General features: G+C 41.7%; 2 protein-coding genes across 19 annotated transcripts; one reads left to right on the forward strand and one right to left on the reverse strand.

Moving 5' to 3' along the window:
- Positions 1-10,169: 10,169 nt before the first annotated feature.
- GIN1 (gypsy retrotransposon integrase 1) lies at positions 10,170-28,212 on the reverse strand. Of its 2 annotated transcripts, none has more exons than XM_019532445.1 (8): positions 28,078-28,212; positions 24,135-24,280; positions 23,139-23,332; positions 19,284-19,589; positions 16,487-16,675; positions 16,219-16,395; positions 15,626-15,914; positions 10,170-10,725 (listed from the first exon to the last, which is right to left on the reverse strand). In XM_019532445.1, the coding sequence occupies exons 2-8, from the start codon at positions 24,271-24,273 to the stop codon at positions 10,409-10,411; spliced, it is 1,611 nt and encodes a 536-aa protein (XP_019387990.1). In that variant the 5' UTR covers positions 24,274-24,280; positions 28,078-28,212; the 3' UTR covers positions 10,170-10,408. The 2 variants fall into 2 exon arrangements, with proteins under 2 accessions (XP_019387990.1, XP_019387991.1); XM_019532446.1 differs by lacking the exon at positions 28,078-28,212 and adding an exon at positions 24,702-24,719.
- On the forward strand, positions 27,993-112,087 carry PPIP5K2 (diphosphoinositol pentakisphosphate kinase 2). 17 transcript variants are annotated; one of them, XM_019532430.1, is made up of 32 exons: positions 27,993-28,091; positions 48,895-49,283; positions 53,725-53,920; positions 54,036-54,126; positions 55,578-55,663; positions 56,176-56,304; positions 60,275-60,429; positions 63,769-63,870; positions 68,644-68,805; positions 71,164-71,285; positions 73,826-73,927; positions 74,467-74,553; positions 75,548-75,623; positions 75,722-75,831; positions 76,756-76,841; positions 77,531-77,656; positions 77,748-77,869; positions 78,654-78,836; positions 79,879-80,020; positions 81,715-81,938; positions 87,603-87,730; positions 87,967-88,081; positions 89,182-89,289; positions 89,383-89,499; positions 90,349-90,522; positions 94,197-94,370; positions 95,633-95,702; positions 97,812-97,931; positions 98,902-98,964; positions 103,000-103,146; positions 103,801-103,929; positions 110,311-112,087. In XM_019532430.1, exons 2-32 carry the CDS (start codon positions 49,140-49,142, stop codon positions 110,415-110,417), a joined length of 3,897 nt encoding a protein of 1,298 aa, XP_019387975.1. In that variant the 5' UTR covers positions 27,993-28,091; positions 48,895-49,139; the 3' UTR covers positions 110,418-112,087. The 17 variants fall into 17 exon arrangements, 16 of the variants coding, with proteins under 16 accessions (XP_019387975.1, XP_019387974.1, XP_019387973.1 ...); XM_019532429.1 differs by having other exon boundaries at positions 28,064-28,126; XM_019532428.1 differs by lacking the exon at positions 27,993-28,091 and adding an exon at positions 28,275-28,358.
- The last annotated feature ends 21,851 nt before the right edge of the window (positions 112,088-133,938 follow it).

Below are 133,938 nucleotides of genomic sequence, written 5' to 3' on the forward strand. Positions count from 1 at the left end.
CAGGCTACGCTCAGGACAGGCGATGGTAGCTATGGGAGGGACAGCAGCCACCCCAAAAGTCACTGTAGCTGCCCAACCCTCCCTCCCAGTGCTGCCACGGCCTGCCCTGAGTGCAGCCTGAGATGCCTGTAGGCATTTACTACAGGCCACTAAACCAAGGGGAGGAGCTGGATCTGAAATTCTCTAGAGAACTGACAGGCCGCACATGCAAGGGACTTGGTTGTCATGGGTGACTTCAATTACCAAGATATAGATTGGGAGGAACATTTGGCTAGGTAAGATTGTTCATGCAGTTTCCTGACTGTGATCAAGGAGCTTTTTCTGACCCAGGAAGTGCAAGATCCAACCAGAGGTAATGTTCTCCTAGACTTGGTCTTGGCCAAGGGAGATGATCAGGAAAGCCAAGGCAGTGACTGAGTTTAGGTACGCCACAGGAGTCAAGGACAATAAGAAGTCCTTCTTTAGGTATGTAGGCAGTAGAAGGAAAACAAATGGAAGTGTGGGATCCTTGCTTAACACCTTGGGGCAGCTGGTAACCGACTTTCAGAACAAAACTGAACTCTTGAATGCCCATTTTGCTTTGGTATTTCAAGGGGAAAGACAAGTAAGATAAGACTCATAGGGGGCATGCTGGAAATGGCAGCCTCCCCACTGTGGATGCTGAGTGGGTGCAAAACCAACTAGAAAAGCTAGACATTTATAAGTCAGCAGGATTGGATGGACTTCATCACGAAGTCATGAAGAGCTGGCTGAGGTCATCACGGACCTGGCGAAACTCTTTCAGAATTCGTGGTGCACAGGGGAAGTCCCTGAGGATTGGAAGAGGGCCAACTTTGTGCCCATCTTCAAGGAGAGGAAGAAGGAGGACCTGGGCAACTATAGGCCAGTCAGCCTAACCTCCATCCCAGGGAAAATCCTGGAAAAGCTCATTAAAGTCTCTATGTGTGACATGCTCACAGAAAGTAAGATTCTGAATGACAGTCAGCATGGCTTTGTTGTGGGTAGTTCTTGTTTTACCAATCTCATCTCCTTCTATGACCAGACCTCTCACCACCTGAACACGGGACATGTGGTAGACATTATATACCTAGACTTCCAAAAGGCTTTTGATCTAGTACTCCACGATATCCTTGTAGGAAAACTGGAAGATTGTGGGCTCAGCTGCTCAATGGTTTAGTGGGTGGAAAACTGGCTGCAGAGTAGGACCCAGAGAGTTCTCATGAATGTATCTGTCATCTCGGCGGAAAGTGGCCAGTGGTGTTTCTCAGGAGTTTGTGCTTGGACTTTTCAACATCTATATCAATGATTTGGATGGGGGAGTGAAAAGCTCGCTGGCCAAGTTCGTAGATGACACCAAGTTATGGGGCAGTGTGGTCATGCCAGCAGATAGGTTGCAGATACAGGCAGACCTGGACAGACTAGAGAGTAGGGCAGACCGGAACCAGATGAAGTTTAACACTTCCAAGTGTAAGGTGCTCCATCCATGGCCAAACAACCCTCAACATACATATAGGTTCAGTGGTGACAGCCTGACTTGCACCATGGCCAAAAGGGACCTAGGGGTAATGACTGACCATTGCATGAATATGAGCCCTCTGTGCTAGGCGGTAGTCAGCAGGACAAATAACATGCTGGCATGCATCAACCAGTGCACCCTGTGTAAAACTAAGGAAGTGGTACTCCCGCTGTACTCAGCACTGGTGAGACCGCAACTGGAGTACTGCATCCAGTTCTGGGCACTGCACTTCAGTAAGGACATGGAAATACTTGAGAGGGTCCAGAGAAGAGCCACCCGTATGATCAGGGACTTGCAAGGCAAGCCATATGAGGAAAGGCTGAGGGATCTGGGCCTCTTTAGCCTAAAGAAGAGAAGGTTGAGAGGGGACTTGATAGCAGCTTACCGCTATATCAGAGGAGTGGATCAGGAGCTCGGTGAAGAAATGTTCATTAGGGCACCCCCGAGGAAGACCAGGACGGTTGGATACAAACTCCTGGATGGTCACTTCAGGCTTAATACCAGGAAAAACCTTCACAGTCAGGGTGACCAGACTGGAATAAACTCCCTCCTGTGGTGGTGCAAGCACCTGCTCTGGAGGTTTTCAAGAGCAGACTGGACAGCCACCTGGCTGGGGTCACTTGACCCCAGTTGTCTTCCTGCCTAGAGCCAGGGGAGGAGGCTGGACCCAATGATCTGTGAGGTCCCTTCCAGCCCCTAACAATCTATGAATCTATGCCTCTCCCAGGGATGCACATAGCAGCAAAAGCCACCCCTCCCCCCTGGCTCTGCCCCAGCTGTGCAGCTCCTGTGCCAGCCCCAGCCCCTCCCTCACTGCTGGGGGTCTTGATCTGCCCCTCCCCTCCCCCCTTACAACACACTTACCAGCTGGACCTGGGTGCTCTCCACACTGTTGGACTGCACTCCTCGCCAGTATTGATCTGTGTGCTGTGCTGTGCTGTGCTGTGCTGCGCCTGCGCCTGTGCCTGCACGGGGCATTTATCAGTGGCACTATCAGCCAAAAAAACCTGATTGCCGATACAGTCAATTTTCCTTATATCAGTGCCAGTCTGATATGGGACCAATGTATCGGTGCTCCTCTAGAATCATCCCTTGGATCTGATTGGCAAGAGCCATCAGAGGCTTCATTTGTTGTCTTCTCTCCATTTCCTGGCATCATCTGGTCATATTTTAGACAATCACTAGAGTAGCCATGGCATTGCTGCTACCTTTGTTTCTTCTCTTGTCTTGTAGCATTGTACGGTTCTTTTTCCATTGGGAGTTGTGTGGCTGTGGTGAGCCACAGGAGCCAGTGAACATATTCTTGTGGACCATTTTGAACAAATGTTTATTAGATGGATGCCTATAGGCCCAAAATGTGATTAAAATATACCCAACATGTATGTATGCATGAATGGGGCTTCAGTTCAATATGCCTGGCTTTGGTACTTTTCCTCCATAGCTTTTATACAACTTTTAGATTCACCTTTACAAATTAATATTATTGGGCGGGGGGAGGGAGTGGATATCTGCTATGCAGGGTGGCTTTTTATTCCTCAGATCTCTGCTACTTGCCTCATCAAAAGGTGCAATCTTTCCTGCTTTGGGGGACTGCTGTTAAGGATCCCAAAAGAACTTCTACCTGACCTCACAGTACAACTCTTTAAATAAATTTACAGAGGTGTGAGCTGTTCTGAGGGTTTTACCAAAACTAGACTTCTGTAGACTCAGAGGCTCATGTATCTCTGTCTGTTCCACACAGCTTTGATATCCCCTCAGTTTTATGAATTATTCATACCAGAACAACACATCATGAAACAACCATAAAGCCCTACAAAGACTTACTTAAGCTGCAGGGGAGCGAATGCTGCAATTTAAGTTTGTGCTTGAATACTTCGTACTCTTGCATTTAGGTTGCACATTGTGTTCCATTGTTTTGAACCTGGCAGGTTGAAAGTAATACACTGGGGGGGGTTTCCAAGCATCAGGGGACAGTGATCTTGTTTTAAGTGCTTAAAGAGACTAAAAACAGTGTGCTACGGAAGTTGCAAAATGCACACCTCATATGAATGCTGTTTAGCAACTGCAGATATTGTGTACATAATTATTGCATAATTTCCAGGGTTCGTTTATACTGTATCTTTGGTGTGGAATGGGCCATGCATCCCTCTAAACTAGGCTTTCCTGACTTTTATCTGAAGCAGATCAATACTAACATTAATAAGGTCCAACTTCTCTCTGACACCAGATCCTTCAGTTTTTTAAAGCCCTCCAGACTGTCCAGGTGAAGGAGAGAGGATCCTAATGAGCTGGTGAATTGGAAAACAAACTAGGTGTATTCTGTGTGTGCCACTGGGGACCACCTCTGGGTACCTGACAACACATTCTCTATTCCACACAAGGTCTTTAATCTTCCTGTTGCCTGCCAACACCGTCTTCTTTAACACCATCCTTTCTCCATCCCTGCTGTGATGGATGCCCTGTTTTTTTTTAATCTCAAAAGCTGTCATCCGCAGTATTTGTTCTAGTATATTCACATCAACAGTGCAAGAAATTCAGTGACATCACTGAATGCACAAGCAGGGCTTACGTGTTTGCAGAAAGATTTGCTTTATGCTCTAAAGCAAAGCTGCCAAATTTGGATCTGGTTCTTGCACTGGTCAAGTCATTATAGCATTCTTTTCTTGCTGAGAACACAGTTTGAGACAGGATGATTGTCACCAAGGGATGGCTGTGTTACGCGGGTTTTTCCACCGACAGTTTCTACAGGCCACTGTTTTCATCCTGTCTTATTAACTTGTCTATTTCACAGTTTTACAATGTGAACTATTAAAACTTTTGCAGTGAGTGAGTGACCCCTTATGGCAAAGTTTGTAAGGAAGAAATAAAAGCAAAAAATTTTTTTAACATCTAGGCCAGTGGTTTTCAACTGTTTTCAACTCCGAGGTCCCCTGAATTTAGTGGCACCGTCTGTGGACTTGGACAAAGGGAACCCTTCCATTTCATTGCAGAATGGACATGGGCCCTCTCACCTTTGCCTTGCAGCGTGAATCCCAGAGGATGCTCCTTACCTACTGGGAAGCACAGAGGCAGGAGCAGGCTAACTGTATCCTGAGCAGCAGCCTCATGCTGCCCTCCTCCTCCTCCTCCTCCTCCTCCTCCCCCCCCCCAAACGTTAGGTCAGACTGCAGCAGAGATGTCCCCTCTGCTCCCCAGCTGTCTCCTGGTCTGACCCTACATGGCATCTCCCAAAAACAGAGGTAAGGTGGGAAGTTCCACCTGGCAGCAGTGACAGTGTGGTTCCCTTAAAAATGAAGGAACTGAACATTTAACAGATTAGGTTTGCAAATCAGACACTCAAAAGTGTGGCAGTGTCAGAATGAAGGTTGCCTGTGCTTTATAAGTACAGTCTAAGTATCTGGTCTCAAACTTTTTTCCTATATGATGCTGGCATTCAGCGTAGATGGATGGTGTTCAGTGATTCCCTTTAGCATTTCCCTTTACCATTCACTGTGTGGAGCATCCCATTATTTACTGCATGCTATTCAAACGCTGCATATAGAATACAGAAAACAGCATCTTCTTGTGGGCTTTTTGACCACTGTCACCGTAGTATCTGCTGTGCAGTAAATCCATTTTACTACCTAGTAAAAATAAAACAGACACATGATGCACAGCCTTAGTTGGCAGTAAATCACTCAAATCCAGGGTGAAGGTGTCCTTTGGGAAATGTGTAGTAACTCTGCAATGTTGCTCCCAAAATCAATTTGATCCTGGGCCAGTGCAAATTTGTTCCCACACCACCTAGCGGCCAGACGTTACAATAGCTTCGACTGTAGGAAGCTAGCTTTGGAGAGTCGGTTGTGTTGTCAACTCCTTGCTATAGTTAGGGATGTACTTAATTGCAGTTTGCGATTTGTGTGGAAACTGTGAAAAACAATCATCGTAATCACTGTGAAAAATGGCATTGGCTGCGATTTTTCTGCGGAATCAACCCCTCAAAAATGCTTACCAGAATATGAAGATTTAGATTTAAATTTCATACTTAGATTTGTAATAATATGGTAATTTATATGATTTTTTTTTTTTTCTGTTTTTTTGCACTGGTCCTGGAAGCACTGCAATACCAGGTCAATGCATGGAGTGGATGGAGCACACTCCGGTTCCACCACCCAATACCAAAAAGAATCTGCTCAATACAGACCTCCTATGGAGGACATATCAGAGACAATTACCCTGGGGAGCTCGCCTACGTGGTCACACTGCTTCCCCTGCCAGGTATTCATGGCATATACTATTTAATTATGCAGCTTTCACCTCTTAGCCAACCAGCAGCCAGGGATGGGGCCATCAGAGTCCCTCCTCCAATTAATGGTGAGGGGTGGGGCTCTGTGAAACGTACTCAAAATCAGCTGTATGAGCCGCAAAAAACCCATTGTCTCACAGCAATTTAAGTAAGTCTCTATAGTCCATACTACCGATTTCAAACTAACAGAGTTAACTACCTCTCTCCTTACTATGGAGTAAAATCCAGAGTCAATTACTCCACAGTGCAAGTCTATATGAGATGCGCAGTTGCCTAACAGTAAATGTCTCAGTGTCTACATGTGCACCCCTATTCGGGCACACAAAACTAAGAAACTCCGCAGCAGGGGAGGACTTATACTTACAATTCCCCTCCTGCTGCAGAGGTTTTTTTGTGCAGAGCAGCTGGGTGCTTTAATGTTTGGGCTGCCTGCCAGCTAGCCCTGCACTGAAGCAACCTCACACGCCATCCAGCCCCTCTGCAGCAAACTAAGCCTAACTGGAGCAGCCCCAGGCTGGCAGGCTGATCCCCTGGACTCCTTGCCAGCTGGGGCGACTGTGACCTGGCTCAATGTGCTGCGCTCCCAGCACACATGTAAACCATGCACCCAGGTGCTTCCCAGGAGCAATAACCTGCAGAGCAATAAGCTCCGCAGTTTATTGCTAACCCCTAATTGCATGTGTAGATGTGCCCAGTAACTGTGCCATTTGGCTGTACCAACAGACACATTTAATAATAAAGGCAACCTTAATACTGGCACTTCCTAACTCTTCAGCATTTGACTTTGCAACCTGAATGATCTTTTAATGTAGGATTTTGAAGTATAATAATTTTAAAGATCACAGGAGGAAGCAAGAACTGACTGGGTAACATTTCCTTCAAAATAACAGACTAAACAGGTAATCAATTTCCAAGTCCAGAATGTTTTTTAAATCAAGCTGTCTGTGAGCTCACTCCTCCTATTTGATGGGAACTCTCTAAAATTGTCTTCTAATACATATTATTCATTTTCTGGATTTCTAAATGCTCTGTTTACAAGATCTAAACTGGCCTAATAGTTCTTTTACTATACTGTGAAGCAAACTAAGCACTAGTTCCCTGCAAACACTTGAAAATCCTGTTTTCTCCTTGTTTTTTTTGTCCTTTAATTTAAAACAATCTGTGCCTTTATAGTCTGATGCTATAACATGTCCTTATGCTGAATTCAGAGTAGAGAGAAAAGCGCCCACTTGTATTAGGCCAAGCAGATTATGACAGCTGCTGATGTGCAGTTTTGCTGTGCTCCTGTTGTCTGGTGAGATTTTAAAGCTCACACATTTTGTTTTTAGCTAGCCTAGCAGATTAATCAAATGCATCAGCTCCATCCCTAAAAGAGAAATATCCCCATACCCACTTGTGATGTCACAAGGGGTTACTGAGGTCAGTATAAGAATATCTACCAGAAAAGGCCATCAATCTTGGCACTATACCCAAACAAGCAGATAAAACCGTTATCCAGCTTTCAAGAATGACGTTTCCAGGAGCTTTGTTGCTGCCCTGTGAAAGCCAAATCATGTGTTATCACTTTGATTCGGCCATGGAGCAGGGATTCTATTGAGGGGGAAAAAGATAGTAGGTATTCATGTCTCATCTGTGGATAAAAACGGAAACATTTTAGCACAGCATGGGTAATAGCTGCATCATTTTTTATGTTCTAGGTACAGGAAGGGGCCAAGGTAAGTCAGTGTTCTGTTTCTTATTTAAATACACACTTGGTGTGGTACAGATACTTCCTACTGTAGTATGACTCTCCATTGTTTGATATCAGCTAATAGTACATGGAAAAGTAGTTTCAGTTTTAAAAAGGGGGGGAGGAGGGGGAAGAAAAAATTGCCATGTTTCTGTGCTAGGGAATTTGCCCAGTTCAACTTTTCCTTTCACTCTGTATTCCCTGAACACCTTCATTCTATTGTTTCTGTGTAGCTAAATGCACCACCAGGTGGCACAAACTACCCTGTAAAGAATTAACGTAGGGAATCAAATACTTTGCAGGTGCCCTGTTGCAAATTAAATGTGTGTGCGCAATTGACAGAGAAGAGCACAGCTGAGGTAGGTCAAATACAAATAGCATCTCATTAATTTTCTCCAGGAAGATCAGAACTGCCACAAATACTGATGGCATATTTTGGGGGGAAAATTGCACAAAGCATTCCTACCGACTTCTCCAGACATGCTGGCTTTTCTGCCATACCCACAGCAAGGGTTCAGGCTTCCAGTTACCTCTCCTACAGTTTTGCTCCTGATTGTTTCAGGAAGGGGCAAATGGAAAACGTCTTTGGAAAGCCACAATTCCTTTTGCTAAATCTTCTTCTTCTGACTATATCCAGTGAGTGATCCAGGCTGGTGAATTCAGTGTCTGCTTCCATGCTAGTAGACATATAATTACCAAGAAACTGTGAACCACATATTCCTTTACTTTCCTGCTTAAGATGTGATCAGTTTGATGGTTTCTGTTTGGGATACTGAAGATATGACAGGCAGATTCTCTGCTGTTTCTAGTAGGGATAGAGCAAACTAGGAGGCAGCTCCACAGTTGTCTGATAGATATCTGAAGAAACGGTCCACTAGCTAGAAATTGCCAGAGCACTCCTTGTGCAAACAGTGTGAAGTTAGGAGATAGACAAGAACAGCTTTGCCTGGTTTTACCCCAGGAGGGAATGTATAGATACAGAGGAAGCAGTAGAGAATTGTCCAATCACCCTGGCCCTCTGACAAATGGGAGTCCAGTGAAAAAAGTCTGTGCTGTTATAACTCAAAATGTTGCCCTAATGTGCATGGGCAAAGGCACAAAATCAAAATGTTATCAGGGCTATTTCCTATTTGTGAATGTGTTTGCTTTCATATTTTTTGTAACGTAGATCTATTTTGATTGAATTTCCTAAGATTTTTTAAAATTCATTTTAAAACAAAGAGACAGGAGATTCTATCATGCCCAGCTGAAGGGTGAACAGTTGACAACCTGCAGGTTTTAGTTTCCAGTTTTCAGCTAAAGAGTAATTTTTTTCCAAGGAAAAATGGACTTGATTTAATCAAACTTTTCCATGGGAAAAGTGCTATTTCCACATATGTATAAAAAAGTGGACAATACTTTCTGTCCTATGGCCTTGGTCAATAAGAGCTGTGAGGTGCAGAGAATGGCTGATATTAATCAGTCCACAAAACAGGTGAAACTAGAACTGGCTTCCAGTTCTGTGCTCCTTTCCCTAGGCCAGGGCTGTCCAACTAGCAAGCTGCAGCCTGCTGAGGGTTAACATGCTCTCACCTGTCCACTGCTAAGCTGTCCTTATCACTTGGATGGCAGCATCAGCTGAGGTGCTCAGGGGTCCCCCCCTCTCCAGCTTCTGTTGCATGCCCCTGCTCCAGGGAGGCAGTGTGGCATAGCACAGTACAGCCCACCATGCTAAGGGAGCCAGCAGGGGAGCCCATGGAAGGGCCTTATGTACAATGCACCATATAGCCTGGAGGAGCCATAGGTCCCACAGTGTGCAGTCCCTGGCTGCTTAGAAGCTGGACACCCCCACCCTAGGCCAAAGAGGTGGGGAGCAGGGAAAAGAAGGTGGTACCTTTTGTACCTTCATTCAGTTCAGGTGTAAAGATGGGGGCATGTAAAGAGCACTAAGGCAAGTACACAAAGGGGTTTTGTAGTTATTTAACTGAATCTTGGCATATTTTCAAAGGGGAAAAGTAAGATGTGAGGAAGTCAGATGTAGCAAGCTCTCTTTTAAGGTGAGAATTCTGGTGAGAAGAAGAGTGTAGGAGACTGAAGACGGATGCAGAGCTGCTGGCCATCCTTTAGGCAGGCTGGAGACATGCATGAAGGGTTTCACAGAGACACAGACTTCAGCCTGCCTGATAAACTCTAACCTCCTTTCCCTGGCAGAGAGCTTTGCTAAACTCTGTATTACCAGAAACAGAAACTAAGTTCAGCATTCTTGCTTCTGGTTACATCAGGACAGAAATAATACTTCCTTATGGCTGTAAGCCTGCTTGCTTCATGTGCAAAACTCTTCATGTATTCAACTTCTGGTAGCTGCTATTTTCTGAGATCATGCAGCTTTGGGCAAGAGCCTGCAACTTCCAATAGGAGTGAGAATATTTCAGGGCAGCTTAAGGACAGTCTGAACTATCTTAGCTTCCTGGGACTGAAGGCAGTGATGACTTCAGGTTGTAGTCACTTACAAGATCTGTACATAAAGGAACAAGTCATGTCTAATGATTAATAAAGAGGTCATATAACGTAATGAATGGCTATGACTTTTGTAATCAAGAACTAGAAAAATAAAGTAAGACTAGATTAATCAATACATTGTAGCTTAAACTGAAATTCAGTCTGATGAAATGTGCTTTTACTGTGCTCTCCCCATGTTCTTTGTGGAACAAAGACACATTAGTTCATATACAGTAATGAAACCCCACAGTCCTACAATATTCCAAAGCACATACAGTAGTAAATAACTGAAAGTATTTAATAGTTATAATTTAGTCAAAGGATGAAGAACTTCCAAAGGTTTTTCAGCCTACCACCGAAGTGTAGAACCATTTCTGCCACAGAGGAATAACATGGAGTTTTATTTACTTAGGTATCCTCTATTGGTCTGAAGAGGCCAACAGGTGGGAGGCCACTGCTCTGAATTTTCATTAGCTGGTGGAATGTTGTGATCTTCCACAAATACAGAAAGATCACTTTTTTGTGACTTTTGCTGACTTTTACATGTTGACAGTTCAAGGGGTTTGTCAGGTGGAGGCAACTCATCATTTGTTGTTGTAAAGGTGTTTCCTTCCCCTTCAGTCATCGTATCTTGGTGGACCAGCCCACAGGATCTTTCAGATAAGCCAACATAGTCATGGTCAACCACTATTGCACCTTGTAGAAAGTAATGCTCGTCTGCAACAACAAAATGTGTGTTAGAACATTTCCTTCACTTCACATTAAGTCATTTTTAGCTGATGCTGGACAAACTAAGGAAAATTAAAGCAGTTTCTGTATTATGGAAATACCATCTTAGCGCTGGCCTTCGAGTTAGATCCATAAAAAGGGACTGAGGGGGACTTTGGGGACTTAAATCCATACCTGTGATCCAGGAAATCCTGTTTACTGGTAGCCTAAATCTGGAGGTGCCTAAACTAACCAGCAGACCTATTATTTATCTCAGTTTCCTATGTGTTTTTCCTAGACATGGCCAGAACTGCCCCAATCTGAGTAGCAAGGTATCTAATTCCATTGATTTGAGCCCCACTGAAACCTAGAACCTGGGTGAAGTTACATCTAAATCCTCTGAGGAGCCCCATCTAGGGGACCCAGGGGAAGGCGGGCACACTAGGCTGAAGAAGATCTTAAGAATAAAGATTATACTTAATACTAAATGCCAGTATATACTACTGTTATTAGATTTTCTACCAGATTTCAAAGTACCCAAGGGCTGGACTTCTGATTCAACTGGTTATAGTTAGAATGTTTTTTTCATTTTAGTCAAACTCATTTTGTGCTTAAGAATAAGGTGGAGCAGGTATGCCTTTCTTTTCTGAAGGTAATAGAAACAAACTGTTCTCTCAGGGCTTCTTGTTTTAATGAGAAAAACCTGCAAACCAGGAAAGATTTTACACTTAAGCACAGGTATTACCATTGTTGAGGAATAGCTAGTGCATCTACATAGGGCACTAACAGTGCTTTAGTGGGCATATCTACATGTGCAGTTACAGCACCTGAGTAAACTGAGGAACTTATTGCTCTAGAGTTAATTGTTCCTGAGTGCACTGTTTGAACATGCGCCTGGGAGCAATTTACCTCAGAGCACTAAGCAGTAGCCAGGTTGGAGCAGCCCTGGCCGGCAGGGGGTTCTAGGGATCAGCCTGCCAGCCCGGAGCTGCTCTGGCCCAATGGAGGCTCAAGCAGCCCCCACACTGAAGCACCCTCAGGCTACAGCCAGCTGGGTAGCATCTATACATGTGCTGCTGCAGTGTTTTTTACTCTGCAGCAGGCTAGTACACAATTGTATTTATTTGTATTTACAAGTACTGGCCTGCTGCCAAGTAAATTAGTTTGGCCTGCCCTAATAGGGGCATACATGCAGATGCTGAGATGTTAGCGGTGCAACTAACTAGTCTACTGTGCAGTAAATGTCTCATGCAGATGTGCCATGTAGCCACATCCAGATGTGCATGGATGTTTGGTTCCCCAGGGGCAACTAGCAGCAGCGTACCTTATGCTATCACTCGTTGTCCCCAGAGAATGCCTGTGCCACATGCCCTCTGGTGCGAGGCAAGTCACCCCAGGTGGGGTAGGGGAGGCTGAAGCCAGCACCGTGCTGGCCCTGGCAGCCTTACCTGGGATTCTGGGGGCCTCCCAGGGCTGCAGCAGTGGCGATCCTGCTGCACTGAGCCTGGCCGGCCACAGAGTTCGACTCTGGCCAGCCAGACTCTGGTTTGGATGGCGCATGCTGCCGCCACGTGCACTGCTCCACTTTTTCCCACCCCCCCACAGTTTTTTGACCCCTGGACATCCTTGCAGTGCAGAGAACAATGGAACATGCAGTATGTGGTGCCGTAGACATGTCTGCGGTGCCACATACTGTGTGGCCGTGCTCATCTGGACATGACCTGTAAGGTTTAATTTAATCCAATTCCAAAAGCGTCTGCATGGGGGCCTATTATAGAATGGGTACTACATTCTTTGGGCTATTTCCCCAGGTAGAGAAACCTTAATTCCATGTAAATGCCTGAGCCCCTGAGCTGTTGATTGGTCTCCAATAGAGTGAAACCACTAACTTGGCTTCTGTCAAATTCCAATATCCTTACTCCCAACTGTTTACAAAGTAAAAAGGTCCTGCTGACTGCTGGAATGCAACTTGAAGTGTTTGCATCGCTGCTATGGTCTGGCATTTTCTTTTGAAAGCCTGAATCACCTCCCTTCCCCACCTTATTACCTGTAAATACCAGAGTTTTTAGGTTTGGCAACAGATTTCTCTCACTTTGGACTTTTCTCTTTATTTGGCAATTGGTATCTTTACTCTATGATGCATAACTTCAGAAAGAGAAAAATCAAAGTTTAGATTCAGGTTAAGCAGAATGTTACAGAAAACATGTTAGGCCCTGCAAAGACTTGTCTGCTCAACATTTCACATTGAGAATAGCTCTACTGTAGTCATGGTAACAGTTGCAAGTCCATGGGAATATGTGTGCACATAAAGTTAAGTACATGTACATCTTCACAGACATCCAGGAGCCTTAAAGAGAACAGAGGACTAATGCTGGGCCCTGGTATCATCACATAAGAAACATAAAAGTTAATTTCTCATTATATCTCTGGGAAATTAAAAAACACCCAATTTTTCTTCCTGTGATCTGTCATGTACAGAGGCAGGCAATAGACATAAGGATTGCTTTCTCCTATGAAATAAAGGCTAAGTACAGACAATCAAAAGGCCTAAGGTGGAATCAATCAAACCTTTGTGGATTTCTCTAAGCCAAGGGTTCCCAACCTTTTTAGATCACAGACCAGAAAGGACCACGGACCGGCAAACTGAGGCTCGGCAAACTGCAGTATGAAAATGACTGGCATACTGTGGAGCGGCAGTATAAAAAAGGGTTGGCTGCCGCTCCGCAGTATGCTGGTCACTTCCGGACTTCTGATCTGGCATCCAACCCTCCTGCGGACCAGCAGCCAACCCTTCCAGGCCACAACCCAGGGGTTAGGAACCTCTGCTCTAAGCTGCAAAGAATAAATCAGAAAAGAACAGAACACACATTCTGCCATCAGTGGGGCTGAAGGAGCCACTGGCATGCCTGCGCTGGCCCCCGGCAGCAGCCACACACCTCCCAGTGTGCTGCACACTTTCAAAGGTAGCTGAGCCAAGCCAATCAGCAGGGCAGACCTGACTGGCTGCTGAGCACACCTCCCCTCCACCCCCTGCTGTCAGCCTCAGGGAGGGAGAGAGCCAGTAGAGAATCTCTCCCCGATCCCCCCATGGGCCCTCCCCATCCCACCTGGGCCCCCTCCCTGACCCAGGCAGAATCACTGGGGGTGGCACCATGAGGGCTTTCTCTGCTCCCCAGCTGAGTGGCCCTCTGCATCAGCACAGCCAGTGGGGAAGCAGAGAAAGCCCTTGTGGCAGGAACACAGGCCTCTGCTTACCGTCCACCCCCCCAGCCCCTAACAGGGGTCAGGGCTGGGGAATGCAGCCATGCCAGGACAGTCAGCAGGGGACCAGAGAAAAGCCCTGTGGTGCATTCCCTCTTCAGCAGTTCTCGCTGAGTCGGGGGGGGGGGGCCATGGCAAGAATGGGGGCCTCAGTTTTCCCCCTCATTCATCCCCCCTCAGACCCTAACAAATGGCAGGGGCTGGGGCTAGGGAATGCAGTGGTGATGGGGCTGTCAGTGTGGGAGTGGAGAAAGCCCCTGTGGTGCACCCCCCCCAGTGGTTCTGGCTGTGTGGGGGGGCAAGGGTGGGGGCTTCAGCTCCCTCCCCACTCTGCACAGCCCAGCTGACGGATACAGGCAGGACACAGGGCTGGGGAGTAGAGGCTTTGCTGCCTCGGCTCTGTGACAGCCCAGGGACAGATAAGTCAAAGTGCAGGCCAAGGCTAGTCCACCTGCCCCACAAGAAGGAGTTAGCAGGGAGGTGCAAAGCATCCTGGGAGGCTGGTGGACTGCAAGGTAACTTGTGTTGGGAGGAGATCTGGCATAGAAGTTCAACAGAACATTTTAACCTCAACTGAATAAATCTGATACTACATCCATTCAGATCTATTTAAATTGGGTTCCACCATTTTGAAACCAGTCTATGTGCACTCAACTTCTGTTCTTTTACAGGTTTAGACTGGTTTTTAATCCTCTATTCTGGTTTATGTGCAAGTTCTGTTCCTAGCCAAAAAGTTCAAAAGTTGGTTTTAGGTTACTTTTCTAAGTTCCTTGGCTTTTAAAAAAAAAAGACATTTTTAAACAACAGGTTCTGTACACATGTCCTAATAGCATGGCATTTAAAAAACAAATAGACTAAGCTCAATGGCTATGTTCTGTGGCAAAGGGCTTAGCTATTCACTACCTTCCAAATGTCATGTTAGGTGACTCAGCGATAGTACTAGTGGGAGAAAAAAAAAAAGCTGTTTTCTGATTACAACAAGCAATGCATATCAGTTCTTTTCTGCAGCTGAACATGTTACATAAAGGGTAGAGATTGGGAAGGCATGTGGGAATTTTCAGTAACACCCACTATTAAAGAGTAGAAGATAAGATTTTAAGGTTTAGACATATAAACAGAAAGCTCATCACTACAATTCCCCAGAAACAGTCCCCTGAACTGGATTTTGCATTACAGGTGTCTTATTACAGCATTAGAAACATTCATACATTAATTAGTACCATCTTGCATTAGTCAAAAGGACCACATTTCTCAAAATATGAAAACTATCTTAAATTCAATTTTACCATGAACACAAATCCTAATTAAAGCACACTTGCTTCTGATCACAGCAGGACAAAAACAAAATTAGAACGTTTTTCTTTAATGTAGTTCAGCCTAATTTTACTGTTAATCTGTTTTCACCAGCCACCGTGAAGTGAGCCAAACTCTGTCAAAAGTCAGTTTAATAGAAGCTATTTTTAAACGGGGTTTAAACACGATTCCTTAGTTCTGTCCGCAGCCCAGCATGCCAGGCCAGACCCTACCCAAACATTTACTGCAAAGGTACTAATTACTATAACGACTTTTTGTAATTAACACTGATATATTTGGTTGGCATTGTTCCCTCTTCTGCCAGTGAGTGGTGTTAGAAAAATAAAAGGCTTACCTTGATCACTGGATCCTCTTATATATGGCTTAAGGTGAGACATTTTGATGGGTCTTTTCAATCTGGACCCTGTGTTATCACGTAGTATTGCACACCCATTATCTGTGATATAATCTATAATGCAGGGACCAACCCACTCTGATTGGAAACGGCCATCTTTCCACCAGTTCTTCTTTTGTCTAAGTACTTCATGTCCAACCTTGAGGTGAAGTGGATTTAACTGCTTTGGCTTCCTTTTAATAATGAACTTATTTCCCGTTTGCTGTTCATCCTGAGTACTTTTCACTGTCTACAGAAACAAACAAGATATGTTAAAGCTTATTTTCCTAAAAAATATGCAGTTCCTCTTAATACTGATGGAACATGGAGCCTGTAAGGAAGCATGCAGAAGTAGTACACCAAAAAGATCTTTGGACTATTTTCACAGAAATACAGGGGTGGAAGAGTATGCAAGAAGTCAATTAATCCATCAGTTAATTCCTCATCAAGTATACCTAATGTTCTTCAGGTGTTTGTTTTGTATTACATGTCCAGAATGGTCATGTAATGTCTTTTCAGTTGTCTCAATGATAGCACTTAAGCGTAAGATTTACCTGGCAATCTGTAGCTTTCCTTTCCTCCAATATTTGATTAGTTTGTTTAACTGCTTCAAGTATTTTGGCAAACATACATTTATTATCCTCTTCAACTTCCTGTGGTATGTTTGAAATCTCTGATATATATGGGTTCCGATTAAACATCTGGAAATAAGGTGTGTTTGGGGCTAGCTCCTATTTAAAGGGAAAAAAGGCAAACTTAGCATACAACTCTGTGACCAACTTCAGTCACAACTTGCAACATATAGACAGAGCCTAAACACACCAAATGTGTCAAGTTAAAAGCATAGGCGATAGCAGATAAATGATCATCCCAGTCATTTGGATGGTCCATGCAGTATTTGTTAAGAAAAGTTTTGATTTTCTTGCATGTTCTTTCATTTGTGTCCTCCACTCGAGGGTACGACATTACTATTTGTTTCATTCCAAAGAGCGCAAATAGTTCTTTGTTTATCTGTAAGACAAAAAGATATAAGCATTGTTTCCATGCACTGTAATATGCTGTGCCTAAGTAATATACTCAGTATAATTCCTACCTTTTTGATAACCACATAGTTCTGGGAAAATATTGTCTTGTATGGGTATCTCTACAAGGAAGCTCAGATTTACATGGCAGAGTGGCCTAAAGGAATGAAAACAGATCTAGAACCATGGAATTTCAGATTTATAAACTAAGTTCTGCCATAGATTCACTGCCTGGCCTCAACAAGTCAGTCAGTCTCTCCCCTGATCTAGATAAATTTAGAGGTGTTGTGAGGATTTGTGTTTACAAAGACCTTTGAAAGTATAAAATTTCTCAAGTATCACTTATGTTATTTTCCACATAGTTCAAACCTATGATTCTAGAACATATAACACACACACACAAAAAAAATCATTGGACAGCAAAAAAATCAGAGGCCAAAATGTTTCAGATGTTAATTTAGGTGCAGTTGCTGAATTACACTAATCTCAGGCATGTCACTTTGTTTCATCCAGTCAAAATGTCATTAGATACAAAACAGATGCAAATACAATTTTAAAAAATGGTTTTGACTTCCAGTATCAGAAGTTTTCAAAGGCAGTTTTCGAAAGTGTCTTTCAACCTTTGAAGCAAAGATTGTATTAGTTACAAAAAGTGGAACTGGCAAAAGTTCAAGTGCTCTACCTATCTCCAGCTGGCATATGATTCACAGGGATCACAGAGGCGTAAATTAGATTATCCTCCCATGCTACTCTAACCTGCGGCCAAGTTGGGGCAGAGAATCAGGACCTGTAAATGACAACTGGCCCTCATTTTTTTCTCTCCCAGGACAAGAATTGCTTCTGGTGCTGGGAAGGAACAGGGAGGGTGAGAGACCTTTGAAGAGGAGGTAGCAAAGCCAATTCAAATATTTGCAAGGGTATGACATTGGGAACACATTATCAGTTGATGAGCAAAAACAGGTTTAACACAGTTATTTTCAATGACTATAAAGCCATCCCTGGGCCCCAGGCTGGACACCACTGCACATGCACAGTAAGGCATGGTGTGGCAACATACAGGCCATGGGCTGAATCTGGCTCACAGAGATGGAGGGCTTTGCCTGTGCCTGTGCCCATACCCATGTCAGGGCTGGGGAGCAAGGTGCTGTGCTGTGGTTGTACAACTTTCAGTTTCACCTGTGCTGCTGCCACCTTCTCTCCATTCTCCCAGCTTCCAGTCTGACAAAGGCCTGATGGCACTGGCAGTATAACACTGCCAGGGGACTTCCCTCTGATCTGCACTAGAGTAAGACAGCTGGGACCTGTTTTCATGCCACGGCCACTTTTCCCATGTCCCCTGCTCCATTGCTGTGGCAAGTTTTAAGCCTCTAACCAGTGGAGACCTGTACTGAGGTGGGCATCTGCAAACTGTATCCATGCTACTGCCGCTTCTCTTCACTCCCTGTACCCCTCCCCCCACCTCTTCTCCAGTGGTGCAGACACAACTGCAAGCTGCCTATGCACCACAGATTCAGGGGGGGAGGGGTAGCAGCAGTAGCATAGATGCAGTCTGCAGAAGCCTGGTCCCTGCACAAGTCTTCAACAGCTGGAAGCTGCACCTGCATTGCTGCCACTTTTCCCAGCCTCCCGCTCCGTGGGTGCATCTTCCAGCTAGTGGGGACCTGAGCTGGGGCAGAGCAGCTTCCAGCTGTGCTCACACTACTGTGGGAGTTGGGAGGTGAGGGAGAAGGGGAGGGAGGAGAAGCAGCAACAAAGATGCAGTTTGCAGATGTCCAGCTCCAGTGCAGGTCCCCATCAGTTGGACGCTGCATGCACGCTGCAGCCAGGAAGGGCCAGGGGCTGGGAGAAGCAGCAGCAGCATAAGACATGCTCCCAGCTGCACAGCCCAAGCATGGACGTGGGGAAAGCTCACTGCTGCTGACACTCCATGGAAGTCATCCAGCCATGGAAGTCAGACCACAGCCAGGTTGTTCCATCCTGCAGCTTGTTAATAAGTTGCTGGCCCCTGTAGTAAAGTATCCTCAAACTCTAGTACAGAGAAGAGGCACAACATTTCTAAAAAGAACAGGGATGCGACTTAGGTTGTAAATTCCCTGTAAGCTTTGTAAAGCACAAACTTTGTTCTGTGCTTGTGTGGTCCCATGCAAAGTGGGTTCTTGTTGTCTGACTGGCATTTCCAGGTGTATCTATGCTAGAAATAAGCAAGGAAACAGGGTGCACTAGAATCTTTGCTCATAAGCCATTAAACAATTACAATTCAAGAAGAATAATCTATCATTTGCTGCTATTCAAATATTTTGATTTCTCCTCAATCTTTAGTGATAGCTTTACCTTTCAGTGATCAGAGAGAAAAAAGTATATACAAGGGAGAATCCACGCACAATTAATCTTCATCCTGGAAGACCCTGGACCAGGTTCTAACTCTTCAAAAATCACAGCAAACTCAAAAGCCTTGACTCCAGCTAGATAATTTGGGACCATCAGCTTTTATAAACAAGTCACTACAAATCCAGCACCTGAATGTCAGGAATAGTCTAAAATACTAGACTATTGCAATCTTTCCAAAATAACATCTTTGCACAGTTGGTTTCCCGTACCTGATCAACAAGCTCTTCTCCTTGATCAATAGCCATTTTCTGAGGTGGCCCATACAAAAAAAACACACTGACAACCGCCTTAGCAATTTCAGTTGCTGAGATGTCAGCCAGTGGAAGAACCACAACCCATTTTGTGAACAAGTCTGTTATGATTATGACATACACATGGCTTCTGCTGGTGGCATCAAAAGGTCCCATTAGGTCTATAGTAACTGCTGTCCATGGTTCCTCTGCTTTGATAGGGTGCAATATGGGTGATGTAACAGCTGTGTTCTTTGCCACCTGGCAAAGCTGACAAGCATACACCTGGGAAGAAAAACAACAGAGACAGAGTTTAATAAAAAGTGACAGACACAGAGTTAATATGATCAATAGAATAAAAATAGAAATATCTATTATTTTAATGAGGCCCTGGAGATAACCATGTCAGTGATGCACCATCAAATTACATTCATTCACACTTCTCCAACCTATTATTATTTAATTTCTGAACCAGATCTTTAGCTAAAGAAAGAAAACATATTTGCATATTGGGGGTAGATGTACTAAAATGAAGCAGTTTACAGCTCAACCTCTAACTTCCTGATCCTGAGAGAGGGTCCCCTCACTCCCACCTTTACTAAGGTGCTTAGGTACTGCCAGGTGGATGGACCCACCTACTTCTGGCTCCATCCTTTCAGAGCTACAAATGAAAGAAACCAAGAACTTGTCTGTTGTAATTTGGCCACTGAAGAGACCAAAAAGAAAGTTTGTGCTGAACAGGAGGACCAGTCAAATGAAGCAAAGAGCTAGAGAAATTGGTGGAACATAAATTATTTAAGTGGACTCAGAAAATTCTTAAACATTACTGGCAAAGTCTGGAAGGGGCCCTGAGATGGCCTTGGGGAGACCTCCACAAAGACTAGCAAGATGGTCCCAAGGAAGTTTCTGCAAAAAAAATGTTGAATTTCTGTGAATTGCCCAAAAATTCTGACAGGTGTCCCTGAACAAGTTAGGTATAGCAGGTAAATTGGAAAGAGGGGTTCTGGGGATATTATAAAATGGTGAAGTCCTTAACTGTGGAGAGAGGGAGGGTTATCTGTGTCCCACCACAGGAACATTGCAGTTCGATGATATAAATTAAAAAAGAGAGTTCTCCATCTGCTAATGCCACTGAAGGATTTAACCTGTGGAGACCACCAGAGGACAGGGAGCTGGTATAACATGTCTTGGTGTGGAACTGACTTGCATTGTATCTTAAGCTTTTTCTTCATCTTTAGTCCTACTCTGGCAGCACAGAAGTGAGGTACATGGAAAAGATGATGTTAGCTTTATGCTGTTTGCGGTAACATGGCCCAAGATGCAGTCTATATTAAAAGCAGAGACTTTTTTTTTTTTAAAACACCTAATCTGTAAGATGCATCACACTCTTCAGGAACTGAAAGTCCTAACAGCAACAAATATTTGGCTACACTGAACATTTGGGGGTAGCTGTACAAACGCAAATCTCGTCTCAGGACCAGATTTTATCTGGTGCTTATATGAATGGGGGGCAAGGACTTTTTCCAGCCATCTGACCTGTATCAAAGGGATACCTAAAACCAAAGTGAGACAAGGATTGGTGGACGTGGCTTCAGTCCTTACCCATGTTCTAATGACCTGTATGTAGTAGGCTATACCCCATAAAAGGACACAGCAGTGACCTTGCACATGTGAGCACCAGGAGGCATTTTGGGTTGCTAAGGCTAGAGGAGCACCAGGGAGCATTCAAACATAGTATCGCTCCTTATCATTTATTAGAATGATCCCAGCACTCATTCCTGCCCAGGGCAGGGGGTTGGACTTGATGATCTGTTCAGGTCCCTTCTGACCCCAGAAACTATGAAACTAACTATGAAACTATAAATGGTCTGAGATTTATTGAACTATAGTTAACAAAAGGAGAAACGGCAATTACTGCACATTTATGAGCAGGTCACTGATACTAGTAATCTAGATTGGAGTAGGCAAAATACCATCCATGGGCTCAATCTGGCCCACCAACGGATTTTATCCAGCCCAAGGCAGGTCCCTTGGCCCTGCCTGACCCAGACGCAGGGGGTAACCCTGGCCGTGGCATGTGCAACTGGTCCCAGCACTCCTGGGCATGCAGTGGGGCTGGGGCAGTACAGCAGCTGGACTTTGCTTCCTGGCAGCCCTAGTGGTGGTGGCTTCTGGCTGCTACTTCCAGAGTCACCATCACTGTCAAATTTAACCTTACTGCCCAAGAACCCTGACTTGTCTGCCCCACACCCACTGCCAGGGGTGTTGAATGGAGAAGGCAGGTGAGGTCTCCATGGAGATTGGCTCAGGATCCTCTTGGGCAGGTGGGACGGGGCCGTGGGTGGGCAGGGAGCAGCTCTCAGGAGTGGGACAGGCAGACAGGGCCTGGATCATGGGGCAGCGACAGCGTGGGGCTGCAGTCTGCTCCCTGCATGCCCCTGTCCCTGCCCCAGTCCTGCACTGTCACAGCCCCACAATCCCAGCCCAGGCTCTACCCACCCATCCTGCTCCCTGCCTGCCCACAGCCCCATTCCATCTGCCTGGCATCATGTGCCCTGCTCATGTGGGTCCCAGGCCAGTCTCCATGGAGACCCCAAGATCGCCAGGTGGTGACAGCATAGGGCCAGGCCCCAGGGAACAGCCATTTAGGGAGCTTTAAGTTGTTGCAGGCTGCAGGGAGAGGTGCTGTCCCAGCCCAGTGCAGTGTGGGGGGTAATTACCTGGCCCATGACAGCTCAATAAAATTCCCAAGGTGTCTCTCTAGCCCAAATAATTGCCCACCCCTAATCTAGGTCTACATGGGGCAAGGCACCTCTGCGCATACTACCTCATAAACCAGAAGCAGTGTAGCCATGTGGTCTTCTGAAGGATGGAGCTTGCACACGCATACACAACAGCACAAAAGCACTGTAACATGGCTACAGTGCTTGCTAATCAGGGGCGGTATCTCTCAAGACTTGAGCTCTGCAGACATATCCTTAAAGCTTGTACTTCCCAACTTGTTACTATATGAATGCAATGGTGTTAACTTAAAAAGTCAAGAAGCATACACGCTTTGCTGAATAAGGGTTTTATAGCTACAAAGAGCCCAGCCAAAATCCTGAGGATCTAGCCCAGTGACTCAGTTTTTCCCTGGTATCAATGTTTAATTTGTTTCTAGCTTTCTAACAAAATTCCCTGCTCCCCTATCAGCCCCTTAGTGAAACGGGCTGGAATTATCAGAAGTCCCTTGGTGCCTTATGAACAGGAGTCTCACCAAAAATATACGGAGCTTAGGTAGATTTGTCAGAAGTACCCAGGAACATAAGTCTCATTAAATGCCAAGAGATTTTATGTACTTAAGTCTCTTAGGTATGTTGACACAACAGTGGTAGCATGACATTGCCAAGATGCTACTGAACAGACCCGGCCTACCACTTCAGCTTGCATGCTCTAAATCATGAAATATGCTGGTGGAGACATTCTAGGGTTTTCTTCTATGGCCACTTTTGAAAGTCTCTGAAGTGGCTGAGAGCCACTGTCTGGAATAACCATATTGGCATATTTCTGGGTTTGGAATATGTGACCAGGAGCAGGTAGACAAGGGCATATTTATTACACCCCAGCTGGGATACGCTGCTGCCACTACTGTGTGGACATGTTCTTTGGGGGAGGGAAGGGGAGAATTAAAATACACTTTATTTTAAGCAAAATATCTTTTCAGTTACTTGCAATTCATGTAAGAGAAAAAGAATTAAAAGAATCCTACAAAGTAATCAGAAGCAAATAAATGCAAATCAATTTAGCACAGAGACTGGATGAAAAAAAACAAAACTCTATAGCTATGACTCATACCCACTGTTTGACATCATTTGTTACAGAAGTCCAGTAGTAACTAGATTCCACTAAGGTCAGAGTCCTTGATATACCATGATGACTGCCTGCAGTATTCGCATGACATTTTTCTAGCACTTTCTTCTTCTCCTCATCTGAAAAAATTACCAAGCGCATTTGTTTTCTGTCTTTTCCTACATAGAATAACTTATTTTCTGGAAGAAAACAAAACAAACACATTATGTTAATACTAAGAATTCTCTGGCTGTTTTGTCAATTGAATTATTTGGCATGCTTAGTTATAGGTTTTAATCAAACTGATTTTACCCATCTTTTTCAGTTGTGTACAGGTCTGTATTAAATATTTTACGAAGGAATATCTGGTCTATCCCAGCACAAAAGAAACTGCATTCCCTCATATAAATTCTCTGAAGTACAACCTGTTGTAATTTTAGATGAAGCACATTGCTTGCCTGCTATAACTGCTTCACCAGCTGGTTTGTAACATCACTTCCTCTCTACCCTTCCCTTCTCAGAGTACTACTTCAAGAGGTAGAATAGGAAGAGCAGGCATAAGCACAAGAACAGAGCGGTGAAATGGAACAGGGAGGAACTCTGGGATCAAGGAAATGCAGCCCGTGGCAAATCTATTTCTGGATTTTACTCTACTCGCATACATACTCTTCATGTGATGCAGTAAACGTTCCTTGTCTGGAACTGAAGATCAGGATTCATCTTTTAGGTTCCTGTGACTCATGGCCCCTAACGACTGCAGGTTTCACCAGGAAATAAAGTGGACTTTAACTGTTTCTTTAAATACAACTTAACGAGGTGAAAAAAGAGGCCAAACTGGATCATGCCAACTATTTCTACATGCCAACAAGGATAGACATGAGAGCTTGCAATTATAAAGCCAGTACAAGGAAATCTGGTGGCAAGCACAGTCTTACTGTATTCTGATAGCAAAAAAATAAAAACAAAACACATTTCCCAAAATGGTAAGAGCATTTTTTTTACCTTTGAAAACAAATTTTTTGGCTGCTCTTCTTATTCCACTTCTTTCACTCGACAGTGTTGTTGGATGATACTCTCCTGTTCGTTTGTAATGTGAAATCTGTTTCAGATGGAGACCACCATTCTTCCCACTACGGACCATTTTTCATCTAAGTAAAACAGATAAATGCTTTCAAATTTATTTGCTGTGACTTTCACTCCAAGAAGACTAGATCCCACCCAACCCCAGTATTCCCTTCTGCCTCAACATCAAGAGATAAAGTCAAACCATAAGAGCCTCAGTTAACCTCCCCCTTGGACATGCACAAGGCTGTTGCATTTCAGTTTTACCTACTGGAGCCACAGGGCTTTTTTTCTTTGATTTTTCCTGAGTGTGAGTGAAGCCTAGACATTTTATCTGGCACTGGGTTTCTAGACATACTCTCCGGTGCAGATTCTAATTCTAACAACACACATTGAGAGTTGTAACCCCTGCTCCCCGGCCCAACTGCTTAGACTATGAAATTAGTGCGAGTCTCCCAGTTGATTTCTCAAAGTTCCAACTTTGAAGGCACTCTTTTTACAGTTTACCTCTTCACGAACACAGTCCAAGTCTCCTCTCTGAAATACAGCCCTCTGATTGTTTCTCATGCCCTAACTTCGTTTGTCCAACTGGACTACCCAATCTCTGTGGCTTTTAAAGAAGCTGGAGTTCTAAAGAAGTTGGAGAATCCAGGTTTTAGCTAAGATGCAGTTTGCTCTGCTCAGGCCAATTTTTATTTAGGTGCTGCCTCATCACAGATGTGCCTTCACACCATCCCCCTGTCCCTCAACAAGAGGAATACAAAATAAAGATACAGGAAATTAAAAAAAATTCAAAACAGTATTCACAAGGTATATATGTTTCCCAGATTATCAAGGCATGAAAAGTTACATCCTAACTAATATACCTATGGATATCCTCCAAATTAAGTTTACACTTTCTAACTAAAATCTATTTTTCGCAGCAATTTTATCACCTATAAATTTCTGGCCATTTCTGACCACTTTACGCCATTGTACTCGTCACTACATTCCACTATTTTTTACCTAATCTGCACAAAATCATTTTGTTGATTCCTTTACCCATGCAGACAGTCTCCTTCCTGAAGGAGGGAAAAACAGGCAACAGTAACTCCTCAAACAGACTTCCATGAAAGCTTGTTTTGCTCACTAATCTGCTAGGCTAACAGGATACTGAATTCCCAAGTAAGACTGCGCTTCAGGCAACAATTACTTTCCAACACGGGCTGATTTTCCTCTGTTCATGAAAACTGAAATGCCATTAGTAAACTGCATCATTTGTGCAAGAAAAATCTTTGTGTCTAGCAATAAGTTTCAGAATAATTACCATTTAATGACAAGTGAAGGGCAGAAACATCCATGCAAGCTCCATGGATTTTTTTAAGAAGCTATTTTTATAAAGCTGATGCAGTAGCAATAAACAAGTCCTCAAAATACCACAGTTCGATCCTACTCCCACTATTTCATTTGGAACAAAATGAAACCCTGATATTGGTGTACCACATATATCATTCCTTACTACAGGTAGGTCATTAGTTTTGGTACATAAGCAATTTTCCCCTCTTACCTTTGTACTGAGTCACAAGACTAGACTTCAAGATTATACATAATATGACAGATAGTCTTAATGTTTATACTATCACAGATGATTAAGAAAAACTGACACCAGTGTTATTTTGGAAGGGGTGGACTGTACCTTGCACTGTGACACTGCTGCCCATTTCAACATTAAAAAATTATGCCCGTGAGTTTTGTTTTTCAGTTTGCTGACTCTTTTAACTGTTCAGGTGAGGGTGTAAATATATAAATATATTGAGCAAGTGATACTGCATGTTTGCTATCAATTTGAATCCATTAATATCAATAATGTGTACCTAGGTTACATGTTGCTGTGGCATCTCACTTTTCTTAAACAAAAGCATCTGTTGTAATGTTTGGAAAAGTGTTGTAGAAGACTGTATGATAGAAATGTGTTTTAATGCAGAAAGAGGTTTCAGTCCAGAAGACACATGAGTATGTGCTTAAATGTTTTGTTAGTTTCAGACCTAGAAGACAAAGCCAAATAAAGTTTACTTTGTAACCATTTCAAGTGTTCTTCATCCCTTTCCAATTCTTCCCTCCTTGCCATTTCCTTTTGTTCACAGCAAATTGGGGCATTCTCTGTTTTTATCATAAGCCACATTATTACAGAAGACCACGCAGTTACTTGTCCTTCATGTTCATCTGAATACCAAATGCTAAGATAACACTTTACTTGAGGGCTGTAAAGTTCAGTACCTCTGAAGCAGATTGTTTTGCAGAAAGTAAGGACAAGAAACTGAAATCCCCATGTAACCAGAACTCTACTTGCACTAGTTTCTTGGATAGAACGATGGCACCTGCTGATTTTATGTTAAGTTTCCCTTGTCAATGCTCATCAGCCCTGAGTACCTACACAGTCTCATTCTCAACTGCACACCCTATCTGAGGCCACATTCTGCTACCACTACTCAGCTTTCTCCACTGTTCTCCATCACTCAGCCTACAGGACCTCAGAGTCATTTATCATCACAGAGGCTCCATTTCTTTATAAAACAGGCAAAACTGTATGTCCTTCCTCCTAGGATAATGGCAAGTGATGCAAGGCAGTCAGAGATCACTATTGTATGGCTCCACTGCTGGGATTCACAGGAGCTTGTCACCCATGCACGGCACTCTGTGGGCTCAAGGATGGCACGTTCCATGCAGATACTTGGAGTCCCAGCTGCAGAGTGGGTCTCCCTTGTGTAAGATGCTGCCACCCTGAGGGCATCATCCTACTGTCATCTTAGGTAGAAACAGAAGTTGCATATATGCCACCATAAAGATCTGTATGGTGGCACAACTGGGTGAGCAAACAGCCCTACCCTTTGTTGTGCCATACCAGTGTCTCTGACAAAGTAGTAATAAATTGTGTGGCTTTACTGGAGCAGACATGTTTCCTCTGCTGTGGAAGAGTACAGACAGCTCCAAGCTGCTTGCCCTCCCCAGCTGTCCTGGGCAGGTGATCCAGGGCCTCGAAGGGTCTGATCCTGGGCACCCCAGGCAGGACTGGGCACTTCAAGTCCCCAGAGCACTTGCCTGGCTTTCCCTGCTTTCAGAGAAAGAGAGGGTCCTGGGGGGATCTTGGGACACGTCTCTGTAGGTGGGGCAGCCCCCCCAACATCCTAGCACAGGCAGTATTTTCCCCTTTTGTAAAGGTATGGGGGGGTGAGGAATCTCCTTGAAGGGTAAATTCAGTAGCCCCCACTCAGAGACGTGTCCCAAAACTCCCTTGGGTGCATCTGTATAAGTGGGAATGCCAGGCACATACTCCAGGGGCTTGACCTGCCCCAGGGTGTCCAGGAACAGCCACCTGGGGCAACAGGGCCATGCCTTGGCATGTGGCAGTGGAGGAAGCAGCAACCCTGGAGCACGGGGATGTTACCCCTTGTCCCGCCTAGGGCCCCACGTAACACGGGACAAAGGTCAACACGCGCCTCCCGCTTAAAGCACCTCAGCTGTAGCAGGACGCGGTTTGGCGCCTGTCTGCCCCTTGCCCCTTGCCCCCGCCCCGCCGGAGGGACTCCGCCTCCCGGCATGCACCGCACCGCACCGCGCCGCGTCCGGCATCACTCCGACACCAGCGCGAGGGTGGGAGGAGCGCATGCAGGCACCCCCGCCTTCACGGGGGACGCAATGCACGCCGGGAACTGTAGTCCCTGCCCCCCGCCGGCTCCCAGCTTCCGCACATGCGCACAACCACCCCAGCGCGATTCATTTTATTTCTTCCCCCACCCTTCTCTCCCGCCCTGCCCCGCCCCACTCCTGCATCGTAAAGGAGCCGGGCGTCGCGCCTCGAGGCTCCGGGCTGCAGCGAGGGGCCGCCGAGGCCCTAGTCACGCACCTGGCCCAGTGGAGGTATCGCGATACTTTGTCTCGCGCAGCGGAGGCTTGTGCGTAATTTTTTTCTTTTTTAATTCCACCCCCCCCCAAACTGTCCTGAAGCTCCGCGCCCGCGACTTATGTGGCGCCGCCGGAAGTGACGGAAAGGAGGCGGGGTCGTCCGGCCAGGTTCGGAGCGGAGCGGGGCCGCGAGGAGGGGGCGGGGCCGAAGCGTGGGGCGGGGGGAGGAGGCGGCGGTGGCTACTACTTCTCAATGGGACCTAACGCCGGCGACATGGGCAGGTGAGGTGGGTCTGCGCGCGCCCCCTTCCCGCCGCCAAACCCAGGACGGCGTTGCCGTCGGTGGGGCCAGCGCGTGCAGTGGAACGTTCTGTTTGTCCTCCCGCCCGCCGCGGCGCTGCGGTGGGTCCGCCCGGGTGCCCACCGTGTCCTCAGGGGGGGAGCAGCCAAAGACCCGGAGCGGCTCCGTATAGATGGGGGTCCCGGCCTGGGGGTGATGCTGTCTCCGCACGTGCTCGAGGGGGGGAGGCACGTGCTGCTGACGCCTGGGAATAAGTTGGGTGGGAAACTGGGATCAGTTTTATTTTGTCTTTATTTTTTTTATTGTAATATAGTTATATTTTATATATAGATCTGTCTTATAGATCTAATTTGCCCGGTTATAAAATACACATAATATTCTATATTCATTGTTCATTCACTGTATATTTAAATTTTATAATTTGACGTGCATGCTTGGTTATATATTTATTTATGTAATGTTTGTATTTATTTAAGGAGTTTTTGTGGGGGGGGGAGGAAAAAATGACTGGGGAGCACTGGAGACATCTGAAGAATGTAAATACGGATGAAGAAAGAAAGCGGCTGCTTGAGGGGTGTCTTGTGCATGGCGATGGAATTAAAGGGGGGACCTGGAGATGTTTCAAGCTTTGATTCCTTAGCAGCTGTGGATTAATGCTCTCTGGGGTATGGTGGAACCGGGGAAATGAGACTGGGCGGGATGAGCCAGGAGGAGCATAATCCCTCCCAAGTCGCTCAGCAATTCTTAATGGGTTTTTCCAGTTAGGAAAAAAGAAATGGTGTTGGCACCCAGCTCTACCTGCTGTTTTACTTGAACAGAGCAGGGTGCAAATTGCCTGCAATGGGTTTCCCTCTTCGCTCCTCCAAACCTGTCCAGCCAGCATCTCAACCCCAAAATTGACTCTAGGTGTTTCTTACAGATGCCTCACTGGCACGTCTCTACTTTTGTCTCCTCTGCCTGAGCTGGCTTTTCATCCGCTTGCACAAGTATCTTTATCACAAAACAGTATCTAGCTCTACCCCACCTGCCCAAGCATTTGAATTTCTGAGCAACTTGTCATTTGCTTTTGCTTCTGATGGAGCGTGCTTGCTTATCTGTTTCTCGCACCTTCCTTAAGTGAAGGGCAATGGCAAAACCTGCTTGTTTCAGCAATCTTTATTTCAGCCCATCGCAGTACTGCTGCTTACATCCATACTGGATTAATGCATCCGTTAACTGCTTAACGTGCCACCGGTCCCCAATTTGTTCCTTTTTGCCTACACGCTAACAAACACTGGGTATTTGCATGTTGGTGAAAAGCGTAAAATGCATGGCATCTTTCAGTCCCACTGTTCCCTTAAAATTAACTGAACTTGGGCTAACCGTTATATTCAATTTAAGTAATTGTACTCTTGTTTAATTGCAAAAGAAGAAAAGCAAACAGCTGCTAGTCAGTTTTTCATCTCGCCTTTTGAAAACATACTCGGGTAAAACTATAATGACAGTTGGAATCTGAAAAACGAGAGGAGCTAATCAGTTTGAAGGCTGCTAGTACCAGAGCATGAGTGCAGTAAGCAGTCCCATTTTAAACAGCCAGTACTGTCCTATTAGCTCTGAAAATGACTAGCAGCACCTGTCACTTTCAAGGTTTCTTACAGAGCTCCCAAATTAACTTGTAGATGCCTTGAAAATGAGGAAGTGCTTGTAATTTTTCACAGTGTTAATAACACAGCTTTGATACCATTGTGTTTCAGCCTTCTTTACATATAGTTTTGGATAAGTGTACATTTCAGGTAAGCACTTAAATAGAATACACTATATTGGCAGGAATATGTAGCTATATAATATAGTACTTTTTTCCATGCTGAACTCCTGAATCTGTAATCAATGTGAAATACTGTCTGTACACTCACTAATGTATCTTGTGCAGCTGTTTCTTGTGCAATTGGCTGTCGGAACCAGAATGGACTGAGGCTCCTGACATTTAACTCCCTGCTTTCACTGTAGTGAAACTTTGATTAAAAAATTGTATGTGGAAGGACAGTCTTTCCCATTCTAATGTGATTGTAATATGAACAAAGCTCATTTGTATTGTGGAAAAGCTGAGTTCATTTGTACTGTGGAAAAACTTATTTCTGCTTTTTGTCTTTATCCTCTTAAAAGCAGTAATTTCTTTTGAGAAGTTCAAACTTGTGTGCATGGCCTTCTTCCTTTTTATCGTATATGTGACACTTTTTGACAGGATTGGGTTTAGAAATACAAGTGAAGGTTATCTGCACTATGAATATGCAGCAGACATCTGCAGTGTGTGCCAGACATCAGCTTACTCAATCATTTGCCAGCATATGTGCTACTATCTTGAAGGGAAGACAGTGATATTGACCAGGCTGTTTTTCAGACTTCAAAGCAGTTATAGCACCAGTACATGTACACCAAGAAAATATCCTGCTTGGCAGCAGTTTAGCAAAATGCTACAGTCTGTGATGATTTAAAAAAATAATTAATACTTAGAATATGGTCCTTTTAAGCTAGAAATAATGGGGAAAATGTGGGATACAGTCCTGAAAGCAGTATCCCAGGCAACTGTGTGTGGTTCCTGGCTTTGCAGGCAACCTTTCTATCCAAAAATCCTTTCACTACTTAGGCACAAAGACCTTTATAAAAACAAATCTGAAAATACCTTACAACTTGGACCTGAAGCTACCTTACAGCCTGGTACAGGTGAAAATCAAGGAAGGGATACAGTGGTACTATTTTGGCATCTTCTTGGAAATGACATGGAAGATTAATTAAGTTAATGATTCTAGAAGGAAGACCATGTCTCACACTTTTAAGGATGGCAAAAATCCCTACAATTCTTACCAGTTAGACCTAACAGGTATACTTCCAAAGATCAGACTGCTCAAAAGAAAAATTCCTTACTTCCTAAGACCCTCCTCCCACATTTCTTTTTCTTCTCAGAAGCCTGAGGTTAACGTCTTAGAATCACAGAAAAGTAGGGGTGGAAGTATGCTGAGGTAGGAGCCTCCTGTCCAAATCATCCTATACAAATCCTCTGTCTAACCTATTAGCAAAGCTATAGTCGACCCTTACCACAAGACGTAATACCCTAATTTTCCACAAGTAAAGAAGGCACGGGAACCATTGTGGTTAACATCTTACTATTGTGAAGGTTGTTAAAAGACACTTGAGTGATCTGAAGAAGAGGGGCATGATCAGGAGATCTGAAGAAGAATGCAATAACCCCTATAGTCTATACCAATCTGAGCATGGGGCAGAATTCCTTCCTGAGTCCAAATGCGGTGATTGGTCTCACCCTGGGTGGAGGGTTTAAGTCCCAACACAAGCCTTAGCACACCCCCAGTCAAAATCCCCAACCTTGGCTGTAGGCACCACCCGGTGCTTCTGAAGAAGTGGGGCAACAGGAGAAGGGTAAAAAAATTCCTTCTCAGTCCCATGTGGCAACAGCAAAAGCTCAGAAACTTGGGAAATGCCCATAGTAGAATGTAGACATAGCTACTGCTAGTTCAAGGATGTGCAGTTTGGCCCTGGGAGCCACATAGGGAGTTTTAATGAGCTGTTGCAAGCTGGGTCATCACTCCTCCCTACACAATATCTTGCCAATACTCCCTATATGGGGTGGGTGGGCAAGTGGGGAGAGGTGTTCAGGAACAGGACAGGTGATCCACTCCCTGCTCTGGATTGGAGCAGGGGGGAAGATGTGTGTATTTGTGTGTGGGTGGGGAGGGTGCTTCCTGGGCACTTACGGGGGAGGCAGTGAAGTGGAAGGAGATGCATGGTACAAATCTGCCTACAAGTTTGCTATAGGTTTATTTTTCCTTGAACAACTGCATCCCTGGCTACAAATGTGAAGCCAGAATCAGTAGTAAATGTAGGGTTGAGAAAATATTCATCTCTTGTAGTATAACCAAGGAGGCAAAATCGTGGGAGGTTTACTCAATATAATGACTGAGGTGCAAGTAAGATCCTTAGACCAGTCTGTCTTGATTAGGATACGGTGACATGATACCTGATAGTTCTGTAAGGAAGACTTAATTCTTAGCATCGAAAGCATAAGACTTGGTTATAAATATTTGCATGTACGTGGTATGCACTGTGGTTATATATCCCATGTGTACATAATAACTTCCTAAAATTGAAGTAGCACCATGGTATTAATCCATTGAATGTACTCAGCAGTTACCAACCTAAGTTTACAAATATATAAAAGTTTATCAATACTTTTAACTGCTATAAAATACTGTCCTTTTCTCATATATTCTTGTTATGTATATTACCCTTTCCATATTACCCCTGCCAGCTTCAATGTTTAGTTGTCTGCTTACAGATATACCTTGCTTTGTACTCTCTCATATAAATAAATAATAGTCTCCTTAGTCTACCTTGTATGATTGTCTTTTCCATTCCTTAAGATCCACTTCTGCAGTGGTGCCTGAGAGCCATCAGTCAGAAATCAGTATTTAGCTGCATTAATCCAAAGCCAGGCAGAAGGCAGGGTGGATAAGCACCTAAATCAGAGGTGCATATAGCATAAGCTTCTGTGAGCCCAAAATCAGTTCATTTGCTGTGAAAGGACTTGCATGATCAAATTCTTTAATAAAAATACTTTAACATCATGCTCAAAGGAACATAAGTGTTGTAAACTCTTCACCTGCCCCTTTCTTTTTAAACAGCTTGTTCTTTGGGGCAAGGATTTTATTTGAAAAAGCCCTACTACATTTTAATTGGTTCTGAAATCTGAATAAAACCGAACAATAAATATAGCTATTGGACAAGTTTGGGGCATCAGGTGTTCCCCTCTGCCCTCTCTTGTGTATTCAGATCACTCTCCATTTTATACACTGCATGGTGCATGTCATTTTGTAGAAGCTGCTGAAGTAAGTTTGGGCTCATGAAAGCTTGTGTTAGGGGTGGGTGCTGTATGATCTAGGTCCTCTGTGGCCCAGTGACTTATCAGAAGATGATGTCAGGATAGTGATCAGTGCTGATACAGCTGCTCTCTGGTGTTATTTTTCTCGCCTGCCATGTCTTTGATCCTATTTAAAGTTGGGAGCTGGTTATACTGGCAGATAGGTCTGGGCCTGTCCCTTGGAGAAATTTCTTTGTGACACTTTGTCTCCCCATACACCCCACCTTTACCACATCCTAGATGTTATCAGATTTCTTCTTTTGGGCCTTGACCTCTTGTCACAGAGATGGTGGTCTTTCCTATGCTGCCAGGATCCTGGTCATGCTCTTGTAATCAGTTCAGTAGAAGTCCACCAGCCGCTCAATCCTATTCAGTCCGCCGCTCATTCAGGGTTTCACCCCTTCTGTTAATTGACTAACAGCCTTCAAAAAGTAAATCAACTTAATCAAACAATTCCATTAGTTCCTTAACTATCTCATAAAGTGCATCATCTGAAGTCCCTTCATTCAGGGTTTATCCTATTTTAACAATTCATTTATGAGTCCCAAATGGAAGTCAGCTCAAGTCCAAGCATTCATTTGTGATTGTTCCCCCTCTATCAATTAATTTAGTCATTACAAAATGGATAATCAGTTTTAGAGATGAATTCAGGCCTGGCTGGCTCTACTACCCCACTTACAGGAGGCTGGGGTTCCTGTGCTGTAAATCACCTGCCTTATCGGGTACCTGCTTCAGCCTGGGGCTTCAATCCTTCTTCAGGCAAGCCACCCTGGCATTTTGTCAGTGATCCTTGTGTCTGGTGGTGGTCCTTCAGCCACTTGTGCCTATTGTCGTGCGTCACTTCACCACAGCTTGTTGCAGGCTGGCACAAACAGGAGAGTCCTCCAGCATCTTACCTGTTTGGACACTGCGGTCTCTCCCCTCTCTCTGGGGCTGGAAGTACTGCTTCAGGCTCTCTCACTGCCAATCTGGATGGAGCACTCGCTGTGGAAACACAGTGGGGCGCTCCTGGCTCCAGCTGTGCTCCTTCTCTTACCTCAGGTAAGTATGGGGTGATTGTGATCCCCAGGACCTCCTCTGTTCCTGGCACTTCTCCTTTCACATTATGCTATACAGTCATAACAATGATCCGTTGGCCATTGGTAGTTAGGTTGAGCTTTATATTTTATTTATGAAATGTAGTTTGAAAAACTTTGGGCAAAGACTCTCTCTCCCTGTTTTATCTGTAGCACTTAGCACAATAAAGCCTTTAACAAGCTTATTGTTAAGGGAGCCTTTTGCAATGTGAAGGGTACTTATAAGCATATGCTATAGCTTTAAACAAATATTTATTTTTGCAGTTTCTTTACAGCTATCCTCAAACGAATTATCTATATTTACATTAATAGTATTTGACAAAATAGGCCCTTGTATCTGAAAGTTTTATGTCTTTGAACCCGTCTCTAAGGTGCCCCCCCTGCGCTGCCTTCTGCTTGACTGCAGATTAGCACAGCTAGTCTCTGTGTATTATTGTAGAATTGAAGTATTGTTGTAGCCATGATGGTCCAGGAAATGTCTGAGATGCAGGAATTTTTTGTAATATTTTTTTATTGGACTCAAAATATAGTTGGGAGAACTGTTAAATGATCCTTTTGGACAGACATCAGGTCTCCTGAGAGAGGGCACCTAGTGCCAAAAGCTTGTCCAACAGTTAACTTGAATTGCTTCTGAAATCTGAGTAAATCTGTAAAAATGCTTTTTTTCAAGTAAATGGAAGACATAATCCTTGTCACAAAGAACAAACTGTTGAAAAAGAAAAGGGCCAGTGAAGGGGTTGGGAAAGAGGCATTCATTGTTCCTCGGTTCTTTATGTTAAAACGTGTGTGGGGTTTTTTGGGGGTTTTTTTGTTTTTAAAGAACTCTGTTAATTTTAAAGGATCTTTTATATCTGTTGTATATATTCAATAAGCAGCTGATCAGTACTCCGTGTTCTTGCCTAGATCCAGGATTATGACAAAACAAAGTCCTTATAATCATTATTGTGGTTTGTAAGAAACTAATATCGCAAGCATCAGGGCTTCATTAGATCTGGCAGAATCTCAGGAAGCACTGCTGATGAAAATCTGTCCTTCAGTTGCGGAAGGAAGGAAAAAAGGAAGAAAGAAACAAAGAAAGAGCTCTCGATAAGAACTAACTTGCTGCAAGTGTGCTAAACCTTTTTTTGTAATAGGAAATGTTAATACCCCAAAACTCTAAAGGACTGGGGGTAGAGGGAGGGAATTTAAACTTTCTGAACTAAAATGCTGTTGGGAAAAGGGCACTGGGAATGTCAGGAAGGAACATGGCCATTCATCATGACATAGTTCTGGAAGGCAAAAGGCAGAATAGATTTGCACCTTATAGATTAAATCAGTGATGCATATGCTTTTATTAGTAACAGCTTATTTCAGCATACTTCTGGAAGCCTTGAACTTGGATTCTTGGGTTCTGATTTTACAGTAGTAACTGACTGTTTTCACCTGCATCTCTAACCAGTGTCATATATACACCATCACTTGGTCACAGTCCCCTCTGCTATCTACATTGAACAGACAAGATGATCCCTATATGTGAGAATGAATGAACCCCCAATCTGACATCAAAAAGACGTGCAAGCCTGTGGCAGAACACTTCAGATTCCCAAACATTCAGTTCCTGAGTACCTGTTCATAGACAACAAAACTTTCAAAACAAACTTAAACACAATTGCAGAGCAGGAAATCATTCGTAGACTGGATTGGGTTAAGTATCGTCTAAACAAGGACTGTTGAATGCTATCCTGTTTACCTAGATTAGCTTTTGTGTGACCCTTTTGTTCCTGTTTGTATTATATTTGCCACTCTCAGCACTGTGCCGCCTCCCTTTCCTCTTTCCCTGTGTTTTGTATTCAAATCTCTCTTTGATAGCTTGCTCTCTGCATGTCCTTTCATAGCATTTGGTGAAGTGAGGTCAGGCTCACAAAAGCTTATGGAGTCTGATTTAGTTAGTCTGTAAAATGCATCTCTACCCTGCCTTCTGCCTGACTTCAGACTAACATGGCTAACTACCTCTCTGTTGTCTTAAATGAGGGGTGTTAGACACAGCTCACCAGCTGGATCCAACCTGCCAGTCCCAGTCCAACCTGCAGATGGGCTCAGTCACTTAACTTTTGCTGTACTTCAATCCACATTGGCAGTGGTGATGATAGTATATTAGACATTACCTTTATTGATCTATACATGAGTAGTAATTTAAAAAAAAAAATTATTGTATGTGCTTTGAGCCCCCAGATATCACTCCTATTGGCTGTAGATACCAGTTTGATAATTACTGAAGCTTCAAGGAGATATCTGTATATTCTCTTTGTAAAATCAGCTGCATATTAGGAAAGATCATAACTCATCCCTTTTGTTTTTTTGGCTATTGCTTTACATTATAGCAGGGCTGTTCAAGGTTAAGTTGTGACCTCTGGGCTCCTGCCGATGCTCTGCTCCCCTTATTGCTCTGACTACAACAGGAGCTGAAGTCTCTGGGCACCCTCTTCCTCCTCTGGCTGTTGCTGCCTGCCCCTGCCCTATAGCATGGCTCAGGGGGCTGAGGGCAAATCTTGAGCCACACAGCCTTAGTGTCTACTTCGTAATGTGACTGTACCTTTTGTAACTGTAAAAGGTCTGTATTTTGAGCATCCTTGTAAACGGTGAAAGCTAGTCAATTCAGGGCTGTTTATTCCAGCACTGACTGTGGTTGGATTAGGATATTTTGTATTTAGTAAGAAGTTCTTACATTAGGTTTGAACAAGTACATATTCTGGGTAAACATGTAGTCTTTTTCAGACCTAAAGCAATGCATTTAAATAGAATACACTATAAGGTAGGAAACTAGTTTAAGCTTTAATATCTATTATCTGCAATTGTTCATGTCAGGGATCGAAGCAGTAGTAGACATTTTAAAGGTTATTTCAGCAGTTTCTTGTTTTCATATATTAGGTTGCATTTTTAGGGTGTTTTGATGGCTTTTCATAAATCTACTTTGTCAAAGTTTGTCATGGTTAAGCATGAACATGTGGATAACAGAAGCTTGTCTTAATCCACCTTAGGAGAAGACTCATGAATTTTGCAGTGTTTGATTGAAGAAGAAAAGCAGCTGGAAAAACTAGTAGGACTTGGCAAATAGGTTGTATCGGTGCTTCCTGTTTCCGGGCATTTCAGCTCGTTCCTGTCGCGTCCTTGAAAGAGAAATATGAAACTGCATGTACTAAATACAGCTTTTTTTATTTGTAAAGTGTTTGTGATGTAGCCTGCTGGGTATGAAAGTGGACTTACAGGTTTTTATCATATTTTATTTAACGTAAAATGGGATGCCATTTAAACAGCAAAACTGCATTAGGTGTTGGCAGATAGTTCGATTCTGGCCATTGTTCTGTGCAGACAATAGCTGTTGGTCATTTGTAACATTCCTGTCTAGAGTTCCTCATGAATATCATTTTTTATCCCTGTGTGAAATGAAGTAACTTTCATCATGAGTCAGCTGCTGAGGACACTAATGCAGCAATACTGTAAGTATATTTATTTCAATTGGGTATATTCAGTTCTCACATAAAACATTTGGGGGCGGGGTTTTCCTAAGGCCCTACTTTCACCCCAAGTCTTCTGAATGGAAATTTTTAGCTTCATGTCTTCATTTTTAATTCAGCTTTGTTTAGGACACCTTTTTTGCTCCAGTAAGAAATGGGAAGCAAGACAATTAATTTTCTATTTTGTTCAGTAGATTTCCCCAGTTCTCAACAGGAGTTAAGAGTGAAACTAAATAGGTATATATGTCAGGTTTAGTATGATGCATTTACAGTTTTTATTTTGTGGAGTAATTCGTATAACATTTATTTATTTATTTTTGAAGCATGTACAAAAAACATCAATTCTTGCAGCCTCCTATCAATAGAATATTTGGAAAATTCAGTGTGTCTGTAGTCATTGTTTATTGTAGATGGTTGTTCCTAGTTTATTGGAGAAAAAATGGGTGCAAGGGTCGTTTCCAAAGAGCTCTCAGTAATATGCAACAAACCCATCATAACGGAGATTCTCTGGTGTGAAATAATGGAGCCTACTGCTTATTTATATGCAATCAATAAATCCAGCAGTCTTCTTTGACATCAGGTTTACAAGAAATGTCTAATCTTGCCAGTTCAGTCATGGTCCACAGGCTTTTGAAATGAGTTTATTAAGTTTGTTTTAGGCAATTTATTTACTTGTTTGTTTTATCACATGCATCTCAACTCAGTTTCTTGACTAGTGCATCTGCTGCAAAGAAACAAGTGAGAGAGAAACAGCCTTTTGTGAATGCAAACAATTTTGTCAGTTGTGATTACTTCTGTTGTATTAAGCAGAAAGCTTCCACTTAACTGTGTATGGATGATGAAAATAAACTTCTTGGTATGCCTGGCATTGAAACACATACCTACCAATGAGTGCTGCATATTTTTAATTTAGTAGTTCTTGACCCATATTTCTTTGATGAATTCTTAGTGTATGAACTTTGCTCAATTTTTTTCTCTTATTAGACCTTCTTTTATTGGATTACGTTTTAAGTCCCTCTTTTACTCTGTACATGTTGCTAATTTAATCTCTCTTTCATAAAAACTGTCAAAAGTTTTAAAACTAGCAGGTTTCTTTGCTCCTCAGTCGGTAAGATAGAACTGCTTCTAGGTCTTCTTAGCTCTGCTGATAGCAATGTGTGGGCGTGCACTGTTGGTAACCACACTGCAGGGGAATGGTAAATCCAGCATGCTAAAACTTTTGTGACATTTTTATGCTACCAAAGAAATGATGCAATAGATATTTCAATATTGCTTTAAATGGATCAAAAATCTTATCCCTCCCTCTTCCCCCCCCCCCCCTTGTCTTTTTCTACCCCAGAATGGTGTCGGTTTAATAGGGAATGTGTGACATCTAAATGTTTCAACCGTGTCTGCTACTGTTTAAGATTTTTGGCATCATACAGCAAGTGCTGCATGTTTCCTGGAAGGCAACATTTCTACAACTGTACTTATTCTTTGTTGGTCTTTCTTTCCTTATATTGTTTCCCCTCTTTTTTGAAGACTTTCACCCGTCCCAATACGTGCATTTTCCTGATGCTGTATTGCACTTAAGGAGCTGTTATGGTTGAGAACAGGCCTTGTTAAAGATGTAGCCCTTGCTTTTAAATTTGCACATTGGTGTTGTCTGGCTCGGTTTGATCTCCTTTAGTAAAGGGGGTCCACCTTGGCAGTTCTGTCACTGAAAATACTCAGTCCCGTAAACCTAAGGCTCTCATCCTTGGTCCTACTAATGGAATCTTCCTCATTAGTGCTGCCTTCGTAACAAAGATGTGACTTTTTCAAGCTCTGTGTATGATGCTTCTGGTCTGCCAATCAAACCATATCTGGAGTGTTTTGTTACCTCATCAACTATATTGTACAATTAGAATCTTAAAGCAGTCAGATAAAAGCTCCTTTAGCAGTGGTGGGGAAGAACATTGCTGTTGTCTTCATAAAGACAACTGACTGGTAGAAAGAAACATTTTATTTTGGGGCTTTTATGAAGGGCTGGAATTGAATGAAGCAAGTACTTGGCAGTGTCATTTTGATCAGAGGACTGAAAGTTAAAAAGGCAGAACATCCGGAGTACTTTGGATGGTGACAGCTAGCTTTGGAGTAATTAGTAGCTGGATTTGGTCAGTATGTTTGCACTCTTTGATATACATGTGCTATCTGTGGGCTTACTGAACCATAAATCTGATTTGCTTTTGTGTACGTGCTTTATTATATGCTGTAGCTGGGTTTTTTTCAGATGCAGTGTGCCAGTGAAAGTGATAAATAGTTCTCACCCTGTTTTCAATAACAACGTAATAGTTCCCGGAGGCAGTGTGAAGCCTGAACGTGACTTTTGATGTCTTAGTGAAGCTACCCACGTAAAAAAACTTGCTGTTGGTGCTGTTTTGTTCTTTGTCACTAGGTTTAAGTGAGAGAAATCTGTCAAGTTCATAACAGTCTTTCTGTGTTTAGCTTCTTTAATTATTACAATGTTTTAAAAGCAAAATGATAAACTCAAATTCTCCTGTTATTGGGGCATGTGACTTTCTTAGAAAAGTGAGCAGTATAAATTCCAAACTGAAAATAAAAATAAAATTTTGACGGTAATGATAACTTTGAAAGTTTTTTCCCCTGAATGCTGCTTAATTTAGAAGTATCTGTATTGATATTCAGAATATGATATAGCTCTCCCTAAGATAAAGACATATCTTGTAACTTTAAAAAGAGGCAGACCTGAATAGGGGTGATGCTATTCTACTGGTGAGTATATCTCTATTAGCAAAATTAGTATCCCTATTTAACAACCAGTAGCAATGGGGCTTTCTCAAGCAGAAAGGGCTTTTTTGGGTAGCATTTTGTGTTTGGTTTTTTTTCCCTTCAGATTTCAAAAGTTAGTTTAAACTTTTGATCTACATCTCTTCTACCTGCACACATTGTGTGCTATTGGTATGGTTGCTTAAATGCTGATGTGGACAGATTGGAAAGAGTCTAGCAGAGAACAACAAAAATAAGAATCCTGGGAAGCATGGTTTATGAGGGAAGGCTGGAAGAACCAGGATTATTTATTTAGTCTGGAGAAAGGAGACTGAGGATGCATTTGATGATAGTTTTTCAATTACCTGAAAAGGTATAAAGAAGATGGGCTTTCTCCTGTGTCTGTAGGGGACTAGATTAGGAGCAATGATTTCAGGATGCATCACAGGAAATTCAGGTTGGAGATGAGGTAATGGGATAAGTGTGGTTTAAACAGGAACTGAAGATCTATATCCCCCTTACCTGGATTAGCTTTTGTGTGACCCCTTTTTTTTTTTCATTGCTTGTATCCTTCTCCCTTTTCTCTCCGTCGTCTTTTCCCATCTTTTTTATTCAAATCACTCACTACACTTCATACGCTGCTCTATGCTGTCCTTTCCCAGTATCTGACTAAGAGAACTTGAGCTTGAAAAACTTGTTCTATAGATAAATATCTTATTTAGTGAGTCTATATGGTGCACATCTACCTTGGCTTCTGGCTGATTTCAGACTAACACAGCTAACTAGCTCTCCGCTCAAGCACTATGCCAGAGGATGCCTGTATTGTTTTTCACACAGATAATGTGGTATATATAACTTTCATTTAAAACCAAATATACCTCTTACTGTTTTCTTCAAATAACTCAAACTTGGGCAAAAGAAAGCAATATAAGGTAGTATTTCTGGAGTTGTCCTTTAGTTATTTAGGCAAGACAAAGCTATTCAGGAAATTGCACCATTTTTGAGGTATTGGGTAGAACTGTGGAAAGTCTGTCCCTGAAGATTACTCAGTACCTTGCAATCTTTTTAACTGTGAAGTTGCCCTACTCTGCTAGATTAAGGTTTCTGTTCAAAATCTCCAAAATATTCAGGTGTGTGAGATCTCAGTACCCACTTGATATTCAACCTGTACTTTCACCAAACCTGGATTTTTGTAAATAAATCAAATGGGAAAATCGGGACTTCTCAGGCTCAGTGCTAATTGATCGGGTTTTGAACTTCGCTTAAAGAATCATTATGTAGCTTGCAGTAAAAGAGATTTTTTTGAGATGTGTTCAGCCCACTGCAAATCCCTCAGTCCGTTCTTTGTCCCTGCTCCGTCAGCGCCTGTTTTTAATCATTAAGGGAACCAAGATGTAGACGGGACCATATGAAGATATGCAGGCCACAGTTGCATTTGCATTGTATGTTCATATAGTCCACTCTCCCTCTTCTCAAATAGTATTTACATGGACAAAGCATCTGGAGCAACTTCTTGCCTTAACCTTGGTAAGTGTTTTTGATAGATCAGTCTAGTTCTGTGCAGGTAAATGTTGCTGGTAGCAAGTTTGAGTGATTTTCTTTCTCAAAGCAGACAAGGTTCTTTGCGTGAATCTGATATCTTTTATTAGACCAACTTAAATAGTTGGAAAACCAATTACTAAGGAAGCTTTCAGGTTCAAAAACCCTTCGTCAGGCTAAGGAAGTTTCTTTCTCAAGGAATTTTTGTCAGTACTTACTAGAGTGCTCAGTGTATCTGCTTTTTACCCGTTAGTGATTTTTCTCTTTTCGCACCAGCTTTGTTCTGATAAAGACCCTTTTGGTTTTCAGAATAAGATTTCTGAGAATAGTGTTTCACTGTTCTTCTGTAAGATGCCCTTTTGTAGTCTAGTTTTATTTTATTTTCTTTGATCTTAAGTCAGTTGATACCAGTCTAATTTAGATGGTGACAGCATTGTTGTCGTCTTGCTATCTGTTCTCAAATGGCTTGTACATCTATGCAATTCTCACACCTGAGGCAGAAGTTGTTGTGGTATGTAGCACTGTAGCAAACCCCTTAGATTTTAGGACTAATCTAAGCTTGATTTTTATTTATTTATTTATTTTTTTCTTTCCTTTAAAGAGAGAAAATTGTCTTAGCCTTTTTGGTGCTATAAAGCAGTATCAGATGCTTCTTCCTCAACAGTCTCAACCTGAATAGTGCTTCTATAACTGCCTAGTGAGGGAGCCACCCAACTCCGTTAATGCTAACTAGGACTGTTGCCTTTAAATGTTGGTGTTAGACCCCGACTCCATGCGGCGCCCAGTGACTAGAGAGATGATGATCCAGTTGCTCAGGGAGCATGCACCAGCACACGTTGCTAGCCAACAGCTTTATTCAGAATGGAGACAGCTTTGAGCAAAGGTCCAACAAACTGGGGACCTGCCCTGAACATTAGTTTTTTTCCATATTTTTATACACTTTGGATTATACTTATTAACATTTACTCCACCTTTTCTCCTCCTTTGTTCCACACACATTCCCTCCTATCTCAAGCGCTGCCTCTGTTTACTTCATTAGCATGGAATTATTTATGCATTTCATTCATTTACAAGTCTTTTTGCTAAGAGCACATGTATAAGACCGTAAACTCAGCTTCTCCTGGTCATTTGTGGTTTCTTGCTGACTCCTTCATCTCCAGGGTCTTGCTTCTGCTTTATCTCCTGACGATAGCTGGTGGGCTGCATCTTGTTCTTCTTATACAATGAGCTATAAATCTACAACACTACCCCACTGTTAGGAAAATACTTGCTTAAGTGTCTTGCAGTGTTACTTTTAATATATCATTCTGCCTTGTGGTCAGTGGCTTTGCTGGCCACAGGCTAAAGCCTTTTATTCAGCTGCAAATCCAGGGCTCCCCAAGATCCAAATATTGTTACCCTTACAGTTGGAATGCTTGCAGAACTATTACATTGTTGAAATGGAATTAGTGAGGTTTTAACTATTTCTGCTGCTTTAAAAACTGGCAATAATCAGTGTTACAATTTAAAAAACGATCGCATTTTAAAAACTCATTCCAAAATGTTTTACCTGATCTGTAACACTTCTCTATGTTACCAAACACCTCTGAATCTGCTGCGTTCTTGGATATTAAATTTCGTGCAGGCATCATAAATTTTCCTTCAGCGTGCTTTCTTGGTATATAATCTTTGCTCTTTTGCCTGTAAATATAATACCAACTGGTGAAGAATAGAGTGTCCTGGCACTCTGATGTGAAGTTTTGTTTTATTTTGGTTTTTTTGTAATTTTTCATCTGTTCCTTTTGGCACTAAGGGAAAAAGGTTAGTGATCGGTGATCACACTGTTTGGTCCTTTGCTGCTGTGGAAGGAACACAACATGAAAATGGGCAAGTGATTTAACCTACGTAACTGTGTCAAGAGAAATGCGTGCTGTAAAATAATTGAGGCTGGTGTTAATGAACGGTGGGCTTCCTGGAAATGGGAAAAATTATAGGACTCATCCTAGTTACTCATGAAATGCAGTAAATTGGCCTTTCTAAAATCTGGGGCATGGAGAAATTGATCTGATAAGTTCACAGGAAATCCAGTATGCCTCATTTTCCTGGTTTCTGGTACTCACCGGAACAAATTCTCTCTCTCTTGTGAGTAAAATCAGTAAGTCTGCTTTTGCAGGGTGCAGTGATCTGGGAGGGAGAAGGAGGGAAGAAATAGCTGTTCATTTTTTTTTCTTTTTAAAATAAATTACAGTTGGTTAAAGGAGGAAATTAACACTCTCTTATGACAGCCTTCTGTTTCTTGAGCTTGAATCCATGTCTCCTGTCCATTGTTCCCCCACCTTTAACACCATTCTTTACTTTTTCTCTTACACACAAAGATTACTTCTGATTTACTTGTATGCTGGAATCAGGATTTAAACTCCATTTTAAATGGCGAAGTACACAAAAGGAGATGATTTCTCTGGTCATGGACAGGGATTCATTTCTAATGATAAGAATTTCTGTGAAATTCTTACTGGTAGAAAAATAGCCAAGGGGTTGGAGTGTACCAGTTTTCCATCCCTCTGGCTGGAGAACTACGTTCTTCATCCAGAGAGTGCTAAAGGGCCCTGGGCCTTAGGGGGAGTCTGTTGATTGACAGTCTGCCCTTTCCCCTGCCTGTCTAGGCACTTAGCAACTGCCATAGGCAACCCCAGGAGGGCTCCAGCCCTGGGAGAATGGCTCTCCCGTCCCACAAATTTAACTGATAGGCAGGGTGGGAGGGGGCATTCTCCCCCAGCAGGAATCCACTTCATAGTCCCCACTTCATCTACTCTTCCTGATGAAACTGGAGGAGGGCAGGGGACCATTCTCACCACGGCAAAGGTTCCTGAGCCCAGGGAGCTTTGCTGCCATGGCACTACTGCTTGCTGCCCCCTGCACCGCTGCTGCCAGCTCCAGGTGCTCGCCACCCCCGCACCTCCCCTTCCCTTCCCTCCCTTCCCTGCTCTGGATGCTCCCCATTCCCCCTCCTCTCCCCCCCCAGGCCCTGCACAGGATTATATGCCCCAGGCCCCGCACACCCCTAGAGACCGCTGTGCCAGACACTTCCATATGTAGAAGTTCAATGTTTGTATTATATATACTGACCTATTTGTGTCTTGATTTCCCTTTTTATATCCCACCATATCTGTTCTCCAGGTCTGTCTTTAACTTTTCTTCTAATTGCTGAACTTACTGGAGTTGCATTATGCCATTTTAAAAAATATTTTGTAGGATTATTTTCTGGAATCCCCTAGTTTCTTAGTTGTCTCATTGCAAAACTGTTACAATTGAACTACTTTAGAGAATGGTGGCTGGATGTTACCACTTAGGGTCTGTTGTTCCTTTACTAGGCTAGGCAGGACTCTTACTAGAGTAGATCAAGCTAGTTCACAATATCTTTAAAAAAGGGTTGAGATGGGTACTGTATTACTTAAACAGAAGATGACCTTGAATACAAGACCAATAATTAGATTCTATATATGTAAAACTTACAAATCTGTTGTTATTTTTCAGGTGTAGATTCCAATTATTGGGGATTTGCCTTTGAAAATGTCTGTTTCCCTCTGCTACGGCAAGGGAAATAAACCTGGGGGATTAGGTAGCCCTTTGCTCTCATGTTATCCCAGGGTTTTCCCTGGCAAACTTTTCTCCCTCCCCTTCCTGTTAGATCCTGCTCTCCTAGAGCACATGGAAATGAGAACTAAATTTGAAAATAATAACCTTGAAATTAAACATGGCTGTAGTAGTCTGCATATAATACCCATGCACTTAGTTTATCCAGAATTGATGCACGTTGTCTTTTTTTGAAACTGCTGCAAGTTTTAGCAGAGGTGTTTCATAAACAGGTATTCCAGGTCAAATTGGCCAGATCGATTTTGAATCATTCAAAAACCATATGTGGTTCTGCTACCGGCAAGTATCCTCCACCCCAGACTTTTTGGCCTGGGGATTCATGTACTCCCAAATCCATTGGCAGGCATCATACATGCAGGTGCAAGCCCAGAGGCTTGGGGTTCAGATGCCCCTGAAGTTTCACTTGCCCGTGGATACAAGAACAAGCTAGGGAGGAGTTCCCCATTTCCATAAAGTCGGCGTGTAGCCGAGATCTTTCTACTGGAAGCTGGCCGGTAGGAAACTAACTATGAGGCTCTTGTAGGGAGTCCTGTCTGCATTTGGACCAGGGTGCATCCTCTACTACACAGTGCTATTTTAAATACAGTTAGGCTGAGGTGTCACGCCAGTGCTGTAACTATACTTAATCTTAGTTTACAAGAGGTTGAGAAGCTATGCATGGTATTAATCCAAAGCCAGAAGGTTCATAACTTACTGCAAAGTTGGGATGGACCCGCCAGAGTCGACAGAATGTCAAGCCCTGGTAAGCAACATTGCATACAGTTCACCCAGAATCCCTCTCTCGCACCCTCTCTCAGCCTGGTGCATATGATTAGTGTGGTCCCACCTCCATGATGATCTTACAGCTCAGCCCTGGTCATTATGTGCGTATACTCCAGATATGCTCCCTCCAAGGATCTATGTCCTAATTAGCCCCCTCCCTTGGCTGGAATCAGGTGTTTTGGTCGCAAGTCCTGGGATGCTCCAAAAATGTATCTGCAGATGAGGTGCAAAGCAACCTGGTTCAGCTTCACCTCATGGAGAGTGTTCCCTCTAAACTGTGTGTCATGCGTGGCCGTGCAGGTGCGCCTGGCAGCACAGCACGAGCGCACCTGCGCAGCCTAGAGGAAACACTGAGTGGGACCACACTAGTCATGTGCCAGGCTGATAAGGGTCAACAGAGGGGAATCTGGATATGTAATATCATGGTGTACTATAACTTTCCAAAGGGGTGGTGGTGCAGAGGCTTGTGCTTAGTGAGCACTAGCATATGTTTTATTCAGATGGGTTGCACTAACCTATCCTTGTGGTTGGGCAAACATGGAACCTATGTGGGCCATGTGCTTTATAGTTATGCTCAGCATTGGTAACATTTAATCAACCTCATCATTGGTTTCCATTGCTGACCACATGCTGCTTTTGGCAACAATTTAATGATAGACATTGTATTTAGTGAGATTTCCTCTTATGTGATTATAAGATGAGAGATTCTTTTTCCCATGCCAGCTTTGGGGGGGGAACTTTGTCTTGTATTTGAGTAAATATGGTAATTAGCCTGAAGTTGGGCAGTTATCACCTTAGAGACTAACTGGCCCTGAGAATCATTGTCCTTGCCTTCATATGGGGCTTCCAGCACTCAAGCAGAAAGCTGCACGTGGAGGCACAGAATCGTATGCCATCGGGCCCGGTGGGCTCCATGTCTCCACGTGTGATTTCCTGCTGGAGTGCTGGAAGCCCCATGGGGAGGCATGGAGCCCACCTGACCCAATGGCACTTGGCCTAGGAGCTGCGTGCTGTTGGGCCAAGTGGGCTCCATGCCTCTTCATGGGGCTTCCAGCAGAAAACCACATGTGGAGGCACAGAGTCTCATGCCACGGGGCCAGGCTTGCCTCCATGTGTGGCTTCCTGCTGGAGTGCTAGAAGTTCCAGCCTGATGGCGTGCGGCTCCTGCCTTCAGTGTCGCAGGCTTCATGTGCTGGCATGGAGCCAGCCTGGTCTGGGTTGAAGACGCATGCCAGCGCGCCAGCCATGCCGGCTCTGCCACAATGTGCAGCTCCCAGGAATCAGCTGGAGCCACACACCACCAGGGGGCTTTGCCTGCTGTGACCATGATCACCTTCAGGGCCTGCTGCTGCTATCACTGGTAGCTAGGGCTATGCACCATGGGGTGGCGTGAGCGTGTGGTGCAGGGGCCCACACCCATCCACCCACAAACCCCATACCCACCTCTTGCAGACAGGAGCTCCCCTCCACACTCATTAGCTGTCCAGTCATGCCCCACCATGCTCAGTGCCTCCACATGAGGCTCTCAGCTGGAGTGTTGGGAGCCCTATGTTGGTGGAGGCAGAGCCCACCTGGGTTAAATTATGCAAAATTATGCATGGTCATATGTTTTATGCACAAAATTGCGCAGGCACATAATTGCATAATTCCCTGGGGTGCATTAAGAGAATTGATGCAACATACAACAGTCCAAAGAAATAATAAAGTGAACATAAGAGCATAATATGCACACACTCAATAATGGGAAGAAGTGTTGTATAGGAATTACAATAGGGGACTCCGTGTCAGGACTCCTTGGTTTTCTGTACAGCTAGGCTGACCAAGCTGCTTTGTGCTTTTAGATTACTGTATAAATGAGCATAATATGTGGCAACCAATAGTAAATCTAATTTTTTTAAAAACACTTCATGATCAAACAAAAGGCTGCCATTCTGTATTATATCTGCAGTATAAAAGGCCACACGTCATTGATTTTTGAAATCTTTAAGTTTGAAGCAGGCTAGAAATTTAAACTCAACATCAAGTAAGGATATAGTTTTTCCTTTCTTACTGCAGAATTTTTTGGAGAGCAGGTTTCATCATAAATTTTTTCCTGGTTTCAGATTTTCTAATCATGGTGCATGATTATAATTTTTTTAATATATTTATTTTCTATATTTAATTTTTTTTTTTTGCTCAGGGTGGATGCAGGTGTGCTTGTGTGTGTAAGAGAGACCCTGTCTTTAAATAATTTTCTGCCTTTTATCCCAAAGGCATATAATTATTGCATATTGCATTTTAAAATTATTGTATATTGCATTTTAAAATTGCATTTAATTTGCATGTGATTATATATTTCTTTTCTTTTTTCTCTTAGGATAAAAGATTGCCACATCATCTCAGGGAAATGGTAACCTGTGGTGGTTTTCTTGGAGCAACAACGTAAACCAACAATGAACAGATGATATCAATAAAACTGCATTTGGCAGCTGACTTTATCACGGTAGCAAGTGACAGCACTTGCAGTGATAAACTGCAAGGGTTTAGTGTTTCCTAATCATTGGGAATATGCCCAGTATCGTGGCTGCTGTCTCTGCTTAGGTCTGTTTAGTTCTTGTAGTCATGTCTGTTACTGAAACAGAGAATGACCCTCCTAGATTCTTTGTGGGTGGTGAAGATGGAGACGAATTACTGGATCCGGACAGATCTTCAGACTTCAATCGCTTCTATGACCATGCAGAAGAAGAGGAAGAAGAGTATGATTCTGTACGTACTTAAAGTTTATCAGTATAGGAACTATTTGAATCAAATATGCTTCATTCTGTCTGTTTCTGCTGTTGGGGTGGTTGATTATCACATGATCAATTATGATTGGCAAGATAGTAGATAGTGGTATATCTATGTTGGCAGTGCAGGTTTGTGTGTAGTGTGCCCTGGATCATAGTGACATGGCCAACTGAAGCCTATGGTGTTGTGTTTTCACTGCATCCAGTTAGCCAGACAAACTGGAGTACACCTATCTCAGGAACACAAGTGCATGTCTGATTGTAGTGGAAATTCACCCTAAGATTTTTTTTTTTCTTTCCGTGACTCCTTTTTTTTTTACTTGTAAGTGATTGCCATTTTTCTGCTTTCTTATTATTATTCCCTGTGGTCTATAGAAATGCACATACTGAAGTAACTTTTTTTAAAATTTGGCTTCATTGTCAGAGATGTGGAGCAGAAAATTTTCCAATGCTTTATTTTTCCATGGGAAATTTTCCATTTCTAAAAATTAATTGTTTCATAAAATTCATTAGTAACAATGAATGGAGGCCAATACAACATTAGGCAAGCTTTGTAGTTTCAAAGTTGTAATTAATGTCTTTCAGGTGATTTATCTCTAGGAAGTGTGTGAGAGAGTACATATATGTGTTTTTGTTTTTTAAACAGTAATCCAAACCAAAAATCAAGTTATGAATTCACCTAATTGGCTGTGCAGGTCAAATCAAAACCAAAGCTAAAATTCTTATTTCATCGGACTACATGTGAAAGCAAAACCAAAACTAATACCATGATTAATTTTTGTTTCACTTTCAGTTCAGCAAACATACAGAACAGTGTCTCATTTTTCTCCCTGAGTTGGGGAAGTTGGAAGTGTTTGCATAAGATCTGTTAGTTTTTTAGTGTTGTTGCTTTGATGTAGTCATAATAATGCCTAATCAGAAAAAAAATAGTGTGTGGCATCATTATAGTGAAGTTCAAGCCACTGAAGGAAGGAAGAAGTTGGTAGATGTAAACGTTGTGGGCAGGAGTATGCTAACAACGCAACAAGAATGAAGAAACATTTAATAACATGTAGAAACTGTCCTGAAAGAGTACAAGCCATATACAGAAAGCAGATACAACCAAGTGGTGGAACAGCATCGTCTGAGAAAAGTCTACTTCAGAAATCCTATGTAAGTAAACAAATTTAAGATGGTAAACAACACGCTGTATAGACTAGCACTTATATTGTTTTAAAACATTATAATTTTAAAGGCTGTTAATGCAACTCTGGGCTATTATTTATTTATTTAAAATATTTGTTTTCTGCTTGCACTGAGCACCCAAAGTGGGTTAGGCTTAACAATATATATATTTAAAATTACATAATAGATAAATGTTAGTTAGTTCAATGAAGCAGAGTGAGCTCAGTCCTCTGGCTGATGGTAGTGCCAGACTAGACTTTGCTTGGGCTCTGCAGTCCCAGGGCAACTGAGCAGCAAGTTGAGCAGCAGTGTTCTTTCTGGCAGGGAGGGGAGAAGCAAGCTCCCTGCCGCTTCTTCTGATGGATGAGGCCAGACTAGAATAGATAAAATAAAAATCTTTTTCCCCTTTTGTTGCAGGAACTTGGTAGCTCAAGTGAAATAGCAGATTTGCAAAAAATGGAAAACAAAAATGTTGAGCTCCCAGGTCTGGGGGAAGAAGACGCAGGATCCTCGCTTTCAGGTTAACTGTCACCAGATACGTGCTCCACCATGAGTAGCTGTTACAGACAGTCAAGCTTTTTATCAAGCTTTGTGGACAAAATGTCAAAAGAAGATCAAGAAAAAGCAAATGAGACATTAGCTTGAGCTATATTTGCAAGTGGTACACCTCTTTCCATAACTGAAAATCAATACTGGAAGGAACATTACAAACTGATTAGCCCATCATATAAGTTACCATCACGTTATCACTTAGCACATTCTCTCTTAGGTGGAAAGTATGACAGAATTCAAACAGTGGTTATTCAAAGGATTGGTCAAGTAGAATCACTGACTATCATGTTAGATGGATGGACTGATACAGTGTCACTTATTGAACATTATGTTAGCAACTTCTGAACCAGTATTCCTGAAAGCAGTTGCTACCACATCTCGTCATCCAGGTGAATACATAGACAAATTACTGAATGAAGAGATTGAAAGTGCAGGTCCCTCCAGGGTAAGCCCTTGTAACTGAGAATGGAAGTAACATGAAAGCTGTATGGCAGATATTAAAGGCAAAGTATCCTCTTTTAAAGCATTTGGCTGTCTTGCTCATGGGTTGAATCTTCTGGCATAGGACATAGTAAGTATGAATACAGTGAAGTAATGGCAAACTAAAAAGCAAGCGTAAAGGTATTCAACAATCATCGTGTTCCTAATCAGACTTTGAAGATATTACAGAAAGAGAAGCAGGGGAAGGAAAGTGTACTTTTATTGCCTGGAGAAACTAGATGGGGCTTGGCTACAAAGTGTTTACATAGTTTGCTGCGCACAATAAACTGCAGTGTGCTTCAATAGATGACACAGTATCCCAGATTATTTCTGTGAACATTTGGATGCAGGTTCTCGACAGCAATGTGTTCTGGGTTTGAGTTCAAGGAGTATTCGATTTGCTACTGCCAGTTTCAATAGCTATCAAGAAACTTGAAGGAGAGGCACCAAGCCTTTCAAATATTCCAGACATTCAGACAGTTGAATGAAAATCAAATTGAGCTTTTGCCTTCTTTACCTCTATCCAAAAAAAGTAGTAATTGAAATGTTTACTAAGCGATCTGAATTTTGCTTTCATCTAGTTCATCTGGCAGCAAACCGTTTGGATCCTCAACACGGAGGACACTATTTATCTACTGCTCTCAATACAGTTATGGAAGTAGCTAAGAATGTCCCCAGCATTGACAAAATAGCCATGATGACAGACATTGCTGGGTACCACGCAAAAGAAAAACTTGGGAGCAAAGACATAATTTCGTGGACAGCAGAGAATGTCTCCTCTCACGTGGTGGAAGGGATACTGTAACACCTGTCTATTGTCCAGGATTGCTCTAAGCCATCCCACCAACAGCAGCTTCTTGTGAACGGAATTGGAAGCCTTTCAACTCAATCAAGACAAAAAAAAGATTAATAGACTAACAAATGAACACGCCGCTAAGTTTGTTTCTGTTTCTCAAAATCTCTTCCTTCTGGAGAACCAGTCAGAAACACACAGTTAGTGAAGAAGATGCAGTGCGATGATAAGTTGCCCTTGTCCATAGACTCATTGGTAAAACCATCCTTTAGCAAGAGAGAATGTGGTTCAAGTCATTCTGAATCAGATTTGCCTCAATCTGATTCTGAAATGGAACTAATAAGGAGTGCAAGTGATTCTGCCAATAGTGACTGAAACTGGAGGTGCCACAATGACCTCAGTGGAAGAGAGTTAAACTCTGTTGAAGTAGATGAGTGGACAACCATGGCATATGATGCACAGTTCTTTGGGTGTGCTAAAATTAGTGTCAAGAGTTTTCAGTGCCTTTGTATTTTTTTTCTTAAATTTAAACAAACAATGTAAGGGACGTACATGCTATTGTGTATTGTCTTTACAGTTTTATAAGTATTCAAATAAAAATAATTTATTTCCACATAAAGCTTTGAATTTGTTTAAATATAACATTTAAACCACATTAAGTGTGCTGCATCAATTTTTTTTTCCTAATCAAATATTTCAGTTCAAATACTTGTGGCTGTTAGGACTTAAAATTGACATAGGGATACTTTTTTAGTTTTGTTTACTAAATATAAGTCAAATAAACATGCTAAATCAGATCACGCTCTATTTAGGATATTGGAAAGTTTTCCGGAAAATTTTCCAATTCAAAATTTTCTTGAAAACCCATATCTCTGATCATTGTATTAAATGCATGAAGTAAAACGGGACAAAATAGGGATTTTTTTTCTCTATTTTTATTATAATCCTAATTGATTTTATAACGGTCATAGTAACCAAATATTCATGGTTGGAATTCCTGCTTTTGTTTAAAAGTGAAATCGTTTCAAATGACTTGCAGCTTCATTTTATGACGACTCTTAGTTGTATAACCACCCATTTTGACATGCACAGCTCCATTATTGATTCTTTCAAATTTGTCCCCATTGAAAGGATTTACAACATCTTTTAAAATGCTTTTGAATTGTTAAAGAAATATGCCAATAGTGCAACTGTCAATTTAAATAATTCTCTAAATGAAAATGGCAAGACAAGTCATCAGATACTGCATTTTTGTTAACATTTAATCTTGTAAACAGTTACAAGATTTACTTAAAAGTAACATATACATGTTGGATGGGAATTTGAGGTATTTATCCAGCATTAAATCATTATTGCAAAATATGAAGCTTTATAAAGCAAAAACAAAACAACAAAAACTTACTAATTTTCTTTTAACTTTATTTTGACACAGCCACCAGAAAGGCAAATTGTAGTTGGGATATGTTCCATGGCAAAGAAATCCAAGTCCAAACCAATGAAGGAAATTCTAGAACGCCTCTCCATGTTTAAATACATCATGGTGGTAATATTTGAAGAGGATGTTATTTTGAATGAAGCAGTAGAAAACTGGCCTCTTTGCGATTGTCTCATTTCTTTTCATTCTAAAGGTAAATCTTCTTTTGACATGTAGGTCATGTGTAATTTTGAAATTAAAGAGTATTTTAAACTATTGAAACACAACCCTAGAAAGTTAATCTATATTCCTTAATAAACCTTGTTTAGGATTTCCACTGGACAAAGCAGTTGCCTATGCCAAACTCAGGAATCCATTTGTAATCAATGACTTGAATATGCAGTATCACATACAAGATAGGTAAGTAACAACTACAAGTTAGGCATAAAATGGTTCAAGTCTGTCTGGCTGCAAACCAGCACACAACATTATTGTAACACGTGGGAAAAGACTCGTAGTATTGAATACCATGGAGCTGCCAGCCTAGCGATGGGTATAGGACATGTATCTCTTCTGCAGTACTCCCAATAAAATTATGATTGATATCTCAGATGTAGGTGGTTTCTGTGTATACAAATAGTAATAACTTATCAAATAAGTTTTTAGTAATTGTAGATGTACTTGACAGCCTTAATTTGGGTTGGACTGAGTGGTTTTTGATTACTTTGTTAGAACTGTACGTTATTTCTTATTTTGTGGTTAGCTGTAAGGCCTGAATTGTCTCCTAACTCCATTATGTTAGTCTAGTGAAAGTTCCTGTGCCAAAAAAATCTTAAGATCTCAGCCCTTCTAAAATAAAGTGAAGACTATGCCTATCTTTGTCATTACCACTCATACTGGAAGTTACTACAAACAATAATTATCTTAATCTTGCTTTCATGTGCCCCTAATACTCAAGTCATTTGAGTTTGTGAAGCTTGAATAATGAGATCCTGATGATGATTTTCTTTGAAATTAAGTAAATGAGCTTCTGCACTTTTCAATTTGCTTCTGCAGAAGCAGTTGTGATTGCTATCTGTCTTATAGATAATTGATTTGACTTTAGGAGCATTTCAGTCTGCAGTTGCCCAAGTCATTGTAGTCAGATATTAGCAGTGTGGAGAGGCTGAAGATGGTTATTGTGCAAGATAATGCCGTTTGTGAAGCAACCAACGATCTGGTTGGAATTGCATTTGAATGGGTGTATCTCTCTCCAGAATACACCCGAGAAAAAAGTTATGCCCCCAGATGGTTGATGCTGTTACTGCATCCAGTTGCTATATTACACTGCCTAAAACCTTGCTTTTTTGGATAACTTTAAAGTAGATTACAGAGATTTTTATCCACAACACATGCAGAGCCTTTTGGGCTGTTAGCATTCTGAGGCCCTATTAACATCCAAAGTACATTTTCTTTTACATCAGAAAAAGCAAATATTAACAAATGAATAGTTAATAAAATCCAGAGAGACTAGAACCCTTTGTACACTAAAGAAATGTAATGCATCCAGTACTGCCAGTTGATACAGCAAAGGTTTTACTGAAGCGCTCTTGTTGTTACTTTATTTTTACTTGCGTGATGCAAATGTTTCCATGTGCTGCTATTACAGTGCAAACAACATTTTCTCATATGACTTTTATTTGTTGACATTGGTTGAAATTGCTATGCTCAAATCATTATATAGGCAACTCTTGAAGCACTATATATGTTTAGTTAACAGAGTAGCATAATACTTTCATGGTTTTATACTGTAAGCTTTTTCATGCATTTTATAGAATGCAAATTTTGTTGGGCTTTTCCTCTTTGGCTATGTAGATTTTGTGTTCTTCTAGGAGAGAAGTGTATGGCATTCTCAAAGCTGAAGGCATTTTACTTCCTCGTTACGCAGTTCTAAACCGTGATCCAAACAATCCCCAAGGTAATAGGCATATTTTCATTACAATTGTATTAAAGACCTCTTTTTCACAATCTAGAATGCTGTTAAACGTTTTGAATGATAATCTGTAATTTTCTGCACACCTTTTCCTGCCTTTCATGTGATTCAATCAGTGACTTCTTATGCTTTCTTTAGCATTTTTTAATTGCATTCCTGGGACAAGGTGAGAACAGGCAGGAAGAAGCAGGTACTTTAAAGGAAAAGTTCCCTAGGGCTGCGTCTACACGAGTGTGCAGTCATTTAGAACTAGTAAATGACTGTGTAGTAACCAGCATTACTGTCCAGTAGCATCCCCAGACAGTTGTTTTCAGGCACTACTGCACAGTAGCAACAAGTGCAGCAGTTAGTGCCTGCCAACGCTACTGTGCAGTAGCAATGAGCTATTGCACATAGCGTCTTGTGTAGATGCGCCTTAGGAAATGCAATTTCCAGTTCTGCACTTAATCCACCAGAAGCAGCTCTAGCCTGACTAATTTTACCACGTCTCTCTGCAGCTAATATAATGGATCCACAGAAGATTCAGAATTGTGAAACTAAAGGAAGAACTTACAACTATGGGCTGGGTGAGGACTGTGGTTATGGAGCAGTGCTAGGAATGAATTGGAGTCGAGCAGTTGACACAGGCAATCTTTTAATGCTTCAGCTACTTTATAGCAAAGAAAATGTTCATTTGCCCTCGAGCACTAACCAATAGTTTTCACAAAAACTAACAGTAAAACTAGACTGCACTTCTGTTCATCTCAGGAACACCATAATATACCCTGGGAGGCATGCCAGTACTCTTAAACCCTATCTGAAAATGAAAACTGAGGTACAGAAACAACTAAGACATTAAGGTGCTTCTGAAAATTTTCTCTCTTCAAACTTAATTGTTGGAATCTTCAATTTGACACCTTTTAAAAGCAGCTTGGTTGTCCGAAGGTGCCAAGTAGTAACCTCAAGATTAGATCCTCTCATGTTACATTGCATTAGAGGACAATCTGTTTAAGACTTACTGCAAGATAGGCTTATAAAGGAGGATATTACTTAAGCTTATAAAGGAGAATGGGTGAGTTTAGAGCCAGGGTGTTTAAATAATCTCTTTACCCCCAACCAGTTTGGAGTGGGCACCGTGTGCAATGTAGGTGCCAGAGCAGGTGCCCTAGGTGCTGGAGAAGGGACAGTCCATGGGCCTGATTTGGTCCAATCTTTGACATCTCTGGTTGAGAGCAATAAGGCAACTTAGGGCAAATTTACAGCATAGGGAATTTTAAGTTGAGTGTGATGACTGCAGTCAAAGAACATGAGTGAGAAGATAAATAGACTATCATCATATGTTCCATGTGCGGGGGCCATTCGGAAGATGACTAACAGAGTGTTTTAGGCAAAAAAAAAAAAAAAAAAAAGACTTACAGAAAATAACTACTTGCAGTAATTCATGTCCTTTTACCTCTTACCTCTTAATCATGTTTTATAGTGCAAATATTGAAGCTAGATGTACTCTGTCTTATCTGGTAAGGGCAGGTGAGAGGATGACGGGGAATAATGTGAGTGCAGCTACAATGACAGCCAAAAATGACACAATTGTTCCCTTAGAATGGTTCATAAAGTCAATTGTAAATTCAGGTCTTGCCCTTAACAGTAACTAGCTTGTTAAGGCCTTCATTGTCACTCCTTCTGCTCTTTGTAGTTATATTTATTGTGCATCATAATTAAATGTAATAATTTAATTATAGTTATCATTTTAGGCTTATGAATAATGGGGTGGAGTTGGATGGTAAATCAAGTTTCAGAGTTCCTTCTGAACTTTAATAATTTCTAACAGTTGGATAGACAAGAATTTCTTCGGCCCTTGATCTCTGATAGCGTATCTCTTGTGCCAATAAACTTTTATCTGTAAACCCAGGTGCTGTCAGAGAATTGCACAGCACCTGGCTAAGCATATACTGTGCCTGGTTGGACTTTCTGCTATAGATAATGTTTAAAAAAAAAACAAAACAGACCCCCACAAATACTGATTTGGTTGGAAATGTATATGCAGAGTACATAGAGGTTGTCAAGTATTTGCATCCCCATAATTATACAATTTATTAGTTTTTGGTATTTAATGTATAATTGAGGATCTAAATGATTCAGTCAATAAATCTGCATGGTTTTACTGTTTCCTGGTGTTTGAAATGTGGTGTGTTTGTACAAATTATTGTAGCATTCTGAATTTATATCCAAGAGAGAGGGTCAGGGGAAAGATGGAAAAGTCAACAAAATATTTGTGTGCTAATACTGGCACTCTCCAATGTGGAAAGTCTGGGAAGGGAACATGAATAAATGCTCCTGTGCTAAAATATGTAGTTGTAGTAGAATTTATTGTGAGCTTGTGCTGTAGCCCTTTGGCTGGTTCCCTTCCTCCCTTCAATTGAGGGGCCTGAAGCAAAGTATGTAGAGAGAGGTAAAGGTAGTCCTCGACTTACGACTTTTAGAGTTACAATGAATGGCACTTAAGATGTTTATAAATTGATACCTGGTTTCGACCTTCCAACGTGGGTTTCGACTTTACAATGCTGAATATAGCTGCATCCAGCTGGTAAGTCTGGTGTGATGGAAGGGAAGGGGTGTGGTGGGGGGCAGATCAAGACCCCTTGTGGTGAAGGAGTGGCTGGGGCAAGTTGCTTGTCTGGCAGCTCCCGCTGTTCGTCAGGGAGGGCGTGGTGGGGGAATGTGTGCCTCAGTATCTGTGCAGGTGGGGCGGGAGCAGTACTGGGCTGCGCTAGGAGCAGGGGCTATGCCTTCCTGCTGCTTGCCCAACTGGGGTGGAGCAGGTGTGGGACTGGGCTGCTGTGCTGCCTCTGGACAAGTGGTACGCAGCAGCAGGAGCCAGCCCTGTGTGTCCTTCCCCCCCCCCCCACTCCTTTGCCAGACCAGCCAGGCCTCCATTCTGCACCCACTCTGCTCCAGCTGGGCGACCAGTGGCAGGGCACTGGGGGGTGTGGGGGTGCCCCCAGATCAGGGTGGGGTTGGGGCTGCACCAGGCTGTGCATAGGGCTGTGGGGCCTATGAGGGAGCTATGGCCCACTCATAGCCTCCACCACCTGTCCCTGTCTTGGGGCACATGCCCTCCCACCCCCATGCCCTGCTGGTGCTCCCCCAGTCAGGGCAGGGCGGGCATGGGACAGAGCCACGGCTTATCCGTGGGGGAGGGGGGTGGCGGTAGCTCCCACTGCTGCGTGCTGCTTGTCTGGAGGCTGTGCAGCGGCCCTGTCCTGCGCCCAACCCGCCCCATCTGGGCAAGTGGCGGGAGGACACAGGCCCTGCTCCTAGTGCAGCCCGCTGCAGCCCCGGCCCCATCCCATGCCGTCCCAGACGAGTGGCAGGAGCTGCCAGATGAGCAACTTGCCCCAGCCCCTCCCTTACCATGGGGGGCCTTGATCTGCGCCCCCCATACCCATTCCCTTCCCCCTCCCCTTCCACCACACTGGACTTAACAGCTGAATGCAGCATTGTAAAGGAACCAATCCCCCATTTATAACAGTATTCTTGTGTGAAAATTGGTTTCCAGTTACGACATTTTGACTTAAGACGTGGTTTTCAGGAACCAGTTGCGTCGTAAGTCTGAGGACTGCCTGTATCCTTCCTTTTGGCATAGGCTGAAATAGCCTTATAGGCTGCTTGCAGATGTATTTAAAAAAAAAAAAAAAAAAAAAAAATGAAAACCCCCCCCCCCCCCCCCCAAAAAATACCTGCGCTTTAACAAAAGATGCAGCACATTACTTTGACCTGGCTACACCAGGATTCGTATAGATCAAGCACTTCAGTGGGGCTTTTGGGCACTTTTATCTCAAGCTGATTTAATCAGTTATTAGGTAAAAGTGCCCAAAAAGCCCCAGTAAAGTGCCCAATCTATACAGACATTGGCAAGCTGGGTCCAACTAATGTTCTGCCTCTTTTAGGCTTGGCACAGGAATGCACTGTGTTTTAAAGTGCATTTTTGGGGGGCTTGGGGGTTTGGTTTTGTTTTTAACATCTGCATGCAGCTGTAGTGCCCCATAGAGAAGAAGTACAGACACAGCTGAGTCAGTTGTTTCCTTTCCCACTCCTATGGAGATAAAGCATATCAGGAGCAGAGATCAGTTCGTGAACTCCAGTTCATCATATGCTATTCTAGTTTAATAGCAGTAGGGAAAGCCTTTTTTTTTGCAGATGTACCCCCAATGCATTACATGGCATGAATTGTTCGTGCCACCTAATGCGTTGGGAGTGCATCTGCAAAAAAAAAAAAAAAAAAAAGGACTTTCCCTGCTACTGTTAAACTAAACTAGCACGCTGAAAATGTCCTCTTAAGCCTATGGGCTTCATGCCCTTCACTGACTCATCTCCCTTTCCTGTGAGGTGGGTTTCAAAGGAGTCTGGTCAATAAACTTGGAGCAAATCTAGGGAAAGGAGGAACCCCAGCTTCAAGAAAAAGCAAGCGTGGAGCCATTCTAGTGCCAAATCTAATTCCTTCCTCTTAGGTCTAAAGATATTTGTGAATTCATTTATGGCAAGTAAATAGTTATGAAGTTTATAGTAGACCGTCTCTGTATAATAATCCATTATTGTATATACTGTTCTTCCCAACAGAATGCAATTTGATTGAGGGAGAAGACCATGTGGAAGTAAATGGGGAAGTTTTCCAAAAGCCATTTGTAGAAAAGCCAGTTAGTGCCGAGGACCACAATGTTTACATTTATTATCCAACATCTGCTGGAGGGGGTAGCCAGAGGCTTTTTCGGAAGGTGAGAATATTGCCATGCTGAAAGAAATTACAGATGTCCCATCGCACCGAATGACTCAACTCTTGTGTCTGTTTTTAGTGATATAAGAGACCAAACACAAAAGTAACTTGCGTAGCTTTCCATCAGAGCTTTCCAAGCTGAAAATATAAAGCCAGATTCTATAGCAGAATTATGGCTTTTATACTTTGAAAGTAATCGCTGTTGTAACTGTTGTAAGGGCATGACAGAGAGCTCCATGGCCTAAAGGAGCTTTGCTGGTGCACTTACAGAGCAGCTAGAGCACTGCATCTGTTTCAGTTCTGCCTTGCATAGAGCAGAGCTCTGTTACAATAATCCACTTAAGGAGCCTGCACCAACATGTGGATCAGCCCTGCTGGTACTTTACTTAGCTGGTTTCAGGTTTGGGCCAAAAACCGTGCTGTCTGTGAGAGTGTTGTCTCGCATTACCTCAGCAGTATTCTAATACAGGGGAATATGTAGATTGTAGACTCTGCTTATTGATTCTATTACATGGGGCTTCATGAGAAGTAAAAAGGGCTCAAGTCTGAAATCCAAAAACTTTCACAAAGTTTAACTCATTGTTTGAACAGAGAGGTACATACCCATGCAGACCCTTGGGGTTGTGCTTGTCTGAAGCTAAGCAGACGGTAGCGTTGGGGAGAGGCATGGCCCAGCCACATGGAGGGAAGTTGGTGTGGCTCTGACCAGGCATGCAGGGCTTGGAATTTGGGAATTTGGCAGGGCGGGAGAGTGGTTGTATTAATGGCCACTCCTCCCCTGCCACGAAATTTTTTAAGTCTTGGAGAGTCCCAAGGGCCAGATGCCAAGGCTCCATAGGCCTCATTTGGCCCCCAGCTGAAACACCCTGTTATAGACTCTAGACTTGTTTGTCTATAGTCTCTCTGGAGGAGATGCCACACTGCCCTCCATTTGTATATATAACATGTATATAATTTTGGGTTGAAGGAAAATTTTATGTTGGGGACCTGTAACCAAAGCCAAAGAAATGAAGAGCTAGAGAAGAGAACCTGTGGTGGCGGCAGTGGTGGCTTTCCTTTTTCCAGCTAACCCAGTAGTTGGAGCAGCTATCCTAAAGTTGGGAGATGAAGGTTCAAATCCTTCCTCTTCCTGAGGGCATTTGAACTCTTAATCTACAAGCACAGGTATCCTGTTGACACTATACCACTTTGCCTGTATTCCATAAATACTCAGTGAACCAAATCAGAGACAGGAGGAATAGTAATAATCCAGCAATTATCTTTCTCTTCTGTGAGGTGTGAAGCCTTGTTTCAAAACCACTTCCAGTTCTGCACTAGATTTTGATTGGAGGTTAGGAGACTCTCTTAAGAATTGATAGACGAGGTCCACAATCCCTGAGGCAGAGAGGATTTGAATCTCAGTTCTGATGTTTTGGGAGGAGGGGGCGAGGGGAGGAAGGGGGTAAAAGTGTTCTAATTACTGGGCTGCTGGATAGGTGAAGCCTGCCAATCTTCTTCCAAAAATTTAGTTAATTAGTCCTTCATTTCTTCTCTTTTAATGTAGATCACCCCAAACTAAAATGTTTAAGACCTATTAAAATGAACTGTACTGGTATTTACAAAACATGGTCATATCACCCAAAACTGCACTAAAAATACAAGCCAACAAAAAATGTAATCCAGACCTGTCATTTAGGCAATCAGTGCTACTTTTGGAACACTTGGCATCAAGTGCTTCCAGAATAGTTGCAGGTAATCAAGAATGTGGCAACCTTCTCTTTAACTACAGATTTTTGCATGGTCTTAGGTTGAATAAAATATCTATCAGAGAACTTGTGGTTTCCTTGTCATGGAAGATAGGAAAAGCATGCTTTTCAACACTGCATTCTGAGCATGCAGCAACAGCTGTAGATCCATCAAAACTCAATTATGAACCTGGCTCACAGATGATGACCCCTGCTAAATATAGCCCATCCACATGGTGCTCTTCTAAAGCTACACTGCCTCTCCAGTGTAGTTCCTCAGAAATAATAGGTGCTGGTTCATTGTGCCTTTCCTTTATACTATTTATTTAATATATTTGGGTTGAAATTCAGTGTAATGTAACTTTGAATATAACATAGAACATGGTACAGCCTAGCATATGCTGTTAAGCCTCGGGCAGAGTTAAAATTATGGAATGATTGGGATCTGAGGAATTCTGTGCTTGGAATTAAGTATAAAATTCCTTGGATTGCACTCGTGCCACTGTTGGGGCCAAACTGGGAGTGAGGCTGCTCCAGCCTAATCCTGTGGATTGAGCAGCAGTTGGCTGTGTTCATGGAGCTGTGCCATGACCAATCTTAATATGGGCTGCACACACAGTGTTCAAAAACCTGGAACACCAGGAAGCTGAGGTCAGAAAGAGGCTCTCTGGTGCTGGGATCATGGCCTCCAGCCTTTTAAATGCTGCATGTGCAGTCAAACTGGGCTGCATGTACAGTTTTTGGAACAGGGGCTGCCCTGTACCCCATCCTTATGCAGGATTGAACATGGGGCAATCCTGGGTCCCAGTTGGAAACTAGGGGCTTCTCCCAGCCCAATCCTGGGGATAAGCCAGGGGGTGGCCCTAACCTGGTCCCCAGGGCTGCACTGCACTGAACATCAGAAGGGGAACTAAGCCAGTCCCTTTTCTCATTCGAGAGATTGAGTGGGGGGTGGGAGGGACTGTGTCCAAGACTCCTGCATGCAAAGCTACAAATGTGCCAATGGCAGATGGTACCTTTCAGCTCCCCATGCTAAATTTTTTAATTTCAATACCCAGCTGTACGTCTCACAGAAGGCTGCACGACAAGGCTGCAAACTGTGCTGGGCTCAGTTCAGGACCCAAGTCTGTCCTGGGCCAATGCTGACAATCAGCTGATTGTTGGTCAGGGTCTGAGACATGTCACACCTTCAATTTTAAGGCAATATTTAAATCATCCAAAGGATGTTCTACCTTATAGGTAGGACATATTGTGTCTGGTGTCTCATTTTATGACGTAAATGGAGTAAACCATGTTATAGTTTATGGCATGATTAATAGGCTAATGAAATGTCTTCTAGTGCCCTTAGTACTGAAGTACAGAGAGTAATGTGTACTTGTTAAGGTATAGAAATAATTCCATCATTTAGGAAAATTACTAAATACTTTTGAACTTTCCTAAATGGTTAGATCTCTATAGCTAACCCTGTGAATGGCTTAATGTATCTATAAATCAGATGGGAGGAAAATAACTGAATTATGGGAGAAAAAAACAGAAAGATCAGTTACCAGAGAGTGCACAGTATTTTTAAGGAGAAGTAATTTGTGGCCTTTTTAATAGAAAACTATTTGTTTCAGATTGGCAGCAGAAGTAGTGTTTACTCCCCTGAAAGCAACGTGAGAAAAACAGGCTCCTACATTTATGAGGAGTTCATGCCTACGGATGGCACTGATGTGAAGGTATGACAACTGCATGTTCTGGCTTATATTTAGAATAATCAAATATTCCAAGAGTTTGGCAGCTTTAGAGATGGAAGGATATCTTTGTGAGATGGATTAACTTTAATGAAGTTGTGAAACAGTTCAAAAGTAATGAATATTTGTGTTGCTCTAGGAAAAAGCAGTTCTTTAAATATGAAGAATGTCTTCCGTTATCTTTGCTCTAAATATCACCTTAGTGTTATTGCCCAAGAAGTCATTCTTTTTTTGTATTGAGGTAGCACTAACTGCAGAATCAAACAGTCATTACCCTGGGAGTTTAGTGTGAAAGATGACATTAACATTCTTCAATTAAGATTAACTTTTAACTAGGTATGTTATAGTATACTAGTAAGCAATAACATTGTACTGCTTTGGAGAAAATAAATTCAAAGTGTGTCTTATGAGTTTTCCATTGCAGTTTTGGGGTTGTTCGTTTGCTTCATCTATTTTTTTTTTTTTTTTTTTTTTTTCCCCTTGATTTAAATTTAAGGTAACCATGGACTAGGCACCATGATCTCCTCCAGTAATACCATAAAATCCCAGCAAAAATAAAGTAATTATTTTTACAGGAATTCAGCCAGATACCCAAAAAACCCCTTTTTTCCTTCTTCGTTGTGCAGAAGGTATTTTCTCAGTCCTCTCCAAATACTGCTGAACAAATGTCTTGCAATATGCTTGGAATGTCGCCAGATTTTTGTCTTTTTCTTACCAGGGGTAGAAGAAGTCCTGAGAGTCCTCAATTGCAGACCAAGTAGGACTTTTATAGGTCATAATCAACATCTTAAAATTTCACTTAGAACCCAAAGGGTGATTAGTCTTGGGCGATTTTAATTATCCAGACATTTCCTGGGAGGAATACTTGGCCAAGTTGGAATGCTCGCAATCCTTCCTGACCTGTGTTGAGGAGCTCTTTCTGACTCGTGAAGTGCATGGGCCAATGAGGGGTGATGCTCTGCTAGATTTGGTCCCGGCCAGAGGAGATGATCTGGTGACCGGCTTAAATATAGAGGGAAGTCTGGGCAACAGCGACCATGAAACCATCATGTTCACTGTCTGACATAAGGCAGACAAATGGGATAGCAGGACTGAAGTCTTGGACTTCAAAAATGCAAATTTCAACAAGCTTAGGTGACTAGTAGGGCAAGTGCTGTGGGACCCGGGACCGAAGATGAAGGGTGTGCACGAAGAGTGGTTGTCCCTTAAGGACACGATCCTTGAAGCACAGAGAAGTCCATTCCCATGCAGCAAAAAGGTAACAGAAAGGCTGGGAAGCCCTCTTGGCTAAACAGGGAAATCACGGAAAGAAAGAAGAAACAGGCTTATAAACAATGGAAGCTTGGGGCAGATCCCAAGGAGGACTGTTCCATAACGGCCTGCATTTGCAAGGAACAGATAAGAAAGGCTAAAGTGGCAGCCAAACTTAGATTAGCAACAGGAATCAAGGACAACAAGAAATCCTTCTTTAGGTAACTAGGGAACAGGAGGAAAACAAATAGGAGTGTGGGGCCATTGCTCAGCAACTCAGGAGAGCTGGTTACTGACACCCAGGAGAAAGCTGAACTCCTGAATGACTACTTCGCCTCCAGTCTTTCACCAGACCAAGGGGAAAACCGCTCCCGGTAGGGTAGAGGATGAGCACGGTAGAAATAATCGCCTTCTTGTTATTGCTGTAGAATTGATATATGACCAATTAATAAAATTAGACGTATGCAAGTCAGCAAGACTAGATGATCTTCATCCGAGAGTGCTGACTGAAGTCATTGTGGAACCCGGCAAAACTCTTCCACAACTCATGGGGCTCTGGAGAAGACCCTGAGGACTGGAAGAGGGCCAGTGTTATGCCCATCCATAAAAAGAGCAGGAGGAAGGACCCGATTAACTATGAGCCAGTCAGCCTAACTTCCACCCTAGGGAAAACCCTAGAAAAGTTCATCAAGGAGTCTATCTGTGATAAGCTTGCTGGCTGTCATTCAGAATCTTAATTTCTGAATGACAGCCAGCAAGGCTTCATTGTGAGCAGGTCTTGCCTTACCAACCTCATCTCCTCCTATGACCAGGTAACTTGCCACCTGAACACACAAGAGCAGGTTGAAATTGTATACCTAGACTTCCAAAAGGTGTTTGATTTAGTATCCCACGATGTCCTTGCGAGAAAATTGGAGAATTGTAGGCTTAACTTTGAGACAGTCAGGTAGGTGAGAAACTAACTGCAGGATAGGGACCCAGAGAGTTGTAGTGAATGAATCTGTGCCATCCTGGCAAGAACTGGGCAGCAGTGTCCCTCAGGGGTCAATGCTCGGTCCCGTACTTTTCAACATCCTTATTAATGATTTGGATGTGGAGTTGAAGAGCTCACTGGCCAAGTTCATGGACAACACCAAGTTATGGGGAAGCGTGGTCATGCTTGAAGATAAGCTACAGATACAGGCAGACCTAGACAGGCTAGGAAGTTGGGCAGATCAGAACCTGATGAAGTTCAATGTCGAGAAATGTAAAGTGCTCCACCTCGGGGCGAGCAACCCCCAACACATCTACAGGCTTGGAGGAGCCAAACTGACTAGCACCACAAATGAAAGGGACCTGAGGGTAATAATAGACCACAGTATGAATGTGAGCCAGCAGTGTGATGCTGTAGCCAGTAGGGCAAATAATACTCTAGCATGCATCAATCAATGCATCTCCAACAAAGCCAAGGAGCTGATTCTTCCGCTCTACTCAGCACAAGTGAGACTGCAGCTGGAGTACTTTGTCCAGTTCTGGGCATCACACTTTAACAAGGACATGGAGAGTCCAAAGAAGATCTACCCATATGATCAGAGTCTTGAAAGACAAGCCATATGAGGAAGACTGAGGGGTCTGGGACTCTTTAGCCTGAGGAAAAGAAGGGTGAGAGGGGACCTGGTAGCAGCTTACCACCACACTACGCAAGTACATCAAGGGCTCGGGGAGCAGCTGTTCAGTAGGGCACTCAAGGGGAAAACCAGGAGTAATGGCCACAAACTCCTGGCAGATTGATTCAGGCTCAACATTAGGAAAAACTTCTTCACAGTCAGGGTGTCCAGACTATGGAATAAGCTTCTTCCAGAGATGGTGCAATTGCCTACCCTGGAAATCTTCAAGAGGAGGCTAGACAGTCATCTTGGTGGGGTCACATGACCCTCGGTTATCTTTCCTGCTTGGTGCAGGGGGCTGGACCCGATTGATCTTTCGAGGTCCCTTCCAGCCTTACAATCTATGAAAAAGGGCTACCACTTCAGATCCCACAATAGTGATGTTGTACACTACCAGTTTACATTGATCAGTAAGTGAGCCACTATATTCTGCACCAACTTTATATAACTTCAGCATATAGCCCCATGTACACATTACGTAATCTGATTTTGAGGTGGCAAAATGGTGACAGGATCTGCTTCTGAAAAGAAAGGTCACAGCCCTCCAAGCCTAGCTTACTGGTGTACTGTGGGTCTGAAACTGCAGTTGAGTGTATAAAATCACCCACCCACAGTAACTAATGGCACTTACTCCTTCAGTCAAAGGGACTAATCATACCTGTATCATCTTTTAGCTGCTGCTTTAACTTGCCATCATCATAGTCTTCTCTGTATTGAGCTCACTTCAACTTGTTTAGTCTCATTCATACCCCATTCTTAGGTACACAGTGAAGTGAGACACTGATGTGCATCAGAAGAATGGAGACATGTAATTGGGGATTACAGCACTGTAACAGTGACGTATACATTTAAATAGGTGGGGTGACAGAGTAGTCACATGCAGAGTTATACACATCAGAGTTCTTCAGGAGAAAGGGAAGTTCCTTGCAATGACATGCTGAGATCTGTCTATCAATATGAAAATCCTTAAGTGACTCAATAACTCTTTATGGTCAGTGGTATTGAAGGCTGTTAATAGTAGAAACACCAGCATGGGGCCCCTAGTTTTCATCTAGGAAGAGGTTTTTCAATCACTTCTGTCTTTATGCCAAAGCCAGATCTATACCCAGTTTGAGAGAGGCCAAAAAGATCAGACCTCCTAGATACCAGGGGAATTCTTTCTATAACCATCGAGAGGAGAAAATGTGATGTTGGTCAATAATAGGGATAGATTGATAATGTCAAGTAATAATTTTTTGATCAAAGGCCACAAAAATGCCATTTTTTAAAGTTTGTGGGTCTGAAGCATAGGCTGCAGGGTAAAGATCTCTCAACACCCCCTTCATTGAGCTTTACCAATTGAAATCATATGCTCTCAGGACCTTCCTTTTTACCCTGCAAGCAAACAGCTCATACAGAAAACCTGGTCAGAAATATCAAGCAGTTCTTTCCCAAGAGAAAGTACTTAGTCCAGCTACCAAGAGGAGAAAATCACAGTTTAGTGGATTGAAATAAATCTTCTCTATGAAATGTTGCAGATATACTGGTGAAGAAAAAGAATTTCTTCTTTGTTTCTGCACTACCCTAGTTTAAGTGTTTTAATCATCTTTATTCTGCAACTGAGTAGCCTGTGCAAGATGTTTCTATCTGTGGTACTGTGACCAACTTCCGTCTTGTTTCATGCATGTCTGATTTGACAAAAAAGATGGTAAACTATGAAGATATACAGTAAAGAGAGTGCCTAAGGGCTGCCTCATGAATGGTGAAGGACACTACCATTTAATTTGCAGAAGTGATGAAAGTTAAGGAAAACTTAGCGAGGTTCTTGAACATATATGAATCACTTTAACTACGTTAACTTTTCTTTTCCTTTGAAATAAAGGTGTACACAGTAGGTCCAGATTACGCACATGCTGAAGCTCGAAAATCCCCTGCTCTAGATGGCAAAGTAGAACGAGACAGTGAAGGAAAAGAAGTGAGGTATCCAGTCATTCTGAATGCAAGAGAGAAGTTGATAGCCTGGAAAGTATGCCTTGCATTTAAGGTAAATGGATCTAGGCTATCTGATCAAACATTTAGTACTAATGAACTGTTTACTAGGTGAAACTTCTGCAGGAATTCAGTGCTCAGAAGCAGAGATCTTATTGTTGCAGAACTTTGGGGATATAGCAATAAGTTTAGCTGAACTTTCATGTTTTATTTAATTAGATGACTTCTCTTGTTTCAATACTTAAGTTCATTGATATTCTTATCCTTGTGGATGAACTGAGACCTTTAAATGCTGAAAGCACACATAAAATATATGGTTTGTTCTATTTACAGTGTGACGTGTATGAGCATGTATGCATTTATGCGCAAAGTAATTTGTAAAGGCTATTTTTTTTAGTTAAGCAAATATATTTGCATGGGGTTTATACTCGATAGCAAGCATAGCTGAAGTTAGTCATATGTTTATGTTTAAGTCTGAACCAAAGCAAACACTGAGGAAAAGCGATAAGCCGTCTTCAGAGTGGCAGTGCCAGGAGTCCCAAATAAAACACTTTCTATGACATAATCTAGGAAAGCAGTTAAATGTCCTCATTGGCAGCCATTTCGATCTATACTGTCTTGTATGCATCTATGGGTATATACTGTACTTCAGTGGTCTCCAACCTTTTTAAGTAGAAGATTGCCTTTTGGCATTTAAAAGCAACCCAAGATCTACTGTGCACTGCCTCCACCCCCCCCCCCATCTCCCAGCAGGCAAGTCTGTGCGGAGGGAAGTGGGGGACAGATCAAGGCAGAGGGAGAAAAATTATTTGGGGGTGTGCCTCCCCACCAGGTAAGTCCCATCCAGCCAGGCATACCCCTACTCCTGCCTCTGTGGCACTGTCCCTCACCGGAGGGGCCTTGATCTAGCCCCCGGTGTTTCCCTCCCATGGATTGACCTGCTGGGCATGTGTGTGCTCGCACACAGGCACTCGGTTCCCCACCCCAACCTTGGAACGACTCCACGTGGCTCCCAGATCTACTAGTGGATCAAGATTCACTGGTTGGTGTCCACTGCTATATCTACTCTAAGACAGCCCCCCAATAATTAGATTCTACATATGGAAAATTTATACATTTTGTTATAATTTTCCAGGTATGGAAGCTAAGTGTAGGAAGGTTGTCTTGAATTCTACTCCCTCTTCCCTCCTCCCCCACCGCCACCAGCTACAGCAGGGAAAGCAGTGGCAGGGGGGTGTCAGATGGCCCCCTTGCCTCTCCCACTTCTTCCCTTTGCAGCCTTGCCCCTGCTGCCACCTGCCCATCCCCATCTCCTCACAGCCTCTGACTCTCTCTCCCCCCGCATCAGACACTGCTCCAGCTGCTCTGACCCCGTCCTGGAGCACAGCAGTGGAAGCTTGGGAAGGTAGTGCAGTAGTGTTGGTGCTGCTGATTGGCTGGGCACAAGAACCTGCCATGTGCTCCATGCCCGGGAGCCCAGTCTGAGCCAGAGGCAAGCTGTCCCTGACAGTAAGGGGAAGGGAAGAGAAGGTCATGGGCAGGAGGCTGCTATAGGTCTGACTCTAGCTCCAACCTCAGCTCTGGGCCAGAGTCAGAGCTGTAGCAGCTGCCTGCCCTCCCCGCTGCTTTGCATGCACATATAAGACAAGGGGCTTTTTTCCCAGTTTCTCAAAGGGGAAGGGGGAGGACTCATGTTCAGGTAAATACAGTATCTAAGTAGCCTCAACGTACATTGGTTAATTTTCCACTTAGACTGAACTCCTTCTCGTCTTTCTAAAAGGACTCTAAATGTATAATCTGGTGTAACAAAGTTGTTCTAGTTTGGACTCTTAAAACAGATCTACTTTTGGTTCTACATTTGTATAGCGCCTGGTCTGGTGGGGTTCTGATCCATATTTATCATTACTAAATTCTAGATGATGGGCATGCTACTTTAACGGTCATTTTCAAGGTATTATTTTGGAATCTCACATGTAATAGTTTTTTTTAAATATATTATATTTGGAAAATATATATATATTTATTTATAACTTCTAGCTATTCAGAAAGGCAGAGAGAGTTCTTTCCTTGCCTTTCAGCACTAACAGATAAAGTAATTCTTCCAGTTAAATCTGGGTTGCAACTAAAGGCAGCATTTGGCTTGAAGAATTCCTTTAGCTAGGAATATGTAAGGAAATAGGAACCCATCCTTGCACATCAAGCTAATAAGAAAGCATTGTATATATAAATCAAGCTAATTTAATAAGGAGTCACTGGAAGACGGACAGTAGGCACAAAGACTATTGTTTGTTTCATGTTTTCAGATCAGAGCAATACTAAAACAACGTTTTAAGACATGCAAATCAGAGCCTGGGCATATGCCCATTAACTGGAATGGAAATAATCTGTACTTTTAACTGTTTATTCTTAACAGCAAACAGTTTGTGGCTTTGATTTGTTGCGTGCTAATGGACAATCCTATGTCTGTGACGTGAATGGCTTCAGTTTTGTAAAGAACTCCATGAAATATTATGATGATTGTGCTAAGATACTTGGGTAAGAGTTAATTATTTTGGACATTATGTTAAATTATAATTACATTTCCCTGCTTCCTTTTTCTCCCCAAGTCTCCTTGAAATAAATGCACTGACTCTGGTACAAGCATTGTATGAATAAATACATTGAAATAAATGGAATAACTATATTAAAAGGGGCGTTTTGTTCTTATGACTAGACCTGGTTTTTTGGGTTTTTTATGTAGACAAGCCCGACTGAGCACATATGTGCCTATTTTCTGTAATGTGTCTGCATATTAAATGTGTGTGTGCTCATGACAGACAAGGCATCTGGCGTTTACATACATCGGGTATCTGTCTGTAAATTTCAGCAATTGAGAGAAATATTGTTTGATTTGTGAAGGCAAGGTTGTTCTTCAAATATCTTCTCCTGCGTGGGATAATGCAATAAAACATTTTGTTTGTTGGCAATATCACTATCCAGTTGTTACCAATATGCTTCCATGCATAACTTCTTTGAGGAAAAAATGAAATTGCATGGTACATTGCTCTAACGTTTGATGTATGTGCTTATAAAGCTGTTTGATAAAAATGTCCTAGTTATTTATTTTATATTTTTGTTTTTATTTTTGTGTTGAAGCAGCTTTCAGAAAATATCTAGATATGTTTTTGACTTTTAAATTCTCAGATGCCTCCAAAGGGCTGAGAATCTAGCCCAGGATTGGAACTGAATCCTCCTGACTATTCTCCTTTTATCTGCTATCCTGGTAGCAGAGAAGGATAATAAGAGATTATACAGAGAAAGAAATCTGACTATGTCAGTGAAGCATCTTTCTTAAACTAGATTGATCTTCTGTTGGCTAGTTAAGCTGGCTTTACAGCCAGATTACATGGTTGGTACAGTGCAAAAAGCTCACTGCTGAATGATCTGGCACCAGTCCTGAAGTGAGAGAAATAGTTCCTGGTTCAACTGAAATCCTAGATAGCATCGACTTTAGGATCATTTGCTGTAAATCACTTATTCCTTAAAGTTGGTGGAAAAAATTTCTGAAGATCCATGTATACTTTTCCTCAGTTTTGCAGATGAGTTAAACTAGGTATGAGCTACACTGTTAAGAGCTTTCAGTTTAAAATTTTTCCGTAATCTAAAAAATTGTAATAGCTAAATTATATAATTGGCAAACAATTTTGAGAGCCCCGCAGTGAGGAGGGGAAGTGCTGGGGTTGGCTATGGAGTGTGTGGTCCCCAGCCACTTAAATGCTGAACAATCCTGCTCTAGCCTTTTAACAGTCTAATAACTTACTTTTGAGCCTGAATCCCCTATTGTTGTGCATGTTATGAATACCATTGCATTTTCATTAGCCAGCCTTGTGAAGGTTTAACCATGAAGATCTACACACAAATTGAGGGGTTGATCCTTGTGTTGTAATCTTTGCACCATCTGCTTGATGCCTTCTTGAAGCTGGGTGACCAACTTCAACATTTCTAATGTGCTGTCCAGTGATACCCTAAGTTTCTCTCTACCTTTTTCTGTTTTATAGGAAGAGCATTTAACTACATTGTCTCTTTTTTGTTCTTGCCATTTTTCCTTGTTATTAGACAAATTTAACACGTTTTATAATCATTCAGAAATGTTGTGAACCAGTTTAGAATTTCCTTTTCTATGATGCACAGTGGGCGCATCTACATACAGTTAATGCACCTGAATTTTCTGAGCAGAAAATTCAGGCTCATTAATGTGCTGCCGGGCGCATGGCTACATGTGTGCCCCCATTGGGAGCAAATTGCATCTGACAGGAGCAGCCCAGTCCAGGGCTGCTCCTGCCCCTCTCTGCCCCCCTGCAGCAACCAGAGGGAGCTCTAAGGGCTGGCAGAGGGCACGGGGCAAGGTGGGGGCAGTCCTGACTTCTGCCAGGCAGGGAGAACTGTATTGGCTGTAAAGGCAGCCATCTTCCTGGCCATGGGGTTTGTCCCAATCGCCACTCTTTCTTTTTTCTTTTTTTCTCTCAGGCCAGCCAGCCAAACTTGCAACAAAACCTGTTACAAAAAGAATTCGGCACAGGAACTACAGCCACCCATAAACACTAAACATAATGTCATGGGGAACCAATCAGAGGGCAGTCTCTGCAGCCTTCTAGACTGCATTCACCCCTGGGGTGAAAAGGGCATGTAGGTGTACTACTTACAAAAATATTTACAGCAAATATTTGCATCAATATATGCTCCCCTCCTCCCCTCCAAATGTTTCCCACCAGAACTGCAGACTAGAATTCAGCCTACTTAGACTCTTTCATCATATCTGCATACCAAGAATACATGTTTCATCAGGACATTGTCTAATTCAGATAGTGCAAAATTGTCTTTGTAGACTGTATGTTCAAGTATCCAAGTCTTTGATAGCATTAGTGATTAAACATTTGAAAAATGAATAAAATACCTATAGAAACCCATCAGTACTCAGTGTTTGTCTGATCAGCAGTCAATTGGAAACGATTTATTTTTTAAGGAGCTAATAATATGTGCTGCTTGAGCCTGAAGTATTGCAATACTGCAATTTAGTTTTCTTGTTTGTCCTTTAGAAATATCATAATGAGAGAACTTGCTCCCCAGTTTCAAATCCCATGGTCAATACCTTTAGAAGCAGAAGATATCCCTATTGTGCCAACTACCTCTGGAACAATGTAAGAGAAAACTAACTCTGCCTGAATTGTGTAAAAAGCTTTTATAACTTTTGTGTGATTTTTTTTCTCTCTTCACAAGGTATGTCCAGTTGACTCTGAAAACTTATTTTGAGTGATGAAACCAAGAAATGAATTACAGTTGGTAATCCAGCTATTGAAGTTTCTGACCCATAGTAAAGCTGAGTATAGAACAGCAGGTTTTTAAAGTGTAGTCTCTTCTACACATGGCTTCTTTCATTGCTAAATATTATCTAGTACCTGCTTAACACACTTCAAACAAACATACTTGTTGACTAAATAAATCTCAAAATCAACATTTTTTGGCAAAACTGCTTGCTGTAGATACTCTGTAGTTAGCAGAGTCCTAAAACTTACTTATAGTTTACTGCCTCACTTGACATCATTTTCAGGTAACTTTTCTGTTCTTACAGTCATTTCAATAACATGTGATATATAATTTTAACTGAACTGCACATTTTAATAATACTAGAAACCCTGCAGCTGCACGGAACTGTGAAATGTAACTTGTTTCTTTTCAGGATGGAGCTTAGATGTGTTATAGCTGTAATACGTCACGGGGACCGAACACCAAAACAAAAAATGAAAATGGAAGTTAAACATCAGAAGTAAGTCTCATTTTGGTAAAGGAAATTTGGTAGTTAGGGTACAGGTGCATGTTCAGTTGAACTAATTTAGTGGTGATTGTGCATGTGCTAGGTTCAAGCTTTTGTTTAAACTTGCCTCTACTCTCTGATATGTCCCTTCCTCTGCCTACATAGTTAAATCTTTCTTTCAAGGCCTCCTTCAACTTGTGTTTCCTGCTAATGTAACCACCTTCACTCCTGCCTTGATAGATGCATTTTTTTATCTTGTTCAAAATGTTGAGGCAAAGATAATACTCCTTTTTCACTACTTTGATCATGTCTCCTCTTTGCCTCTCTGTTACCACTCTTTCTTTGGTTTTCCCTATATCACTTTCACAAACTGTTAGTCTTTGCATTCAGAGCTCTTCATGAGAGATGTTCCCATCCTCTGCCAATTTTTGTCCTTTTTGTCTCTAGGTTACTTACTTTGTTGACCCCATTAATGCTTACTCTCCATCTTTTTCTAATGTGTTTGTACAGTGTGACCCTGATCCATCAGTAGGTATCACTGCAATTATAATTATTGTTTTAGGACTGGATTGTGCCATCACATCATAAAGAGCATATATGCCTTAATTCTTTAGAGCCCTATGATCAATATTGTATAGTTAGTAGCCTTTGGCTTTCTCTTCAGTGTTCTTTTGTTTCTTGTTTGTCTGAAAATTGAGACTAGATAAGGTCATTTCTGAGGATTCTTCATATCCTTTTGTTTAGTTTCCAGTCTTAGCTAAATAGCAGGAAAACTTTAAGCCATTGGCTAATGGCATGAGACTAAAGTGAGCAGAGACAGACCTGTGACACTAACATCTGAACAAACTTTCTCCATAGTTCAGATGCTTTCTGATTTAGGGATTTAGTTCCAGCCTCCCTTCCTTTTTTTTTGTTTAAATGTGAGAATCTGTTTATTGACATAAAGTGTATTAATATCTAGCATTATAGTTGATGTGTTTTAAATTAGTTATGCTTTCTCCTAAAGGTTTTTTGATCTCTTTGAAAAATGTGATGGATATAAGTCTGGAAAATTAAAACTGAAAAAACCAAAACAGTTGCAGGCAAGTTTGTTGTTGTTGTTGTTTAAGTTCTTCAACAGTCCAATAAATATAAGAATTTGTTCATATACTTTTTTGTTTTATTTTGCTTTCTCTGTTAGGAAGTGCTTGATATAGCAAGACAGCTTCTAATAGAACTTGGACAAAACAATGACTCTGAAATTGAAGAAAGCAAGGCAAAACTAGAACAGCTGAAAACTGTGTTGGAGATGTAAGTGCATCTTTTGGCCTCACATCAGTACTGAAATGATTGTTTTGATCTCTTTCATTATCAAAATGTGAATAATCTTTAGATTATAATGTCAAGTAAGCCAAGGGCTTAATCCTTGTTTTTTAATGTATTGAGTAAAAGGATAATCTTGTGATTTAAGAAATTGGATGGTACTGAGGAGAGCTGGGTTAATTCCTCTCTCTGTCCTAGTTTTGTGGATGATTTGGAGTACTTAATCTGTGCTATCTTTCATTTCTCTTCTTATAAGGAGGAGACTTTCTTTGTTCTAAAGATTTATTAGTCATGTCCAGCTGGAGAGTAAGCTTTTTGAAGCAAAGACTGTCTCGTCTTATGTAGTGATTAGAATACCATTGTGCTAGATACAGGTGGAACCTAGAGAAGCTTCTGTAATACAGTAAATAGAATTGATGTTGTGTTCTGTTTATATATAGCAAATTGTATAGAGTATAATAAATAAAAGATCTTGTTCTTGGGAATTCTCATCTAATGTGAAAATTCATCATAACCTGAGAACGTCTTAATATCTCATGTCTTTAACTTATGGTAGTTTCTCATTGCCACTTACTGCTGAAACTGATATTTAAAAAAAACAAAAACACCAAAGGGTGGATAGAATAAATTAAGCATCAACAAGAAGTATAGGGGTCTTCCTGTTCTAGGTCCAAACCCCACAATTAATTTCTTGGGCAGTGCAGTAAGAAGGTGTAATGTATAATTACTGTTACATGTTGATGGCCATTTTAAACTTTTTATTGAATCTTGTCTAGGAGAACAGGTTAAACACAACAGACAGGACAGATTCTTGGATTTAGTGTATGTCAAAGTGATGGAGGAGTGTGGTAAAATGGAGTATGCACTTGACAGTCTTCGTGCATCTTAGCATGCTTTTTTCTTCCACTTTAGGTACGGACATTTTTCTGGCATAAATCGCAAAGTCCAGTTAACGTATCTCCCTCATGGTTGCCCAAAAACTTCTAGTGAAGAAGAAGGTACAATATCATTGACACATAATCACTTACACATAGTATGTAGTATGCTTATATATTAACTCGAGAGTACATGGTGGTAAGCAAAACGGAATGAATACTGTATGTAAATTAACATTTGTGTTGTGGGCAAATAAGCACCATATTGCCTTACATCAGTGTTTTTGTAGTGATACCATGAGTAGCGATCTCAGGTTGCTGAGTTGCTATAATTATAGCTGTAATTTACATTTTAACATGGTTTCGTGAGTAGCAGAAAATATATAGGGAAGAAATTTTATAAACTATGCATCAGAAATATCTTTTCGAAAACTTTACATTTTTCCATGTACTACCACCACCTGTTTTTTTCATGAGTTTCTAAAACCCTTAAAATTTTGTTTATGGGTATTTATAAGTAGTTAATGCACAAAACATCAACTTGCTGATTCTTAATATATTTAAAATTTGAGATTTCTTACCTATTTGTTTTCTCAGTAAGAAGAGTTTTGTTTGCTTTCTTAAAGTATCCGAGTTATGCTTTGTTTCAGTGTTTGGTTGAATTATGCTTGGGTTTTTTTTCAAAGCAATATAACTCTAGAGATAGAATAGCTCTTAAATGAGATGCACAGGACTGAATACTTCATTTGCCCTTAAATAGATGTTTGGATTTGTTGGCCTGTTGCTTCTAACTTCTTTCTGCATTTGATTAGATAGCAAAAGAAATGAGCCTTCCCTACTGCTAGTTCTAAAATGGGGAGGAGAATTGACCCCTGCAGGCAGGGTTCAAGCCGAGGAGCTTGGAAGAGCTTTCAGGTGCATGTACCCCGGTGGACAAGGTAATTTGCCTGCACTGTATGTCATAAATTAGACTTTTTCAAAAATGAACAAGTATAGAATGAGAGTCTAAGAAGAATGTTTTTTTGGTAGGGGATTATGCTGGATTTCCTGGATGTGGTTTACTTAGATTACATAGTACGTATCGACATGATCTCAAAATATATGCTTCTGATGAGGGACGAGTTCAGATGACTGCAGCAGCTTTTGCAAAGGTACTGTGGGAAACTTTTCAACATGAAGCTATTGGTAAAACCCTTGTTTATGTTCATTAGGAGATTGGGGATAATATATGGCTTCAGTACAACCCACTAAATAAAAGATTAAGTGTGTTTAGGGTGAACTTATGACTCCTGGAAAGAGCAAGTTCTCATCCCTTATGTTAGAAGCTATCCAATCATCAGAATAGGAATGGTGTGGATGTCAGTAGTGCATACTTCTGTTTTGCAGTCACTGAAAAGCATTTCACCCTTCTCAGTAAGTCACCTCTCAGTAAGACATAAGTAGACTGGACATAAGGAAAAACTTGTTTACTGTCTGAGTCTCCAGAGTCTGGAATGGACTCCCTCCAGAAGTGGTACAAGCACCTACTCTGGACATGTTCAAAAAGTGTTTGGATGGTTATCTTGCTTGAGTCATCTGACCCCAGCTGACTTCCTGCCCTTTGGGCAGGGGGCTGGACCCAATGATCTCGCCAAGTCCCTTCCAGTCCTAATGTCTATGAAATAATTTCACAATCCTTAAGACATCTTTATACTAAACACGTTTGTTTCTCCCCCTATGCTTCTAATCTCTACCAGGAAGCCTAATGTGGAAAAGGGAACAAAATAGAGAGTTACGTACAAGCTTCATGGAATGTATAAGGTTTGAGGGTAGTATTTCAGATATTGGCAAGTTATTTGAACAGTCTCTAGTTTACACTAACATTATTTGGTCAACATTTTAGGTCATCCTTTTTGATCATTGTTTACTGTCTGGTGACTGTCATGTTTTCTCCAGGGACTACTAGCTTTAGAGGGAGAACTGACTCCTATTCTTGTCCAAATGGTAAAAAGCGCTAATATGAATGGTCTATTGGACAGTGACAGTGATTCTTTAAGTAGCTGCCAACATCGTGTTAAGGCAAGGCTCCATGAAATACTCCAGCGAGACAGAGAATTTACTCCTGAAGACTATGAAAAGGTTAGAATATATTACATGAATAACATTCTGTTAAAATAAGTCAGCAGACTATATTCTAATACTTGGATGAAGACAATAGGTATTCATCTCAGGGTGGGGTTGAGGATTGGGAGGGGTGGACTCCCTTGTACACTTCTGTAACAAATTTTAATAAGGAGGTTGTAACAAACCTGGAATACTTATAAATTTGAGCTAATCAGTATACATGCTTTATTGTCCTGGAAAAAATTTCAGCCTATTCCTTAAATGAAGAAGTAATGTTCATCTGTTTTAGTATGTTTATTTGCTTTAGTATGTACATGCATACAATGTGTATGTATGTTTCTTTAAATACTTTAACCATATGCACTCTGTGGTATTCCACATACCTATCAAACATGTGACAGTAATGTGTTTGTTATAGAATCAGTCTGGTTCTGGGAATGTGAAGATATCCAAAATACCCTCTGCCCTCTAATCAACAAACACAAATCACTCTCCATACCAGCCCTAAAACAGTGTAATAGAATGTAGATTACATAGGCTTGCTACAAAATAAAACAAGTTGATTGTCCCCCAGCCTATTGTCCTGTTTTGACAGAGGCAAAAGTAGATGCTTTTAGAATATGGGTGCTCAACCCTTGGTCTGTGGGTCAGATCTGGCCCATGGAGCTACATCATTCAGCTGGCTGGACGCCTCAAAGGTCTGGAAATTTTGCGGCAGGGGAGTGGTGGCAGTGTTAATTGCCTCTCCTCTACTGCCAAATATCCAGTCCTGCAGATCAGATAGTGTGGCTGGATCAGGGTGTGAGGGCAGCTTGATCAGGCCTGCAGGCTGAATCCATACCACTCATCCAGCCTGCAGGGCAAGAAGGCTGGACACCACTACATCAGTGGGAGAGTATAAGAACAGGCCATGCCTGAAGTGATCCATCCCTTGTCATTGTCTTCTCTGACATCAACTGTCATTGATTTAGTGATGTCAGAGGATACGTCCCTGATTAATAGTCTCCTAATGGACAAAAATGATAATAAAATACAATGTTGTTATGTCAAATTGCAGCTTAATCCATCTGGAAGCATCTCTCTGATAAAGTCAATGCAAGTGATAAAAAATCCTGTGAAGACATGTGACAAGGTATATTCCTTGATCCAAAGCTTGACCTCTCAAATCAGGCAGCGAATGGAAGATCCCAAGTCTGCAGGTAACAAAAATATTTTTAGATTTTACTTTATCCATTTTAAACTACTAGCTTTGCACAGGCATGAGACATGCAACCTTTCTTTGTTAGGCTTGCTCTTCATATTTCATAGATTTTTAGGGTCAGAAGGGACCTTAGTAAGTCATTGAGTCCAACCTCATGCCCTGGGCAGGAAAGAGCACTGTGGTCAGATGACCCCCATCTAGGTGCTTGTCTAGTCTCCTCTTAAAGAGCTCCAGGATAGGGGAGAGTACCACCTCTCTTGGAAGCCTATTCTAGACTTTGGCAGCCCTCACCATAAAGAATTTTTTCTTAATGTCTAATCTAAATCTGCTCATATCTAATAATTTGGGAGTTCATATAAATTGACCATGAGTGTATAGTTGTAGAATAGAGATTTTACTCGTTAAAATTAGCAACAAGTTTAACAAAAAAACAACCTGTGGTGACATTACAGTTAACAGTTATGTCTGGTGTTTTTGCTAGAAACTAAAGCAGTTGACTACTCAAATATTTTTAAGAATAATGCAAGGACTGGAATGCCTGTAGATCTCAGATCAGAGAAGGGCAGGAAAAATAGACTGCTATAAATCTGAGTGAAGGCTGACTTCTGAATATTAGTATCTTCGCTGAAGATTTTTGTTAGTTCAAAAGCAGTGAAAGATCCCACTGGGCATGTCTACACATGCATTTATGCTGGCTTAAATTTACTGCACAGTAAGTGGAGTAAGTATGTATACGTGCAGGTGCTAAAGCATATTAACGTTGTGTGTGGACTGACTTTAGTCCCAAGTCAGTCCACACACGCATAGTGTTACTGTACAATAAAGTGTCTACATATGTGTTACTATGCAGTAACTAATCAGGCATAAATTTTGATATCTTCATGATGCAGGTATCAAATTTCCACTCAAGTCAGCATAAATTGCCATATTTACTGTGCAGTAGGGGCATGCATGTGTAGATGTGCATCTGTACTGCACAGTAATTTTGGTTACTGCACAGTAAATGCACATGTGTAGACCTGCCCATTGTGTACAAATTGTCCTCTGTACATTGTAAACCATTAAAACAGCATTTAATGGCTACAGTTCTGTAGGACTTGAATTGATAGTTAATATTGATGTTTTCCTGCGTCTGTTTTCTTCCAAATTCTTGCCGTGCCCCAGGGAGTATACATTCTTTTTCTTGGCAGTGTCCTGGCTCCCTCTATCTCTAGCTTCTGGTCTTGGATTGTTACAGGAGTGAGAGAGAAATGGGGCATGACTCCTTGTCTTCAGGAAAAAAATGCATCTAATTTTAAACTAAGTCCTTGAGCAATTCTTGATTTGTCACGGTCTGCAATTTAGTGAATTCTCCTGTTCTAACCACTGTAAGTCTGCCTGACAAGCTGATGATACTCTTGAGGGCATGTCTTGATTCTGCTGGTATAGCTGTGCAGGTAGCAGCAGAACTACCTATATACATACTTATTCCCTTTTTTAGATTCTTTCAGATTAATGTTTGAGTATACCTTTTGTAATAGTATTCCCAGGCTTTCAATTATTTTATCCTAATTGACTGTCACCTGGAGTAAATTAATATTTCTTTTATCTTTGAGGTTAATTTTGAAGTTGTAATCACAGTAATACTTTAATCACTTAGCTTTTAACTGATTTAAACTTTAAGCACTAAAATACAAATATTCATCTGTCTAGATATTCAGCTTTACCATAGTGAAACACTAGAACTAATGCTGCGTAGGTGGTCCAAGTTGGAAAAGGACTTTAAAACAAAGAATGGAAGATATGATATCAGCAAAATCCCTGATATTTATGACTGTATAAAATATGATGTCCAGCATAATGGTTCCTTAAAGTTAGAAAACACAATGGAATTATACAGGCTTTCAAAGGCATTAGCTGACATTGTGATTCCTCAGGTAAGTATTGTACAATATTTATTATTATTGCCTTTAATCCACATCTCTGAAAAATACTTTCTGTTTCCGGTGTTCAAAAAGTCATGAATAGCTAGAAATCTTCAGTCGACCTTTCATTTACTGGTGAAATTGAACATTGCTAGTAAAGAATAGATTAGCTGGCCTCAATATAAATTGATAATTCTAGTTTATCTAATCTGTCACATTCCAGAAAATTTAGAGTGTATTTCTAGGTCTTAGTTCCCAGCTGCCCCTTCTCATTTGTCTTTCAAAGGTTTACTTAGGTTCATTATAATAGTAATCAAAGCTTATCTATATCTGAAGTTACATTTTTGTCAACCTTTTGCTTTCAAAATGTGTTCTTGGGTTGTTTGCCACAGATATCATAATCTTGCTGAACTGAGTCTCAAGTTGACTTTTAAACCAAATGGGACTTACTGCTGCTAAAAAATTAGAATTCTTGAGCAAAAGAATACGCTCGGGTCAAGGTTTCAGAGTTGAGCCCAGAGGGACCATTTGATCAAGTCCAACGTCCTGCATATCTGAAGTTCTCTAATGAGGCCAGTAACTTAGACTACTATAGCTTTCCACGTATGGCATGCACCTCTTCCCCATTTCCTTCCCCTCTTCAAAATCAGACACCCAAAATTAGGGTGCATATATTAAGCAGGGAAGATCTTTTCCTTGGTTGAAAAGCAGTATGCCTGAAGACCATGTGCATCCTATACAGCTACCAAGATGGCTAGTGCTTATCTGGCTTACCAAGTTGAAGTTCTGTGCTAACCCTCTCATAGCCATAGATATTGGCTGAACACTGTCTCTTGGAACAATGCTTAATTTACAGAAACTTATATAAAGAACTACTTCCAGTGAAGAACTAACAGTCTTGTTACTGCCCTTGCGAGGGTCTGCGACCTAACTTTGTGTGACATTGTTCTCAGGAAGACTTACCTTGAGTGTCCAGGAATGATGGCATCCCAGAAAATAGTCTGGGTGATGCAGCAGGAATTTCCTGGTGTGGTAGGAAGTTCCTCCTGCCTCACTTAGACTGTCTTCTGGGATGTCACACTTCCTGGACACTGTTCCCATGAAAACTCACTCTGTTGCCCAGTCAGCCAGGACTCTGAAGAAATCTTTTTCTTCTTTTTTTTAATATACATTCTGCCTTCTGAAAATGAGGTGTGCATCTTATTTGGGCGGTGTTTGTATGTGAAAAAATACGGTATTCTAAAACATTGTAGTCCATCAGAAACTAAACTACCACAGACAGAAAATAGGAAGCCAAGGTGCCACCAGTGTCTGTAGTGGTAGGTGCGGATTGGGCGCATAGGCGAGTAGGTAAGATTGGGTGCATACACTTATACTAAGCCGATTTTAAAATAAAGCTACTTAACTAAGTTGACTTAAATTAAGTCTCATCAGAGCATACACACATACAGCTCCATGACACGGGTAGCAGCCTTCTTGTGAACTAAGTCAACTAATGTGGCTCAAGATAATACACCTTGAAGGCATCCAGCTGTTAGTCACACCAGCCCCACACTGGGCTCCAGAATCCTTCTGTCAGGACCCTGCTTCGATCCCTCCGCTCAGGCAGCCGCCTACGCCATTATTTGGGCTGCCAAGCTCCCTGTAGCTATCTCCCTTCTTGGGTGTGGTCCCTCCGGGACCTTTAGCCACACAGACCTCGGCCTCACCTCCCAGGCTAGGTGGGACCCCAGGCCCTCAGCTCTGGGCATGCCTCGCAGTGGGCCTGTGGCCCTTTTGACCTTCCTGGTCCTGGCCCCAGCATTGACCAGTCAAGGGGCTACTCTACCTCCGGCCTCTCTCACTAGCTCCACTCTCTCTCTTGGGTCCACCTTCCTGGATGTGGGAGCTGGGGTACCTCATACCACAACTAGTGCTCCAGGGTCTCACAGGGACTCTCGCTCCCCACCTCGAGCAGCAGGTCATGGTGCTACTTCAGATCTTATTTTTGACCCACACTTGGCCTCCCAGCAGTGGAGGACTTACCGGGGTCAGGACTCGCCCCTCTCTCTTGGGCTGAGCCCCCTCTACTCTGCCTTTAGCCCAAACTTCAGCCTCAGGCATCTGAAGACCTACCTGGGCCTACTCCCCTCACTCGGGGCTCCACACCACCCCTTCACCTGGGGCTCCACACCATCCCCTCGCTTGGGGCTACTCATCTCTGCCCCCTTCACTCGGGGCTCCACACCGCCCCCTTCACTCAGGGCCATGGACTTCCCCCCCAGTGGGCTCAGGTGGTCATAATCATGCCTGACCCCAACTACCTTTCCTCTGGGTCTTGCACCCTACAGGCCTCAGGTGGCCTCAGCCATGGCTAGCCCCCACTCTCCCTCCTCGGGGTCTTGCACCCAAGAGGGCTCAGGTGGCCATAGCCATGCTTGGCCCTGACTACCTCTGGTGTTACCAGACTCACCCGGTTCTAGGGGCTAGGGGTTAAGGGACCCCGACCTGCCTTTCACCTAGGTGATAACTGGCTTGGCATTTCCTGAGGGCTCCTGCAGCACTGAGAGCCCCACCAGGCCACCCACCCCCAGCAGGGTGCAGTTTATATAAGCAGCCGGAGATCTAAAATGACTGCCTTTAATCAAGCACCTGCTGGCTGCTTAGCTTTGGTCGTAAAGTGGCAGGCACCAACAGTGTCCTGCCACATACCTTCTCCCTTTAAAGTATCTAGGGGGTTTCCCCTGATGCTGCTCCAAAGCAGGCTCCCACTGGAGCCTGTGGGAGCCCCCAAATAGCGAGCACCCTCAAGGGTCCTCAGCCATACCACCTTCCCCTTTGAATGAACTCTGGTTCAGCCTAGGGAGTTCCCTGGGCTGACTTCTCTGCTGGGCTCTGCCCCAGCCTTTTACAGCCTCTGCCACACGGCGAGCACCCCAAAGGTGCTTCACCGCAGTCACATTTAAGCCAACTCTGCTCCGTGTAAGTACACTCTGAAAGTTAAATTAGTTTTCAAAAATTAAGCCAGCTTAACTGTCAGAAAGTTAGTATATATGTACCCATTATGCCCAAATAATCTTAGTAGGTGATTCACATTCTCATACTGCAGAAAACATTTAGTTACCTCTCAATTTTACCAAAAAAAAGTTGGTTTTTTTTCTTTCCCCAAGCCCAAATTGACAACTAGTTTGAGTTTTGGCACGTGACCAAAACGTACCAGCCAAGCACCTGAAAAAGAAGACTATAGGAATGAAAGCATATTAGTTTCATCTTTATATCATGACTCTACCTTGGGCGGGGCGGGTTATTTCTCTTTTTTAATAGACAATGCCAGACAGTGGCCTTGTCAAGATTAGGCATGGTGGCAGAATACTAAAGCCTTACCCTAAACTTCGGCTGAAGCTCACCCGCAGTTGATTATGATGAAAATAGGATGCTTAGTTGTTCAGATTGATAATGATCCTAGCCATATTTCTTCTTTGTGTGCTGTTGACTAATTGATTAAAAAAAAAAAGGGGGCCTTAACTACATAACCCTTTTATTTGACTCATCAGAAACTGGAAAAAATTGCCTTTGTATTTTGGCTTGGGGTGTCTTGGGGGTTTGTTTGTTTGTTTTAATCTTGGTTAACTTTACTTGAAATACCCTGTAAGGACCTTTTAAAGCTATTGACCGGTTGGGGTTGACCATGGGACTAACACATACACTGAGAAACTGAAAGGTTGAGAAAATACAAATTAACACACATTATTTATATTTTTTTCTTTAGTATATTGTGAGTTTTACAGAGAATGAACTGCACTGAAATATTGGGGTGTCGGGTACCATTAGAAGAATGAAGCTGGTTTTGTGAGCTAGTGTGTGCTGTACAGCACTACAGGAATATATAATGCCAGGTGTTCAGAGGGTTACCTGTGACTGCTGGTTGTACAAAAAACTGGACATTCACCTAACTCATTTAAAGACATTTATTCTCCCAGGTTGGAAATGCAAACTATCCATTTTAAAAATATATTTTTTGTGTGTTAATGCTACTATTTAAACTCCTGGTATGGTAACCTCAGATTCTTGTTTGCTGTATTTGACGTTGATAAGATGTTAAATACAGAAATCTACTTTTCATGAGAGAGTCCTCTGTTTTCTAAAAGAGTTAAAATTTGAAGCACTATACAATTTAGTATGGTGCGTGGAGTGGTATGAAGGTGAATAAGGAGTATTTCATTGATTATAATGACTGAAAAAATTATAAGCAAGACAGATTGCTGTTGCTTTTCAGTATGCTTTAACCCCAAGGAAATTCATTTAAAATTAAGTTACAATTCAGACTAATGTAGTGAAGCTTTGCATTGAGTAGCTTTGAATTGTCTTTGGTGGTGATTCACAAATAGAAATGAGACGAGTCTGTTTACATGGTAGTATGCTCAGTACCCAAGGTGGTAAGAATGCAAGGGATATCCTGCCATGGTAGTCTTTTAACTATGCTCGTCTTTCAGATCACTTGTATGACTCAGTCAGGCTGAGAATAATATAGCAATATGCTGTAGGCTGGTGATGTTACTCATTACAGAACACCTGGAGGGAGGGGTTCCTTTATTCTTTTTTTTCCAGATAGATTTGACCACCAAATGTCTTTCAGAAGTCGGAAAGGAAGATGTGTCTTTTTTAACAGTTGGTAGTGAGGTGAAGAAATTAAAAACTCTGCTTCTCAGGCCACAAAAGTAAACCCTTTCAGAACATTCTTGGTATAAGCAAGAGGGCAGTGCGAAGCTTTGGTTGCTGATTCGATTTGGCAGCCAAATCTCTGATTCAAATCAGGAGACCAATTAAAAGGTCTGAATTAATTCAAAGCCTCCAAATCAATTTGGAGAAGATTTGGAGAACTGGGTAGTTCCTGCTTGCCACTGCAGAAAGGGGGACCTGGGCTCCATGCTGGTAATTTGCGGGGGGGCTGGAGAAGAGGGTAGGGGACCATGGGGGGACCCATGCCAGACCCCATCCCCTGCCTGCTCCCCCAGCCCCCCTGAGCACCCCCTGACCACCACCTGCTCTCCCAACCCTGTTAGTGGCTGTCCCGACTAGCCTCAGCATCCTAGCACTTTAAAAATAAAATAAAATAAAATAAAGTAAAGCCCTGTTGCACTCACTGGCTGCTGCAGCAGCTGTCGGGACCTCTGGGGGCTCATAGCAGAGCTCCTCCCCACAAGGTAGGGTAGTGGGGAGCAGCAGGTATCAGTCGGGGCTTTTTTTTTGAAAGAGCAAGAACCAATGAGTGCAGAGCTTTGTTTGTTTTGAAGTGCCATGATGCTGGGGCGGGATGGGGCCTGTTCGATTCAGCCAATTCAGTGGTGGCCGAATCACCGAATCAGATTCCGCCAGCTCGATTTGGAACAGTGATTCAAATCACCGAATCGAGTCACTGTCCCCTGAATCAGCCAAATCTGAATCCAAAGCAAATACTAGCCGCTTCGCGCAGGCCTAATAAGCAAGCTTGTTGACAGAAGACAAATGCTTAGGGAAACCTCTTCAGACATTCCTAACACAGTATTGTTGTTCACAATCGTACATTTAGACCACGGTTTGTAACCACAACAATGTAGCAGGTGGCTAGCTATTTTCACTTGCAAGGTTTCAGCTGAAGGTTGACTTCTCTGTATGTTGTACAGTTTGGTTTCAAGAAATTAATTTCTTCCTGTCTAGGAATACGGTATTTCCAACGCTGAAAAATTAGAGATTGCCAAAGGATACTGTACTCCTCTAGTTAGGAAAATTCGTTCAGACCTTCAGAGAACTCAAGATGACGATACAGTAAACAAACTCCACCCTCTGTAAGTTTTTAATGTTTTTTACATACGTATGTAAAGTTTTGTTATTTCTGTTGACTAAAATTAAATGTTTATAACTTGCATATTTGAAATGCTTTTAGACGCGTGCTATCTAAATAGTAAAACTAATTACTTAACTGTGTCTAATTAAAAAAAAAATCTGCTATGTTGTCTAATGTAGGTTCATCTAAATGCCTTATGATTCACTGACCAAGATTTTCCTGTATTTCTCATTTTAGGTACTCTAGAGGTGTTATGTCTCCAGAACGTCACGTTCGCACTCGATTATATTTCACCAGCGAGAGTCATGTCCACTCTCTACTATCAATCCTTCGATATGGTGCCTTATGTGATGCAAGTTGAACACTTTTATCTTGGAGCAAATGCTGTGATAAAAGGAACCTAAGGAAATTGTGCCCAGAACCAATTAAAAATAAATAGGCATTAGGTGCCCAACTCCTCTAGGCTTCTATGAAAATTTCAACTTAATTTCTGTTCCAGTATATTAGAAAACATTCACATTTGTATTATGCACTCAAGTCATCTGGGAACTCTTTGGTTTAGTAGAAAAATACAAGGGAAAATATTTTAAGGTTACTTTTAGTGCAACTTCTAATGCATGGTAATTTCCAGGCAGAGACTTGCATTTGAACTCTTCAGTGCCTCCTACTTAGGTAAAACTTTAAGATCGCCTAATTATAGTTTAGATACCAACATGAATGATTTGCCTCAGTTTCCAGTAGGACAGCAGTGGTGATTTATGGGAGCCAAAGCAAGAATGGTTAATGGGAATGAGGCTATATGAAGGAAAATTATCACAGCTGAGGCAACAGTAAACCTTATCACTTAATGAATTCAAGTTGAGGGAACTAGTTATTCTTCATCCCAGAATTTTGTAAGAACTGGCACATAAAATTAGTAGGCTAGATAGCAGCGATATTTTTAATGATCCAAATGCAGCATTACCCACTTTAGGTTTTAATGCTCCTTCATCCAGGGCTAATGTTGGAGTAAGCTTGCTGCCTTTGAACATTCTCAGCTCATTCACCTGCAACAATTAAAAGCTAGCTGCTGCCCTCTCAAAACATTCCCTTTTGGAAAGGGCGTCAAGCATTTCTGTGCCTTTGCTTTAATAGGCTGCAAAGCTTTAGAACAAATTTTGAAGGGGAGGTTATTAGGGAGGTAAGTGGAAATGTGGTTAAAAAAAATGCAAACAAATAAAACAGGCCCCCAACTTAGATTTTGTCAGACTAATTGATTCCGTAGATGAGTGGTGCTCAAACTTTGGAACCTGTGGGAGAGGTGAATGGCATGAAACTAGGCTGCTGGCCAGATTGTGCCCCGCACAGCCTTAGCTGGCCCCTGTATGCTGTAATTGGGTCCTAAGGCCCTGTGCTAGTATCTTTTAATTTTTTTTAAAATACATGTTATCAAATGTTTCATTTACTTTTAAGGAATCAAAAGATGATCAGTGGAAGCGAGCTATGGATTATCTCAATGTTGTCAATGAACTTAATTACATGACTCAGATTGTTATCATGCTGTACGAGGATCCAAACAAGGTAATTAAGCAAACTGAAAAAAAAACCCCATCTGCAGAGATGGTTAATTCAGGCTATATATTAAAGAGTAAATGTACTGTTCACTTTCTCTAGGAACCGTCTTCAGAGGAACGTTTTCATGTTGAGCTGCACTTCAGTCCAGGAGCTAAAGGCTGTGAAGAGGATAAAAACTTACCAGCTGGTTATGGATATAGACCTGCCTCGAGAGAGGTAATATTTCACTTAAAATTATATTAAAATAATAAATATATTTAAGTTCATGGACTTGCTGATTTCTAAAAAAAACTAAGAAAATGCACCTTCACTTGCAAATTAAACTTTAAAAATCCTTTTGTGTGCTCAGGGCTATTAAATAATCTGTAAACTAAATTGCAAACATGTCATAATTCTGATCCTTCAATTGCAAACAGATACTGTATTTGATAACCTTATATCAGCTCATCCTAAAAGTATGTTTTTTACAGCATATATGATCTCAGCTTTTTATGATTTTTTTATGGCTTTAAGAATCTTCAACTGCATAGGGGAAAATGGCATCAGCAGGTAATCACGCTTTTTCTGATGTTTTGACAACTGCACAAAATGACACACACAATAATTTGAGTAAAACAGTGATATTTTCAGTTGTACCTGGATGCCTGTATAATTAAGTAATTAAGCATAAGAAAGTTTAAGACTCTGGGCTTAGTCCTACCCCATTTAATTTGGCAGGAGTTTTACCATTGATTTCAATTAGGGGCCAAAACTTTACGTTTGCATCCAGCAAGGAACCTGCACAAAGACAGTATGATGTAAAAAATAAGGGTGCAGGTATAGGTATCATTGTGCACATTGTGCTAAGTTGCAAGTAGTTAAAGTAGTAGATGCTTTTTGTAGGTGTGTAAAAGACTGTTAAGTACTACTTTTATAGTTTAAAAGCTTTAAGCTACATGCATACAACTAACATCTTATGTGTATAAAGTAACTTAAGCTTTTTGTCTTACTCATTTTACTTAATCGATTTTTGTGTCCAAATGTCACAGTGTCATGCTAACACGAACAAGTAATCTTTCCTTGTAGAATGAAGGCCCCAAGAAAAACTCGCATAGAAATGATAGTGATGAAGAGGTGCATGCTTCCAGGAAGGATGAAATGGATCGTTCAGTAGTTATGTTCAAACCCATGGTTTCAGACCCAATTCACATACACAGAAAGTCGCCCCTTCCAAGATCCAGGAAGATTGGTTCTGTTGAAGTAAGTGTTTGTATCCTAGATCACGTTTCTTCCTATGGAAGTTAACTCCTCATTAACTCATAGCCAAAACGAAAGACATTTATTCTTTTTTAATAACACAAAAATAGGATGGTGTTCCTCTCAAAGGGCTGTTTTTTTAACTTTGTGAGAAATCCTCCATGGCAATGGTTGTCTGAAAAGAATTTCAAAACCTGTCTGAGACTCTCTTGCCGTATATTACTTTTTTTCCTTTAGCATTTCAAATCTTACTGATTAACCCTCATTATTTGAAAATGAAGATACATTTTCACTCTAAATTATGCCTCCTTCAAGCTGACTAACATACATTTGCTTGCATATGCATCCTTACCAGACATTGTTGTTTGAAATTTAAAACAAATATTGAGATTTTTAGTTCTTGATGAGTACTGGGCAGTGCAAGAGGTGACAGCTGCTAAAGCTCCTGGTAGACAAGGTTCTTCAGACTCTAACTGCACAGCTGCCTGCACAGAGGGGCACCTATGGTTGGGGATCAGCAAGCTCCTTGCTCCCTGACTATACTTCCCTGTTGCCCTCTTCCCCTTCCTGCCCCCCACAAACATGGAAGCTAGGAACTCCTTATTCTCCAGGTGCCATTCTGCAGGTGACTGGGAATGTAAGAAGTGGGGGGTGCAGCTGGGGCTCCCAGCTGCATGCCTGCTTTTTAAAAGTCTGGAGTGCCATGAGCCCAGTATCAGCAGCCCTTCCTTGATGTCAAGCTTATAGTGTCCTGGACCTTTAAAAAGAAAGATTGCAGCTCTGCGTCCCAGCTGAACATCTGTCTGCTTCTTTTTTTTTTTTAACATTCCTGAATGCCAAAAACCCAACATCAGGGAGAGGCTCCCCAATATCAGACTCATGGTCCCCCCACAATGGTGCAGCTGGAAATGGAGGACCTCCTACCATCCCCTGGTGCGCATGCCAGGTGCCTTTTTAAACAGTGTGCTGTTTTAAAGAGGTGTCTAACCTGTGCAGTGAGAAATGGGGAAGGATCCCCCTCCCCCAGCTGCACTTGTGTGTTTAAAGAGCTACCTGGTGCTAGCAGCCAGGGGTGAGAGCTTTTCCATCCCACACTGCTTATGTCAGGTACCTCTCTAAAGTAGTATGTGCAGCTCTCTCTAAAGTAGCACGTGGGAGGTGAGAAATTTTTCCATCCCCAGCTCTATGCCTGGCATCTTCCAGATATATACCCGAGTTCAGGCCCATGAGCTGCCCCAGCCTACTCCTGCCAATTGGGCAGGGGCTGGCTTTATTCTGGACTCCACAGCTGCCCCATGCTAACCCTCAACACTTAGGTGAGCGTTGGGATTTAGCACCAGACATCCCTGGTCCCAGCTCAGACCCAGGCTTTCCCATGTCCGAGCCTCAGAGTATTGGACTTATGCCAGGGGTCTAAGAATAATATTTTCAGCGGCATTTGTTTTCATATAAAGCAAGTGACTCCCAGCGGCACAGCAGTTGAAGGTAAGAGAACAAATGGGCAGCATGCTTTGAGGGGAGGTGGGACTGTGTGTTTCTCAGTCTTTAGATAAATACTGCAAGACCCTTATTGTCTTCAGTTACCTAGGCCAGTGGTCCTTAACCTTTTTTTTGTACTAGAACCTATTTGTAAACATGGATGGCTAGTCCTGGCCCAGTGCCCCTCACTTCTGATTCCCTGCCCCCAGCCCTCCCTTAGTATGTGGGGCAGGAGGTGGGTGTGTGGGGAAGGGGGGCCCCAAGCAGCTCCTGGCAGGCTGGAACACTTCCAGCCTGCAGGGGAAGAGCCACGGTTTCCCACATTTTTCTTTTTTAAAGGAGAATCCATTTTTAAAGTTTGTTAATCCATTTTTAAAGTTTATTTGCAACTCTTTCATATATTCTTGTGACCCACTTTTGGGTCGCAACCCATGGGTTGAGAAACACTGACCTAGGCCATGACATCTATATCTAATTACTAAAACATCACTATGAGGTGGGTAAACCAACAGTACACTGCTGATACTACTTACATGGTTGAACAGTAAAGCTTTATCGGTGCTTGTTGAACGTTGTGATAAATGACACAAGCCCTTATTACTCTCTCATTCTCATTTTTTTAAAAACAGTAAACTTCTAAGGCTATGCAATGTGCCTTTTTATATCTGTCTCTGAAATGGGTTGCTTATGTAGCTTGAATATGTAATTACAAGTAACTCAGTGACTGAATACATGGGAATAATATGTGTGGTTTTGTTTTCTAATGGTACATAAGATAAATAAGGGGTAGACAGTAGTTTTGAATATTTAGAGAATTCACATTTCCTTTTTTCAAAGTGTACCTTTAATGTTCAAAATTGCTTGAATCTCAACAATTCTAAAAATTGTTTTCATTCTGATGGTGCAAGCTCTTTTCCGGGAAAGGAGTTCACACTCAGTTTTGTAATATTTAATTAACTTAACCATTTTCATTTTTTGGTAAATTTTCAGAAGTTGATTTCAAAAAGTATTTTTATATGAATTACTAAATTTTGAGTTTCCACAGGTAACAGAATTAATTAGAACTTGTTCCAGCATCCAGATTTTAAGAAAACACTGATTTTTTTACATCCTATAGAAAAAAGGTTAATGTAAATAACTATCACTTATGACATTTTAGATCTTTCCACTTTTATGCATCTGTTTGTGCACAGATTTATACAGCACACTGAAATCTGCAAACCAGTCTTTGGAAGATTTAAGAATGGTGTTTTTTAAGGCTAAACAACTATAATATGATGTCATCTTAAACTACACTGCCTTGGACTTCACTTTCTGCTATGGTTCATTCATTTAAGGGGACACTGCTAGATTGTTTAGGCTTAGCCTCTCTCTCTCTCTATATCTATATCTATATAACTTCCAGTAAACATTGGATCTTTAATGAAGCTTTTTAATCTGAATGATATTTCCCTAACAGTATTCAACACGTACTTTAGCTGTGTTTACAAGCACATGATGACCAGAAATTTAAGCTGACTAGTGTCAGCTTCCTTTGCTCTGAAAGTAAAATGAGAAAAACAAAATTTAAATGGCAAAAATCAAATATTCACTAGTATTACTTTGTGGTGATATCAACACAAGTAGAGAAATTTAGCATTTTTAGCCTGACATTGTCCCTTAAAATTTCTTACCTTTTCAACATCTGAAGTTCCTAAGTGTTTTAATGTTGAGACCTCTTTGCTGCAACCACTACCGTGATTGACTTTCCAGTGTAATTCCAAAATCTTTTGAAATTTCAAAATTAACATAGTACATGTTAATTGCAAGGGAAAATATCTATTAAATAACAAATAGGAAAGTTTAATATACTTAGATAAACTATTAAACAGTATATCTAGAACAACAAATTTTTTCCATTTCCAATACATTTTAAAGCTGGAAGAAAAGATTTATTTTGCATTGAATAAATTTATTTGCCAGAAATTTGGCAAAATGAATGGGTTAGAAGCCATAGTTGATTATGTTCTTAAGAAGAATTTGTCATGTTAGTCGCTCCTAATTACTGTTTAATAGTCTTAGTTGTATGTAAAAGGGTGCAAAAAAACTGGATTTTTGTTTGGAGTTTTTTTGTTTGTTTTTTTCTTTTCTGTTCATTTGGCTCTGTTGAATCTAACTTTGCATGATTTGCTGTTTTTTGCCCCCTTTCTCACTTCCAGGAAGACAGCCCCCTGAGTGTGTCTAGCCCAGAGGGTATTGGTACCTGGCTGCATTACACCAGTGGTGTGGGTACTGGGCGTCGAAGACGCAGATCAGGGGAACAAATCACTTCTTCCCCTGTCTCCCCTAAATCATTGGCTTTCACATCCAGTATTTTTGGCTCATGGCAACAGGTTTTTAAACTTTACTTCATTAAACATTATTATGCATTCCAAGCAACAACCAGCTGTCTTTAAGGACATCTAATCCCTTGTCATGGATTACGTTCAAAGTAAATTCTTCCACCTTTTAAAATGCTAGTTACTTCCAAGAATGTCTGGGGGGGGGGAAAAAGCAAGTGCATGGTTTTTTTTCACTGAATGTGTTAGATATTTCCAGAATGAATTTGTTTCTTTTCATAGAGATTATAAATATTAACGCTGTAGAAAAAGCATAGCTCACTGCTGAATGAAACAGACTTTTGCTTTGGCTTAGTTGTCCTTTAAGACTTTAAAAACAGCATTGCTTAATTTGGTGGTAGGTAAATTTAAAACACTTTTCAGTAATGACAAACAATGCCATTAAAATAATTTATTTGGGGTTTGATATTGCTGTTCAAAATTTGTTGTGCATATATATTTTCAGTGGCCTGGTATTAACTGTGCAGGAAACAAACTCTAGCACTAATTTTTCTTGCCTTCACTCCTGTATCTGGAGGTATCTAATTTAAAAAAAATAAAAACAGTACTTCATCCATTAAATTTTGCAATATTTTGAAGTCTTATTCCCCATCTCCCCAATATTGGGAAAAATAGGACAAATGAGTCATATAAAATTATTATTAGTTCAAATATCAATGAAGGTCTAAAGTTTGCTTAATAATTCAAAATATTGTTTGTGTATAGGATAATGGATGGTGTTCTGTTAATCATGCCCCTTTCTTTTCTAAGAGTTTCAGCAATTTCCATTTGGTTTTGGAAATTTAAGCAACTTGTGCATAGGAAAAAGTATATATACGTCAGTAAAAGCTGTGAACATCTGAAGGTTACACTGATAGAGCCCGTGCATGGATCAGTGACTGTATGGTGTCCTCAATAGCCTGTCTTTCCTTCCCTCCCCTTCCTTTTCCAATACAGGCGCAGTTTAGGAGAGTGCATTTGGTAAAATAAAATAAGTCTGTCTCAACTGTATATGTTCTCATCTTTGTCATGGTCTGTCCTTTTTCATTCTGAATGCCTGCTTTGCACCCCCTCATTGCAAGGATCTCATATGTGAAATGGACTCCCTTCAGAAAGGGATATCGCATGATTTTTTCATACTTTTTATGTATTTCTACTAACATATATCATACGGCTTATTAACACTTGTCTGTCTGGAACAGGCTGCTGTATCAAGTTTAATGGACACTACATGTTGCTATTCTCTTTTTCCTTATTTTTCTATTTTCTATATCCAGGTCTTATCAGAAACCAGTAGTAGCTTAAGAACACCAAGAACTATTCTGGAACAAAAACAGAGTGGTCTAGGTATGTGCATACAATTGAAATTTTGTCTCGTATACATACTTTCCAGCATCTGTAGTTTAGCATGCAGCTATGTGATCTTGGAATTTTAAAAGCTTATTTTCATAAATACAGAAGCAAATAGTTGTATTTTTTAATGTAATTATACCTGGTAACTCATTGAACCCACTGAGTTTGGTAATATTTTGGTAACAACTTCTTTTATGAAAACTGTATCAAAAAAGAACAAAACAGGTGAGACTTCACATTGAAACTTTGCTCTGACCTAGAACTCCTCTCGGTTTTATTTTGAAGTAACTTGTAGTTCATGACCTTGATTCCAAAAAATTATGTAGAGATGTTAAGTGCCCATTGTATAGAACCTGGTAAAACTCTCAGATATGCAACGTGTGTTTCCTGCTATGGGCAATAGAGACAAATTAAAGATAATTCTCCTGGATGGAAACCTCTCCCTCAACCAAGCAAACAAAATCTGCCCCACTGCTGTGCTTTGTCTTTTACGAAGAAACTTCAGTTCTTAATGAGACCTGAAGTTTTTTGCGCTCCCCTCTCCTCCCAACTTTCTTTCAGTGTACAAATTTATTATTTTAACTGTGTGGTTTATTATAACATACTGTTAAATTACTTTAATTCAAGTAATATTTTCCTGTTATTGCTATGGAACAGACATTATTTTGTTTGATTATTATAAGTTAATGTTGTATATGTGTTTATATAAATGCAAAAAATTGTCTGTTTTGTGAAATAACTTGGTACGCATTAAACAGCACGCACACAGGTTCAGTGCATTGAACTATAAGGCTTACTATCTCTCCATTTTAAGAAACTGTTCTCTTTTGTATTTCTGTCTCTGTGATACTCTTACATCTTATTTTCATAGTAAAATGCATACATCAGGTGGTCTTGATTACTGAAGTAAATTTTTCCAACATGGTGGCTAAAATTAAACGTCCTTTTCTTTTTCAATGTGACACAATATGGTTTGTTGAAACTGATATATTGTGTGCATAGCTCAAGGTATTCTGTTTTGGTGTTAAAGGCTTTTGCCACAGACCAGGCGCCAGATTTATATTGGCTGTGGTTGGTCACATGTGCTAGTAATGCTCCCTGACTTAGGGTTACTGTAACTAGTGAAGTGGTGGAGTTACTTGACTGTTCTAAATCTACCACTATGCATAGAAAAACGTTGGTAAGTCAGAACTAGGCCTCCAGTTAATAGCATTTCCTTTACAGAGGAGTAATCGTAATAGTAGTAGAGGTTAAAGAAAGTTAAAATTTTCAATATCAATTTTCTCATTTTACTCATTGAGGTGAGATTTTTATTATGGTGGGTAATAAAAAACAAATATTTTTCATGTTTTTGTACTTAATTATGTTTTTTTTTTTTTCCCCAGACAATTTGTTATAAATCCCTTTTATCTTAGTGACAAGATTATTTTTGATTTGGTAACAGAAGTATACATATACTACGAATACAAAGATGTGTCTCGAGGAAAGAATTGAAGCTAAACTTAGCGAAATTTTTATTTCCAAGTTTAGAATTTGCTGTGACAATAGCTAAAGTACTGATGCCTGTATGTCAGCTTTGGTTATCTTGTTTCACGTCAGTTCGTGAGTGATGGGAAGTAGAAGTTTTCTATGTTAAGTCTAAGGAAATGTATGAGTGTATGAAGTTGTCACCTGCTGTCTTAGAGATTTAATTTCAATAACGGCAATAATTATATTTGCCAGATTATGTTTGTTTCAGATCTGCAAGATCTGCAACTCGTAACTTTGTGTCTTTCTTTTTTATTTGTTATTTTTTGTTTATATTGATGCTAACTAGTAATTTTTCTTTACCAAAACTGACAACAGGAAATGAAGTCCCTTTGTTAAAGTCCGGTCCTCTGTTTGCACATGTAGCAGAGGGTGCTGTGACGTGTAGAAGCACAGTAAATTATGATAGTTACAGCCTACAAGTCTGACATTACAAGCATATTGTGAACCTGTCCAAGGCACTGCCAAAGGCTGCCTTTTGTGTGGTAAGAGCCATGTGCTTGCATGCTGCATGCATCCCCAATGTGAATGGAAGAACACCTGGTTGTTGTATGTATTTTCTCTAACTCCCATCAGGGTCTCACTGTGCGGGCCTGTTTAGCACCTCAGTGCTCGGGGGTTCTTCAAGCGCACCTAACCTACAGGATTATGCTCGTACTCATCGTAAAAAGCTGACTTCTTCTGGCTTCATAGATGGTATGTGCACACTCTCGCACATGCACGCACAAACCCATGTGCACACATTAAACCTCTAAAGACAACCCTTAGGCTGCTGATTTAATGGAATCCTAGAATCCTTTGCCTTAGTATTTAGTTGTATGAATTTCTGTTGCTGCTTCCTTGCCTGTAATGCAATTTAAAAAAAAATTTTTTTTGGTTCAGTTCAATGGCACTGTAAATCCTTGTTCCTGTCTTTCATGATATGCTCATCGTTTTATTTTTACAAGTTCACATATGTATAACAGACATTGAGATATTTCAGGATATGCATACATTAAAAAGAAATTAAAAACAAAAAATTCAGTTGGAAATGCTCTTTAATCATTAAACCTGATATCTAGTAATTCCTTGATGACCTTGAACTGAAATGTATTGCATGGAGCATTTACAAGGAACCAATGAAAATTACATTTAATTTTAAAAATACCAAGGGTGAAAATTTTAGGATTCCTCACTCTTTTTGGCCAGAAGAATAGTAGGTTACAGGTTTACGATAATCTGGGCCGAGTTCAGGTTTTCACAGGAGACTTCAGAATATACAGGTGATGTGTTCGTTTACACTGTTTACCCTGTTAACACTGAGGTCAAGTAGTATTAATAGGGTTTGAGTTTGTTTTTTCACCTTCCCAGCACACCCCAAAATCACTCTTCTCAGTGTCTAATTCTAACTAGATATAACTTTGTATGCCACAATCACTAGCTCATCCTGCTTTTTTTCCATGTACTTCATTAAATATCTTGCAGTTATCGACAACCAAGCTTTTTCTCCTTTTTAACCTATATTTGACCTATGGTCCTTTCTCCCTAGTCCCTTTTGCATGCCATTCACTTCTAACCTTCTCATCGTGGGTTTTTGGGGGGTTTTTTTCCTTTCTTTCCTTTTTTTGAAATGTCCTTCTTTTGGTAGCTGTTACAAATTTCAGGTACCTGTTTTTCTCTTTCTCAGAAACCACACACGGTTCTGCTGTTAAAAGATTTTCTATCTCATTTGCTCGACACCCAACCAATGGTACGTTTTGCTTTTGTTTTAAAAAAGAAATACTCCCTTGCTTCATCCCTTATTCCTATTTTTATTTTGAACACGGTTGCACAGTATTGTCCAACCATCTGTCTTTGCAGACTTCAAAGAAGTGTAGTGCCAAATATAATCAGTAGATATGCTGATAGTCTCAAATCCTGTCTTCGCTATTCACTTTATATAACCATAATTTCAAAATTCACTCATCAGAAAATCTTTTGAAAAATGGAAATATTGCTTTTAATCACACTGTCCATTACAAATTACACTTGCTTCCCAATTTCTCAGGTAATCAGGTCCTGTATAGTATGTGATAAATACTGAGGCTTTTCTGGTCTTAAATGGCTTATTTCTCAGTACCTTAATATTCTTCTTCTTCCTCTTCCTCTGATTGAGATCTGAGGCTTCTGTTTCTAGAGTAAAACATGGTAACTGACAGCTGGAGGTTGCAGCCATCTTCTTGAAGTGACTCTAGATTAAAAAGTAAAAGAAAAGTGAGAGCTTTTTGGATCCATTTCTATTAATCTGCAAAATGATTGAAAAAAATGCCACTTAACCTTTCTAGGCTTATTAATTCCCTCTGTTCATCTAATAATCACAGTATGAGAGTTGCTTACCTCTTGCATTGACCTCTTGAACTTCAGGGATGAGAATTTTAACTCATCCCAAGAATAGCATGTTTTAATGATGTCTGGTTTAACCCACGAACAATTGAAGATAGAGGTATATTTTTCTCTCCATCTGTGAGATATTTTGTGCATACCTTTCTACCTCAGTAAATAGGTCCTATAACTACCCTGTTCACTGAAATTAGGCTCAAGTCTTCAGCATTTACTAAATCTTAATTTTGTTTTTCAAGATTTCTTAGGATTCCAAAACTGCACAGTCAGTACAGTGAGAGGCTAATAAGGTCTTATGGAAATAAAGTGAAAGCAGCCATTGTGCTTTTAGACTACAGAAGTCTTGTTACTTAAAGCCTAGGTAGGAACAAAATATGTGATTCTCAATTTGTTTTCTTCTGAAGAATTAAATCATGAGCCATACTTTTAACCATTGTATCAACTTGGAGTAGTTAGTAAAGTTCAGCGATACAGTTGCCTCCTGACACATTACTGGTATAGTACTAGATTGGAAGGTTTGCCTTTATGCCTGTAATTTATACAAGTTAAAAGGCAGAGATTAATATTTTCTTGGAAATGAAAAAAATAGGCATTACTCTTTATAAATCACAATCTAAACAACATAGCAAGTGCTTTATTTAAAACTTAGAGCAAAAGAGTTGAAAGTGGGAAAGATGAGCGCTAGGTTTGAGACGGCATCTGTTTACCATAGCTTTAAATACTTCTTTATTATGCTCTGTTCCCTTTGGAACTCTTACCGTGACTAGGCAGGTTTTCATTTAAAAAAAAAAAAAAAAGTAAACAGAATCAATTTAACGCGCACCTTAAGATAGCTGTGATTCATTTCATAAAAGCGCTTTTTTCACACATCTTTCACAAATTAATGCATGCTGTATGTGCATCTATGAAGTTTAAATTTATTCCAGGTTTTCAAGTTTCTTTACCAACTATATTGATGTTGTCTTGTCTGTCCTCTGGACTGTCATTTGATTCTCTTTCTCGCTCTTTATTTCCATAACTTTGTGATGTTGCAACTTCTAACCCATTTCACAGACTTGCCCCCACCCTTTCATTTTTAGTTCAAGGAACATGATGAAGAAGTATCTTCTCACAGTGCTTTATTTTCTGGGCCTCTATGCAGAACATCCACACCTCTTTAGGTGCTGGTCCACTTCCTCTGTGGAATTTCTAAGCTCCAGTGGTATGTCTATATAGTCTTTTAAATGTAAGACAGGAGGGTGGCTTTCTAAATTGTCGTGTTAACCCTTTCATTGTCTTGCATTCTGAAAGGGGGCTATTGCTTACTAAGAATGAATGCACCAAAAACTTAAGGGAAGTTAACATTTACAGAAAATTACATTATTTAAAGAGGTACTGACAGATATATATATTTTTTTACTAAAAATAGTCTCTTTTTTTAATATAGCCTCCTAAAAAGTAACAGTTGCATATAGGTTTTTATGCCAGGTAGACTAACAAACCATTGCTGTTAAAATTATTATTTTACTACATTGTCGTAGCTCATGGAATCTATTTACAGTTTCTCTTTTTTGTTTTTGTTTTTTGACAATTTTGCTATCAAGCAAGACACTAGGGGTTTTTTCATAGTATACATAGCAGGAATTTTTTTTAAGTGAACATAAATAGTTAATTATTTCTAACAACAATAATAATGTTTTAATTTCTTTGGGAGCTCTTTTCTTGCCATCTCTTGCTGTATGCTGTAGGATTAGTAATAGGTCCTTATAATGTAAGTAAAGACAGTGATGTCATCTACCAAACTGTTAGATTGAAATGAAAATGTTTCTTAAAGCAATTTTTTTTTCAAAAAGTAGTAATATTTCTGTCAGGCTAATCTAAAAAGTCTTTTGAAAGTTGACTGTGATGCAAAGAGAGGGTTTACACTTTGCATCATGCTTTTTTATTTATTTATTTTTAAAGAATCTTAACTTTTATGCCAAATATTTATTTTAGTGCTTACACTGAAGCTTAACTGCTATCCTAATAAAAAGGTATACACAAAGGTGTATGCAGTGTTTTCTTTTGCACATGAAAACTGAGCTTCCATGAAATGCAACTTTATAGCTTTATAGTTGTATAAGTGGAGCTGATTAAGTAAATTTCAGCTATTTGGATTGGATCTCATTAGCAGGATTGGATCTCACATTAATCCAAGAGTGGTTGGGGTGGGTCCAAATATGAATTCAGAAGTTCTTGTGTTAAATTATCTAGAATTATTAGTTTATGTAAACTACTAAATGAAGACAAGCCTGGTATCAGAGGTGTGTAAATGTTTAGTAATATTTTTGAAGAAAAGAAGTTTACACTATATTGATATCTGTGAAAAATGTACCTTGAACTGAAACTTAAAACATTCTTTCATTAAGTATTGTCTTTTCATTTAAATAGACATCTTGGAAGAAATGTAGCAATTTATAGCATTGAACTGCAAAATTATAATGTTGCAGCTGTATATGGAAATGCTAATGTGGACAAATTTTTCCCTTCGAAATGCTTTTTGGATGCAGGTTTTCATTGAGAGCTATCAAACTTACATCTGTTTATAAAACTGCAGTATTAAGTATATGTGTGTATTAAATGCTTCTTGTTTCGTTGTAATACAAATATGCATGGTTGGCTTATGAAATGTCAATATGTTTGTACTAATGTTGGAATACAGTGTTGGATATCTCCCTCTGCTTTTTATTTGGTTTAGATTAACTGTTAGTTTTGAAATTTCCAGTAATATATGAATTGTGGGTTTTAAATGAATAAAGGTAGGTGTGAATCTGTGTTGTAAAATTAAGATAAACTCAAGGTACATATTAATTGGTTTTGCTGAACCTTCTTTTGGTAAGTTAAGGCAGCAGTCTTGTGCCAAGAATACCCCAAGAGGATGGAGGTTGAGTTCTGCATGCTTCGTCCTCTTGGGCCTACCAATATTTTTAGCTGTTCTCTGGCAAAGTGTCTCAGTTAAAAAAATCTACATGACCTAGCTAGATTACTACATCTGCTTGAATGAGTTCTTGTTTAGTGCTATGAATGGTGTGGGAATGAGTAAACAAAATATTGGCATTTCCATGTCTTTTTAATGGTTTACTTTGTCCTATTTAGTAATTTTTATGAAGTAACATAGGATTAGAACAAAGATATCTCTTCATCTTGTGTAGCCTGATTTATCTGTACTTGAGTTTTGTAGAGTGTTATATGCAGTATCTTGAGCCTAGTATGTCCTGAAATTCGTTCCAACTCAATCTTACAGAGCACTGATATCACGATTTCAAGAATATTGTGTTTGCACGTGTTGATACTGGATAATTCATTTTATACCATGTCTCTTGCTTGTACAAAAATTGCACTCTTATCTTATGTCTGGAAACCTCTTTTTATTTTTATTTTTTTGCAGGTTTTGAACTCTATTCCATGGTGCCTTCCATCTGCCCTCTGGAAACCCTGCACAACTCCCTTTCTTTAAAGCAGGTGGATGAATTTCTTGCCTCCATTGCTGCTCCTTCAAGTGACAATCTACCAGACACATCCACTGCTCATAGTTGTAATTCAATTTTTATTACTTTAAACCATTCAGCATTATTGTGCATAGTTGACAGAAGTCATTTGTAACAGGCCAAGGGTATAACTTTATTAAGAATTTATTAATGATTTTTATATATATTTTTGGACTAGCCTCTTCCTTATGTGGACTTTTCATATTTTAATGTGAACTTGAGTCAGTAGAAAGATTTTTTTTTTTTTTGGTTTTGCACCTTCTGGAGAGGCTGCTTGTGTCTGAATGTTTTTGTCCTCATCCTCTTCCCACAGTTGCAGTCCACTTAGCTTCTAGCTATGCCTCTTCATTCTGCAGTATACTCATATTGTAGACTTCTCAAACCAACGGGCATTCCTAGCAGTATTTTGTGCCATGTCAGAAGTCAGTATTAGTACTTATGTTGCCAGACTTCTTAACTTATTTTGGGCTCTGTGAAGCTCTTGCATTACTTTCATAGGTAGTTAAGGCAGATTTTCTTCCTTTTTTCCAAATTTGAAATGTTGATACAAAAATCACTGGTTGGGTTACGGATTCTGTAATTATAGAATTCATAATATTCACAGACGTGTGTTGTTTCTTATCTACTATTGTTTTGTTAATGTACAAATACTGGACAGATATATTGTTCACAATATAAAACGGATGTTTGTCTCCTTTCAGCATCTCCAACATATACAAGTCCATTGTCAGGAAGAAGAATCTCTTTAAATACATACACGCCTGCAAAAATCCAACCAACACCGCTTACAAACTTGACTGAAAAGCTAACAAAAGAAAAAACAACCTCATGTAAGTAACTTCTGTCACAGAGGCAGAGTAACTCATTTTCACTTAAACATTTTCCAGAATAGATAAGCTTGCCATTGGTGTGCTGAACAATTTCACAAAGAATATTATAAAATAAAATTCCTATCCATGTAGGGGATAGTCACAAAAAAGGTAATTATGGTATTGTACAAATTACTTTTACAAATAATACTTCAGTACCAAAACCCTTCTGCTGCTCTTAGAAGTTTTTGAGACTGTTGAATTGGCTGGAAAGTTCATGTACCTGACCTTAGCAAAAGAAATACATTTCTCAGCAATTTCAGAATACCTTTCCCCTGCTTCTGAGCTAGTGGAGCAAATGAAATATTTGTCTGCTTTGTCTGAAGGAGTAACTGAGGTAAAAGTGAATATGGACAAACAGCAAATGTTACTGTGATGCTGTACCTCACAATCAGGTAGAATACAGACACTTCCTTAATTTTGTCTTGGCAATTATGTAGTTGCAATGTATATATGTAGTACACTGAATTAGCATCCCTGTGCTTCAAAATGGCAGCGGGGACACTTAATCTAAAGCTTGTCGAATGACATTTTGAAGCATGGGGATGCTGATGCATGAGATGTGGGAAGCTGCTAGAATGCAGTCATTGCCACACTCCAGCAGACTTAATTAATCAATACTGCTCCGATGCACTGGGCGATGTGTTGGAATTTCAGTGCATCAGAGCAGCCTCCCTGATCATGTATAGTTTGTCCTAGTTCTCCTTGTATCTCCACATCTGCGTTTGTTCAGTAGCATTTAGTGAAAAGCTAAATAATTTAAAAAAAGAAAGTTTCTCTTGTAAAAGCAACACCGTTTTTCCCAATGAAGTTTTTAATCCAGTGTCTAGAGCACGGATACTCAACCTTTTGGTTGTACAAGTCAGATTGGACCCTGCATGCTAGGATCAGATCCCGTTCCCACATACAGAAATCAGGCTTACGAAGTCCTGCACTGCCTCTGCATTGGGGATCAGGCCTCATGCTACCATGCATGCCTGACCTAGCACACACAGTTACAGCTGCAGGTCTGGTTTGTGTTGAATACCCCTGCTGTAAACCGCTCAAGACCCATAAACATATTAAATCATAGACTCATAGAAAATAAGGGTTGTTAGGGACCTTAGGAGGTCATCTAGTCCAACTCCCTGCTCAAAGCAGGACCATCCCCAACTAAATCATTCCAGCCTGGGCTTTGTCAAGCTGGGCCTTAAAAACTTCCAAAGACGGAGATTCCTCCACCAATCCAGGTAACCTGGTCCAGTGCTTCACCACCCTCCTAATGAGAGAATTTTTCCTAATATCCAACCTAACCCTCCCTTGCTGCAACTTGAGATGATTGCTCCATATTCTGTCACGTGTCACCAGTGAGAACAGTCTAGCTCCATGTTCTTGGGAACCACCCTTCTGGTAGTTAAAGATCTGCTATCAAATCCCCTCTGTCTTCTCTTCTCCAAACTAAATAAACCCAGTTCCCTCAGCCTCTCCTCTTAAGTCATATGCCACAGCCCCCAAACCATTTTTGTGGCTCTCCGCTGTACTCCCTCTTGTCCAAATACTTTCTATAGTGGGGGGCCCAAAGCTGGACACAGTAGTTCAGATATGACCTCACCAATGCAGAATAGAAAGGAATAATTACTTCCCTCTCTGTGCTGGCAATGCTTCTACTAACTTAGCCCAGTATGCTGTTAGCCTTCTTGGCAACAAGGGCACTCTGCTGACTCATCTATCTATTGTCCACTCTAACCCCCAGGTCATTTTCTGCAGAGCTGCTGCTTAGCCAGTCAGTCCCGAGGTGTAGCATTGCATGGGATTCTTCTGTTCTCAGTGCAGGACTTTGCACTTGTCCTTGTTGAACTGCATGAGATTTCTTTTGGCCAAATCCAATTTGTCTAGGTCACTCTGAATCCTAGCCCTGCCCTCCAGTGCATCTACTACACCCCCCAGCTTGGTGTCATCTTGCAATCCATCTTGCAAGACCGTTTCAGGCTGGACATAAGAGAGAATTTATTCACTGTCCGAGCCCCCAAGGTCTGGAATTAGCCTGCCATCGGAGGTGGTTCAAGCACTTACATTGAACACCTTCAAGAGCAAATTGGATGCTTATCTTGTTGGTATCCTATGACCCCAGCTGACTTCCTGCCCTTTGGGCAGGGGGCTGGACTCGATCTTCTGAGGTCCCTTTCAGCCGTAATGTCTATGAAATCTTTGAAATCATCTTCCATATCACTAATGATGATATTGAACAAAACCAGCCCCAGGACTGACCCCTGAGGCACTCCACTTGATACTGACTGCCAGCTAGACATTGAGCCATTGATTACTGCCCATTGAGTCTAACAGTCCATTCATCCAACCCATACTTCCTCAGCTTGCTTACAAGAGTGCTATGGGAAATGGTATCAAAAACCTTGCTAAAGTCAAAGTATATTATGTCCACTGCTTTTCCTGCATCTAGAGAGCCAGTTATCTCATCAGAGAAGGCAATCAGGTTGGTTAGGCATGACTTGCCCTTGGTGAATCCATGCTGACTGTTTGTAATCACTTTCTCTTCTAAGTGCTTGGAAATGGATTCTTTGAGGACCTGCTCCATGAATTTTCACTGAGTCGAGGCCGACTGGTCTGTAGTTTCCTGGATCTATGGTGCAATGGAGTCTGATCCTTGATCCAAAAAATTGTGCCTCCTGCCATATCGTGTGTGCATAGCAGGACATGATTTTAGGATCAGGAGTCAGATTGTAATGGCATAATTACTACTTGCCATGCAGAGGGAGCCCAGGATCAAGGTCCCAAGCTCTCCCTGTATAGACAAGTTGAAAGCCAGAGCCTGCAGCCTGGCCCTGGGCCAAGGGATCATCTGTCCCACGCCAGTCTTGAAATGGCTCCAGTGTGCTCCCAACAGTCAGTTGCTTGTAAGTCAGTCCCAGGGCTTGGGATGGCACCGAAGTCTAGAACCAGCTCTGGTGCAGTCCTGGGCCTGGGCCAGACAATCAGCTGATTGTCCGTTACAGCTCCAGGACCGCTCAGGAGTCTAGGACTTCTTCCAGTTTGTTGCTGTTCTGCCACATGTTCAATTTAAGGTATGATGGAGACCAGCCACAAAAATATTCCAAAACAAGATGGGTAGTATTTTTATGGCTGGTTTCCTGTTTTGTTATGCCATGAATTCCACATGTTAAGGTGTACTATCTGCAGTGTGATTAACAGGGTAATCGGATCTTAAGTATAACATCTGCCAGGCATAACGTCATCTTTGAGCCAGTTTATTTTGTCCTCTTCTAGATAGCTGAACTATTTGAGGGCTTTGTGAATGTAGTTGCATTCTTAGAAACCTTGACAGGTTCAGGTGTTTGTATTAGAGCACTGTTAATCTTGAAGCTTGTCTTAATATTATTGTGCCTTTTCTCGAGTATCTCAGTCTGTCAAAGCTGAGTTTCATTATCATAGTACCACTCACCACAGTATCAGGCATCACAAACTGGATTGCATATTTTTCTTTCCCTCTCACTTCTCTGTACAAAACATCCTATCAACCTTTAGGAAGTGTGATTACACTTATCCTATAACTCCTGAAGAGATCATAGCTGGCAAAGTTTAGTGCATCTGGTTTAACCACTAGTTTTCATTTCCTACAGGAACATATGTTGTCATTCTCCAAGCTACTAATAGATATGGCTTATGATAGCTCTGTTCCTAGCGTCCCCCTTCTTCTAGAGGGCATATCAGCTTTAGTTTTTCACTCTGCACTACACATAGATTTAACAGGTAATATTGATTTAAATGGAATGTTTCTTTTTTAACAATTAAATCAGATGTACTGTATCTTTGGGGAAAGGTATATGAAACACATACTTTGATACAACTACCAAGTAAACCATTTCTGGATCTTGACTGTTTTCTCTGTCCCTCATAAAGGCCATGAGACCTGTTATAATATATTAGTTTGATCTCTTTAGTTGAACCGTAATTTTGATCTCAGGTTTCTTGCAAGTGAAGCCATTTTTCCTAGTGGCAAACTTAATTTAGTAGTGTTAGGCTTAGATTGTGGTGACATTTTACAAGCAAATTGTACAAATACAATATGGTGTGGATGCATATCATACTGCTTTTTTAAAGATAGTGGTTCATTCTACCTTAAACATTTTTATAGTTGTCCATACAGACATTCTTTCCACAAGCCCTGGTCTAGCTTAAAGAAAAAGCAATCCTTCTCCCAATCCGGAATTGTATTTTTTTTCCTTTAGAACAGATTAAAATCCTTTCAAAATTCATCTCTCTAAGTCTCTGTATTCTTGACTCTCTTGTTTTCCTGTCTTCAAGAGAACTATTTAAATAACTATCTGATCAGCTGTTTGGATGCTGTAGATACTCAGCCTTGGGGTGTTCAAGTTGTGGCCATCTGAAAGAGTTTCCAACTTTGTCAAGAGAAGCAGAATGATCTTCTCTATATGTATTTATAAAAAAGACTGCTGCTAAACTTTGACTTACTGTATGTGCTTGATCCAAAACATTTTTCCCCATTATAACAGGGGTGAGGAAACCCCTCCAATTCAAGTACAGGGGAGGGGCCAGGTGGCTGCTGCAGTTACAGCTCCAATCGTGACGTGGGGTTGGAGTTGGGGGCAGGTAGTGCCTCTCTTCAGCTTCTCTTGTCACTTTCCCTTTGCAACACCCCTCACATGCCACCAGCAGTTGTCCTCTATGGCTTGGGCTCTGGCCCTGCTCTGGCTCGGGATGCAGAGCACATGGTCACTCCAGCTCTCGCCTAGCCATGCAGCAGTAATGGCAGTGCAGGCAACTCTAGTCCTGGATGAGTTGCCACTGCAGCTGCTGCTGCATGGCAGGGCCAGGACTGAAACCACCGTGTGCTCCATTCTCTGGGCCAGAGCCTGAACCAGAGCCATGGAGGTTAAACAGTGGGAGGCTAGTGGTCAAGAGACAGCAGTGAATGTGGCGGAAGTGGTAGGGAGTAGGTACAGCAGGGTGGGCACTGCAGGGAGGATCAGGGGCTGGGGAGGGCTAGGCAAGTAGTAGGGGTGCAAGTGGCAGAGGACAAGGGGTAGAGGTCAAGACACTTGATTCTCTCCCACCACCTGCCCTCCTGGAGCAGTGGGGGGGTCCATGAATTTAAGAGACCCTTCCAATAGTTAGATTCTATACAGGGAAAAATTATAACAAATTTATACATTTTCCATGTCTAGACTAATTACTGGGGGGGTTGGTCAACTTAAATTTGAAGTTGTCTTGGATTTAGGTAAATGTGGTATCTCTTACAGAATTCCCTAGTGGAAGTGTCCTCCGACTTTTCTGTCCTTATTTAACACCGTGGAATTGATTATTTTGGTTCCTATTGCTTCCCCCATAATATACCTTATTATTTTAGTAAACATAAGGCATCTTGTTTTTCAGGTTGTTACCTTGTTTTTTTTTTCTCACTACCTATTGCAGTCTGTTTTCTGTTTGCATCTGCATTCCTTAGATGTAAGGTATTTTTAAGTTTTCATTTTCTGTTCTCTCTAATTGTTTGTTCAATTGGAGAATTTGGAGACTCTTTTTGCTTCTTGCTTGAAAGGAACCTGACTTTTTTTTAGCACTGAAACAGCTAAAACATCTCTGAAAATACTATATAAAGCTCCTTATGAGATCCAATATTTGAACTTTAAGTTGAAATTTATTTAGCACAAGGCCTGTAGAACAGTGCATGAATCCAAGCTGCTTTTCTCTTTGTCTGAACCGAATGTAATAAGTTACATCGTTACATGTACTAAAAGGTTGAAATAATTGTCACTTATTTAAATTTTACTTTTTTCTTCTTTTTTAAAAAGAAGTACCAAATTTAAACTGTCTTATCTATCCTTTTGTTTTGTAGCAGAAGATTTTCTATAGCATATTCAAGTTATTTGGCTAAGTATATGCAAATCTATTTACAAATGAACTGTGTAGAGGAAGAGCATGTGCAAATGGAAAAGCCCTTTTCTTTTACAAGTTCTCACACTTTTTAATCTTCTTCTTTACTGGCTTTGACCTCCAGATAACTCTGGAGAACTATCTGCTTACAGTAGCTTTCAGATCAGTTGGGATATTACTGTTTTATAAAAATGTGACCCTCTGCTGTTTGGCTAACTTTTCAGTAATTTTGGGAATCCAAATAAAGTTACCAGTTCCTGTAATAGCCAAGTAGTGAATTTAAATAGTGTGAATTTCTCACTATTAATGCAGGTGTAATTATGAATCTCAACTTACAAAAGTAAATTATTTAGCTTGAGTTATTTAATGACTGTATTGGGACACTTGCAACACCACACAAAACAAAAACCATTTAATCAGAAGGGATTTTTTTTTTCCTTGTTTGCTTCTCTGTAGCTACCAGTGGGACTTCCAGTTGTGTGACTAAAGTTAAACCATCTCATGAAGAAAGCCCCCACGATGATGCAAAACATGCTAGTACAACCCTTCCGAAGAAGAAATGAAGCACGGCAGACAAAACTTCCTTTTAAAAATCTCCTTCAGTGTACATTCAGTGATAGAAAAGCTAATTTAATTGTGACCTAGCTTTCAAAAGCCATTCTTGTTACTATCTGTGTCAGTGCACTTGCCTGTATGTAAATTAAAGACTCATAACTAGTGCACACTTTGTATATATTCAAGTAAAAAGTCTCTTCTCACTTTCTAAAATATTTATGGCAAAGAGATTTGCTCAGCAGTTGAATGAATTGCACACCTTTTAAGCTGCCTTTTCAGTGTCTTAGTTTACTGTATATGTGTATAAAGTATAAACAGACAAGAAGTCTCATCCCATTGGTATGTATTACAGTGGCTCTGTTAGAGTCGCTATAATGAAGAGTTGTCTATCATTCTGAACTCCTATTTTAAGGGGTTATAATCTAGCTGTGAACTTTTTTTGTCTTGGGCTGAAATTTGATATACATGATCTTGGCTAGGAGCAATTTTTATTTAAATACAATTCCAAAGAAATCACTTTGCCTGTTTGAGGTAAAACAGGTGCTTTTGGCATTTGAATGATTTTGTATCATATATGCTGAAATAACTAGGAACAATGGGGTGAATGAAGTTGTTGTCTTTTCAGTTTGAATCTCCTTGCTGTGTTCTGTGTTTTACATCAGACCTGTAACATTCAAATATACCTTTTTCTTTTGTGGTTTAGTATATGCTTATATACCAGTAGATATCTGTATATCTTCTGACAGAAAAAAAATCATTTTATATATTTTCGTATCCTAAGAATTTTTGTTTACTAAAAAAGATGGCTCTATTTGCCTTATCATAGGTTTGTAAAAAGTTGCTAACAAACTGCTGACATAAAAAAGAAAGACAGAAAAAGCAGTTTTCTTTAAAAGGAAGTAGGTTACACCTGGCCTGATTATTTACAGCTTCTAGGATAACTTACTACCCCATCATTATGCAGTAGTTCTACTACCACTGTTTCAGACTAAGGAGAGAAACTGCAATACTCGTGGAACTAAAAGTTTAACTTTAGAAAGATAATCTGAATACACTGGTTTTAGCATGTTCTGTTTGGTTCATATCACTTTCACTATGTCAGCTTTTGCCAGCAGGACTCAAACTGTGGATTCGGGTTCTATGAAGTAATCATCCAGGGTCAGCCAGTTTTCATTTCATCTATGGCATGAAGAATTTTTAAACATTCATAAATGTCCCAAATTAATGCAGCATTTTGCCCATATGTTCAGATAGCTGAATTGTTAATAATGGCTTTATAAACGGCATTAAAATTGATATTTTTCTAATTTAAATGGCAAGACATATTTCAAAGAAATGTTTTTAAGGAAAAGAAAGCTCTTAACACTTGCCAGCAATTTTGAATACCTTGTGATCTTGCGACAAAGTCTGTGCAGATTTAAGTGGGTCACAAGTGAAATGACTTCTAAAAAATTGGTTCTATTAAGTGCAGATTAAATGATACAACTCTGAACACTTCAGGTTTTTGGTATGCTCAAACCAGTTAATTTCTTGTATCATAAACATGTAATGTGGACCCTATTTCTTGCACATAACTGAATGTACATGTTAATGTTTACTGTTTCTTTTTTAAATTCTGTTAAAATGTAAGTGTGCATATCATTCCAGTCAACCAAAGCTCTGGTATAAAAAACAAAACTTGACGCGCTCCTAAATAAAAACAAGGTCAGTGGTAATTTTGTGGCGTCTTTGGCTCTCTTCTACGAATTTTTGATAGTATTTGACTCTCAGTAGCTTTACATCATTCTTTTCTAATCCTATGTAAAGGCACTATACCAGTTAAACCAATAATGCATCTGTAAAAATAGAGTTGTGCAGTCCAAAGCAAGGCTTTTCAATGAGGATAAGAAAACAGGCAGCACTTTTTACTCCCTCTTCCAAATACATGCATGTTTCTATAGTTCATTCCATGTGCACAGGCAGCTGCATCAATGTAGAGCCCTGTTGATTTCTGTGAGCATAGCCTTTGTGCCTATATGTGGGTTGGGGGAGGAAGCCAGATGCCCCAGCATAGGCTTTGCTTCAAACCATGACTCTTTAGTGTACCTGTTCCCTAAAGAAAGAGCTATAGCAAAACCAGGTAGCTTCGACCTGGCCACAATCCAAGCCCAGTGATGACATTTGGCTTTCAATACTGGCTGTAGAAGCAGAGGAGCAGGCTGAGGCCTAGAGCCTCTGGGCAAGAATACAGAATCTTGTGAGTAAGCCAGGTCTGATGCCACTGTGCATGCACTTTTGTTTCCTTGCCTACATATATATGTGCATAAATTATTGAATGGCTGCAACCTCTCTATTCCCCCTTATTGTCCATAGCAGTGTTATGGAACTTGGACTGTCCCATTCTTTTCCTGAACTTCAAAACCTGTTTTATAAGGCAATATTCTTTACTTGATCAGTTCAGTTCTTAATATTAACTATTTAGTTGGATATTCCTTAGAAGAAAAGGCTGGAGAAGAGGACGTCTATTGTCTATACCAGGGGTTCTTAATCTCCGGGATGCAAATCAACTGCCAGTCTGACTGCCGGACCGGAAGTGCCGTGGACCAGCAAACCACGGCTCCCCAGAGCTGGGCGGAGAGGCCGCAGCTCCTGCAGTGCCCGGCATGGAGTGGTGGGTATCCTTACCTGTCTGCTAGTCAGATTCTGGCTGTGATTGCTGGGCCGAGGTTTGCCAGGCTGTGGCATAAAAGCTTTGGGAATTCCTGATCTATACTGTAGAACAGGGTGAGGTGCTTTTGTCAACCATTAAAAATAGAGGACCTTCACACACTGCCCTCCCTGCAATGACTTTTGATGTTTCTAGTTGACAGACTCAGCAGATGTCTCTTTTGCCCAGGAAAGAGGACATCCCTGACAAAAAGCTCCGTTTCCTGCTGCTGCTTTTCCACTAGTAGCCCTGGCACAGGCTCCATCAGCACTAGCTCTGAAGTGGACATCCCTTCAGAAGACCACATCAAATACTGACTAACACATGCATCAAATGTAAGAGCACCTCAAAGCAACAATACACTGCTCATGTAAAGAAGGGAGGTGTGGTGGGGTGTCAGAACAAGTCCTCAATCTCAAGTTCAAGATTGCAAGGTGCCAACAGCAAAAGAAGTCCAAAAAGTTATGGTACAAGTACCAAGTATATCTTGGTACCAATCTGGACGCTAAAGCATGTGCATTTCCCAAGATTTTGTGCATCTGCTTTCTCTCTTCCTTTTATGACTACTATTAACAATATCATTGGATCTGCATCAATGACACCGGCATTTCCAGAGAAATGATTCTACAGTTCTTGGGCTGCTGCTAATCCCCTGCTTTCTTGCAGTAAGCTATCATTCAAGAGAAAAGAAGGGTACCTCCAAAGGGTATCTTAGAAGTATCCAGTTATGGGATCTGATGCAGGACTGGCCATGAAGGGGTCACAGGCAATCTTGTGATGGCAGATTACTGATGCTGACTAATTTGCTGGAGGGCCACCATTTTGCAGGTTTCAAAATGAAACCTAATGATTCACCACAAAGAGGAGATCTAAACTGACGTTGATAGGAAGAGCCCCTTTCTGAGAGCTGGAGGAATCTCAATGCAAAGTGTCAGAACAAGCACAGGAGATGCTCCAGCTTCCCTCCTTACCTAAGTGCAAAACAATTTTGTCTTTCAAGACAAGGATTTATAGCAAAGATTTTGGGCTGCTTGTTCCTGCTCAAACTCTCATTCACTTAAGTCAGTGCAGTCCAGTGCAGTTGTTTTCTATTTTCTGTCCGTCAAGAGTGTAGACATTTGTGAATGGCCAGATGCATGCATACCCACTGGTCTCAGATATACTCTGACATGGGCCCACAACATCACTTTTCTAAAGTTTAACAAACCCCTCTTTGACTCCCTCGGAATTCTTCATCTCCTGCTTTGCCTTTTTAAAACTGACTGATGCCAACTGCTTCAGCCAAAAGTTAATGAGCTTCAGCACTCACACAGGAAGCCTGTACATCTAATTCAACAAGAGCAAAGTGGTTCTGACACCAAAGTGGAGCCTGTTTCTCTTATGCCTGTTAATACTTTACCTTTTTTTTCTCCCTAAAAACCACATTTTGCACATTAATATCCATTATATGTATTGTATGTCCTACCATTTTGTTCTGACAGGATTAAATCTATAAATTTAGTCTGGTGGCTGGCTGTTTAAAGACTAATCTATTTCATCCCAGAGTTTCTTAGAGTGGCTAATTTAGAACATCATACTGCATTACAGTTTGACTAATGTGCTTGCTCCATGGACTATTCAAGGTTTTGTTTCTGTAGGTCCCAAGCAAAATCTTCAGTCTGTTTTTCAAATGTGCTGTTATCCAATATGGGCAAGAAAGTAAGTCTGTGCGAAGCAGCAAGTATTTGCTTCAGATTCTGATTCAGATTTGGTTGATTCAGAGGGACAGTGATTTGATTCTGTGATTCAAATCACTCCTGATTTGATTTGGCCGATTTGGATTTGGAGTTTTGGTGCCGATTTGGCCATAGACTATAATGGGGAATCACTAAAATACCAATAAGTTTTATCATTTTTTTGCAGGTTTGGATAAATACATCAGGGATGGTAGCCCCTTCTGAGGTATGCAGCCTGCCAAGTTTCAAGATATTGGGTACAGGGGTTTCTGTGAAAGTGCAGTTCAAACTGTTGAAAGCAAAACTTGTATCACTTGTGTGTTAAGGCAGGGAGTGATGAATGCAGTAGGGATGGTAGCCCCTTGTGCAGGCATGAAGCCTGCCAGGTTTCAGGCAGACTGGTGCAGGGGTTTTCTGTGAAAGTGCACCTCAAGTTTCTGAAAGCAAAAAGCAGTAGGTGCCAAGTGAGGAGGTTGGCACTCACACTGCCTGCACATACAGCTTGAGGTACCCCAGCAATGTGAGGTTCACCTTGCTGCTCCATGAAACCAGGATCCAAGGAGGTGCGGTGGGGTGTCATAACATCACCAGCAATGCTGAACACCCTCTCGCATGGAACACTGGTTGATGGACACTTGTTCCCAGGCAACCATGGCCAAATCCTGCCACACCTGGCTGTGGGTTGACCAATAGGCCAAGGGGTCACAGTGCAGTGGCTCCACGTTCTCAGCAAGATAGGTAGTCACCGAGGCCTCTGTGCTACCTGCCTGGTGGTGCCTCTAGACACCAACATTGAAGCCATGCCCTCAGCCCACATTGGCAGTGGCTGTGGTGGGGGAGATTGGCTCATGGTTGGAGTGCTGGCATAGGAATGTGAATTACCCCTGTTCTACTTCTCCCCGCCTCTGCCCTTCTGCCTCCCTGACTGTTCACCAGCACCTCCATCCAGTGATCAAGGGTTTTGCTGCTGCAGATGCTCCCCTTCACCCTCGGGTCACACATGCCCGCCACCATGTGGACCGTATTGAACTGCAGTGGATCTGGCCATTTTTTGATGCCATCCTTCAGCTGCTTCACCAGTGCCTGCACCTTTGGTGAAAGTGGCTTTGCTCCAGCCAGGAACATCAATCCCCTGGAACTTCTCCATTTCGTTCTTAAGCTTCTTCACTTTCGGGATCACCTGGCTAAGGATGGCATCACCAGCACTGAGACTCTTGGCCTCGAGGAACGGCTTGAGGACCACCAAGCTCTGACAGGATGGTATTTTACTCCATTTTGTTAAGTGGACCACTGATCCCAATCTCCCCGACCAAGGCCATCGCCTGGATGGCCTTCTATTGCTTGACCAGCCTTTCCAGATATGTGGAGTTCCACCGAGTCTCCACATCCTGCATGATTTTGTGCTGCAGGATGCTCAGCTCTGCCTGTGTGTCCCGCAGCATCTTGCCCTCCTTGATGCTCCAGTGGAAGTAGCCCTTCCTGCATTTCAAAATGAGCTGGCTGGTAGTCATGGCACCATCACCAGGAGCCCTGTCCCCCTCCAAGACATCCCTGACTACAAGGCGGAACTTGTGTGCCACACAGCAGATGCCAAAAAAGTTGGCATCACAAACCGCCTTGACCATATTGGCCCTGTTATTGGTGACCATGAACCTGTGGGTGAGCTTGCCCTGCCCAGCAAGCCTCTCCTTTACCATGCGGTTCATAGCCACCATGGTCTCCCTTGCTGTGGGACCCATCCATTACCTCTGAAGGAAAGCCCACCAACACCCTGACTGATCACACCAGTTTCCTGTGAGGGAGAGGTAGGCAATGATCTCCACCCTGGCTGCTCCAGATGTCCGAGGTGAAGTGCAAGGCTACCTGTGGACCTGCCTTCTGCAGCTTCTCCCTCAAGTACTCCCTGCATGCCTCATAGAGGGAGGGTACCACCATCCTGCTAAAGGTGGTGCGTGTGGGCACTCGGTAGGATGGGACCACAAGCGCCATAAGCCACCTGAACCCTGGACACTCAACAAAGGAGAAGAGCTGGCTGTCCAGAGTAAGTATCTCACCAATGCTCTGGGTATCCTCGCTCGCGTTCAGAATGCGCCCTGCTTTGTCTCTGCCTTTTCCCCCACTAGTCCAGGGTGGCCTGCCTCTCTTTCTTGGGGACAGGGTCTTTGGAGCAAAAGGGGGGCATGCTTGGGCATGCTTCCACTGCTGCAAGGCTGAGGAACAAGGGCCAAGGGGGTGATGCCTCCTGAGATGCAGCAGCATCACTATCGTGGCAAAGTGTTTCATGTCCTTATCCCAGCTGATTTGCCTTTGGCAGTGCTGGCAGGTAGCATACCTGGGATCATCTGCCACCTCAAAATGATCCCACACTACACTACTCACCTGCTTCTGGGTTGAGGGTATGGATCCTGCCTTATCCTCCTCCTCACCAGGCAGAGTCAGAACAACAGGAGGAGCTGAGCCACCTGCCCCCACAACTCCTTTGAAGTGCCTTTTAGAGAAGGAGACCTGCCTCTAGGGGAACTTTGAGGAGTGTGGAGCGCAAACGCAGATTCCCCCGCCTTCCCTGCAATTTCCTTCACTATGACCCTCAGCTCCTCTTCCAGATCCAGCTCCTCCTCTGACACTGGAAGGGTCACACTGGTAACTGAAATTGGGATTGAAAATGTCATGCTGCTGGTTAGGGGTGGTGGTGCAGGTGCAGGCATTACTACCACCTCCTTGCTCCCACTAGCAGCAGAAGACTCATGGCTTCCAGGATTAAGGGTGGATCTATGTTTGGGGAGGGGGAACTTGCAGCTGTCCCTCTGCTCCCTCTCCCTCTCCTGCCAGAAGACCTGGCACCTGCCTTTCATAATGTTTGGTGTGCTGCAAAATGTGTGTGTGTGATATATTTTGTACTTTCCTGCACAGGTGATGACAGTGTCAGGGAAAACAGACTTCTTTTTGTTGGGGGGAAAGAATCAAGACAGACTAACAAGAACAAATAAGAGGATTTGGGGAGAAGAGTAAGTTGAAAGGAATGGATAGGGATAACAAGAGGGATTGTAGGCAAGGGTAAGTAGGAAAGGATTGGATACAATTTACAAGAAGAGAGACTAGCTAGCAAGAGACTAAGCCTTTCAGATGCTGCTGCTTCAAGAGAGAGAGCTCACAAAAGGCACAGATCACTTCAGACACAGCTTTATATGTTGTTTCTCTGTCCCGCCCCCAGATCACTGTGATTGGAAGGAAAATCAGCAAAAGCTCAGTCACTGGCCAGCTCTGATGTCAAAGCAATTCCCCCCCACAAGCCTTTTCCCCTTCCCCCCTCTCAGTTTCCGTTTGCTGCAAGCCTTCTGAATCGATTCAGAGGCTTCCAATTCAATTTGGACCTTTTAATCAGTTTCCCGATTCGATTTGGAGATTTGACCACCAAATTGCCGAATCAAATCAGCTACCAAAGCCACACACAGCCCTAAAAGAAAGCTATGTGGTACAGTCTGTTCAGCAGGTTCATGAAACATTATGGCTTCATTGCTGGAGATAATTGCTAGATTTGCTGTGAAATCTGAGACTGTAGTACTCCAGTCTGTTGTAATGATATTCCTCATTCCCTTGCTGAAGAGGATACTGTTTGCCAGTCACTTACAGTGAAATCTACATGCAGGTTACTTACCCTATAGCAGTTGTGGTGCTTCTAGGTGATGATGGCAAGTACTGTGGATCCCGATGTCAGCATGCATAAGCCTTGTTCTCAAGTTTTGAATTCTGTTTGATAGCTGGAGCTATGGATGAGTACTGTCTTCCTCATGCTCTTGTGTGGGGGCATAAAAGGAAGAGCACTGGAACTTTGGTTCCCTGCCTCAGTTCTATTGTAATTCAAAACTGTGTTCAGCTAGTTTTCATCATGATGCTGTTTTTGAATTTTCTGTTGCTCAGATATATAAATAACTGAGGAATGAAGGAGTGAGATCCTGTGCATATCACTTTGGATATCAGATGTCTAATGAAAAATAAAAGTTGAAGGAATAAAGTATATAATGTAAAAACAGCATGTTTTTGCAGGCTACTACACTGAGTAAATCAGTGAAGAACATAAAAGTAAATACTCTTTTAGTAAATATAACGATCTTGCAACCTCTCAGAATAAGATCCTACAAGGATGCCAGAAATCTAGTATTTCATCCTGCAGGTGTCTAGCAAGATGATGAGCCAAAATTATGGGTCTCAGTCTAATTGTATGCTCTTCTAATTGCATGGTCTCTAGCACGTAAGCTGGATGGTACAACATGAATAAGATAGCCTTGCAGATTTCTCTAATTTTGGAACAATTCTATATCCAGTTATACATACCAAGTCACTATTTTCATACACGGATGTTATACTTCGATCATCAAAGACTGGCTCAGTGTAGTTAATGACGCACATTTGTTGTGAGAAAGAAGAACCCTGTGAAAACAGAAGCATGTGCTCACATAGACTGTGTTTTACATGTCTCGGTAAGCGTACAGACAACCTTAACTATACTTTTTATAAATGCTTCACTTTATATTTTTACAGATTTTATAAAGTAGTTTTCACATGAATTTGTCATACCTGAACCTGTTGCAGAATATCCAGTTATTCTGATTAGCTCCTTTTTGTTATGTAGGTTGAAGCATATTTACATATAAAACATTAAAAATAAGGTTTTCAGAAAGGATCCATAAATTATTTGAAGGGTTGTATTCTAAGCAGTGTTTAAACTCTATACAAGAGCTCAGTTTAGCCAAAATTATTTAAATCATGCTCAATGGAGAACTTCACACTGCAAAAAGATTCAGGATCAAGCTGCTTTTAAAAGGCTGGTACTTCTACTGCATCTGTAAATCAGGTGATAATGATGGGGCTGGAGATCCCTGCCTCATACAGCTGAATGACATGTAGTGAACTAGGATGTGCTAATCCAAGCCCTTGTCTTATATGCTATGTAGTTTTAATGTCTCTCTGCACTGTTCAGCCTATCCACTGAGGACTTGAATGCACTCTAAAATAGATGTAAACTGTAGTTGCTTGCATTTCACAACACAATAATTGAAAGTAGGTTTATCATTGGTTTGCTGCACATCACTATATACTGCAAAATTGTAAAAGCCTGTAATAATACAGGTTTCCACAAATATAACTATTATGTGGTAACTAAAGGCTTCATGAATAACAGGTGTTGCAATACTTCAGTTAGACACTATCTAAAGGAGTAGTTTTTTTCACCTAGAAACAGTTACAGTTGTGTGGGTATTGTGGGACAGTGCTCTTTTTGTGTCCATCTATATTTGCATGTACACATCATTTTCCAAGACTTCCCTTATTCCTATATAACCTTTGTTAGTAACTATTTCTATGCTTTTCAGGATGGCACGTTTTATCTTCTAAGTCTGCTGGTAATCACTGCATTGAACAGCTGTAATCAAAACAGTTTGTCACACATCTTCAGGATATGTGTACCTCTGAAAATGGGATTTATTTCAAGTATACTTAATCTCTCCCATCTGGATATGAGGGGCCAAATTCAGTTCCTGCAGCATTGGGCACAACTCCTGTTGCAGTCAATTTCATTATGCTAAGGATGAATTTGGCCCAAAAAACAAATTATCAAAGAGCACTTTTTACAGTCCTTTAAAAGTTAAATTATCACTGTGCCATTAACCCTGCCTCCCCCCTCACCCCACCCCCAAAAAAGTGCATATATAATGGAAGTATGCTAAACAGCATACTTAAAGTCTAGTGTTTAGATTTTATATAAATGATCCCTGTGTCTTTATTTAAGAAGTTATTTGGACAAATGCCATTTTTAAGATCCATTTGAAAATAACATCTGAACTTCAGTTTGTGTCATCCCACTGATTATTTTTTTAGATAAAAAAAAAAAAAATAATATTTGTACTTAAGCAATATTTTGCATCTTGGAGTCATCCCTATACTGTTTTCACAGTTGCATACTGTCATTTTTTTGGACTGGAAGAATCTAGATTTGATTGCAGGTGAGGACAGTGGGTTTCCACTCATTGGTTCCACTTCCAGCATGGCCCTGAGGCCCTCCAGTTTGCCATGCATTTCTGACAGAGCACAGGGTGCAAATGCAAATGGGGGACCCCCATATGGAAGGTCCCAGCCCTCTGCACTCATAGGTATGCACAGGGAAATCCCCTGCAGAAGATTCAAATATTTGAACATGTATTTATATTAAATAAATATTTGACATGGAGTTTCTAGTTCTGGAAAGTCTGCAAGTCTGGGATGATTTCTTAAACACTGGAAAAACTCTGCAATACTGTATTCTGTACCCTGGAACAGATGTTAGTGAACAATCCACATGTGCAGCAAGAATTCAAAAGCTTGAATCTGAACTTTTCAGGGAAGTGTATGAAAGATGGAAGTTTAAAGATACTTGACTTAGTATCAAAAGATAAAAAGATCAAAACATATGTTTTATCAAAACATAAAAAGATACTTTTTATGTTAAGGGGACAGGTTTTCAGCAGCTAGCTTCTTTTTTTGTATTCCCAAATTACGGCTACATGAAAATTTAATTTGCAATAGTTCTGTACAGAATTGTATCTGATTTGTGGGTGCAAATCTGAAAACAAAGCGAGTCTATAAGGTACACTCCATTTTCAAATGTACTTTTAGTTGGGGGGGAAAAAAAAAGTACCACCATTTCAACCAAAGGAGTCTTTTGCTCGCTAGGATAATGAGATCTGCACATTCAACTGTAGAAAGGGCAAACAGTTTCAGGAGGAAGGAGCAACTCCTGGTGATGTCTGCTCACAGCTCTTTCCCTTCATCTTTCTCATCTATCTGCCTCCATAGTAAGGCAAGCTTGCTCAAATGATCAATACCTAGCACATCATGATGCCACTGGGGACGATTCAGTGCTCAAGTCTCCCAGGTACCGATGTCAGTATTTCACATCTTCAGCTTGACCTTCAGCTTTGCCAATCTCTAAAGCAGTAACCATGAGTAAGATGGAAGTATAGGACCTGTTTGCTTGAGCCATAACACCACATTCATTCTTCTGCCCTTCCAACTGATATGGAGGATTTTTCAAAGACATTGCTCATAGGAGCATTCAGGTATTTCTAGTATGTTGTCCAGGTTTCACACCCATATAGCTGGCTAGGGATGGCAATGGTTTGATAGATGAGAAGTCTGGTTTGGGTTCTGATGTTAGGATCATTGAATATATGATTTTGGTGACCTCCAAAGGCAGCACTGGCAGATATTATTTGGTGTCAAATATTGTCATCTATACTGACCTTTTTGAGAAAGTGACCACCCAGGGGAAATGGCCAACATCCTCCAAGGATTGACCTCTTAACTGTAATGTGTGGGGGGAGCACCTGGTTGGTTTAGGGTAGGTTGGTAAAGTATCTTCTTGGACTTGTACTCTTTAATGACTTTATAAATGATCTGGACCCTGGCATCAGAAGCAGACTGGCTAAATTCACTGATGACACCAAACTTTGGAGAAGAATATCCACACTTGAGGATAGGCTGGCAATCCAGGCTCTAGCCACGTGTCTGGAAGGGCATGGAGGGGGAGGCATGTGCCCCTGGATCTGCCCTGAGCACAGGCCACTCTGCCCTGACTGGATCCAGGGTCACACGTGTCTCCCCCTCAACCCCCCATGCCCTCCCAGGCAAGCAGCAGGAGCTGCCAGACAAGCTACAGCTTCTCCTGCGGCCACCCAGCTCAGCTCTGGCCCTGCCTGCCTCATCCTGGTGGGAGCAGCCAAGGAAGCAGCTGGACAAGCTGCAGCTTCTCCTGCAGCCGTCCGGCACACCCTCAGCACTGCCTGCCTCACCCTGGCAGGGGCAACCAAGAAAACAGCTCGAGGAGCCACAGCTTCTCCCACTGCCCATAGCCCCTGCTCCCAGAGCCCAGTGCAGCCCTCACTGGGCAGCACTTGCTCCAGCACCTGTCCCGGCCCCAGCCCCTCCCTCACCACAGGTGCCCTGATCTGCCCCCACATGGCCCTTCCCTTTCCTCTCCCCTTCCACTAACAGACCTGTATCCATTATCGTAAAGTTGAAAACCAAGTCAGAATTTCGAAACCTGGAGTTGCAACTGTGGTTCATTGTAACTCAAACAGTTGTAAGTTGAGAACTGCCTGTGTCCTTAAGAGGGAATATGAGCAGGATGTGGCTCCAGCTTGTACAGAGCTTTTACAAATGGATTTAAATGCCTCACCTTGTACTAAGTTTGGATCATGTCTTGGCTGATGCAGCGGTAGCGGAGATGAGATGAAGGAAAACTAGCAGGCAGGCAGGTAATAACTGTTTCCTTGAGGTAACTAATTTAAGTTCATAACTCTAGGTTTTCATTTAGTCCTTGCAAGCAGTGAACAGTGCCTTTGCTTCCTTTTAATCTTCCCTTTATATCCCTGCCCCCATCTGTCCCACAATTATTTTACAGAAAGTGAGTGATCCTGCCTTTTAGATGCAAATCTCTTACAGTGCCTTTTTCATGTTCAGATCAGAAAGCTAGACAAGAGCTGCAACATAGGACTCCGTGGAAGCTTTATTTGTTACAGAAATCAGCAGCATTCTACTTTTAAGGTATTAAACCAGTGTCCAAGGAGTCCCCCATGATGCTTATGCTAAACTAGTTCAGTTTGTTTTTAGATGAAATATTAAATGCTGCTTTTAAGGTGGGGCAGAAAACACCTTTCAATATACAACACCACAGTGGTTGTGTGTAACCAGCTTGGGGCTATGGAAAGGAACACTTGGAAAGAAAGGGGTGGGAAAAGTCAGTTCAAATGAAATGCTCCTGAGCAAGTTTTTGGAACATGATCTCATCAGAAACACCCTGTTCTGTCAAAGCAACACACAGAAGACATCCTGGATGCCCCACTCAAAACATGGGCAGTTGATTAACATCATAGCGCGTGCCTGGGACTGTCATAACATCCATATTACCAAAGCTATGACCAACACAGGTGACTGCTGGACTGACTGATCTTTGTTTGATATTTTCCATTATGTCCACTTGTATCTCCCCAAAACAGCGTAAGCAAAAGAAGCACCCAAGGAGGAGGTTCAATGTCTACTGCTTGAAAGACCCTACTAAAAATTATCGTCTCCAGCAATATCTTAGTACCTTCAAACTCCCTGATGATCTTGACACCACTGGTCACTAGGAAAGCCCGAAGAAAGGCATCCATGGGGCACGTGAAGAATCTGTAGGGTTCTCCACAAAGAAACACCATGACTCGTTCAATGAAAATTACAAGGAACTTCAAGCTGTCATTGACAGACAAACGAGAGCCTTCAAAGCTTGGCACAAGGACAACAACTGCAAACAAAAGCAAGACACTTATTGCCACATGAAAGCTGAGAGTGAAGAGAAAAATTCAGAAATGAAACACCAAGTGGGAGGACAAAGTGAAAGAGATTAAAAGTTTCCTGACAGCCATGATGTGTAATTTCTTCAGCACAACAAAAGCTATCTGTAGGTTAGGTACACATGGAGCTGTCCCTCTGAAGTCTAAAAATGGAACAGCACTCTTTAAATACAGCTCCACCATCAAGGGACAGTGAAAAGAACACTTTCAAGAGCTTCTGAACTGAGAGTCTAACACCGTAAGTAATACCAATTAAGTATTTCACAATACCCCATTAAGGACTATCTTGCAGATTTACCAACCTATCAAGAGACCTTGAAAGCCACTGAGCAGATGAAAAACAACAAAGCATCTGGTCCTGATGGAATACCAGCTGAAATGTATAAGCATGGTGCAAAAAAGCTCTCTTACCACTTACATGCTGTTATTCTGAAAATCTAGAAACATGAACAGATTCCCAGTGATTTGAGAGACTCCAGAATCTTCCAGGATCCAAGAAAAGAGAGAGATCAGATCACAGCACTTACCATGATATTGCACTCCAGTCCCTAGCTGGTAAGATCCCTACCTGCATTCTCCTCAATAGACTCACTCCCTTCGCCAAGAAGATTTTTCTCAAGTCCCATTGTCGCTTGAGACCAGGGATGGGCAATTCTTTCGGGCATAGGGCCGCTTACTGAGTTTTGGCAAGCCATCAAGGGCCACATGACAGGCAGCCGGGGCAGATATATATTGATTTTCTGAGTTTGGGGGGACCCCATGGGCCTGGCAGGCTGCATCTGGTCCATGGGCTGCATTTTGCCAATGCCTGCTTTAGACCATTCAGAAGTACAAAAGACACAATTTTTGTTTCTAGACAGTTGCAAAAGTGCAGCAAGTAACACCAAGAACTATACATGGCCTTCATTGACCTAAGACCTTTGATGAAGTCACCATTCAGGTTTCTTCACAACATGACAGCAACTAATCTAAGCAGTGGTTCAGAAATGGACCCCTTCATCATTAGAACTGGAGTCAAGCAAGGATGTACGATTTCACCAACTAACTTTTCTACCTGTATCACAGCTATTCAACATCTCATTGCTGACAGACTTCCATCTTGAGCCAGCATCTACTATTGCATGGATGGGAAGCTTTTTAACATCAACCTGTTACATCCCAAATCCAAGAAAACCAACTGCCATTACTAATCTTCAGTATACACTGCCAATGGAGTCAATGTCATGTGTGCCCACTCAATTAAAGAATTCCAGGTCACCTTAGACTGCATCTGTGAAGCATATAAAATCCTTGGACTCACTGTCAACTTCACAAAAAACAAGATTTTCCCAGATTTCAGACATTAGGGCTGGACGGGACCTCATAAGATGGTCGGGTCCAGCCTCCTGCCAAGGGGGCAGAAAGTCAACTAGGGTCAACCACCTTGCATTTCTCCATATTCAATGCCATCAGGTTTTCATCCTCCCACCTTGCAAACCTATTCTGAAGGAATTCTGGAAGGTCTTCAACATTTACCATGCAGTTAAGAACATTGGTGAGGCATGGAATGAAGTCAAACAATCAAATTTGAATGATATTTGGAGCAAATTGTGTCCTAAGTTTGTGTCTGAGTTCCAAGGCTTTACAGACACTGTTGAAGAGGTGACCAAAATGTTGTTGAAATGGGCAAAGAACTCAACCTAGATGTTGCACCAGACGATATTAATGAGTTGCTGGCATCACATTGTGAAGAATTAACCAATGAAGACCTTATTGAATGGGAACAGCAAGAAGTGGCAGAGAAAGAAGATGCACCCACTGTGGAAGAGACTCCTTGTAAAGTCTTGACAACAAAAGTGTTGGCTGAGGCATTTCAACATTTGGAAGCTGCCATGTCCCTGTTGAGGAATATGATCCCGACATTGAACGCAGTGCATCAGTGAATATGGGCATATCCAACATGGACAGCTGCTACAGAGAAATTTACAAGCAAAAGAAGAGAACTTCTGTCCAAACTTCCTTGGACACTTTCTTTAAGAAAGCAGACAGGAATCCAGGAAGACACGCAGCCAAGACTCCTGAGAAGACTCCAGCCAAGAACCCTTCAAAAAGTCCAACCAAGAGCCCTTCAAAAAATCCAGCAAAGTCACCTCAAAGAAGTCCTTCCAAAGAAATATGATTGCTATTTACAATATACATAAATAAATACATATAGACAAGTAGTATATCTACATTAATTTATTTTATATAATTGATTGAGTACTGTACAAAACTCGGTGTTATTTTGGACGAAAATAGGGTATCAGGCCTTGGTTCAGGAACCAATCCCCATTTATAATACTGTTTCCTATGGGAAAAGTGGTTCTGAGTTACCATGTTTTAACTTAAGACACAGTTTTCCAGAACCAATTGTGTCATAAGTCCGAGGATGAACAATAGTGATAAAATGAACAAAAGTGATCAAATGAAATGATAAAATGAACAAAGGAACAAAAGTGATAAAAGACAGACCGCAAGATCCTATATGTGGAAGTTCTCGAGCTCGATGAGCAGCTGCTCAATACCAAATCCCTTACTATCTTTTTGGAGAGAAAAAGCAAGGGCAAAGAAAAAGCATGTCTCATGCCAACATCTGAAGTACTGTTAATAGTATCAAAGACAAGTAAAAGAATTGGTACAAACACCTATTTTTTTCCATCACCAAAATTAAAAACCCAAACTTAGCTGGAATGTTAAATGGAGAACTAGTGCACACAGCTGGTGATCACTTGTAGTCTTCATTGAGGAAGTAGGGTGCTGCACAGTGAATTCAGTGCAGTTTTTAAACTGTAGTTGTGTCATTTCCTAGGTATGCAGATCAAGAACCAAACCTGTAGCTTACAAATGTATAATCACTGGAGCCAAACTCAAGACTGAGAGGATGAAGAGCTATTCTACCAAGCCAAAGGTGGGAAGCTCTTTTTTTTTTTCCTGAAGCCATTTCATTTATCTATTTGATATATCAGCTAGTCAGACAGCTTGCTGCTAGGAGTTTGTCTTGGATAATCATAGTGACAGAGGGAGATATATTTACCAAAGTGCTTGCAACTTTTCACACGTTGACATCACCTACAAATGTCAGAAATGCTTGCTGTATCATTAATGAAAGCACTGACTCCCCATAAGACCCTACCTGATTCCTCATGTCATCCCAGTTTCCAAAAATTAACTGAAAAATCCTAATCAGAAGTTATCAACCAGTTGACATCCACATTATATTCATTTCATAATAGATCCCATTCACCTAGTTTGTTTTATGAAAATGTCAAGCAAACAGTGTAAAAAACGAAATTAAAAAAAAAACATTTGGATTTAGAACAGCATTTTACATTATGGACTTGGCATTCAGTGACTGACTGAGTAGCTTTTATAGAAGCATCACTTTGATTGTCTCCCAAATACTGGTTTATTGTCTTGGGACCATCTGGTTTAAGAGAGTGGATTTCCCAGCCCATTACCAGGACATGTGAGAAGACTGGACTGTGGAGAGAAAAAGAGAGAGAAGACATGGAATCTACCTTGCCTGCAACACTGTTCACACCTTAGACTTGTCAGAGGTGAGAGATCTAACTAATCTTGTTGGGGAGGAGGGGAAAGTTCAGGTCTGTTTTGTTATTTTTGCAAAAATCTGTGGCTCTTCTGGTGTTTTTTGAATAAGAGTTACTGAGTTAAGAAACATTGTTGCTTGAGCCTCCCTCCCTCCCCCACTGCTGTCTATTTCTCTGGCCATAGACATCAATGAGAGGGGCAGGTCCCATATGTTGCTATCCCTCCCTGTGCCCAGCAAGAACAGTTGTGGAATCTGCTTCAAGATCCTGGTGGAAAGACACTGTACATATTGAATGTCAGTTTGTGGTGCCTGTTTTCTCACCACCCATCCTGACATGACCTGGAAGGTAGTGTTTAGTGGCCACCTGGCCTGGTGTACTCTGTAAAAGCTACCCATGACCAAAAGAAGTGGGGACGTCTAGTGGTGGCTGCCGCACTGGACTCTGGGCACAGACACCTTTGTCCACCAGGTAGCCCCAATGGTATCGGCAGCCAGCCCTTTCTGTGAAGAGGAAGTAAAGAAGACTCTTCCGTGACTTTCTGATTTGCACTCCAACTGCAGCCACTCTTTGCTGCCCTCAGCACTTTCTTTGGCACACTGGACTTGAACTTCTTTGAGACTATGTACAGTTTCTCTATCCTGTACCAGTCAGCCAAAGGGAGCATGATCTCCCTGGGCAGGCCAAGATGGCAACCCTGAAAAGCCATAGAAACCAGCTCCCAGGATGCTCTCCAACTCTTCTGTTTCTTTGTCTTGACATGTCACATTTGAGTTTCAACACTTCATCTTGCAAGAAAATGTGAGCCAGTTTGTCACACAGGGCCATTGAGGGGGTACTCTACAAGGTGGAAGATGGAAATCTAGTCCTAAAAGTGTAACCCCATGAAAGTCATAGGAGGGAGAGGGTTTCAATCCCTGGTGATATGAAGGTTTTCATTACTGACAAGTTTTTCATTCTTGACCCCTGCATGCTTTTGCACTTTCACCTTTTTGTTTTTAATATTTTTAAAGGTTTAAGAAGTCAAAATTCTCTCTCTCCCTCCCCCCACCCCACTTACAAAAGGAAAGTCGGATATTAAGCAATTGTTTACAAAGTCACTGGTGGACTTAATGAACTACTGTAATTCAATTCTTAGAATGGTAGATTCCCTTTTCAAATATCATATTTATAATCTCTATTAGTAGACTATTCATATATCTTTGACTTGCTTCACCAGCCAAACATATAATGTAAATCAAAGCTGCAGGCGATGACTTGATTTGCTGATTCTAGACTTTCCTCATTGAGGGAATTATTGCATATACTTCTTTGGCAATTGTCTTCCACGATTGTCTTATTTGTGGGTCTGACAAGGCCAATCTGGGATTGACACACTGCTGCAACTTGGGCACGTTTCCACACGGGGTGGGTGGCTCTTTATTATGGACTTGGTCCGTGAGTTGCACTATTTCTGCTGCTCCTGCTTTTCTTTCTCCTGTTGTCATCATAAGCTTTTAAAGTACTGAGATCCTTCCTCCATTTGGGGCAGTTTTTGGTGACAGTCTCTCCCAAGCTGATGTCAACGTTTCATTTTTTTCCAAGTTGGCCTCAAGGATGTCCTTGAAGTGCCTTCCCTGCCCTCTTCTGGAGCGTATGCTTTGACTGCGCTAGGAGCAAGCACTTGCTTTGGGAGCCTAAAGTCAGACATCCGGATGACGCAGCCAGCTCAGCAAAGTTGATGTTGGACGATCATTGCCTTGATGCTCATGGTGTTTACTTGTGAGAGAATGCTAAATATCTATCTTCCCACTGGACTCAACACATAAGAAAAGATGGTTGGTCTACTGAAAAGGGTTAATTTCAATCTAACTGTGACTTGAAGGTTATTAAGGCACTGTCACATTCAGTGTCCAGTTCCTGGCAGCCAGAGGACATGCTTCCTCCCATAAGCTAGATTGATAGTTCTGGGATCAAGTGTAGGCATGATTCAGAATCAAAGGACTGTTTTTATAGGGTAAAGTTCTAATTAGTAAAACTAAAACTGGGATAATGATGCTCATACATACAGACAGTTTGAGCTACAGATTGTTGAATTGCTCCTTATGCATCTCTATAACGTGTAAAAAGAAAAACTGTTTCCATGGGTGACTTCAGATGGGGCTTATTTGCTGGACCTCTCTCAAGTAGCCAAAAAACCATTTCCTTGCAGTTTTTGAAAATAGGTGATGATTTCTTAACACAGTATTAGATTTTATTCTGATGGAAAAGTTAATGGCTTACCTAAAATTCATGGTTTAATCAGATAAATCATTATCTAGTTGCATTTACCTTATGCAAATAGACACTAAACTGTAATAAATATATATTACTTAATGAATCATAGAATCATGAGTCGGAAGGGACCTAGACAGATCGTCGAGTCCGACTCCTCACCACGGGCAGGAATGAGCACTGGGGGTGGGAGGGGTCATGAGACCCCAGCTAGGTGCCTATCCAGTCTCCTCTTAAAGATTTCCAGGGAAGGTGAGAGCACCACCTCTCTGGGAAGCCTATTCCAGGCTCTGGCCACCCTTACAGTGAAGTAGTTCTTCCTAAATGCATTCTTGACTCTATTGAACGTAAATTTAGAGTGGGAAATGCTAATGAAAACTGATATTATTCAAGGATATTTGTCTGAATTCTTGAAATGCCACAAAAATAGGCTGGACAAGAAACCATTCTTCTAGAGAGATGGAAGTGATAACAAATTAATACATGTAAAGAATGGGAGGGAAAGGGAAATAAATGGCTACAGATATAGAATATATGTTAACGCATGTAAGCAGCTAATAATGCAAGCAAAAGAAATAAGTTAAAGGTCAATGATTAATAGAGGCAAAGGTAGTAATTTTTTTTACCAATATATAAGGAATAAGTCCTCCATCCAGACATAGATCCATTGCTAGAGTAAAAGTAGTGATATAGAAATGTTCAGTGGATATTTGGTTGTAAACTTAGAATGAAGTATATTGTGATATGGATGAAATAGAAAGTTTACTGGTTCTAAGAAAAGTAGGTGCAGCTTCACATCTTTGAAAGTTAAATGCTTTCAAATGTTTTTGATAGGTCTAGCCAACTAACCCCCAAGAATTTAAAACAGAGGCAGGCAAAATACGGCCCACAGGCCAGATCTGGCCCACCAGACAGTTTCATCTGGCCCATAGGAAGTTGCCTACTAATACACCATATCCAGCCCGGCCTGGGCTGCCACGGCTGTGCTTGCATGGGGATGAACCCCACTCACTGCTGTGGGAGCAGTGCACTCTGTGCTCCCACCATTGCCTGCAGGATGGCTCTGCCCCCAGACCCCTAGGTAGGGAAGCAGCAGCAGCGGGGGGAAAGGGCGGGAGTGGTGGTGGGCAGGTGGGTGTGGGGGAAAAGGCAGCGGTGGCAGGTGGGCAGGCAGATGCGCAGTGGTGATGGGACGGGAGGGAGTGGTGGTGGTGGCATGTGGGGAGGAAAGGCAATGGTGATGGTGGTGGGGGGGTAAGTGGGTGGGAGAGTGGCAGCAGCAGGAAAGCAGGAAGTAGTAGCGGCAGCAAGCGGGTGGGGGGAGTGTCAGCAGTGACAGGTGGGCAGGGGGAGAGTGGCAGTGGTGGCATGTGGTGAACTGGAGGCAGTGACAGCAGTGGCAGTGGGTGGGCAGTGCAGAGGTGGTGGGTTGGCAGGACAGAGTGGCAGCAGAGGTGGGGGTGGTGAGTGAGCAGGGCAGGGGTTTGGCAGAGGTGGCAGTGGCAGATGGGTAAGGGGCAGTAGTGGTGGAGAAGATGGGCAGGGGGAGTGGCAGTGGTGGAAGCAGCAGCAAGTGGGTATGCAGGAGAGAAAGTGAAGTGGAAGGGGAAGGGCAGCAGTGACGGTGGGGGAGTGGAAGTGGTAGTGGTGGTGAGTGGGAGCAAAGCAACAGCTGGGTGGGAGCACAGGTCCTCCACTGGTGGACTGGGGTCGGGGCTGGTGGGGACTCAGGAGTGTGGAGCGTGGCATCCATTTGGCTCACCTGCTGCCTTAGCCAAGCCCCATGACCTGCACCACCAGCTTCATCATGCATGTTGCCACCACCTAGGGTCTGGGGTGGGAGCGTGGGAAGCTGTGTGCTATGGGGCTGTGTGTGGCTGGCCCCAATAAGTTACCACCACATGCAGCTCCAGGGACTGGCCACTCCAGGGACTTTGAAGACTGTGCGTGCACGCGCGCGCGCGCGCACGCACACACACACACACACACACACACACACACACACACACTCACCTTAGCCCTGTACAATATACAAGAGTAAGACTGTATTTGAGCTATTATGCAGTTGCCTCTAGATACACTATGCAAACACACATAAATCCGGACAACAAGATTTTAAAAATAAAATTAAAATAAGTTATAGAAGATGGTTGATTTTTTTTTTAGTATATTATTTGGGGGGGTTTCCAGGACAGCTCTGAACTATTAATTTTAATTTTTAATAGTATTTGAAAACTAAGGAAACTGCAAAGGACCAGAGGACAGAGTAGCTAATATCCTTGTACAAAAAAAAGTCTGGTCAGTTAAAAGAAGGGAAATGCAATTTCAAACACTTGTGTTTGAAATTGTTAAAACTGGTACAAGGTGGTAACCCAGTTATGGAGTTCACACTTCAGGAAGGATGTGGAAATACTAGAGAGAGAGTTCAAAAGAGGGTAAAAAAAAACTGATCCAGGGGTTGTAAAATAAATCTTCTAATGTGATCTTTAGGAGTTCATTGAGGTGAAGGTTGGGAAGTTACTTGATCACTAGGCTTATGTATGCAAAGGCCAGTTATTTCGCAGAGTTTTTCAAGCTGGCTAATATTGGCATAAGTTATTCAATATTGAAATAAGGTGTGGTTTTCTAGCTGAGTGATAATTCAATATTGCAGTCTCCTTATCGAGGAATTTATGGGCTTGCTTTGGTTCAGTCTTTAAAATGGCATTAGGTATACCTTTTAATGTGTGAATACAGGGTATCAGACTAGATCAGAAGTAGGTAACCCCAGCCTGGGTGTCAGAGGCAAAAGCATTTTACTTGGGACAGATGGCGGGGAAGGGGCCAGGGCTGCGCTGTCACAGCAAGGATCGAGCCCCTCATGGTTCCTCCGTTGTCTGCCCCTGGCATGCCCACGTCTTACACATTGAAGTTGCAGGTGGTTTTGGCACTCTACCCCCAAAAAGTTGCCAGCCCAGGGCTAGATGGTCTTGCTGGGCCTTGTTTCAGAGATGTTTGGGTCAGAGGGGATCTATTAGATCATCAAGTCCAACCCCCTGCCCTCGTCAGGAATGAGCTCTCAGGTCAGATGTCTGTCCAATCTTTCCTCGCTTTACATTGTTGGGTTCCTCTATTGCTTTCTACTTGCAGCTCTGCATTTAGAAAATGATTTGTAATCACAGCTGTTATTCAGAACTTCAGCCCAATGCTGGACCTGGGCAAATACACGATCAGCTCCATCAGCTAGGAGAGACTAAAGAGGCTAGGCCCACTGAGTGTAGAACAGAGATGCTTGAGGGGAAATGCAATAAGGGTTTCCAAGATACTGAATGGCGAAGAGAAAGTAAATAGGGATTTAGTAGTGACTCTCACTATACAAGAACTAGGGGTCATAAAAATGAAACTAGTAGGTAGTAAGTTTAAATTGAACAAGAGGAAGTTCTTTCCCCCACAGCGTGTCCTGAACGTGTAGGGCTCCTTGCCCCCCGAAGTTGCGGGAGCTGACCGTTTAGGTGGATTCCAAAAAAGGGATTAAGCAAATCCTTGGAGGAAAGGGGCATCAGGAGCTACTGAGCAGGGGGGTGAGGGGCACGATCTGGGAATCAGCTTCCTTGCAGGCTGCAAGTGAAAGGCGAGGGGGGGAAACCCGGTACGAGCCAGGATACAGGCTGTCGTCGAGCCGCTCTAGTCAGAGCTCCTGGTCGAGCCACTGTCTTTTACTAGGCCAACCCCAACATCGGTTCAATAAACAGGGCGACGCGGTGACCGCCCGTTCGCGCTCCCTTTCGGCGCCCGCCGCCTGCCCCTGTGCCCGAAACGGGCAGTGCTTATGGTGCCAGATGGGAAATCACCGGGGTGGGGGCTCGGGGGCCCCGTGTACCCGGCTGAGGCCAAGACTGGCCGGCTCCGCCGCCTCACGGCGCGGCCCGCGGGGGCGGGTCGTGCGGCGCCGGCTCCGCCCCGGG

The sequence above is a fragment of the Crocodylus porosus genome, unplaced genomic scaffold, assembly GCF_001723895.1.
Source record: "Crocodylus porosus isolate Cpor-Errol unplaced genomic scaffold, CroPor_comp1, whole genome shotgun sequence".
In the NCBI taxonomy this organism is placed as follows: Eukaryota; Metazoa; Chordata; order Crocodylia; family Crocodylidae; genus Crocodylus; species Crocodylus porosus.

Bases quoted from the DNA above. Each gene is read 5' to 3' on its own strand.
- GIN1 (XM_019532445.1), bottom strand. From the start codon at position 24,273: ATGGTCCGTAGTGGGAAGAATGGTGGTCTCCATCTGAAACAGATTTCA. The intron at 23,333-24,134 runs GTAAAAAAAATG...GTTTTCTTCCAG, and splicing joins CAAAAAATTTGTTTTCAAAG to AAAATAAGTTATTCTATGTA. The intron at 16,676-19,283 runs GTACGGGAAACC...TTTGTCTTACAG, and splicing joins GAGAAGAGCTTGTTGATCAG to ATAAACAAAGAACTATTTGC.
- PPIP5K2 (XM_019532430.1), top strand. From the start codon at position 49,140: ATGTCTGTTACTGAAACAGAGAATGACCCTCCTAGATTCTTTGTGGGT. The intron at 78,837-79,878 runs GTTAGAATATAT...GTCAAATTGCAG, and splicing joins CTCCTGAAGACTATGAAAAG to CTTAATCCATCTGGAAGCAT. The intron at 103,930-110,310 runs GTAAGTAACTTC...GCTTCTCTGTAG, and splicing joins AAAAGAAAAAACAACCTCAT to CTACCAGTGGGACTTCCAGT.